The sequence below is a fragment of the Neomonachus schauinslandi genome, chromosome 3, assembly GCF_002201575.2.
Source record: "Neomonachus schauinslandi chromosome 3, ASM220157v2, whole genome shotgun sequence".
Taxonomy (NCBI): Eukaryota; Metazoa; Chordata; class Mammalia; order Carnivora; family Phocidae; genus Neomonachus; species Neomonachus schauinslandi.
In genome coordinates, this window is record NC_058405.1 from 60,444,046 (window position 1) to 60,588,224 (window position 144,179).

Consider the following 144,179-nt stretch of genomic DNA (forward strand, 5'->3'; position numbering starts at 1 on the left):
GTCCTCCCAAATAGCCCTCTCTCCAGACTAACCCAAGCTTTGGAGAGCTCCAGAGTTAGCTGCACTGAGCAGTCGGACCTCTTCGTGGAAGACAGAGAGCTCCCAGGCCAGGATGGGAAGGGCACTGGTATTTTCTTAGTGTCTTTGGAAGATGTCCACAGAGTTTGACTCGTCTGAATAATGGGAAGACATGACAGGATTTATACACCTTTCATAGGCTGGGATTTATACACTCCTTAGGGTCATTAGACTGACAAAGAGGTTTCCTACCTTATGTTTAATAGTCCTTTACAGGTTCTGCAGCAACCACTTGTCAGTAGCTACACTGATCTTCACAGCTACCCCCTGAGGTAGCCCGGAAAGGGGGTGTGCCCCTGGTCCACTCTGGTGAAAAGTAGGTGCCACAGACCGAAAATAGCAGAGTCCACTGCTGCCCTTCTATCCTCAAACCTGGGCCTCTTTCCTTTCTGCTGACTGACCTCATCTGCTTATTCATACCATTGTGTGTGTAGCTTTATGACCGTTTTCCCATCATGAGTCTGTTTTAGTTGTGAATTTTATTTTAAGGAAGGAAAAATCAGATTTACTGTGCTTCATCGTCTTGCTCTATTCCAAATGAATTCTGCTGGTCAGTTTATCCTCGGCAGTGGTGGGCCAGAATTTGACTAAAGCTTCTACTCATCTGGTGTATTTCCATGCCAGACTTTTAATTCAGCTGCCAGCTTTTTAGCATTTACTGTACTTTTGTTAATAAATGTTACTTTGATGGTCTCACATGAATCAAGCCTATTTGAGAGGGAGGGATCACCAAATATGATTTATAGAGGAATTGACTTCATAGATGTTCAAAGAATTATTACCTTACACATGTGTTTTAATCAGAATATGTATATAATTAAAGTTAGTCATGTGATTCTTTAAAAAATATATATTTTATTTATTTATTTGACAGAGAGAGAGGGAACACAAGCAGGGGGAGTGGGAGAGGGAGAAGCAGGCTTCCTGCCGAGCAGGGACCCCGATGTGGGGCTCGATCCCAGGACTCTGGGATCATGACCTTAGCTGAAGGCAGACGCTTAATGACTGAGCCACCCAGGCACCCTGTTTCATTCTTTCAAAAGAAAAAAAGCCAAGGGACAAGCTCAGATTCATGTATTCCTCTTAAGAACTTATACTGAGCACCGCTACATGCCAAATGTTCTAGGCACTAGAAATGCAGCTGTCAACATGGCCCACAAAACACCTGCCTTCAAGAAGTTTCTGCTCTAGGAGCAGGCGGGAGGGGGCATGTCACACATGGTGCCAGGGCTATGGAAGAGGCTGAGCAGAGGGTGACAGAGTCCTTCGGAGGCAGGTGGTTAGGGAGGTCTAACCTCAACCTGTCCACATTATGGCATAGAAATCTGATTTCCATCAACTTAAAAAAAAATTTTTTTGAAGACATAATAGCTGCAGAATAAATTATGTTTGACCTTGTACGCAGTCAGAAACCAGCATGTTGCCATTAAACGTGTTCAGAGACATTCTTCAGAGAGATATTAGGGGCCACTACTGCCTCCAGCTGGTCTACGTTTATCTATTTTTTATACGTTGGCCTCCTACTTTTTGAAAAAAAAAAAAAATAGATCTGCCTTTCAAAAGAAAAGGAAAAGGAAACGAGTAGAAAGAGGGTTTAAGAATTTTTGTCTTAGAACCCTGTTTTCATGTGTTTTTATATTTTGGGTGTTCTTCTAAAATGATGGTGTGCATTCCATAAATTTGGGTGATCTTAAGATTTTGTATTTCATTCCCTCTGAACAGTGGAAAGAAAATATGCTTCCTATGCACCCACGCTCCTCCAGGAGACCAATATTAGCCCCAGGATGAGCTCAGGGAGGGAGGCTGGCCACAGCAGGAACCCCGCCCCTTATCTGAGGTCTTCCCTCAGAAGCAAAAGTGTAAGGCTTCCCTTTCTCAGAACTAAAACAGCCCACCTTGCTTTTTTGTTCTAGAAGGTGCAGATAGTGCTTGGGGTTTGAGGTGACTGCTTCCGCTCACCAGAATACAACATATGTTTTCCTTTTCTCTCTAGGTGGCAGCACAAAGACAGAAAAGGGGCAAGTGACAGCAGGTCCAACGCAAAGCTTGGCTGCTTCTTCTATAACTTAAGACACTCTCAAAGGGCTAAGACTTTTTCTTCTGCACCGTCTAGAAATTCTGCAAATGCCGAAAAGTATACTTTAAAGAACTAACCCCTAACAATCTATTTCTTTAACACCACTAGTGCATTTGGGTAATGGCCTTTTGCGCTGGAGGCGACTCCGTCGTGGAACTTGAATGCACCCCCAGAGAGTCCACAGTCTGAGAACTCAAGCCACATCATCCCTCGGCCCATGGCCTTTCTCCCATTGTACAGTATAGTGATTCTGATTTCAAAACAGTGGGAGGAGAAGGTGCATGGTGAAATTGGGGTCCTTTCTAAAACCAGCCCACGTTGGCCTGTGTCCTCTCCTGGGGCTAGCTAGCGTGGTGTAGGTACATGTGTGCTGACTACCAGTACTTGATTCCACACTAAAAGCTTTGACGAGCCAACTTCCTACCCTGACTTCAAAGAAAAAAGAAAAAGCCTGACTTTTCTGTACTCCTTATCAGTTTGGCAGCTACTAAGTTAAAATGATAACTGAACATGTGCATTTTACAATCTGCTGGAGTTATAAACACTGATTCATTTTTAAAAGAAGTCTAATATGTGTATTATTATTATTTTTTAGAGTGAGGGCATAAGACATGGGGGGAAAGTTGAAAGTAGAGGCCAAAAAGTAATTTAGTGGGGAATTCTGATGCACAGTTGAATACGTTTTAGGGGAGTAGTGGAGGGATTTGTGCAAAAATACCCAGAGATTTGAGCTGGCTCGTCCACATGACACACAAGAGGAATAGGGTAGAAGCCACTCAGTCATCTTCCTGCATTCACACAGGACCCCAAACCTCCTCTTCAAGAAACAACTTTGTTTCTTATTCTCTGATTCCAGCAGGTAAGTAGAACCTGGTTCTAGAAAGTGCTCTGTAATTTTTGCCACATATAGAAATTTGCATTAACTTTGAAGGACTTTTAATATTCCTGTAGTTGATGCTCTGTAGTTGATACGTGAACCCTCCTCTTCAGAAACACAACTCTAGAGAGTCCCCTGTGGAAATCGGGTGTATGACAGGCTTCGAAGAGGGAGTGCTCGGCAGAAATCACCTGCCAACAATGGAGTTTTACTGCCAAGTGTGTTGTGCCTCCTTGAGCAAATCGGTTTGCCTCTCAGGACCTCATTTCAGGGCAGGAGAACCAGCTAATGTGATGGCTGTCCCTTATCTCTTTCTCCTCCCGAAAGATACTTCTGGGAAACCTCCATGTGGGCACCATGCTCCCACGTGTATAAGGCTGCCCCAACTTCAGAAAGTCTTGTTGGAACAGCTCTGTGTCTTCCACTGACTCCACTTATCCATTGTGTCCTTGGCCCCCTGTTTCTTTCTCTTCTCCTCTTCCTTTCTTTCTCTTTCTCCCCGCCCCCCCACCTCTACACACACACACACACACACCCTCACTTATTGCCTCAAATAGTAAGCCACTCCTTGGTGACCAGTCACTGAGTACTGGTGACACCTAAGTTGTCACTGGAAGCCCCATTCTCTTACCTGTGCCCCAACCTCATACCCCATTGGCCTCTGAACTTTGAAGAACTACTAACACTTTAAATTCAACACACTTAAATTATAAAAATTCATTACTTTTTTAAATCTTTACACAGTAATTCATGATATATGCCTAAAAAAGTTAAAAAGACAAGCGTAGGCAAAAATGACCCCTACCCCCACCTTTGCCCAGTCTCCTCTAGGTGTTTCCTCGGCCCTGAATCTGCTTCTTTTCTTAGTCGTCCAATTTCCAATATCCAGTTTCTATCCTTTTTCTAGCTGGCAGCCCCACAACTCACTTTCCATACAATCTACTTCATTGCTTTACCTACATTATTTTATTAAATTGGTATATATTTTTATGTTATATATATTATATGACATTATATTATCCTATTGATTTCTCCTTCAGAAATACTTCATAGGAAAACTAAAAGCAGATCAATAGCAATAAAACCCTGGTCCTTTCCAAAGAGCCCAGGGGGCGCCTGGGTGGCTCAGTCGTTAAGCGTCTGCCTTTGGCTCAGGTCATGGTCCCGGGGTCCTGGGATCGAGTCCCACATCGGGCTCCCTGCTCGGCGGGAAGCCTGCTTCTCCCTCCCCCACTCCCCCTGCTTGTGTTCCAGCTCTCACTGTGTCTCTCTCTGTCAAATAACTAAATAAAATCTTAAAAAAAAAAAAAAAAAAGAGCCCATTCCTCAGCACGGCCACTGCCACCAAGCATAAGGCTGTTTCCCAGCTGGCCTGTCAGCAGTCTTGAGGGCAGAGACCATATGGCCCATGTCTCTAGTTCCCACAGAGCTGGACAGGCCTCCCGTATTCCACCCTCATCACGTGGGTCACTGTTGCACAAATAAAATGAGATACTCCTCTCTTGTAAGATTATCAAGGACGTTTAGAAAACAGCCCTGCTTAAAGCCAGAGAGGATGTGGGAAATGAGTGCTGCTAGGAAGACTATAAAAAAAAAAGGACAACTTCTGGAGGCCAAGTTGGAAAAAACGTATCAAAAGCCTTAAAATGTTGAATTCCCTTTGCTTCAGCTATACCCACTGTTAGAAATATAGGAAACAACCGTGAATGTGTGCAAAGATTTAGCTACACTCTGTGACCCCTCAGGGGAGGGAGAGAAAGGAAGAGAGAGCTTAAGGAAGACTGCACATGATTTGTCCCGACTCCACCTGTCTTTGTCCCTTAGGCTCTGTGTACCCCTAGTACGCCACTGTAATAAATCTTAGCCATCAATACAACTATTTGACTACTCCTGTGAGTCCTGATAGCAGATATTCAAACATGGGAGTGGCCTTGAGGACCCCTCAACACACCATTGTGTCCCCAGAAACTCACGCGGTACTTGACATTTATGCAGTTGTTTATTACCTATTTTTTAGAAAGTGAAAACAACTTCAGAGGGCTGGAGTTAAATCTATCCTGTGAAAACTCTCAAAAGAACTAAGAAACATTACAGTTTATTAACTACATCCCCATGACCCAAATAAAGAACATACATTCTTCCCCAACAAGCAGAATAAAAAAATGATTCAGGGGCGCCTGGGTGGCTCAGTTGGTTAAGCGACTGCCTTCGGCTCAGGTCATGATCCTGGAGTCCCGGGATCGAGTCCCGCATCGGGCTCCCTGCTCGGCAGGGAGTCTGCTTCTCCCTCTGACCCTCCCCCCTCTCATGTGCTCTCTCTCATTCTCTCTGTCTCAAATAAATAAATAAAATCTTAAAAAAAAAAAAAATGATTCAGGAGATTTAATACAGTCCAAGCTAGTCAGAATTTTTTCTCAAGAAGATGAATTTTCTGTATCTGAAGTGAGGGGAGGCACGGGGAGCAATGGCCCGGATGCAAGCTCCCTGGTTTTCTCGGGGAGGCACGGGGAGCAATGGCCCGGATGCAAGCTCCCTGGTTTTCTCGTCTCCCTGCTGTCGCACCACACATGGGCCAATTCCATCACATAGAGTGACACACAGTATGGGCAGCAGGGAGTGCTTCTCAACATTGGCTGCACGTTGGAGTCATCTGGAGGTTTTAAAAAACACTGACACTGGGGCCTCTCCCCTACAAATTCTGATAGAATTAGTCAGCGGTGTGGTCTGGGCCCTGGGATTTCCCCCACTGCCCTGCCCTTCCTCCCCTATCCCCCACCCCCGCCAGGGCCTGCCTTTGATAATCCTATTTCACAAGGTCCAGGCTTCCACTCAAGGCCAATTTATTCTTATTTTTCAAAGACTTCCTAAAACTTCTGTTTTCTGGCTTCCTAGCTCACAGCCAATGGGCAGGCACACTGAGAAGAAAAAACACCACGTTTTTATCTCAATAGCATGAGAAGAAGGGAGCAGTTAGGACAAGCGGAAGAACTCAAAACCATAAAAATCAGGGTGATTTCAGAGTGGGTCGCTCCTAAGAATATCCCGGTAGTGCTGAACAACGTCATTCGAGAGAATGATGTGTTCAACCATGACCGCAGTCTACGCCACCACTCGGCACCACGCCCCGTTATACGCGCTTGGCTTGATGTATAAGCTGAGGCCAATTAATTTTAATATTGATTTTGAATATTTGGCAAGAGCTCATTCTCAGTAATGAGCATTCATACAGTATCTACTGCCTTGGGGACGCGCTCTCCGCCTTGAAATGTAAACCCACCCATTTGCCATCTTTATACCTCTCTCCAGGGAAGACTGCAGACACAGAGGCCCATCAGCCGGTCATGGGCAGAGCTGTGAGCGATCTTAACTTTGTAGCCCCCAGCATGGCTGCTCAGGGAATCCGCGAGCAGTGCGAGGTCAATTCGGTGAGGTAAGCTTGTCCAGGGCGTGAAAATCAGGCAGAGGACTTTGTCTCGGAAGTAGATGGAAATGGAGCTTCACCAACAGAAGAGAAAAGCCACAAAAAGAGAGAGATGGGGATTGCGGCGTTGGTGTAGACGGGCAGGTGCGCCTGAACTGGAATAATTAGGATTTAGGCGGTGTAGACCAGCAGGTGCGCCTAAACTGGAATGATGGGGATCTAGGCGGGCGTGGCCTGAGGCAAGGCGCCAGGGGCCGAAGGGCCCTGACCCTTCCTCAGAAGGAGAAGCAGATGAGAACTCAGGAGGACGCAGTCAGAGCTCCTAAGGGGTTTGGAGAATCTCTTCGGGATAGCATTTCACCTCTCTCGGCCTGGTGCCCTGGGAAAGATGGCAGTTGCAGTTTCAAGATGAGTTGTGGTTAGAACGTGCGCTCCAAGGAGACACCACAAAGGCTGGCTAAGAACCTGTGAGGAGCAGCTGTGCAGGGGCCATGGGGTCGGCAGGCCCAGGGAGGGCCCCAGGAGACCCCATCTACCCAGGTGTGGAGAAGGAGTCAGCTTTCAGAGCCCCTCAAGCCAGCCCTCCGTTGTCAACCAGCCCAGAGGTAAGTAATCACTGAATGGGCACTAATCATTTTACTACTCATTTATCTTCCCAGTGAATGCTTTTCAACACTAGTGTTTACATTTCCAAAGAATAAAGACTTGTAAAAAGGGTGGTGGGGTTTATGGCTGCAGGGAACTGGCTCCCAGTTTGCTCTGCTGACAGGTTTATAAGACAAAGGAAGTTCATAAGGTAAAAAGAATTTCTAAGCGAATATATTTTTAGGAAATGAATTTTTCGCCTTTTTTCCTCGTAACAAATATAAAGGTTATTTGCATTGATTTCGTTAGTGAACAATGAAAAATGGTCGAAATGCAGGGTTATGTTTTTTAAATGGGAACAAAAATACCAATGGGTTTTTTTGTGTGGTCCTGTTTTAAAAGATCAGCTCGGTAAAAGACGTTATTTTGTCCATTTTAAAAATGGCTAATTTGCCTACAATTATTTCATTGAAGTTTGAGTAAATGAATGCCATGTTGTTTAGAGTATAGTTTGCAGAGCACTAGCCTGGACAGAATGTAGTTACCTTAACACAGCCTGATTTGGTCATTGGGGGATTAATGGCAGCGTGGATCCAATTATCTTGGCTGCATTCGTGATTAGATCAATACGATGTGTATTAAAATGTCTGGTTTTACCACGGAGATAGGAAGGAAGGCAGGGGAGCAGAAGGGCCTGGGGACTGGAAATGTTACCCTAGTCCATGCATTTCCAGAAGGACAGGCCAGCACACGAAAGAGAATTGTTCTGGGAAGAACACTGGGCTCCTAGCCCAGGAAGGTCTTCTACGCCACCCAAGTATCCTTGAGCCTGATGTCCACCACAGGTGATTCACTTCTTGGAGTTAAACCTTGGGTTGTCCACTCTGTCGTCAGGCTTTAGAAATCCTTTCCCTTCACTGGAAAAATGAGGTCCAGAGAGATGACTTGCCCCAATGATAAGCTAAGAAAATATCCTGAATACTTTAAATCCATCTTGAGGCTTCAAAACATCTACATGCTCTGGAAAGTGAATCTCGTATGGTTTTACTTTTTTTTTTTAAGATTTTATCTATTCATTTGACAGAGAGAGAGACAGCGAGAGAGGGGACACAAGCAGGGGGAGAGGGAGAAGCAGGCCTCCCACGGAGCAGGGAGCCCGATGTGGGGCTCGAATCCCAGGACCTTGGGTATCATGACCTGAGCCGAAGGCAGAAACTTAATGACTGAGCCACCCAGGCGCCCCCCATATGGTTTTCCTTTAAAATATCTTCAAAATTCACTGCTTCGATCCTTTAGACTGTTCACATTGAATTTGAAATATGAATGTCCATGGACTTTTCCGGTTTGAGTATAAAGATGGGAGAGCTGTCTCTCCCCTTCTTTGAAGTTGTGGAAGGCAAAAGTAAAATAAGAGATGAAAATAAAATATCCGTTATCAGCAAAACTAGGAGGGAGTTAAAACTAAGAACAGCAAAATAGATGGAAGGCCTGCATACAGCAGGGGAGCAGGCTGGGGAGTGGAAAAAAGGAGAGGAGAGTATATGGCTTCAGAAATCAAGATGAGTCAGTAAAATACATTCATAAAAAGGGAGAGATGAAGTGAGGAACAAAATCTGAGTTTCATATTTTACTATAGAGGAAACAATATACAAATAAGGGCAGCAAGAACTTTCTGGACCCAGTTGTGAAAAGTAGAAATGATGGGATTAAAACGCGTGCGTGCGCACGTGAGCACACACACACACACCCTCACACACACACACACACACACACTTGCAGGGAAAGCCCTATCTGCAAGCAGCAAGAAAGAAGAGAGGTGCTTTTTGAAAACCCCTATAGCGCCTGTCTTTATTGGCTGGGGAGAATAGATCTAAAACTCATGCACAAAACCTTGATTCATAAAGAAAATCCTTACTAGGATAGAATGTGATCCTGCAAATATTTGGTCCAAGAAAAACTCGGTGGCCGCAAAGGGGAGACATTGAAGATAACCCACCCAATTTATTTTAGAGATTCAAGAAATAAAAAAAAGAAAAAGATCAGGAAAAACAAATGGCAGATAAAGTGTTACCAAAGAGCGGATGAAAATAGGAAAAGGCATTTTACTACAAATGTGAAATATTTAATTGCTGTCACCTCTACAAAGCCAGGGCATAAAGCAGAGGTGTGACTATCTGTTGGCAGTGACAGCAAGACAAGAGACCAAGAGTGAACTGGAGAGATTCAGGGTAGAAATGGGAGAAAAAATAAACTGTCAAAGAAACGAAGGTGAATTGGGAGAGAAAATAGATAATAATAAAACACAGGAGCTCAGAGGATCAAAATGAGAAAACCAAACAAAATGAAATGGATATGGGTGTGGGAAAGATATATTAAACAGGACACAAAAAGTGAGCATAAGATTGATCCAAAAACCTGGTAATAATTGTACAATTTTTAAAAACCAAAGTTATTTAAAAATACAAAGCAAAATTTTACCAAATAGACTCCAGCGACTCATTAAAAGAATAGTATAATATGACAAAGTGGGATTTATTCCAGGCAAAGATGGTTCAATTTTAGGAAGTCTACTTATATGAATTCCCATATAAATGATCAAAGAAAAAAACCATGTATTTATCTCTTTAGATGCTTTGAAGATGTGTAGCAAAATTAAACTTCCATTATTGATCTAAAATAGTTCGGTGACATAGGAATAGATGTGTACTTGCTAACATAAACCAAGCTGAAAGTCAACGTTATGTTTAAAGGCGAAATACCAACAGCATTCCTACTAAAGTCAAGAATGAGCTAAAAATGTTATAAACAGAAAAGAGAAATTAGGCCTATAAGAATTGAAAAGATACAAAATTATCATTATTTGCAAATTATATATTTGTATGCCTGGATGACCCAAGAGGATCGATCATCTGAAAAAGACTATGAAAATAAGAATTTAGTAAGGTGGCTTAATATAAAATCAATATATAGTTTTCAAAAGCTTTCATACATTTAAACAACTGGTTAGGAGATGTAATGGAAGACCTTTTTACACTTAGAATAACAACAAAAAAGCTAAAATAACCAAGAATAATGTTCCAGATCTTTATGAAACAAAAACTTTAAACTGATCCTGAAAGACACAAAAGCAGTTTTAAACAAATGCAGGCATACCATATGCTTGGATAAAAGGAGTGACTCTCCTGAAGAGGGCAAGTCTCCCTAAACTAAATCTCCCTGTGTGTAATTCCAATTAGTATAATGCCAGATTATTTTGTGACTCAACAAGTTGACTCTAAAGCTCATATGAGAAAATTAATTAGGAAGAATATTCAGAAGAATTCTTTGAAACAAGACTAACAGGGCACACACTAGCCATCTCACGTATTAAATGATAGTTTTATGTTACAAAAATTAAGATGTGATATTAAATGAATAGAGAAAGAATCAGAATAAAAATACTACAGATAGACCTAAATGCATATTAAAACTTATGATACAAGTAACATGTCAAATCAGTAGCAAAAAATATGGGCCTATTTAATATGTGATTTTAAGACAAGTAGCAGTTTAGAAAACAAAGTTAGATGCATCGGGATGAATTCTAAATGGATCAAAGATTAAATGGTAAAAGATAAAAGAAATGGAAGAAATATGGGAGACTTAAAAATAAAATTCTTCCCGGCAAAAATCAATATAAGCAAAGTCAAAAGACAAAATAACTGGGAAAAGTTATTTGTACCTCATAGCACAAAGAACCAATTTTCTAGAAACGGAGATATAAAAGAACAAACCGATAGAAAAATGGGCAAGGAAGGGCGCCTGGGTGGCTCAGTTGGTTGAGCGACTGCCCTCGGCTCAGGTCATGATCCTGGAGTCCCTGGATCGAGTCCCGCATCGGGCTCCCTGCTCGGCGGGGAGCCTGCTTCTCCCTCTGACCCTCCCCCCTCTCATGTGCTCTCTCTCTCATTCTCTCTGTCTCAAATAAATAAATAAAATCTTTAAAAAAAAAAAAAAAGAAAAAAGAAAAATGGGCAAGGAATTGGCACTTTAAATGAACGAAAATGCACCAAATTGCAAATGCATCTGTCCTTTGACTCACTAATTTCAGTTCTGGGAATTTATAAACCTGCACCTGTGTGAAACAATATATAGGTAAGATTATTCATGAGATCATTGACTGACATAACAAAAGACTGGAAACAACCCGGATGTTTATCTAGAAGGGGCTAATTAATTGAATTATGTGCATCTGCATAATGTGTTCAGGTTACCAATTGCTATGTAGCAAACGACCTCAAAATACAGTGATTAGAACAGAAATGTGTTATCGCTCAGTGTTCCGTGGTTGACTGGACTCAGCTGGGCGGGTCTCACTTCGGCATTCTCATGGGGTTACAGTCAGATGGTGGCAGGGCTGAGATCATCGGAGGCCTCCACAGTCTTCACTGCCACCCTGGCTCGCAGGCTAGCATGGCTAAAGGAGCCGGGGACTGGCCGAACACCTCCTCGCACGCTGTCTCTCCACGTGGCTGGCTTGGCTTCCACACAGCATGATGGTCTCAGGGTAGTCAGATTTCTCCCCGGGGGGAGTGTCCCACTTGGCAGAAGGTGGAGGCAGCCAGCCTCTTCATGCCTAACCTGCATACACAGCCTCACTTGCACTGTATTCTACTAATTGAACAAATCATTCAGGCCGTCACATATTCAAAGGGAGGGAAGTAGAACCTGCCTCTCAATGGGGAAAAGGAACAAAGAAAATGGGGCTCTCTTTAATGTGTCACATAATGAAAACACGCAGTTGTAAAAATGAATGAGGATGTTCTGTGGGTACTGACGTGGAAAAATGTCAGGTTCTGTTGTTAAGTGAAAAAACCAAGCATAGAACAATGTAAATAGCATCTTTTGTGTAAAGTCAGTAGGCGTGGGGAATAAAAACACCTATGTGTGTTTGCTTCTATTTTCATAAAGAAAATACTAACAAGAAGCCGATTAAAAGTGCTTATCTATAATGAGAGCAGTGTGTGGATAGGTTCAGAGATAGGAGAAAGACATCTTAATATAGGCCTTTTTATGTTATTTTGACTTTTGAAATCGAATTGGAAAACAAAATACTTGAACATCTTAAGGAATGCAAAGGTGCTCTACCTTGCTCATTTCCTTAGGGTGCTGGAGCTATTTGGGGACCCGTGTGATGGGCTCTATTTTGACAGTCCCATCGGTTTCCAAAAAATCTTCATTTCACCATCACAATAATAAAAATCAACCCAGAAAATAGTCCATTTGGTCATATGTTTAGTTATAGCCAATGGCCCCCACTAGTAATATTGCCTACAAATTAATTGCCATATTTGTGCTGGTCTGAGGGTATGGAGAGGGGGGTTATTTTTCTTCATTGTCAAATCCAAAGTGCCATTTCAAATGTAATTTTCAATATGTCAAAATTGTCAAAATAGAAGATTAGCCAGTGGTGTGCTAACTGTTAAATATTCAGGAGTTCTCCAAGCCATTTGTTAAACCACTGGTAGCTTGAAATTGACTATGGTGACTACTTCCGGTACACATAAACAAACAAATTAGCATCGGGTTGCAAAGGGTGTACAAATGAAAAACACAGGGAAGAGTGGAAGAGAAGGAACAGAAGGGGTGCTCACTTACACCAGGGATTGGGCAAGGTGGTATATGGAAATTATACTGACTTCATCAGTGAGACTTAGGGTTTCCACTTTCTCTGTCTCTGTAAGAAACTGTACAGACATGGACCGGGAAAGGATTTTTCTTAAGTAGTTAACATGTATTGCACGGTTACATGTGCAAGATACTAGGTGCTTTGCAAGCATCATCTCACTAGTCATCCTAACAACTTTTTGAAACAGGCACTATGATGGTTTCCATTCTACAGAGATGAAACTGAGAGCCCAAAGGTGGAAAATGATTTGCATAAGCCAATGAGCCCCAGAGCCAGACTCCAAATCTGGTGGCTTGGCTCCAGTGCCCACTCATTTAAGCATCAGCCTGTAAACGCTTCACATTATCACTTGGAAAACTCAGGAACTCATGATGAAGGAAAATAAAGTCACCCATAATTCTAACTTCCAAAGATGACCACTGTTAACATTTTTATCTAAACCAGGGGCTTCCAATCGTTCTTTCAACTCAGTCCATCTGAGGGCTGTGACTCATGAATAACTGTGAGTAACTGGGGCTCCCTCTGAAAAGATTTTTCTCAAAGGTGTGAAAGGTGTAATCTGAAAAATCCCACATGTTTTTTATATGGTCTGCTCACTGTCCCATTTTATTTCTTCTTCTAATAAATGGCATGGTTTTTCAAAGTGCACATTGTCCATAATCAGGTATAAAGAAATTTGACATGTTTTTGCTAGAATGATTGATGGAAAGCTTTCCTGCACTGTTGCATTCCTACTGTACCCTCGTTGGACAGCAACCTGCTTTACTTTTCTTAAGATGCTAAGTCTTGTGGTGATATGCACACATAGTCACATACAGAGTTACAATACATTTATAATACATGTTACCTGAGAGCCAGGTTCATACTCAAACACACACACACACCCATTAGTTTTTGGAAGAGTTGGGTCAAAATCAATTTTGATTTTGCCAAACATACTCACTTTGAAAAAGTCACAATCACAAGATTACCATTATATTTTCAAATAAATGTGTTAAAGAAAAGAAAAAAACAAAACAAACTTCCTCTTCAATCAGAGGTGTTTTTGAAAAACTTTCAGTGGCAAATAAATGGTTGAATCTGAAGGATTTTTAGAGATTTCTTTGTGAACTGATTTATTTTTTGGTCAAATGTTTAATTAAAAATACTTTTAGATATGTAAAGAACTTACGAAGACGTTAAAGTTCTTTATGGAAAGGTATTATATGCTAATAACTGATCGTGGACACTAGCCAATTGAATGACATTAGTTATGACATATATTTTGAGGCTAATTAACCTGTTTTAGCTCTTTTTGATTTTTAAGATTTTTAATTCCCGATTTTTAATTGGTTTTCCCATTTTCTTTGCTCCTAGTTTTCCTCCTTTTGGTCCCTAGTGCTTGGTCTCAATGGCACAAGACCTTGCTGACGTGGTGGGTTACTCAGGATGGCTCATCCCATCCACGGGTGAGGGCCCTGCTGCTTTGTTAGGCTCCTAAGTGACCCCTTCTTGAGTGATTTGTGGCTTCAGTCTCGTATGCTTGTCACTAGTGTTTTCAACCCTTTTCTATTAAGGTCTTTACGTATGGGAATACTTTCATGATATTTTTCATTTCTGCAACGCAAGCTTATTATTCTCATATTTTCAAACAAATGTATTCAATAGAGATGGACAAAGTAAAAGTTTCCATAGCAGAAATTTAATTTCTTCCTAATGTAAGACAAAGCCAATAGTCTAAAAAGTTTTGAATCCCTTAGTTTTTCCACCCTTGGATAGATAAGGTAAAACGAGTCACAGTCAGAGGGTGCTGTGTGTGTGACTGTCCCTAGCAAATTAGTGTTTACTAGTCCCTAGCAAATTAGTAAACGTTTTGTCTCCTGATAGCCTCTGGTTTTGTTTCATTAATGTTACCTCCCTGCAGTGGCACTTCATGGACTTTCAAAATGGTACTTGTTGATCTGGAAAAGTAGCGGAGATTCCTACGTACAGCTGTTTTATTTTATTTTGTCATATGCTTAGTTTACAAATAAGTTTTCAGAAAAATAAAATGCCTTCCCTTTTCTCTCAATTGTATTTGTCATCAGCTTTCATGTTAGTCCAAGGCAGCCACGTAGTGGGGAAATTCAGGGACTGCTAAAGTCCAAAGCCACGAGCCAAAGCCTGCTCTGAGTTGTTTCTTCCCCAACAGAAGAAAGCAATGACCAGGATCTGGGGGCACTTCACTGCTTGGTAATAGAAGTGAAGTTAAACTCGGTTTTAGACACATTGAGTGATGAATCTTACTGCATGATTCAGGCTCCAAACTAACCATTCGTTTCCACTGCTGGATATCTTAATGGGAAAAATTAGCTTTTAACTTTTTTTTTTTTTAAAGATTTTATTTATTTATTTGAGAGAGAGAGCGAGCATGAGAGGGGGGAGGGTCAGAGAGAGAAGCAGACTCCCTGCTGAGCAGGGAGCCCAATGCGGGACTCGATCCCGGGACTCCAGGATCATGACCTGAGCCGAAGGCAGTCGCTTAACCAACTGAGCCACCCAGGCACCGTAGCTTTTAACTTTTATTTAGGTCTCTCGTATTTAGTTCGCTCCAACTATATGTGTCTGACATCGGGCTTCATCAAGGGTGCATGAGCGAGTGTGCCTCATCTTCCCCCTACTATCTGTTGAAACATTAGCAAGTCTGCAGCCAAGCTGCCGGAGCCAAGACCAGAGGTGGTGGTGGGGTCGGGGGTCTAGAACTAAAGCCCAGTTCTTGCACTTAGCTCTGTGCCTCTTTCTTTTATTTTTTAAAGATTTACTTATTTATTTATTTATTCATGAGAGAGAGAGAGAGAGAGAGGTAAAGGGAGAAGCAGACTCCCCACGGAGCAGGGAGCCCGATGCGGGGCTCGATCCCAGGACCCCGGAGTCATGACCTGAGCCGAAGGCAGACGCTTAACCGACTGAGCCACCCAGGCTCTCCTGTGCCTCTTTCTCCATCCGTAAAATCGGATAATAATAGTCCCTACCTCATGCTCACAGGACCAGAGCACTTGGCCGGGGCTTGGCATGTAACAAGTATGCGGCCAGGAGCAGCCACAATAGGGTCGCCGCCACATTTTCCAGCACGAGCGCCTTGTCTGTAACACTGACCGTTGACAGGAAGCCGCTCCATCACACAGACCTCAGGCTGCAGCCAGCTCCGCTTCTCTTTAGACTAACCGGAGCCCCCTGTGAGAGGGAAGCAAAACCAGCGAAAACACTCTGAAGCTGTGCATTTGGAGGCCGAGAACCAGATGCACAGAGCAGAGTCGGCCTGTGTCCGAACGCGCATCGTACTCGGTCCGCTAATGCTGGCCTCACACGGATGAGTTCAGCAGTTCAGTGACCTCTCATTATCACGTTGTGAAGTTAAACAGCCACAGGATCTACGAACTCTCATCCCACAGTTAATTATTCCTAGATTTTTCTGCACCCTTGAAACATATTCTATTTATTTAACCATCTCCTGGGAGTGCCGGTCGCCTTTGTCCCCATCACACAGCCAGCGGTATAAAACTTCTGCATCTGTCAGATTTCTCCATGTGGAGCATAATTGCCTGATTTCCATTTGAAAGTGCAGCCCTGACATTACAACTACATAGACCCACCCGTGGTAACAGTGATGTCCTGACACCTACAAGGGGATGGGGGGTGCATAATGCTGTAATAAATATGTGCACCAAATGCACTCTTGCCTTCAGATGGACCAGGTCTGAGTTTACAGCTGCGGATGAAGTATTCCTCAGGAACAAAAAATAAAAAAAATTTAAAAATAAAAGAATAAAGAAAAAGAAACCAACAGATTAGCATCAGCGTGAGTCTGGTGGAGCCAGATGGCTCTCTGTGGAAATCGAGCTTTCCCGCTTTCTTCCAGTAACCCTGACTAGCAGACAGCAAGCCTGCTAAGAGGGGAGAGAAATGATCTCATTCCTCAGCCAGGCACATGATTCGCCTTCTTTCTCTCACACACAACTCTAGCTGAAGGAAAGTTGGAAAAGAAGACAGGGTGAGAAAGAAGGGGTGGGGAATCGGGGTTGTTGTAAAGAATTAACAGTGGTACGTACAGGAGGGGTGAGACCCCAGCCCCTGCCAGTCTCCAGCATTTGAAAACCAGGCTCAGATGGCCCTAGAGACCAGGTGGACAGTGACAGGGGCAGCAGAAGGGGCATCCTGGCGTGTCGTTACCCCTTCCACCCACGTCCATGAACTCCACCTCCAGAGGCTTGGTATAGAAGGGTTGGGAGGTTGGGCAGGGCTGGCTGGGGCAGCCACAGGATTAAGCTCTGGGCTCCCTTGAGGAAGGATGGTGGATAGTGTTTTCAAGTCCTTACTAATAAACATGTCCACCTCTCTTGGTGGGCTGGAGGCCAGTGAGTCTGTAACAGTCCCTGGCTAGCTAGACCGGGTCCGAAGCCGGACCCACCATCTGCTTGGATCTGAGTCTGCCGTGCCCAGGACTGTGGCCTGGAGTGCAGGGAGCTGAGGGGCTGGAGCCAGATGGGGCTGCCGGGTGAAATGAACCTAACAGGTTGTAGGTGCGGGAGTGTGCCTCTTCTCCAAGGTCCTAAGGCCTGGAGGGGGCTCAGTGTGGCCTCATTGTGCCTTTCCTGCTGAGTAAAGCATTTGCGGCTCATAAACAATCTTTCTGGAGCGACAGCCAGATGTTCGGCTGATGGACATCAGGCCGACCACCAGATGTTGTTAGAGCGGAGCACTTGCAGCAGCGTGTGGAGGGGCAGGCACCCCCCAAGCTGAGCTGCCCTCTTCGTGGATGTTCACAGGCCCCAGCTTGGCATGGGGGCTCCCGAGGGCCCGACCCAGAGAAGCGCATCCAAGAAAGAATGCTCTCTTGAGAGTGCCAGGGGCTCGCAGGGCACGTCGGCAGCCTGGCTGGTTTTCCCTGGGCACCTGAAGTTTGTCTCCACCAGTGCTGACTCCGGAGTAAATAGTAGGCTCCAGAGGGATACCAAATGCAGGATGTAGTCATTTACAGCTGGAAATAATGATTCCAATCATAATAAACACTGAACCAAATCCTCTCCATTTCCAACCAGGGCAAGGGCACCTGCTTCATAATTTCTGGCAGGCCTGGGTATAACTAGGCATTGAAGTGGCGTATTCTATTGGGGCCAAGGACACAAGGCAAGCTGCCGGCCGGGAGCCCAGGCTGCGGGCTCCTGCTCTTCTCCTTCCAAAAACAAAACAAAAAGCTGCCACTCTACCAAACAACTGTTTTGCTCTCATCTCTCCAACAGTGCTACCACCTAACAGCATTCATAGTCTTGGGTTGGGTTCTTGCTTACAACTGAGCTAAAGGACTTTGAAGGAAAGTATACAGGGAAAGTAACAAGATCATGAGCTGGATCATTTTTCCTTGTCCCCACTTTAGCAGGGAAACCATAAGAGCATTAAAAAAAAAAAAAAAATCCTAGCACTTGAAAAGGGCTTGCGAAGTGTGGGTAACTCTTCTAAATGCTTTGTGTATGTATCTGACATCCCTATGAGGCAAGTCCTCTAATTATCCCTGTTTTACAAAAGGGACACTGAGGCACAGAGATGTTAAGCAACTTTCCCAAACTCACACAGCTGGTAAGCGGTAGAGCAAGGATTGAAAACTGGCTCCACCTGGCTCCAGGCTCCATACCTCCAGGCTGTCCTGCGTGTTTTGATGTCAGAACATTGAGCAGGATGTGTCTTGCTCAGGTGCTTTGTTTGTTTGTTTCCTGAGTTTGTTTCCTCATCTGTTGAGTAGGCCCTGGAAGAGCCAGGAACAGTAGTAACATGTAACATATGTGACGCCTAGCATGTGTCTGATGGTTAATAAATGTTAGTAGCTACTATTATTGAGTCTCATGGTCATATTTGTGCTCTTATATTTTACTGAATCCTCACCAAGAAAACCTTTGAGGTAGGTGGGGCTGCTATCACTGACCCTATTTCGTAGCGGGTGAGATTGAGATACCAAGGTATCAAGCAGTAGAGTCAGAACAAGAACCCACATCTCTTGACTCTGCACCTTGCGCTCAGTCTAATCCTGGCTCGCTGTAGCCTTGCTGAACTACGGGCCACACCTGCCTGTTTCCAGACACAAACACAGTTGCCTCCCAGAAGGATGGAGCAAGGAATTCAACTCTTGTTGCCTTCCCTTCCCCTTCTGCCCCTGGGATTCGCTGGGGGCAGAATCAGGTTCTGCCCGTGCCCTCCTGGGAATTGTTGAAAGCAGTTAATGCCTCCTGGGCCCTTGCAAGGGTGAATCACAGCGTTATGTGTGCCTTCAGGTTTTCTTTATTATCTAGGTAAGATAAAAATAATTTTCCGGCCATCCCCAAATGCAGCTGCATAGCCCGTACCCACAGGTCTGCTTCCCGTCTGCTTCCCCCAACCCCACCACCCCGCCAGCCTCTGAGAAAGAACATCTCCAGCACTCTCCGAGGCAGAAGGTGTTTCCATCCCCACAGCGAGACACAGTAGAGGAGTTTTCTGGGTCCTGAAGGTGGCTGGCCAAGGAAGCTGGGTGTCTGGCTGCATTCTGCTCTGCTTCCCTATCTTTCCTAACTCTGCCCTTCCTGTGATTTTCACATTTTCCCCTCCATCTTACTCTCAGAAAATCCCTGGGGAATGCAGCTTTTGTTCTATTGCTTCACATAATTCCCAGGGCTGGGAATGAAAATTATTTCCTTTCACAACCCCTGGCCGGGTGCCTTTCACATCCCGGCTGTGTTATGGGGTGATTTATAAACTGCGGGGTCTGGGGCTCTTTCCTCCACCTCCTCCCCCGCTTCCCTCCCACCATCATTTAAAACAAGACATTGCACACAACGTGCTCAGAGGTCAGGGTGTCCTCTGAAGTTGGCCACTGGGGCTTTTGCTTAGAGGCGAAGATTCAGTGGAACCATAGCGATGAGAGCATGAAAGCCATTCACCCCTGTTAGAAGAAAACAGAAAGAGGCCCCACAGCTGAACTTATCATCTGTGGGAACAAACAGGACTCAGTCTCAAAGGGGAGGGGGTTGGCTTTGAACTGAGAATTGTAAAAGCACATTTTCCAAACTTGTCAGGATTGTTTCATTTCTAGACTTTTACTCTCAAAGGAACCATGAGGAAGAGACGCAGCTTAAGAAGTTTTGAGCTGAGAGATGAAAAGGTACTTTTCTTTGTTTCCATAAAACTGAGGAGGGGACAAATGAAGCCAGGGGGTTCATTTTCCCTGTGTTACAACAGAGCACAGAAAGCAGACGGCAGAGCGTCATTAGGAAAGTGAGGTGTCCCTGTCCAATCTGAAGACCATTGTCTGTCAGCTGCCTCCACGGAGTCCTGTCCTGCCACTGAACCCCCTTCAGGTGTCGATTCCTCAGAAGCTGAAACAAGACAATGAGGTGAGCACATCAGTCAAGCTTCAGACTGGTCTCTCTGTGGTCAGGGGGTTTCTGTCTGAGCCAGGCCCCAGCAAACACAGTGTGACCTCTCTGGGCTTCCTCTCCTACCTCCTACTCTCCTACCTCCTGGGCAGGAGAACGTCTTCGGAACCGAGGCTGAAAAAGCCCATACAGACCTCGGCCTTGTTGCTATTGTATTTCTTTTGTCCCACCTGTGTCATCTTGTTGGTCACATACCAGCTCTTTACTTGTGCATAACTCACACAACAGCCCCAAGCCTCCAGACTTTGCTGGCCCTGTGACTGTCTGTGAGGTCCAAGCATCAGAATCATACAGGCCAAGGTTCACACCCGGCACGGCCATGTTCCTTGTTAACCCCTCTGGGCCTCGTTTGTCCTCATCTGAAAAGTGGGGAGATGATGATTACACCTACCTCCCAGGGTTGTGGTAATTAAGTAAATCAGATGATTTACAGAAAGTGATTAACACAATGATAACACAGAGTACGAACTCAAAGATGCCGGTTCTTATTTCTAAGTATGGAAGGGAGCCCAGAGAGAAGGCACTGGAAAAGAACTACCTCTAGGAACGAGCCACACAAGGAAGGAGGGAGGGAGCAGGACTCAGAGAAGGAATGGAAAAAAGAAGGCTGATGGAAGACCATCTCCACCTCATCCTGCTCTCCCTGCGGTTTCATTTGGAAAGGTTAGCATCTAAGATTTTCAAGTCATATGTCATTCCTGTTTCGTTGCTTTCTTTTCTTTCTTCCTTTCTTTCTTTCTTTCTTTTTCTTCCTTCCTTCCTTCCTTTTCTTTTCTTTTCTTTTCTTTTCTTTTCTTTTCTTTTCTTTTCTTTTTTTTCTTTTCTTTTTTCTCTAGTCATTGTTCCAGAGATATTTGAGTTCAGAGAGGGTCACGTAATAGATTTGTGGCTCTAGTGCTCTAGAAATCAGGAAATGCAGGAGGAGCGCCTGGCTTCAGCCTTCTGTTCCCAAATTAATGAATGACTTCTTTCACCAGAAGGGACTGTTAGCACTTCAGACGTCTTCCTGAACCTGGATCAGTGATTAACCTTGTTTTCAGATCCTAAAAGCAATGGGTAGTTCTCAGGACAAATAATTTGCTAAGGTACTAGTCATGAAGGAACATAAGGGGTGATATGCATGTGAAAAAATTGGGGCTACTGGGCCTGTCCCCAGTCTCTCTCCCCTGTCTCTGGCCCAGGATGAGGTGAGAATTTGGGAGAGGAGCCTGGAGCATACAAGGAGGGAGATCGTGGGGCACCTAGAACCAGCTCACTGGGGCAACTCTGGGTGATGTTTCATATGGAGTATTCAGCTCATGCATAAGTTAGGGCTAATCTGACAAGGAATCAGTTCGTAAGACCCTCAAACGGGGCATTTTTATAAGGTAAGGCCAAAGGGGATTTACTTAAGTGGACATGTCACTAGCTATGCATTCATTTTAACTCCATAGTACATCCTTCCCTCCTCCCCCTGAATCATGCTTAGCAATATTTTATGTTCTTTGGAAATGGTTAATTATACAGGTGTTTTTGTTTGCCAATTCTCTATGAGTTTTATTATTCCCAATACCCTTTATCCCTTTCACTTTGAATCACAGAGTTTATTGTGGTATAGCTTTTCTTTGAACTGTAAGCACTATTACCATTTTTAAAGGAACAAAATTTTTCCAAAATGGAAATGTGCAAGATTAGTGATAAGGACAGTGTGTTTGAAAAGTTTGAGGATCAGTTTCGTTGTGGTATCGCGGCAAACAGAGGGGGAAGGAGTGGATTGCAGATAGAAATGTAATTATTTCTATTGAGAAGACATGGCTCACCCCGGCTCTGTCACTGCCCATCAGCACTAAAAGGGGCAACTGAACTCTCCCCATCTAACGTCCTGTGCCTCAGTTTCTCCAGACGTAAAAAGATAACTGCGCAATACATCTGCCTCCCACTCCACTCAGAGAGATGTTATGAGAACCTATAAGAGAAAATCTCCACAAGATAGTATTGTGAGTGCCAAAATGTGGTTTGTGTCTTTGGAATTGTACCAGAAGTGGGGGTCGCCCTAACAAAAATACAAACCGAACAAGAAGGGGTTGGAATTGCTAAAATAAGGGATTCTAGCAAAGGAAACCTTTTTCTTTAGCTATCCACAGGCAGGCTCTGTGTCTGATGTGCCCCTGCTTCCAGAAAGCACATAATTTCTTTGTAGCGAAGACAACTCATCTATTTTCTGGCTTTACCTCTCAGAAAGAATTTTGGAAGTAAACTCAACACTAGGAAAGAATATCTCACAGACCCTTTAGCCTCCCTGTTATTCAACACTTTCTCGTGTTTTCCTTCCTTCTAATTTCTCTTCTCAAAAAGTTTTCAACATACTCCCTCCCTCCCCGACCCACTTTGTGTCTCTTGCTCCCATGGCGTGTTTTTCTCTCTTCTAACTGGGCTGGGTTTTTTGTTTTTTGTTGTTGTTTTTTGTTTTTTCTCGCTTGTGTCTTAACTGTGGTCCTCTTTCTCCTCCATTTCTGCCCACGTTTCCCGTTGCACTTTTATTAAACTCATCTTCCTCTTTCCCTTTTCTGTCCGTGAGGAAAAGCTCCCTGATGGACAAGGAGAAAAAAATGGCCAGCTAACATTGTGTTGGGAGAATTGAGACAGAATTATTGAAAGCTAACGGGCCAAACAAGACCTCGTCAATTTGAGCCAATGCTGCCTGACGATTCAAACAAGACTTGATCAGTATGGAATTGCAAGACTCTCCTGGAATTTCTACACATATATATTTGACATTTTACCCCAATCCAATTCCACACTCCAGATGGTGGAAGAATTTCCTTGTTTGCTGGAGATGAATTCTCACTCATCATCTTTAGCTCTTATAATACCATTGCTCACAACCCCCAAGGACTGCCTATTAGTATATCATCTTGCTACAATTAATGCTCATTATTGTGCATAGTTGGAAAATGTAGTGTCATGGCTAATTAAGTTTTTTGATTGAGAATTCCAATGTACATCGTTCATGGACTACTGATATCTAGATACATGAAATCATCTAAACACCAAAACTCAGGTTGAACTTGGTTAGTCTTTCTTGGAAAATTCAGAGGCAACTTTAGGACTCATGGAACATCAGAGACATCACAGATGTATTACAAATTTGCAGAAGCACAAAATAATTGGAGTTTCCACTTGATGCGATGCAAAATGTGACTTTCGGTATGCAGCAAACAGCATTAAGTCATGTGGGAAACAACTATACCATGTCGGGCACATTATGTCTTCTTAAAATTTCCCTCTTCTGTTTTGAAATGTGCTTAAATGTTCAAACGAAAGAAAGTCATGACCTCCCAAGCTACAAAGCAGCGTATGTGTGCCAATCCCAATTTTGTAAGGAGAAGAATACAGGTATACACATGCATCATGGGACCCTCACGTACATAAGTTTGGCAGCTAGGCCCCCCAAATTTGGTAGTAGTCTCTCCAGGTGATGGAATTGCGGGTGCTTTTGCTTTCTTCATCTTAACTTATCTGCACTTTCTGGTTTTAAGATAGTAATAATAATTCAATATTCCTTCTATATTATAAATGAACAAACAAATAATTTTCAGTTGAGCAAACCAACACAGCCCAGGAAAGAATTAAAAGCTGCACAGAAACCCGCTTCGATAGCTATTAAAAATGAATTAAGTGGTTGTAGGAGACATCTTCCCATTTGGAAAACAACCATTGCTTATACAGTGTTATCAAATGCCAAACTGGGGGATGCCATAGCGCAGCAGTGAGAACAAAGAAGAGTTTGGGGAAATGTTGCTGCTTTGGGAAATATACGCGTACTTTGGGTCACTGGCTGGTCATTACAGACTGGACTCTATGAGTCATAAAGGGTATGACATGGGGTTATCAGAAGGAATTCTTACATTTGCGATGGCAATAATTCCTTGTCTGCATTCCTCATCTGTATCTAACCTCCTAGATAGAATAAGATGTGGGAAACCGAGTCTTGATTTCAGTACTGATTTTCCATGATGGGGGTGGGGCTTTTGGCTTGAACCTGAAGTCTGACTCTCTCTTGGGTCTTCTCAGTCGTCCTCAAGACTTCACCCCATTTGGGTGCCTTCCACATGGGGCCTGCCATTGGGGGTCCTCCCCCCACCACCTGTACCTCTCACCCTGCACCCTCCCTGGCCTTTACTCTGAATGGTCTCCATGTATGCAGAAACACTTTATCTCCTCCCACTTGGTTCCATCTGGATTTATTTTCCAATGAATCCACCTGCTCTGGGGGGAAGGTCAGGCTGGCCACACCATACTGTTTGTAGGTGTGAACAGAGAAAGGGGCCACGAATTCTAGAAGTGATGTTTTTTGGGGGAAACTCCACCAGCGAGAGAATTTTATCCTAGTTATACAAATGGTGCAATGGGGTCTCCAGGTTTGATGAGGGTGGCTGCCATTCTAGAATCACCCTCCCCCTTGTCTCCTATTTCTACCCATGGGCAAAAGAGGCCATGACCTGGAAGAACCAGATCTCCAGCTTCCAGAAGCCCCTGCATTCTCCAGAGACCAGAGCAGAGGCCAAATCTGTTCCTGCCATCACATATTTGTTAAGTGAGTGAATTCCCCACCATAGGGTCCCTAATTGACAAAGTGGTTGGCATATGGGCAGGTCTTCTGCACTTTACAGTTTCCAGATAATACATAGCATCTCATATATTCCTCAAAGTGACTGGGTAAAGCAGGCAATCTGCTTTCAGGTTGAGAAAATGAAGCAAAGAGGACTTGCCCAAAGTGACACAGCTGGTTACTGGGCGCCAGGCCGTGGACACAGGCCCAGGAATTCCGATTTTAAGCTAATTCTCATTCCACCATGATGGTGGTCCCCTAGCCTGGCAGCTCATCAGAAAACCCTTTGGAGATGGTTACTAAATCAAAGTTGAAAGACACCCCCTGCCCCGAGCCTACTGAGTCACCTCTGGGGTGAGGCCCAGCCATCTGAGTCTGATGCCTTGCCACCCACTGCCTTCCCATGCTGACTGGCTCCTGATGCCACATCCCAGTCGATGATAACAAGGCTGACAACAAAGGATTTGAGAGGCCAGCCCTAACACTGATGATGTTCTTCCATTAGTAAACCCCTCATTTGTCAAGAGTTCGTTCATACTTCCCAGGATCTTCCTTCTACAGAACATTGTTGGGTTAACAGCTCAACTTCTAGAAAGCCTGAGGTTAAAAACAGCTATGCCGGGGTGCCTGGGTGGCTCAGTTGGTTAAGCGACTGCCTTTGGCTCAGGTCATGATCCTGGAGTCCTGGGATCGAGTCCCGCATCGGGCTCCCTGCTTGGCAGGGAGTCTGCTTCTCCCTCTGACCCTCTCACTCTCATGTGCTCTCTCTCATTCTCTCTCTCTCAAATAAATAAATAAAATCTTTAAAAAACAAACAAACAAACAAACAAAAACAGCTATGGCTCGGGGATAAAAGGCAGAGCATAGGGAATATAGTCAATGGTACCGTAAGAACACTGCCTGGTCCTAGACGGCGGCTACGTGGTGAGCACAGCATACCGTAGACACTTGTCCAATCACTGTGTAGTACACCCGAAACTGACGTGGATATATGCAACTATACTTGCATCTGAATAAATAAATATGGAGACCAGTCCTCTAGCAAAAACAAACAGAACAACTATGCCATTCGTCAGTCCCGAGTAGAAAAGGTCAGGAAGATTTGACAGCCATGCTTACGAAGGCCTCAGAAAGGCTGCTGCTGAAAGGCCTGGGGGGCCGGAATACAGGCCCAGCTCCTTAGCCTGGCTCTGAACCAGCTGGGCCCCAGCTCACTGGACACGTCTGGGAAAGGCACTTGTATTGTCAAGACTCTGCAAAGTGAGGGGCAAGGACCTGCCAATTAAGTGACCGCAAACTTATGCAAGACTCAATCCCCGGGGAGATTGCTCAGGGTGGGGCGGTTCCTCCTGTTGGGAAGGGGGAGTCAGATTTGAGGGGATCGGCAAAGCCCCCAGCAGGTAGACCACTGAACTGAGAGAGAGACCCCTGCCACTAACAGGCCGCAGAGGAACAATTAGGAGTGGGTGTACAAAGTCCTCCAAACTGACTTAACCTGCCATGACCCCGGCAAGCGGACCCCCTTGGACTGATTTATAAGAAGGGGTCACCTCCAGAGAGGAGCCTGGGCTGTGTGCCTAAGTGCTGCATGCAGGTCAGCCTGGAACCCATTATTCTAATTGTCGGGAGAATCAGTTAGGAGACAAGTTGAAGCAAGCTGAAATTTGAAAAACACATTAACAGGGGTCTGACGAGATGCCAGAAGAGCCTGCCAGCAGGGACAGCTGGAAGGCCAATTTTTTAGTCAATACTGAAAGGTGGTTGCTCAAATATCTGAGTCAACACACACTGATTTCTCTCCGGCTCAATACTCCCGTTTAATTGCACCGGGGAGTCTCTCCACTGACACATCTAACACCCAAATCCATAGTGGAGTAAAAGAAAAGCGTGTTATTGAAGTGCAAATGAGGTCCTGGGTGCAGCCTGCAGGCCTGGGTCCTGCTGGAGTGTTTCCTATTGCCAGGGCAGACACTTTGGCTGGGCCCTGCAGAGATTCAGTGAGGCGCCCGCTTTGAAAGAGGGCCGAGGGAAGGGGTGAGCATCACATCTCAGCTGGCCCTCAGAGAGGGGTCTTTGTGGTTCACGCCTCGCCTCTGCAGCTTCGTGTGCTGCTGAGGCCGTAAGGTATTTTTCAGGAGTGGTGGTCCTCACAGGGGAGGGGGACGTAGGGGAGCACCTGCTTCCCACATCTGGGAGCCAAGTCCGATGGAAATGCATGCCCCTGGAAAGCGATCCTAAGTTTGGCAACCAGTTGACAACCTGGTGAGGTTGATGGCAGACGTGATCGATGAGGTGAGCCTTGAATGTCCTCCCAACTGCCTAGAGGTTGGGAAACAGGCAGATCTTGGAGGTAGGAAGAGCCAGCAGCCTAATCTTCGGAGTCCTGGCAGGTTTTGGCTACTAATGGAAGCACTCTCCCATAACGGGGCCCACATAGGGGCCAGGTGGGATGGCCCCAAGGCTGGAGGTTAGAGTAGGGGCTCCTGCAGTGACCCTCTGGCAGCCCTCACCTACCTCAGAGCTAAGCACAACATTATCAGATGTAGCCCCAAACCTACGAGAACTGACACCTACATCACAAGGACGAGGCAGGCCCTGGGAGCAGGTGTCCCGAATCCTTCAAGGTGAAATTCTAGGTCTGGTGGCAATCATCACAGATAAGGAAGAGGCCTGTGTCGTGGTAAATCCAAACTCAAATTCTCTGGGGAAGCTGTGAAAAGCAATTTCTGATTTGGTAGGTCTTAGTTTGGGTAGCCAGAGTGAGGTCCAGTGGCCTGGCTGGCTTTGTCCTCATTTCCAAACCTCTGGCTCACACCACAATTTATCATATCCCCTCAGGGTATGAGCTGGTCCTCACGAATTCACCTGCTCATCACACCCAACAACCAGAAAGCTGCTCAGTTGGGGCCCAGAGGATCTGAGAGAAACATGGCAGAGCCACTGTGAAGCCTGGAGGTCCACACACAGCAGTCTACCACCTGGGGAAACTGAAGTCCTTTTGGTCCATTGCTCACATGGACACGGGCTGCCCGAGACAAGCAAGCATAAAGACCCAGTCCTACTTCTTCCACTTACTACTTGTGGGACTTCGTCTAAATTATATCACCTTTGTGAACTTCAAGTTTCTTAGCTCTGTTATGGGAATAGTCAAGGGACTGTTGTATCAGATGAGATAAAGTGGGTAAAATGCCCAGCACTAGCTAGTTGCCCAACAAATGCCTGTTCTCTACCCATCCCGTTTTCACCCCCAAACGGAAGTGGCCTCAGTTTCTCCGCCCATAGTTGTTGATACTGGTTTATGTCCAAGAAAGCAGCAGCTGGGGGAGATAAGGAATCAGGGGCCTACCTAAGAAACTTCTGTCTCCTTTTTAAGCAGGAAGGCCAGCCCGGCCCAGACCTGTTGATTTCTTCTGTGGAGGGATCCCCATGTAGCACAAGTTTGAAAAATGAGTTTGTTCACCTTCTTAGAGCACAAGGAGTTCTTAGACCTCCCATCCTGAGCTGTTCATGGAGCAGTCATTTCAGAACGCAAGTGCCAGAGACCTTCTCCTGGGGAACATTCCCATGGAGCCCAGCAGCGCCCTGCCTTGCCCCTTACTTACGCTCAGACTTTCTGTATGGGGCTAGGAAAGCTCAAGACCACTCTGACTTCCTCCCCTACTGCTCCCTTCCTCTTCCACCCCTCTTTAGATACAATGGCCTTCTTAGTCTTCTTTGAACTTGCCAAGCTCATGTTTGCCTTCAGCCATGGCGCTGTCTGGAAGTGCCCGTGGTAGCCTCATGGCCAGCTCTGGTCCTTCCTGCACACTTCAGCTCAAATGCTGCAGCCCCAAAGAAGCCTTCACTGGCCCTCTTCTCTATCACTCAGTTCTTTATTTTCTCCCCAACGTTTGTCACTACCTAAAGTGATCTTATTTCTTTTGCTGCATGTTGTCTGTCTTCCACTACTAAAATGCAGGCCGTATGAGGCAGGGACTCATGGCTATAGTTCAGCGCGCACTGACAGATCCCAACCTAGGGCCTGGCCTCCACTCTCTGTTTCCCCTGGAGCATCAACAGTTTTCCAAGAGATGCTGTTGAATGAACCTATGAACATTACAATCCCATATGTAAGATGAACATTACAATCCCATACCATAATAACATCAAAGATCGAACATCACTCAGAAACATGCAGTTATAGGAAGGAAGGCCGTGGGGCGGGGAGGGCAATGCCTCTGAGTAATGGCGGAAAGTCATGCCCCAGAGTCCAAGATTCCCCCAGAGCCCCAATCCAAGTAAGGGGCGTTTTACCCTGTCTCCCCTCGGAATTGAATAGAAGGGTGCTGATCATTCCCTCGACCTCAGATTCTGGGATTGAGCTAGAGGGAAGTCTTCAGGCATCGGGACAGCACCCAACGCCAAGGGCTCAGGCAACGCTCAAAAGATACTGTCTAATAAAAATCACTAGAGCTAAACCCTTTAACAGACAGACACTGCTGCCTTGCCTCGAAAGCTTAATGCCCTCCGGACCCGCTCGCATGAGGCTTCCAGAAAACAAGAGGGTGGCAGTGGCTGCCCAAAGCCAGAGAGGACAAGTTGGGGGCGGGGGCCTGCCACGACAGCACTTCCTTCTGCAGGCTCATCCCTGGTCCTTCATCACCACTCTGTGTCCCCATCCTCAAAACCCGGGGGTGTCAGTGCTGCGAATGGCGCTCGAGGAAGCCGAATGGCTCACCAGGGCAGTAAAGAGTAGCCATGGATTGAGGGAAACCTCCCATTCCTACCGCCTTCGGGGACAAACAGGGAAGAGAGTCACTGGGCCTGTACTTTATTGTCCCTGCTCCGAGGTCTCTCTGAAGGACCCTGTGATGGGAACAGTGCAGAAATCTCTGGTACTCCTTATTCATAGGTGGCGTGCTACGCGGGCATGATGTCCAGACAAACTTTGTTTCGCGGGTACCGTGGGTACCCTGGGCACCCTGGTACCTGGAAACCAATATGTTTTTCTGAGTATTAAACATTCTTTTGGAGGGGGCTCATAGAGAACCCTTCCAGAATGAGGGCCCCCCAGCACACTTGGGGTGGGGAGGTGGGTGGGGTGTATTCAAAATGCAATGAGCAACCATCAGAAGCATCCTGCCCCAGGACCCCGAACTCCACTTGTCCCCATCTGGCTCTCTGCCACTCAGCATGAGCCACACGTCTGAACCCAGCGATTCTCCCTCCACGCACCACAGCGCGGGGGGGGGGGGGGGCGGGGTGTAACGGTCGGTGTACTCACCGTCTGCCTTGTCACTCCTCGGGGACAGCGGCTCACTGTGCTCGTACTGCATGGTGGCAACAGTCCTGCTGTCTTGACTTCCTTGAGCACTTGCCTCTGCGAACAAGCATGTGGGGAAGGAAGAGTGAGAATGTCCAGCCAGCTTCATGAGCTGCAGAGGTGGGGGGCCTTTCTTTGATGCCTCTGAACATCAGCCGCCCCTTGGGTATCTCCTCAGGTGCCCACCGTGTGAAGGACCAACTGGACAGTGCTGGGGAGACCACAGGACATTTAACATGTCTCATGCCTTCACCAGCTAGAAGATGAAGGAGCAAATGCACCTGCTTTTGAGAACAAAGGGGAGAAAGGAGAATGGTTTGAGGAAGAGCTCTCCGGGCTGCTGTCCCTTCTTGCTCCTGTCACCCCCTGGGTGTCCTCTCATGCCAGGTAGGGGAGGAGCTCGGCCTGAGGAGGGCACAGGAGGGTCACTGCTGAGGCCCCCGCACCCGGCCCCACCGCCATCTACCCATGGTTTAGTGTTGGCTGCAGTTCCAGTCTGCTCACATTCATTTTCTTGGTCTTCCTCCCACACCTCCCCCAAATCACCCAAAAAAGCCAGCGTGTGTCTCCTATGGAAGATCATCTGAGGAAAGAGGCCAATTTGGGAAGAACATTAGCGTGCATGTTAGTGTTTCTGTATCCCCCTCCTCCATCACTGGCTTTGAGAGACTCCGTCTTGCTGTGTGGGGCAAAGTCCCTTAGTCCCTGGAAGTTCATGGGGTCATGTTCTTGGGGCCATCTCCAGCACTGCACCGCAGTGGGGCTGGGAGGGACAGGCACTCCCTTCCCCAGAGCCAGACAGCTGAGGCTTATGGCAGGAGATCCTCGGCTGATGGGGAAAGGGGAGAGGCAAGCATGGAAAGAAAAGAGGCCGAGAGATCTTTGTGGGTTCTGCACACAGGGTTGTGCCCTTTCTCTGCACAGAGATTCCTGGCCAAGAAGTTCAGGCTGGGGGGCTGACATCAGCCCAGAGGAGCGGGTGACTTTCCTTCACCACAAGCCATACTTGGAGGGCTGGGGAAAGTAGGCCTTTTCCCAGCTTGCACAGAAAAGCTGGTTAGGGTCCAGAAAGGGCTACCCCTCCCCCTCTTTCATACCCTTTCTCCTCTTTCTCAGGGTCCATATTGAGATCTTTAACTGAGACAAGCTTACTCATACTCCACTCTCAGTTATTTTTGTTTTGTTTTGTTTTTCCAGCTCAGAAAAGTGGGTTAGAGTCTACTGACCCACACCACGTTCTAGAAACCTGTTTGTCAGACTTTCCCATTTGAGAACCCCTGCAGGGGGAACGGGAGAAAGTGAAATCCGGTTTGAGCTAGGTGCACCTTCTGAGCAGGATTCTGCCCTGTCCTGGTGTTAAAGCCTCCGGCTGTCTCCGCTCTCCCACAATCAGGTTGCAAAACACCTCTCCCGGTTTACTTTGTCTAGTTCTGACAACAAAGAAATTGCTTATCCCTTTCTAGCAATTCTCCCTGTGGGGAGGGAGGTGATGCCGTGGGCAAGGCACCCTGAGCCTAGAAATTCAGAGGCCAAAAACTCTGTTAAGGGTGGCTTCTGGTGTTTATTAGCCAAAGTTATTTCTAATTTTTAATTTATATCTTTCTATCTCAGTATCTTTCGCACTAAAATGTGGCCCAAACCCATCACAGCTCACAGGGATACTAACATGTGCCGAAAACACTACGAAAACAATTCTAAAAGTTCTTCCAATACCTATCTCTTTACTGGTATAGCCTCACTTTTTAAAACTAACCGTAATTCATGTGTCCCAGAGAGACATCCTGCACATATTAGCAATGAGAAATCTCTGGATTTCGAGATATTCCTTTGCAGGCGTCCGGAGCAGCTAAAGATTAGCTCCTGTCAAAATGAATCCATGTCCTCCTCCAATTTGCTTTGGAGGTTCAGGAAGGTTTGCCTCCTGCTGCTGGGTCTCCCCTCTGGGTCAGCAGCGCCCCGAGTTAACCAAGGCAGATGTTAAGGGTCCTGGCCGCGGGGGGCGGAGGGCGGCTGATGGAGACCTCCTCGTTGGATTCCAGCTGCTGCTGTGTGTGAGCACATGAGCCAAATGGTGATCCCTGGGCTGGCTTAGCGCTGGGTTGTTTTAACCGAAACCCACTCTCCTGTCATTCCTGGAGCTGGGTGAGTCACAGATCTTGTCCTTCTTCCCAGTTTCCGAAGCCAGAAGAAAATGAGGAAGGTTGCAAGGAAAGCCCGTTCTGAGGCTGAGGAGCAGGGAGAGATTCTAAAATCGTCCCCCAGCTACAGGAGAGACTGATGGGAAAAAAGCCTTTTCTGGGGCAGGAAAGAACCTTGAAAATGAACGCGTGAGGGCCTCTTTAGGCTGGGCCCACCAGCCCAGCTCAAGGAACATCAGACTATCCAGGATGCAAGTGTTCATCCCGGTTGCTCTGATTCTCGGGAGCTTCGACCAAATGGAAGGGGGTGCGACCGGATGATACCCTTGCTGACCCTGCATAACTAAGGGCCACACGAAACACATCCAAGGTTGTTAGTGGAAAAAATATCCCAGCACTGAGATGTGGCTTTTCCTTCATGCTCACCCTTGCGATCAAGCAGGCTTTGAGGTCTGCCCATGATCTCGTCCTCTGAGGCATTCAGGTTCCGGATCAGAAAGTACGTGGTCATTTTCCCTTTCCCTTTCACTTCGATTTCACCCCTCTCAATTATTTCAAAGCCTCGATTTTCCAGAGCGCTGCACAGAGGGTGGAAAAAAATGCACCAGATATCAAAGATCACAGGTCTGCAACTTGAGAGTTGGCTACGATGGAGAAGGTGATTCAGGAGGAGTCTGGGTCCCAGGGCACACAACGGATTGTTGGGGGGAGGGTGACCCCAGGACATTAGCCAGTCCTGCTAAGTGGGGCAAGGAGGGAGTATGAAGCTCAGACATGCTGAACAGGGTGCCAGAGGCAGAGTGAGAGCACAGGGGACCCATCAAAATCCTGTGACCCTAGCCCTCCTTTCCTCCGTCCAACACACTGCTCATACCCACAGCCCGCACGCTGCAGCAACCATGTCCTCTCTGCCTGTGTGTGCACCAGCCCCACGTGGTTCTGAAACAGGAGGCTCCTTGGAAATCAGCACTCCTTTCCATCTTCCCAAGCACCCCATTACCCCATGTGGTCATGCTCACTCTCACTCCGCAAGCTTTCCCCATGGCCCCCGGCTGCCAAGGAACCAAAGAGAAGAGTATAGGGAGGGGACCATGAAAAAAGACAGAGCTATGGGATAACTGTGAAATGTTCGCTTGTTCATTTCTTCACTGGCGGCTGCCAGGTGTTGGAGAGAAACCACAGAACAGTGCAGACCAGCCATGTTTCCAGTTCATGGTCAGGTGCCTCAGCCAGTTCTCGGCATTCAGCGACCTTCCCTGGTCCTTGGCCGGTTCCGTGGAGATTTCAGACCTTCACTGGGCTCCTCTAGTTCCCCCACCTGGCACCTGCTCTCCTCACTCTCAAGCTGCTGGCTGTGCCTCCTACTTTGTGACCTTTGTGATTCTTCTATAAAACTGTAATCATTTTTAGGCAAGACCCCACAGCTTCTCACCCCCGTGACCACACTTCCCTTTTTCCCCAGTCTCCCGAGGATGAGGTGTCTTGTGCGAGGGCACCTGGTCTATGCTCCCTTCCTACCTCCTCAAGGGCTGGCCCCATCAGCCACCTCTCCGCTTCTCTTCAGTTCCCACCATTTGCGTCCTCGCCTCAACCCACTAGCCTGCTAAGGTCTCTTCCATCCTGAACAGAAGCAAAACCTTCCCACTTTCTTATCTCCTGCTTTAATCCCATACATTCTCTCCCTTTAATCCTTCAACTCATAGCCCATTGCCTATCCCCACCATTCCACCGCAACCACGTCTGACAGTGTCCCTAAAACTTCTGGTGCATATGTTTCTGTCCTTGTTACTATTTTGACGTTTTTGTTCAATTCCTCCTCCCTAAAAATACCCAAAAGGGTGCTTGAACTCTGCCTGTTCCTTCTTTTTTCTTCTGCCTCTTAACATGGGCTTGTCTTCATGCACCTACCACTTAAATGTTTGCTCTTTGCACTGTTCTTCTCCCACTGCATCCTTCCCCAGGTGATGTCCTCAGTCTCATGGCTGAATTGCCACCTATATGTTGCCTTCTCCAAGTCGGGATTCCCAGCCAACACCTCGACTCCAAATTTCACCCAGCCATGTAATGGCACCTCTACCTCAGATGCTCCACAGTTCCTTTGAGTTCAGCACTTCAAGCCTGAATTCATCATCTGCCTCTGTGAACTAGAAGCCCTCTTACCTGTCCTATCTCCGGTGGTGAGATTCAGGTCCCTGTCACCCAGCATGGAGGTCTGGGAGACATTCAAGGCTCTTCCCTCTTTCTCATTCTCCATTTCTAGCAATTACCAAGCTCAGCTGATTTTACTTTCTCCTGAACTCCCACCACCAGTGCTCTGGTTCAAACCCAACGCCTCACGGGCCTTCTCTTCCCCGTTTCCTGATGCTTGAATCTGCCCTTGCATGGTCTTGAGAGTCAGCGTCAAATAGGACCCTGATCCCACCATTGTCTCCAGTCTCACATTCCCCAGGGGCTCTTCTTCACCTACAGCGAGCACCCTTGCTCTTCGACGGGGAACACCCGGCTCCCACTACTTTCTGCTTCATGTCTTCCACTCCAGCAAGCTAAATTGTTTGTAGTTCTCTGTTCCTACTCTCTGTCTGTGCTTGTACTGCTGGTTTTTCACTCCCCAAACCTCAGCTTTGGCTAAATCCTACTCTGAACTCCTTGTTGAAGATTCAGCTCAGGAATCTCCTCCCCCACAAAGGATTTCTTTACTGGGTTTGGTCACCCTCGCCTAGGCTCCCAAGACACTTTTCCTTCCTAGCCTACTTGGGACTTGGGACCTGGGACACGTTATTAACCTTTTGTGCCTGACTTTTTTTCTCATCTGTACATAAGAATAATAATAGTACATTTTCATAGAGCTGTTGCAAGAGTAAATGAACTTACATACGTAAAAGAACTTCGAATTCGGCTGGCCTCCGGTAAGTTCTAAAATAATACTTATTTTATGCTTATCTTTATCATTGTACTTATCATGCTTTCAAAATAATTCTTTGTCAAATATTTCTTTCTTTTTCTACTGGACCAAGGGTCAGCACACTTTTTTTTTTTGTAAAAGACCAGATAGTAAATAATTTCAGCTTTGCAGGCCAGACAGCCTCCACCACAGCTACTCAACTCTGGGGTTGTCACATGAAAGCAGCCATAGATAATGAGGAAATTAAAAAGCATGGCTGTGTTCCAATAAAACTTTATTTACAAAACAAGCAGCAGGCTGGATTTGGCCTATGACTGTACTTTGCCAGTCCCTGCTTTAGACCATAAGCTCCTTGGGAGCAAAGCTGTCTTATAGTAGAGGTTCAATAGTATTTACTGTCCGACACAAGGTCTTCTGTAAGCCTGGGTGGCATGGAAGAAGAACCATAGGTCTCCTTCACAACCCCCATCCCATGGCGGCTAGGCACTCTGTGCATTCTGGAAGTAGGGGAAGTCAAAGGAAGGCATGAATACATGGTTGGCTACCTGTAGGCCGTGGGACTGAGATGCACTTTGTCGGGAAGCCCGTGACTTTCCATCCTAGAAGCTGTGTTCACAGTGTCACCAAACAAGCAGTACCAGGGCATCTTGGCTCCCACCACACCTGCTAGGACTGGTCCCGTATGGATGCCGACTCTGATCTGCACAGAGAGAACCTCACCGAAATGGGACCATCGAATACTCTTGCTTTTCTTTTTAAATCGAGGTATCATTTACATAAAATAAGAAGACAGATCTTAAGTGGTTAGCTCCATGAGTTTTGACAAGAGCATATAGCCCTGTAGCTGCCATCCAAAACAAAACACAGCCTACTTTCATGACCTCGCAGAATTATCTTGTGCCCCTGTCCAGTGAAGTTCCATCCCTCTCTGCAGGGGTAACCACTTTCTTCTTTCTTTTACCGAAGATGAATGTGCCTGTTCCTATAGGAAAAGGAGCCTGTCAAATACCGAGTAACACTGCCTCGTGCATAGTAGGACCTCAGTACCTGTAGACTGAAGGCTATGTGAATGAAATAATAGAAGATCTCCAAGAGTACTATCTTATCTCAATTCCCTTGAGAGAGAAATGTTTCAGGTCCTTTTCCCTACTTCCTTAAATAAACCCACAGGGTATGTTGTTTCTGGTGGATAGTTAATGATGCTCCTAACCATGTCCCTATTCATATCTTAAACTTGATAACATCTTTTCCTGTTTTCTTCTTGGTAAATCCACCCTGAGAATGTCCCGGAATTCATTGTTTAATTTCGTTCTTATTGGTGTAGCATTACCGTCATCTCTGCAGCCACGCCTCTTACACACACACACACACCCCTATACACACACTCTACTTACACAACAGTATATTTTCAATTATTTTTTTCTCAGTGGCTTATATTACAGCCCTTTAACCGAAACACATATCTCTTATCTGACCTTCTCTCATTCCCTCCTTCTCTCCCATCTTGATTTTTCACTGGGGCTTTTTGTCAACAGTTGTATCTGTGTGTTTTTGATGGGCTGAGTATTGTGGATGTGTTCTTCCTGGAACTGCCTAAAAGCAGCTTTTGCTCAGAAGGCCACCGTGGGCACGATAAGCAGAACCTGCAGCATTTCTCAGTGTCAGACTCATCATGAGGGGGAGTGGACTGCATCTTCAGAATCTCCTATGTAGGGGTTGTAGTTTAGAAAACTCGTATTCCATCTTAAAGTTGTCTTTATTTATTTTGAATTGGCTGGGTAGTTTATCTTGAAGAGCTGCCTGCCAGAAACAGAGAAGGGATTACATTTTAAGCCACAGAAACACTGCTCTAAGACATCTCAGGGCAGCTAGGATCTGCTGAGCAGACAGAAGAGGACACCTACTTTTCATCTCCAAAATTATCCATCTTTTGTAGTGTGAACGAACTTCCATGCTTGGAAGAGTAGGTTCCTGTGAGAGAGGTGAGCAGATGTCTCACTCAGGGCCACGTGGTGGGAGGAAAGCTCTTCTAAGTATCTCATAGCACCCTGGTGTCTAACCTACTGCTGAGGGCAGTTTCCCCCCTAAGCCTGACTCCTGAACCTTTGAGAAGGCATGTCGAATACACAGTTTCCCTTGGGGTGGGAAGGGGTTGGCTATCAGTAAACCTGAACCACTTGTTGGATTGAAAGCTCAAATTAAAAAGCCGGAATTATAAAAAAGGCCAGCTATCAAAATGGGTTGAGCCCTGCAGAGTAAATGGAGAGACGTGCTCAGCACTATGGGCAAAGAGGCTTGCAGTGAATCCCATGAAAATCCCAAGCTCCAAAGCCTCCTCTGAAATTTAAGAAAAGTTGGGATGATGATATCCTTACTGTTATCTTGATTACTTAGAACATGTGCAAGAGAAGACAAGAGTTGGGAGAAACCACCCATTTTAATCACTGTAACATACCCAGTAACCATCTGAACAGACTAATAAGCAGAATTCTACTTTTGCGTGCGTGAGATGGTTGGTATTCAGCAAAGTACTCAGTTTCTCTCTACCTGGATGGGTTCTCCAGTAATAGGATTCATGACTTCTTTTGCAGAAATTCTCATCCCCAAGGCAAAGTTAGCCACTCTTTGAGCATGGCTTCCAATAGGCACCGGGAGGCCCCCCCCATCACCATGTAAGCATCTCCTATTGTTTCCACCTGTAAGGGGGAAAGGGACATTCAGAGGGTCTCCTGAATGCATTAAACATATGACTAAATACTTTTGTCATTTTCTGTGTATTGACAGAAGGACCATATTAAAGCTGGTGGTTATTTGCCAGGAGGATGAGGAGCATGAGGGAAGGGGGAAGAAGAAAAATGATTCCACAAACAACCATGAGAGAGCGCAAAGGCCTTTCTGCTTCTGGCAGAAACAAGTTCCAGAGAAGACAAAGCCCCTGGGTTAGTGTATGATGCTATGTATTAGACATACATTATTTAGATTAGACTTCTTGCTGAATTCAAGGGGTAGAATTATTCCCCGGGAAAACAGGGTGCCCTTCAAAGGCATTTTAGCACTGAGTATTATAAAAGGATTTCTAAAAAAACTAAAATTCCTAAAATAGCTCCAATTCCCTTTTAGCTCTCCCCGCTCACCCCACTCCCATCCACACCAAACCGCAGACCAACGAAGATCAGGAAGGCTGAGCACGGAGCTCTTGCCTGAGCGCACCGTGGCACACATCCCACTGTTCGCAAACACTTACTTTGTAGACCTCGTGGACGCTGGTTAATCTGTCAAACTTGGAGCACGTTGAATTCAGCATCTTCACTATTTGGATAAGTTGGCAGGCAGCACAGATGTTAGTAAATGTCACCACATCACTGCAAAGAATCGTGTAGGTTTTAAATTCTCCTGCAACATAAACCAGGTGTCAGTGATAGCCAAGGATATGGAATAATAATCCTATGAATTCTAGATTCAGGTGCCCCTTGGGAACCAAATCTGACTATGCCTTGGGGTGAAGGAGCCGGATGCCATTCAGCCAGCAGACCTTCCCTGAGGGCCTGCTATGAGCCAGTCATCATGCGGGGAGAATCACCTAACATGAAGCGGACAGGACCTCAGCCCTTGAGCTCCCAGTCCAGTGGAGGAGACGTAAGCATAATTGAACACCCGGTAAGGTGTGATGAGAGGCATGGCAGACAGAAACGGGCTGGGTGGGCACTGGCTGACAGAGAAGCCACTGGCAGGTAGGCTGAGGCAGAGACCCAGGGGCAGGGCTGATAGAGACTGGTCACCGTGACGTAGTGAGTTCCGCTATCCGAGTATGGTGAGAAAGCCACCATATCCTCAGCACATCCTCCTAATGCATCAGGCTGCTTCTGGTCCTGAGAATTTCCATATAGCAGCTAGATGATCTGTTTAAGTCAGACCCCCAACTCCTCTGCCTCACATCCATCGACTTCCATCACACTGAGACTAAAACAGAAAACGCTTACTGTGGCCAATAAGGGGCCCCCTCTGTCGCCGCCACCTCTCTGACCTCACATCTCCACGCTCTCTCTGACTTACTCCACTCCAGCCACACTGACCTCCTTGGGTTTCTCAAGTGCCTCCTGCGTAGGACCTTTGCACCTGCTGCTTCCTCTGCCTGACCCCTCATTTCTCAAATATCCAAGGAGCTCTGTCTCACATCTCACATGTAACCACCTCAGTGAGGACTTCCTTTACCACTCTATCTAAAATAACAGTCCCTCGACTCTATCCTTTTAGCCTCATTGCTGTCCCCAAGCCCATATGCCTTACATGGACTATTTTATATGGGATTGTTTATTTGCTTATTGCCTGTCTTCCCCACTGGACTATAAGCTCCATGAGATGAGAGACTTTTTTGGTCTCTGCTATATCCCCAGCGCCTAGAGCACGGCCTGGCACATAGTAGATGCTCAGTAAATATTTGTGGATGACTGAATGTATGACTCCTTGAACAGAGCTGGGTACTTTCTGTGTTATTTACACCTCTGGTAATAATCTCCCGTTCATGTAACTTTCTCTTCCCTTTGGCTTCTGGCCTACCGTTCTCTCTTCATATTCTCCCTACCTTTCTGATCTTGTTTTATATATTCCACCGGCTTTTCTTCCTTCTTAAATAATAGGTGTTCCCTAAGCTTCAATATCTAACCCTTCTTCCCTTCTTTACCTCATGCCCCCAGATGACCTTAATTATAATTCATACCATCTGTGATTAACCACCTTCTTATTCTGCCTCACCTTCGCTCCTATCATACCATTCTCCTGCAATGCCTCTCCCTTCTTCTTGTTTTTTTTGTTTGTTTGTTTTTTTGCTGAAATACAGTCTCAAGGTTTAACTCAAGTGCCATACACTTTATGTAAAGCCTCATAGCCCCTGACCCTGTATCTTTCTCTCTGACTTCTACTTATTAACTTCCCTAGCATCTGTGTTTCCACACCTTTGTTACGGACAAAGTATGAATTCTGGAGTTAGAGGGACTTCTGATTGATTTTCAATTCGTTTACTCATAAACTGGGGTGAATGTAAATTCACTCAGCTGTTTGGGATACTAACACCTCCCTCATAGAAATGTTCAGAAAATTAAATGAAATGGCCTATATGAAAATGTCTAATCCAGATCCTGGCACAATCATGGCTCCTTAATGCACACGAGTTTCCCTTCCTTTGGCTACCCCGTCCCCCATGAATATATCCTGTATATATCTGTCAAACCCACAAGACTATGAACTCCTTTGGGTCCTCAAGACCTGACAGCACCCTGGCATTGACTGGCTTTGCCACGTGTGTCTGGGGGTGAACACACACCCGTGACAAATGGAAAGTGAGTTCAGAGTAAACACAGCATCCTTCCTCCCAGAATGGTCCTTAGAGGCACCCCATGATTTAGGTCAAGTGCGGGCATGTTATTTCCGGTTCGAGGAAAGAACTCTATTTGTGGTCCCCGACAGAGGCCAGTCTCAGGCCACTCTTCCAGGTCTTAGAGAACGTGACATAGGTGGGTGTAGCTGACAGGCGTTTTTATTTAATCCATATTTCGCAATTGTATTCTTTCTATTTTTATTAATATTGGGAGAAGAAAACTGAGGACACGCAGCTTACGTAACCAGCCCAAGGTCATGTCGCTGACAAGTGACGGAGCCAGAATTCAAAGCTAGATCTGTCCTGTTTCAGAGCCTGTGCCCTAACCGCTGAGGAGCACTGCCTCTTCTTGCTCAGAGGTCCCCACGAAGAGAAGGGAATGCTCTACCTGGGGCAACCTTTTTGCCCCCCTTCAGCTCGTTGGCCACATGTTGGGGCAGCATGGCATAAAGCAGGGTCTCTGTGTTCTTCTTTTCTATGGCCAAGTGCTTGGAGAGGACCTGCAGCTCCTCCTTCTTCCTCTCCAGCTGGTTGGACAGCTCAATCTCAGCCAGTCGCTGCTGGTTCAGGAGGATGAGTTCCCTGGTGGTGTCATGGGCGGCGACGTCAGGGAGGTGCATTTTGCGCTCCTCCAGCTCCTGCACACTGCAGGGCTTCAGGAAGCACAGGTACATCAGGCAGCGCACAGACTCCATCCAGATCATCTGGCCTTCCCATCACAGAGAGAAATGCGACAACATAGCACGTCACCAACAGGTGAGTGACGTCACCAGATCGTCCCCCACACCATATGCCCTTGAATCCCCTGCACAGTCTCACTCCTTCCCTTTCAGCCACATTTCTTGAGAGCTCAATCTAGACTTCCTGTCTCCATTTACTCATCTTCCCTGTCTCACAGTGCCTTTTTTTTACTTGGAGGTGGCCCCGTCCCTACTTCCAAGACACCTACTCCAACACGAGTCTGTCTCTCCCCCTTCCTGAGCCCTCCTGCTGTTGGGTGGTGTAATGCAGAAACCACCTCCCTGAAACCGCGCTTCCAGAGACTTCCCTGACTCTGCTTTCTCTCTGAGATTCCCTCGACTTCTTTCCATTTTTCCTTTAGGGTTTTTTTTTGCTCATTCTTTCAGTGCTGGTGTTCCCCAGGGTTCTGTCTAGGTGTTCTCTCTTAGTATCCCACAGCAGCAGCCTACATCATGCTGACAATGAATCTGAATTTCCAGAGAAACCCTGCTTCCTGGACTCAAGGTGCATAGTTCCTTAAAAATAGATATGTTTATTATTTTATTACAAAAGCAGTACGCATGCATGGAAGAGAACAAAAAAAGTTGAAGAAAATAATAAAAGTCACCCATAATCACACCACTCAGGTGATTACTAAAAACTGGGGTTATCTGCCATCTTCTTTTTGTAATCTGAATTTTTCATTTAAAATTTTCCATTTAAATAGCATAAATATGGATATGATCATACCTTTTTGCTGCCTACATTGATTATACCCTATTTTATTTAAGCAACTAGCTAGCATTGCTTATATTATGTCCCTTTGATCAGTCTATAAACAACATGGCAATGGCCAAGTTTAAGGTAAGTCACTGTGTATGATCATGGCTATTTTGTTAAGGATATAATCTTAGGGAATTACTGAGACAAAGAATGTGCTCATTTTTAACATTTTGGATGCATATTGCTAAAATGCCCTCTAAAATGATTGCAGCAATTTATACTCCCATCAACAGTGATGTTTTAATTACTCATCGATATTTACACATAGTTGTCTGCAACTAATCTCACCTTCAGTCCCCTCTGCTGATCTGTTTATTTCCTCGCACGTGTACCTAGCCCAGGTTTTGAGCGGGGTACACTCTTCTAGGCACTGAGGAGACAGCAGTAACTCAAACCGGTCAAGTCCCTGCCCGCAAGGAGTTCACAGCTTGTATTTTTCTCAGCTAATTACACCCTTATCACCCAGTTACCCAAGCAAGAAACCTAATCATTAGCCTCAGTATTCTTTCTCTTTTGCAACCCCGACATTCAATCCATTCAGTCGCCAACTTCTGCCTTAATTCTCTCCTGAATCTGTTCCTCAGTGACCACCCAGCACCACCACTTGGGTGCACTCGGGGCTTTAAAGCTTTTCACCAACTCTCCAGTGGCAGCCTCCCGCTTTCTATCCAGTTTTTTTGAGAAAACTGGAAAACTCTGCCTGGTCCCTTTCTGAGCAATGGCCCAAATGGCAGAGAGCGATGGGGAAGGGCTGAGCTCCTTACCTCGGAGTTTGAGTGCAGGCTGACTTTTCCATGCCTCGGGCATCCTTTCTCTTCATGCCTTCAGGACAAATTGGCTGTTGATAAACTTGCAGATGCTGAAAATGTTGAAGGTAACTTGGGGATGAATGATGGAGAAATACTCATCTAATTGAATCTTCTGGGTTTGGAGTCCCAGGACATACTTCTGAATATTCACTCCAGCTTGCTTGACCCTCAGCTATCCACAGAGGACAGATGTAAGACAGGGAAACAGAGAGCAACCTGCACCATACCCTTTCCCTTGGAAATACCATTCTGCATGCTCTGTGACTCACTAAGGGGGAGAAAGGATCGGTGATGGAAAAGACACCATAGAAATAATAAATATTATTTTAAACATCAAATCGGCAGCTAATCTCTGAAAGAGAAAAGGATAGCATGGGGTGCTCAAAAGCATATCTCTGACTAACAAGAAACAGAGTTTAAAAGTCTCAATTGGGCTAACGGTTCTTCCCTAACTCTGTGGGATTTCTCTGTCTCTGTCTCTTTCTGTCTCTCTCTCTCTTTGACTCTCTGCCACTTCCCTCCCTTTAGAATTCATTAATAAAGAAACTAGCAAATTCTGTAGCTTAGATCTGACACCCAGGCCTGGGTGAAGGAGTCCATCACAGACATGAGGAGACATCTTTCCCTGCTATCTCCAGGGAACACTCGGAAGGAAGAAGCAAAATGAGTATCCTGTACATAAAATGTCCAGTGTCTACACAAGCTGCCCCAGAAAACAACGTCACTAACCATGGGCTGTCTGTTAGGTTACAGAAATCAACTTAACATTATAGAATAACTACCATTAAATTTCTGTTCTGTTATTCTACACCCAAAGCTTAAAAAGAAAAAGGAGTTTTAAAATACATCAGAATTTAAAACATTAATGGTAGCGATAATAATATCCTCATGACACTAGGGAAACACCAGAGCACACTGCTTTATAATTCCCTAGTTGTTTCTTATAGGAGTGTTTGATTTCCTCAGTTAGATCAATTCTTTGCAAGCAGAGCTGACCCTCAAATGAGTAAATATCATAGAACCCTTATCCAGCAGTCAACTGGCAGGTGATGATTCAAACATGTCTCTGCATTCAAATAAATATCAGAGAAAATCGCAATTACCTGAAGCCATTTTAACTGATATTTTGCCTAATTGCCCTTTAAGTGAGCTCATAATCAATTCAATTGACATAATTTTATCCAAGGAAATTGATAACAACCAAATGTTTTCCATTAATGGTCATCCTCACAACTCCCACAAAACAGTGGCATGAGTTGGCACAGACCTCTCCCCTGCTTTAAAGATGCAGAAAGAGAAGCTTGGTGGGATTGAGACGTCCACAGTGGCCACAAGGATGGCAAGGAGTCACATCTAAAATTTCACCCTGTCATTGTTGACTGTGTTCTTTCGTCTTTTGGTGGCATGAACTTTGGTGTCACTTCCTTTTTCTCTAATGACAAACCTTCCCCGTGCACTCACTAGTCTAGACCCCTTGGTGCTGCTCCTGACCCCTACGTATGGAGAAGAGCCTGCATTCTGGTTTCTGGAGGATGCCAAAATGAAAAGTCAATGGTGATGCCAGGCTAAATCTAGTCTCCCAAACCCTAGGGACTTCTCAGGGACTTGAAAGTCCCCACCAGCCATGAAAGACTGTATGACATATTCCCTTCCCAGCTTAACCCTAATCCAAGCTACAGAGGGAAAGGGCCTCTTACTGATTCATCAAACACAATGTGGAAAGGAAAAGCATTGTAGAACGTCTTCTGTTCAATCGAGAGCCACTCGGGATAAACTGACACAAAGGTGTTCACAAGATGCCCTGCTTGTAGGAAAAGAGAGTCCTGTTCACAAGCAGCTCACACCACCAACCTGGCACAGAACAGAGCTCAGGATAGTGTCTTAAATGTCTCATGGGCAAAGAGCAGTCCCCACTCTCCATCACAGGGTCCCTCAGCGTCTCCAGATGGCCACAGCAATTCTTCCAAATTAAAACAAACAGAAAACTTGCTCCTGGGTTGAGAAGCACCCCCCAACACACACCCCCTGCCAAGTTTCTGCCCGCTGCTGAAGAGTTTCTGGGCCAATTGAGTATGTCTCGCCATGAAAACAGAGCCGGCGTTGAAACGGTGACAGCCAGACAATGAGCTAGCAAAGCAGAGCGTGTGTGCCCGGCCCAGCGTCAGGGACATTTGCCATGGAGCTTTTTAGACTGACAGTTTTGGGTGGCACATGAAAATTTAACCAACAGCCCTATTTGGCAGGGGGTAGAGATTCGAAATGGAGCCTTTTTGATATGAAAATCTACCAGACAAAGGATGTCAATTGTGTGTTTGACTCGCTTGCCATGGCTTGAGGGACTCAAAATGCAGCCTTTTGAGCCCTGCAGACCTCCTCCCAGATGCATGTCACCATGACCCATGGGGCATGATGGGGAGGGCTCTAGCTCCGGGCTCCCAGTGGGGCGGGGCTCTCCTTCTGGCTCAGTCATTAGTGCTGATCATGAGACAGGCTCGGTGTCAACAAGGGCACCTTGAGAGCCTGATGCCTTCATTTTTCACGCAGAAGATGGAGGACCTTGTTCAGGGCCATACAGCTCCTCAGGGACAGAGCCAGAAATCCGCTTTCTTGGCTCCTGATCCAGTGTCCTTTGCACTACTGGACACCATGGTTATTAACTGCAGACTTCTAGGCCAGAAATGCATCCCAATCCAGAAGGCCCGAGAAGCTATAGAAAATTCATTGTTCTTGAGAATATGTCGGTGCTCATCCTCCTTCCTTTCAACACAGTCACCAACTGGAACTGAGGCCCATCCTCTCTCCAGTGGCTTTCCCCGATTACTGGGGACACTGTGTCTCTGTGTCTCTGTGTCACCCACACAAATAAAAGGGGTGAAGGAAGGCAAGTTAGAGTCTGATGTTTTAAAGTTAAAAATCATGCCTGCCAAAGCCAAGCTCTGCAGAGATCAGTGACATCATAATCATAGAAGACTTTGCCCCCATTTGTGTGCACCAAGCAACTATTCTGCTCTGAGAGCCAAGGTCGGGAGAACAGCCCACTCACCTTTTCCAAACATGACTATATTTCTCACAATTTCCCAGTGTGATTTCTTCACAGGACAAACAGAGACACTCAAATATTTCTCTTTCATCCTAAGGAAAGCCGCCTCTGGGGCCTGCAGATGGCAGGGAGAGAAGCACGTGTGTCTGGTCATGTGACCGGAGAGGCACAAGCCCCATTTGCTGTAATTGGGACCAGAGGAATAGCAAGGCCTTGCAAGGTCAATTTTAGCAAGACTTCGTTATTCCCCGAGATTTTTATCTAGTTAATCCTCATGTCGTTTCTCTGCCAAAGGCCACAAGGACTTTTTACAAATCTCAAGATAGGACTGGCAGAAAATTTACACTTGAACATCTCTTCTTGTGGTTGAAGATTCCGTAGTGAACGGACTCTGAGGGGGGCTTTGAATGCTCTAAGATATAAACACTGTGTGTTCCAGGAATCACAGAATTATCTGGATATTTATATAAGCTGTGTGGACACACAGAGCTGTGTACCTAATATATGTAGAACCTAAGAAGATAATGTTCACTGCACAAGTTGCAATTGAGGCAGCCAATCACAGGATCAGGAATTGACTCCAGACTCATAACTGGCCCCAGCTATAGAAGTGGGCGCTAAGGACATGAAAGGTCAATTTATTTTAGAAGGATTGCAAAATAAGCCACCAAATCCAAATGTCTGGGCTTCATATCGGTTTTCAGAGGTGAAAATGTTCCAGGCTAAAGTTCATCCCTGAAAAATTCCCAATGTTTATCCAAGTTTTCTTAACCCAGCGGTTCTCAACCAGGAATGATTTTGTCCCTACCCTGGAGACCCTTGATGATCCCTGGAGACATTTTTAATTCCCACAACTAAGGAGTCGGGGAGCAGGGTGCTACCTGCATCTAGTGGGTAAACTAGGAATGCTGCTAAACATGCACAACATAGCCCATCATAACAAGGAATTATCTGGCCCAAAATGTCAATAGTGTTGAGACTGAGAAACTCTGCCTTAAATCCACTATTAGAAGGTCCATTTGGTTCTGTTCTTTGCATAGATTGTTTTGAGACTGGTACCTCCACTAGGAGGATCTGTGTTTCTGGAGACATAGCAAACCCAGTACCTCTTGGTCTCTCTGGATGTCCTGATTGTCTTGTAACCTGTTTGGTTTTGCCCTTCTCATCTGTCTGTGAGACTTCTGCACAACCAGAAACACAACATGCTCCTCCTTCTTTCCTGTCCTCTCCTCTTCCTTAGTCATGTCGAGGATATCCATGGTCACATCAATGTCAAAGAAGTCTTTGGCCACAGCCTCAATGATACCTACAACAGGACACCTTATGGTAGGGGATGGCAAGAGGCAGTTTTGTCAGCAAAACTTGTAATCAAGTTATATGACTTCAGATGAATATCCCAGAGTTCACTAAGCCCAGGCCCTGCATCAAGACAGGCAGCAGATGATAGATTAATAAAATTAAAAATAAAATGACTTCTGGGTAGAGGTTTAAGTTATATATGTCTGGATACCAAATATAGCCATGCCACTCTAATTTCTAGTTCAGCCTCTATTCATTTGTTTGTTTATTTCAGGAAGGCAATTAACTCACTAAACAAACTCTAGAAATATTGTAAACAAAATTTAGTTGTAAAAGCATTAAGGATCAGGTTTTAAAAAGAAGTGCTCTGGAAATCTATCCTAGGGTTATAATATAAGCATGGGAAAATCATGCATGAAGATGTTCACCACAGGAATAGCAAAAGAGTAGTATCGACTAAAAATTCAACAATAGGGGACTAGTTAATTACAATACAGAGTATCACTCAGCCATTGAAAATGGGTTTCAAAGACGATGTGAAAGCATGGAAGGATGCTTTCTCCATAATGCTGAATACACAAAGAAAGGTTGATACAAAATAATATATGCAGAATTATCATAACTATGTAAATACTCATGTAGTTTAAAATGTTAAAATAAAAATGGAAATTATTCCTTCTTTTGGCACTTTGGGAACTTATTTTAATGGCCCAAAGACTTTGGGAGTAATGATCAAGATGGCAAAGAGTCAGATTATGGAAGAGCTGGGCTGGGTATTAACCATCCTGGAGAATTTGTGGGGAGACCATCCTTACTCCAGAGACCTCATAACTGTGGTACCAGTTAAGATATTCTCATACCTGGTACGATGTGGCACAGACCACTCCTATCAGAGTAGTAGTGGAGAAGCATTTTCCCATCTGCTCCTTTCTCCATGCGGAACGATGGTGCGTTCATCTCCTAATCAGAAGACATGACATGTTTCTCCCAGTGAACACAAGTTGTTTAAATTATGCCTTTGAGGCTTTTGTGCAACAACAGAACTTACCCATTACAGCCTAGAAAACTGTATCTCCACCCCCTTTCCAATCACATAAAATCCACCATGGTGGATTTAAAAGGAATATATATATATTCCTTTTAAAGAGGCAGAAACAGGCTCAGTGGAGTCAAAGCTAAAGTAAGGGTAAAACAATGTTTGGACCCCAGTGAGCCTTCCTACCATATGTGCTGCTTCTAACCACACTCCAAGACGGGGCCAGCTGCTTGGCCTGTGATCAAGTGGCCATGGGCATCCTCACCCTCAGAAAGATCAGGAGCTCAGAGCAATTTGGAGAAGAGTTCATTTCTCATCATGGAAGTAAAATGCCATCTGCAATGTAACGTTGCGCATTTGGAAAATCAAGATACATCAGAAGAGATCATCTTTCTCTGGGAACAAATGTTGACATTCAAGTATGTGCCATCTCATGGTAAATGTATGTCAAGAAATAAGGATGAAGACTTTGCCTGGGGGAATCCCTGAGAGAAACAACCTCCCCCCTCCACATTGATTAGTAGGCAGCTCAGCACCCAGGCTTACAGCCTGTGGTCTGAGTGAGGGAAGAGATTTAGTGAGGTGGGTTCCTACCAAGATCTTCACTTTCTTCTATGGTGGGAGGGTTTCCAGTTAAAATGAGTTCCTTTTAAAAAAAATATGTATATATATATATGTAAAATCTAAAAGCATATACACAGAGAAAATATGTTTGTATATGTGCATGTTTACATCTTGATTAAATCTTAAGAGGATTTGAGGCAGCACATATAAAAAGCATATAATAAGAGAGGAAAAAAATATTTTAAAAAGTTATTTAAAAAAATTATACCCAAGCCCTACATAGTGAAAAAAAATAAATAAATAACAGAGTCCAGAAGGTCCAAAGTCCAAAATTCACACCCTCTTGCTACCACCTCCACCCTCACCCCTCACCCCCAGCCTAAGCCACTTCCCAGAGACACTTCTCAAAGTCTGTATTTTTAATTCTTCTAGTCAGTCTATCCAACTCTCTGAATAGTAAGATTATACTTTTATTTCCTGATTAAAATAGGGTTTTATGAAAGTAGAGAATCAGGGCAAAGGGAAAACAATGGGAAGCAGACCAGAGCATGGTCTTTGGGAGACAGGCTTCTGTGGGGTTGCATCCTGGCTCGGCCACCACGACCTGGCAACTTGGGGTGATTATTTGACCTCTCTGGACCTGTTTTCTCATCTACATCATGAGAATAAGAATACATCCTCTTAGGGGTGTAAGTAGGACAATTCAATGTTTATAAATTACTCAGCCCAACATCTCCCTCATAATTAGCACCCAATGAAAGTTAGCTAAAAAAAACAAGATTAACGGCACAGCTATAATCAGAAATGTATGCCTTAAGGCACTGACAGATCACTGGACGCAGACATAAAGAAAAGTCAGCATTGTCTTATTTGACTTTTGCCTAGAGAGACAATCTATAATGTTCTGCCCAGTATAAAGCTCTATAGCTAGCTATCAGGTATCACTGCATGTATTTTATTACAACTTGCATATTATAACATTTATGTATTTTATTCACCTCATCATGTGCAAAATATCCTCACTTACACCCTGAGAAGTTCTATTCTTTTTTTTTTTAAGATTTTATTTATTTATTTTGAGAGAGAGAGCGCGCGCACGAGTGGGGAAGGGCCACAGGCAGAGGAAGAGAGAGAATCTCAAGCAGACGCCCCTCTGAGCACAGACCCTGACGCAGGGCTCCATCTCACGATCCTGAGATCATGACCTGAGCCAAAATCAAGAATCAGACACTTAACCGACTGAGCCACCCAGGTGCCCCTGAGAAGTTCTATCCTTTAGCATTGGTTTTGGCACGTGAAGGAATGACAGATGACTACCCCCAGAGGAAAGATAGTAGGAGTTGGGTGTACACACAATGGGCTGGGGCTTCAGACCCTCAATCCTATCCACCCTTATTCAGTAATTAGAGAGGAAGTAATATGGTGAGTACAGTATCTGGAGCATAATATTTTTTTGGTTTAATGAATGAATGGGAGAACATTAACATCCTCCAGAACTGTGACTTGAAGTATTAGCCAAATTTTCAGCTGAAAGATGCTATATTAAAAAATCTCATGGGAGGGACGCCTGGGTGGCTCAGTCGTTAAGCATCTGCCTTCGGCTCAGGTCATGATCCCAGGGTCCTGGGATCGAGCCCCGCATCGGGCTCCTGCTCGGCGGGAAGATTGCTTCTCTTTCTCCCACTCCCCCATTTGTGTTCCCTGTCTCACTGTGTCTCTCTCTGTCAAATAAATAAATAAAATCTTAAAAAAAAAAAAGAAAATACAAAAAACTTTAAAAAAATAAAATAAAATAAAAAATCTTATGGGAGATTATTGAAGGGGCCCAACTGTATTTCTTTGTATCCTAATTGCCGTGCTTTAGCTAAGAAATTTTAAAGGAAGTTGCCATATAAATTATTGTCATTTTTAAACTGGCCATATTGAACAGAGAGAAAAGGGAAAAGAAGGAAGTTTTTATTATTTATGAAATGCCTTTTCTAGACTGATCACGATGCTAGGGACTTCCACTGTGATCTCTTATAATTCACACAATAATATGAGATAGGATTTTTTTTTCCTATTTATTCCTTTTTGTCTCTGGGCAATGACCCAGAACTGCCTCAGGCGTTTGCTTCCCCTTAGAGCCACCAAGACCGGCCTCAGAGAGCCTTACCTGATAAGATAGTGCCTACAAAAAGGGCTTGGCACCGAGTAGATGCTTAATACATATTTATTAAATGAATAAGTGAAAAACTCGAGGTCCAGAGAGAGCACCACACAGCTAGTAAGCTGGTCAGACAGCACGGTAGGCCCATCTGACCCCATAGCCGGAGCTCCTTCTATTCCCTCTGCCCTTGAGTAGTTCACATGATAATGACAGGATAGACCCACCTACTCATCCTACTTGAAGTCAGTTAAGGTTTCCAAGCTTCTTATTCCTCATGTGAAAAACTGAGAAAATACTAATTTTCCCATTGAACACGCATAAGGGTGCATTATGGTTGAGGAGGCACTTTAGCATTTATATATTCCCATTCTATCCTCATGACAACCCCTCAAGGGTGGTTATGAACATTCAACATAAAAATAGGGAAGAAAGAGCTTGGTAAACTACAAAGAGTCCTAAAAATCAATATAAACAATTTTATATAAAATAAGCTATTATCAAAAAATGTGTGAATGCCATTTTGCCTTTTTAATGAAGCATTTTCTTTTCTAAAAAAGAAAAGGAAGTCTAGGCATTTGAATTTCCAATGATGCCTACAAGCAAGAAAACCAAGGAAAGAACTTGAGGAGGATATATCCCAATAGGGAAATTAGTTTCTTAACCCCTCGGGCAGTCACCCCATGGGTTACTCAGCGCGGGATGGTTTCCAACTCCGGCTCTTGGCCCTGTCCCATCCTTCCTTCTGATACAGGAAAAAAATGAATCTGGCTGCAGAAGCTATTTATCAGCTCCATCCAGGCCAGGAAACCTGAGGAGCGATTTTACAAATCCACTGAAACCTGATTGTTTCCCTGCCTTTGTTCCCACTGTGATCAATCGTCTAGATTTTTTTTTTAAAGATTTTATTTTATTTATTTGACAGAGAAGAGAGACAGCTAGAGAGGGAACACAAGCAGGGGGAGTGGGAGAGGGAGAAGCAGGCTCCTGGCCGAGCAGGGAGCCCAATGTGGGGCTCCATCCCAGGACCCTGGGATCATGACCTGAGCTGAAGGCAGACGCTTAACGACTCAGCCACCCAGGTGCCCCAATCTTCCAGATTTCATTCCAGAGCCACACCAGCGACTATCAGAATAGGCTGCCCTCTGTCACAAAGCCGCCCTCTTCAGCTTGTCCTTCTTTGACAGCTGCCGGCCAGCTTATAAAAGTGGCCAACAGGTGTTCGTTGTCCAGTCCTTCCCTCAGAGAACTCCTGACACCGCGCACCAAGGCTTCTGCCTGCCCCCTGCAGCTGCACCCCTCCTGGGGTGGGGGTGGGGGGCAATGACCCAGAACTGCCTCAGGCGTTTGCTTCCCCTTAGAGCCACCAAGACCGGCCTCAGAGAGCCTTACCTGATAAGATAGTGCGAGGTAACTGTGGAGGGCATCCAGGTTTTCAATAAACTCCGTGAGGTTTCCTCCCAGGGTCCGTAACATCCTGTCGTAGCCAGACTTCTTACAGAATTTAAAGAAGTATTCTCCAAAGAGCTTCAGAATGGCTTCCATGGACCCACCTGTGGAACCCAAAGCATAGGCCCAAAATAAAAGCACCGGCAAAGTGTTCCTTCTCATTCCGGTGGTCTTCCTTCATCTCCAAAGGGTTCAAATCCTGCCTGTGTGAGACGTTACTGAGCGGCTCCCAAAGGTTTCACTTTCCCAGGCAGTAAGATGCCCATAACGTCTCTGGCGCAGTGCCACCGTGAGGAAGAGTACAACCCTGGCACTGAGCGCGAGTTTCTCCTAACCGTACCCCAGGCTTTTCTGTGGCCCCCACGGCGGCAATTCCTCTACGGTCCAGAAGGGGACGGGAAGCTGTCGAATCCCTATGCTGGCTGACTCTGGCGCCCGGAACGAGCTTCGCTCTGGGCAGGGCGGTGTCTGGCCCTCTGCAGTCTCCTCTACCAGCGCTAGACATCTTTAATCCAATGGCCTTGAAGTGAAATAAAAAGCAATCTCCGAGAAAGAACTACTACCGCAACTAAGAAACAGTACTGACAAACTTACCTTGATGATGCCAAATGCTTGCAATGACTTTCCCTTTCTCGCTCATCCTTTCCCCGTCCCCGTTTCCCTGTGGCGTGCACTTTGCACATCACATCCTCCATAAAGATCTCTCTGAATATCCCACGTCACCCTGAGGACTCTTCCTAAGTGTTGCATTTTATTTTCTTCCCAACCATGTGATAATTCTGAGGGGCAATGACCTCATTCTACACATTTTCTGTGCCAGACACGACGTAGGTGCTTGATAAATACCTGGGGGTAGATTTGTCCTTCACTTGGGCTGCCACCGCTCTCTGCACTGTTGCAATAGACAGAACGTGATGGTTTGCTTTATTGAGGCAGAAGTCTTTGTTAAAGAATATTTTATGGTTCCTGAAACACTCATTAATCATTAAGTACTCATTAATCAAAATCACCAAATATTTTGCTCGGCACTTGCCAAAACCTTGTAAGCTAGCTAATCTCATTATCACATCCCCTTTATTACAGGTGAGGTGTCCCCTTTTTGAAACTGAGTCATCTTTGTGAACTGACCCAAACCAGAGGCAGAGGCTCTAACTCTAAATTCAGTGATTTCTTTTTTTTTTTTTTAAGATTTTATTTATTTATTTGACAGAGAGAGGGAGCGCACAAGCAAGGCGAGCGGCAGGCAGAGGGAGAGGGAGAAGCAGGCTTCCTGCAGAGCAGGGAGCCCAACGCAGGGCTGGATCCCAGGACCCTGAGATCATGAACTGAGCTGAAGGCAGACGCTTAACGACTGAGCCACCCAGGCGCCCTAAATTCAGTGATTTCTATACCACATCCCACAGTCTCTGGAGCAGCAAAGAAACAAGAGGTCTCCTCCAGGGTGAGACTGCTTATGGGTTGTCATCACTGACACGGGAGACAGGGCATTCCTTGATGCTGGTGAACTGGCGCATCTGTGAGAGAACATTCTCTTATGTAATGTGGTGTGGTCACTCTGGTAGGTCTCGGGGGCTGGGACAAGGTCTGGAATGCCCAGGCTCACGGGAGACCTGCGGAATTCACTATCACCACAATCCCTGGCTGGATCCTTGAAGGGCCCTGTGATGCTCTGGCTGGATCTGGAATTCACAGCAAGGCGTTTCCAGGTCTCTTGCGCTATCTAAGAACAATTCCTGCAAGGGGCGGGGGGGGGGGGCGGGCAGGGGATCAGAGGACGTCTGGGCACTTCCCAGCCTCTACTTGCTTCCTGAGATGGTCAGAGAAGCAGATTCCCTACGACTCATTGTTCACACCCAGACTCTTGGGCAGATAATTGTTCTGCAATCTGAGCAGGACAGACTCCTGTTCTGAGTTGGTCTGGTCTTATCAGGGATGAGTTATACATACATTCCAAAAATACACTAGCCAGGTCTTCTGAATCTAGACAAAGCTTGGGACGGCAGAGTGGAAGGTGGGACTGGCCTGTGTTAATTGCCTCTGTTGCGTTCTCTGCTTGTGGGTCTGTCCCGAACTGGACGAAGGCAGACTTGTGTATAATAGCAATCACAAGCCACATGCTAAGCCCCAAAGAACTGAAATAAATTCCACTCAAGTCCTTTCCATTGCTTATGAGTCCCTGGGAGAACTCCTGAAAAGTACATGGACAGGTGTGGAATCATTCTTTTCTCTTTCCCCCTGCCCCCTCCTTTCCTGCTCAATCTAGCTTATTCAAGCTGAGAAAAAACAGCTGTGCTGTGCGTCCCCCGGGGCTAGAGTGCTGAGCAGGTGCATCCTGTTACCAGCCAGGAAAGCACAGATCCCAGAGGCCTCCTTCTCCCGGGGACCACGCTCAGGAGGGCGGGGCTGTCTGCAAGCCAAGCAAGGTATAGCAAAGTGACAGTGGCAGCCTTGTGTAGAAAGACTACCTGCTTGACTTTTCTCTTAAATCTGTAAACCTACAAAAATCCATGAAGATGCTTTTTCCAGACCTTGGTTATTTTGTTCCTGGGCACCCAGCTCTGTTAATAGGAAAGGCCGGCTGGTTCAGAGACTAATGGTTGCTTGAACACGGATCTCGGGTTTGGGTGCGGCGTCTTCCATCCGTGCTGGCTTTGAGGCTTCTTCTCGGATTCTTGGTTGAGAATGCTTGTCTAGCAGAGGACAAAGGTAACTTTTAAAGACCAATGCCTGTGTTGTGTTGTTACACAGTTTCAGCTCAGTGAATTTAGGATTCTGAGAGTTCTCTAAGTCACAGGGAGTCAGGGATATATAGGAAATGGCAAGAAGATGTGAAAACTAAAAGAGCCATAGGTGCCTTAACATATGTTTGGATAGTGCAAAGGAGAATCTGTAGTAGGCTTAGTATTCTATCTTTTGTGTAACCAATCACAGGATTTAAGGAAATATGCATTTATCTGCTTATTTGTGCAAAATGAAACACCGGAAGGATAAATCAGGGACTATTGAGATTGCTTACCTACAGGGCATTGGTGGGAATGAGGCAGAAAGGTTAGAAAAATTGTGGAGGGTGGGGGACTGACATTTCTCTGAGCATAATTTTTTGGACAGTTCTGGTTTGGGGAATCATGTTAATGACTCATATACTGAAAATAAAGAAAACAAATCCAGTCAATGAGGATAGGGAAAGCCCTGAGATAGAATACAAACAGAAACAGATTAACAGAATAGTATTTGAACAGTTCTGAATAATCTAATTACCCAGGGGAAAAAAATTAACCCAGTAACATTTGAACATAGTATTTACACTGCTCTGTCTTCAGGCTAAATCCAAAAACAAACAAACAAACTTTAAATAAATATTTGACTGTGGTTAGTAGGTTTCCTTCCCACAATGGTGTTGGTAAGCAATTCTGAAATGACTTTCCGAACATTTGAGGATTAAGCATTAAGTAAATATATTGTGAAAAATGGGGAACAAGTTCCTCACTGTCTGAGAAGGAAGTTACAGTTAAGGAGAGGGAAAGAACAGAATGAAGTCTGTGGGGTAGATTAGCAAATCTACCATAATAGACAATAAGACCCATCATGGTTTTAGATGGATGGATGGATGTGTGTGTGTTCAGGGCTACTTGGAGAAATGGTAGATTTCAGGGCTGGGGCAGAGAAAGGATAAGACAAGCCTATAACATCTAGTCACACCAGAAAGTAAAGAAATAATCAAAGAATGATGATGTGTCAAAAGGACAATGGCACCAGCTTAAAGGGGCTCCCACTGGCTAAATCTTGGAGAATTTGAGCATCAAAAGAAATAATGAAATCAAAGGATCACAACCTATTTAAAAAATCATAATCAAGAGTTCATATTGATATAAATAAATGGGAAGGAGGGGAAAATCCTTTCTTTCCCAGTAGAAATCCAACTAATAAATGTAAAAGAAACAATATACCATTCGGCCACCACCGTGATTATAGCTTCAGGCAAGAATCACCAATGAGTACTAAAACTGGGGAGGGAGGAGTTTGAGAAGCAACTAGATATTTGCATAGTCTAAAAGTATCTTCTCACAAACTACTAATTACAAAGGGAATGACAGGAACGATGTGGTAGAGAAACCTGTCAGGTCCCACCTTAACCAAGCAATCAAAGTTAACACCAATAACGGGACAATGGGACAGATGGACATCATATGCCCCCTGCTATGATGAACTGGGAAGGACAAAACATCACTTCTGTGGTCTTCCTGCCAAGAAAGCACAACGTGAATTGAATCAAGAGGAAATATCAGATAATTCTGAGTTGAGAGGCATTCTATAAAATAGCTGACCAGAACTTGCCAAAGATCGCAATGTTATAAAACCCAAAGAAAGACCCAGGGACTGTTCCAGATGTCAGAAGACGGAAGAGATGTGACAACTGCCACGATCCAAGGTTTTCTTTTGTTCTAAGGGATGTCACGGGGACAACTGGAAAAATCTCAATAACGTCTGTAGATTACATAATAGTCCTACATACACATTCATTTCCTGAGTTTGGTAGTTATAATGTAGTTATGTAAGAGAATTTTTAGGGCTAACGAGACATCATATCTGCAAAATACTAATGATTCAGGAAAAAAAATTATAGATACAGAGAGAAGGATAGAGCCAATATAGTAAAATGCTAACATTTGGGGAATATGGATGAAAAGTATATGGGAAATCTTTGTGTTATTCTTGCAAACCTCCTGTGAGTTTGAAATTACGTCAAAATAGAAGTTTTTGCTGATTGTCCTGAAAAGACCTCAGTAAATCTAATATAAAAAGACCACAAAGACCACATTTCTCCATGGCCAGCTGAGAGACAGCTGGATTCTGGGCCTCTGTAATATTATGAATTTTGTTAGGTATAATCAAGGCATTATGATTATGTTTTAAAATGTCTTTATCTTGTTAGAGACTCATACTGAAATATTTATGGGTAGAATTATGGGAAACCTGAGATTTGTTTTAAGATATTCCAGGAAAAACAAAACCAGAAAAAGGGTGGAGGGACCAGAGAGATGGAACAAGATTGGTGAAATATTAATAATTATTGAAGCTGGGTGAGGGACACAAGTGCTTGAGTATACAATTCTCTCTACGTGTGTATGTGTGTGTGTGTGTGTGAGAGAGAGAGAGAGAGAGCCTTTCTATTAAAAGGGTTGTTTGGTTTTTTGTTTTGTTTTTTAATGGAAGGCTTCTTTGTTGGCGGGAAAATCACTCTCAGGAGGTGTCCATTTTCGAGGTGCTTGGCTTCCCAGAAGAGATATGGAGCCTTTTAAGTAGCTTTTCGATTGGAATGATGTCTAAACTCAAATTTTCTGTCTCAACAAGCCTGGCTCTTCAGCATCACCAGGAAATGTTGACTTTTTCCTGGGTGATGGCTCAAGGGACTGGAAAGAGCCGAGGTGGGCTGTCCAGGGCTGGGGGACAGGATACCTGCTAACCCCTGAGTGAGGGCTGACAGGCAGAAGAATGTCACAGAGCCACAGCTGCCTATGCTGGGCCTTATGGGCACAGGGCCCATTCAGGGTTGCCCCTCCAAGACCCCGGCCCACCTCGCATCACCCAGATACGGGGAACAAGAGCTATTCCTCATAGTGACCCACCTGAGGGGCCCAGAGAAGCATGTGTTCTCCCACAAGACAGGGATGTGTATGCAGTACATTTTAGAAAATTTTCCATCAAAAATGGGTAATTTTTCCCCAAGGCTTATGTATCCAAAGGAATACACTTCAGATATCTGAAAAAGCCATTCATCTAGAATATTCTCCTTCTCAAATAATATCACCTAAGCCAGGTATGACATAATAGGTAGGAGAAATCTTTTGTAAGTAGGAGGAAGGAGCTTAAAAGCAGGAGGGGGCGCCTGGGGGGTTCAGTCGGTTAAGTAGTTAAGCATCTGCCTTTGGCTCAGGTCATGATCCCAGGGTCCTGGGATCCAGCCCCATATCCATATCGGGCTCTTTGCTCAGCGGGGATCGGCTCCTCCCTCTCCCTCTGCCCCTTCCCCACTCACCCCACTGGTGCTCATGTTCATGCTGTGCACGCTCCTCCACCCCTCTCTTTCTCTCAAAAAATAAATCTTAAAAAAAAAAAAAAGCAGGAAACAGCTACCCATGTGAGTACGATAGGTTGCAAGGAAGAAACAGACTTTAAATTGGGAGGGTCGGAGTCCAGATGCAGCAGTACGTTTACCAGGGCATAGAGAAAAAGAAGCTGGGCCATAGATCACACCAGCTCAGGTGGGAGGCCCTCTGCAGCGATGAAGCAGGTAACAAGGTGCCTGCTTCCCGGCAAACCTTGGAACAGAGCATTTGACCCAACCAGTGGCCTCCTGGGTAAGGCCGGGGGAGGGGGACAGGGCGAGGGTCAGCTTTGTAGAGTATCTGCTCTGTGTTAGGTACTTGGCTCATGTTACTGTACTTCATCTTTTGGATGGGCCCTCTGAGGTAAGGGCCATAGGTTTCATGGTTGTTTACCGATGGGGAGTTTGGCCCAGGTTGTGTTAGTTATTACGGGACGGTACAGCCAGGGGTTCACCCCCGTCTGTCTGATCCCAAAATCCTTGCTAGAGAGCCCGTGCCCACCAGTCAGCTTCTCCTCTGGTCTGTGCACTTGGGCACCGGGCTCAGAGTCCACATGCCAGAGTTCAAGTCTTCAACCTCAGGTGGTCACCTTTCCAGGGTTACTGGTCCCACCTCAGAGGGTCATGGTAAAGATCAAACGTCATAATGCCTGATTTCGGGACCCTGTCAATTTTACATTGTTACTCTTATTATAAAAGAGGCAAGTGCCGAGAAGGCTTGTTGGCATTCGCCAGTAGCTAACTGTTGAAACGTGTTTGACTATTGGTTTCTTAGCAAGCAAAGTCTAGACTGACACAGCTGTGCCAAATGGCTGTTGTGTAGTGTTTTGCATTTTGTCACTTCAGATCACTAATAACCCACTTACACACTAAGTAGGCACTTATTCATACACAGACAATTCCTTATGCAATGCTTAACCTGCCATCTGGTCCCATCCTGAATTATGCTCATTGAAAGCACAGAGCTATGCAGTGGCAGAGTGGTCTGGAAAAGTCCCAACAATTTGCTTAAAGGTAGGGAAATTACATTCTGGAGCTCACTTGGAAAGCAAAGCATTGACTAGTGGTAACTGAGCGAGGTTTTTTCTTTGTCTGAGAGAAGAGTTTGTCTCAACTGACCAGTGTATTTTGTTAAACAGTTAAATGTCCTTCCTGTGGACTACCTTCTGGCAGGGCCATGCTCTCTCTGACTCATGGAATATATATATCAGTGTGTATGTGTGTGTGTGTATATTTATGTGCATGTATATATTGAGAGAGAGAGAAACCTACAGCCCATGTTTCCCAGAGCCATCTTGACTCCAAGACGCATGCATGTATTTACTCAATTTTGCATCCCACCTTTTTCTTTTAAAGATTTTATTTATTTATTTGTTAGAGAGAAAGAGAGAGCGCATGCAAGCGGGGGGAGCAGCAAGCAGGAGAACCAGGCTCCCGCTGAGCAAGGAGCCTGATGCGGGACTCGATCCCAGGACCCGAGATCATGACCTGAGCCAAAGGCAGATGCTAACTGACTGAGCCACCCAGGCATCCCACATCCCAACTTTTTATTTGAAAATGCACTCACCGTACTTATATACCCCTTCAGGTATAGGTCAAGAGATATTACTGGGATAAGCAACAAGAAGTTAGAAATCACAGTGATAGACTTTGGCTTTTGGTAGAAAGCCCCACACACTATAAAATCTACAAAAGTCTATAAAATCATTGCTGCTTCCAAATGTATTGGTTGGTCTGGAATTATGAAAGCATGAGGGGTGGGTATGGGAAGGCATCTCTCTGCTGATGGTACTGGCCACCCCAAACGGTGTTCATGATCACACACAGTTACAAATGGCCTGGGTGTGATATTAGACACAGGAAATTGTTCTTTCTGGAGTTGTAAAAACTTTCTCAAGTTCCTGCACCAGTCCGCTCGGGCTGCTGTAACAACATACTATGAGCTGGGGGCTTAACCACAGAAATTTATTTATTCAGAATTCTGGAAGCCGGAAGTGCAAGATTAAAGTGTCAATGTGGCCAGGTTCTAGAGAGAGTTCTCTTCCTGGCTTCTCACCATGTCCTCACACGATGTGGGGCTGGGGATTTGTGTGTGTGTGTGAGAGAGAGAGAGAGAGAAAGACTACATGCCCATGCTTCCTGAGAGAGAGCGCCAGTGGTCTGAGACCTCTTCCTATAAGGACACTACTCCCATCGTAAGATTCCACCTTCATGACCTCATGGGAACCCAATTATCTCCCAAAGGCCCCATCTCCAAATACCATCACATCAGGGGTTAGGGCTTCGACATAGGAATGTGGTGGGGGTTGAATATAATTTGGTCCATATCAGTTCTCAAGTAAAAAGGGATTTAAAAAAATCTTGAAGAAGATCCATTCTCCAGAGCATTCGGTGACGATTGTAAAGGGTAAATAGTAAATATTTTCAGTTTTCCAGGGCTCTGCTGCAGTGCCTCAGCTCTGCACAAGAGCAGCCCTAGACAGTATGTAAACACATGGGCACAGCTGAGTTCCGATAAAATTTTATTTACAAAAACAGGCAGGGAGCCAGATTTGGCCCATGGGCTGTTGTGGTTTACCAGTCCCTGCTCAGAGGGCCCAGAACATTATACTACAGCCGTTTAAGGTGAACAGCCAAGCTTAGCCCTACTTCTAAGGGACAAAAGCCAGAGACACCAAACATAGAAATGCCTCTGCCACCCCCGTCAGACTCAGTTGACATTTGCTGAGCACCTACTTTGGGCCCCACATATTGCTGAGTGCCTCATGTTCGTTGTCTGTTTCATTCCTTCCTTCCCATGACCATTTGAAGTCAGTATGATTTCTTTTTGAGAAGGAGATCAACTCTCCATGAATTTCTATCCCCGGCCCAAGGTCACACATCTGCATGCCAGAGCAGAATCCAACCCCTGGCGCTCCTTCTAGAACGTGGACAAGACGCCCTTTGGCAGAGGGCTCGGAACCAAACGGAGCCCGCATGATGTAGCCACTATAGCCTCCTGCTTCTGGGATCCCTTGAAAGAAAATCAAGGAAAGAATGAAGGAGAGCTTTATCCCACCATCCGGTTCAAGCTCTGTTGCTCTTTTATGTCCTAAGCTCTGTCAAAACTCCAGCTTTTTGGGTCAAGTCTAGAGTCACCTCCCAACTCGTGATTTTTATTCTTTCTGTGGGAGAAAAGGAACCAGACTCTCCCCCGACTTAGCTGGGAGAAAGGTGGTCCCTCTACACGCAGATCTGCCCAGCACCCAGCGGCCCCCACTCAGAGTCAGGGCCGGCCTGCCGCACTGGGTAAGGGCCAGGCCTCGCCTATGAGCAAATCAGAATAAGGAAAGCATCTGCCCTCATGCTTTGAAAAGCATGTATAATGCCATAATCACATGTTTTAAAATATTAAAAAGCAATGTGTAAGAAAATAATCTCTTCGGCAGGTGTGTTAAACAAGAAGGCCGAGAGGCTCACTCTGGAGCGGGTGAGCTGCTGCGTGAAGGACAAGAAGCCTGCTGCCTACGCAGGGAGCTGGGTCTAGAAGGTGGGTCTCCAGGCTTCCAGCCCAGGGCGGGCAGCACAGCACTCTAAACAGTACACACCTGGGGTCAGACTCCTCCTGAAGTCCTGACTCTACCCGCTTTGGGATAGCCCAAACGCTGCATAAATTTCCCCTGGCATCCGCTGCCGGGGAGGCAAAGGGGTCTAGGAGCCCCTAAAGAGGTCAGACAGGGTAGAGGAGGCGCGTTCGCAGGTGCTGCTGATGCTACCCAGACCCTGGCCCCTCTTTTTCCTAGAAGCTCTTTGGAAGCGGGGAGCGGTGGTGGGTGCTCAGCTGTGATTCTGGGACACCCCATGAGCCCTGTCAGCCCTCCTCCTCTGCCTGCCTCCTGAGGACCACTGCAGAGCGAGGCTGTGTACCGGCTTTAGAAGGCGTCCAGGACATGTTGCTGCCCTTGGAGCCCGAGCTCCAGGAGCTGAAGGAGCCAATGAACGTTTCATTCCTGTACCTGGTGTCCAGTCTCAGACACAACCTTGTCTAGTTCTGTTAGGAGGTGTGGCTGGCAAGTGACCAGGAGCTCAGCTCCCTGAGCCTCAAAAGCTTCCCCCTCCCAGCTTTGCAGAGATTTGGGGCTTCTCCCTGATGCAGACACCTGAAAGGTTTTCTGCATCCAGGAAATGACCAGGAAACCGTGAGAAGAGACACGGGTGTCAAACTGCCATATGGAACCAAGGGGAAAATCATGGGCATGGGGTTAAAGCTGGCACAATTTATTTTTTTTTTAATCAGAATTTCTCTGATATTCAGAGGAAAGAGAAACAAACTCAGGGCCTCGTCCAACATCAGCACTTGACACATCTGCATTCTGGAGAAGCCACCTGTCTGCAGGCTTAGCGTTACCTAACTGCCCTGGTACGTTCTCCAGCACTATTACATGCCTGGGGCGGGCTTTTACCTGTGACCACCCCTGGAGGAGGTCCTGAGGACAGAAGGCCACTTGCTGGGCCCTCAGAGACTCCAGGAAAAACAGCTGGAAACCACAGCCCCGGCTGCCTGAGCCCCTGGGGGCTGCACCGGATCCAGCCCGAAGGCCCTGAGCTCCCGAGCCTTACCCACACCTGCAACAATTCTGTCCCAGGGTCTTGGGGGCCAGGCAGAGGATGCTGACACAGAGTCTGCCTGCAGTAATCCCCAGATGCCATCTCAACATGACCCAAAGCCACAGTGCCTATAAGAATAGGCAAAGGAAGTTCAACTGGGACCTAAAGAGGGATGTCATCAAAGAACCTGGAAGCACCAGGGGACTCTCTCACCTTCCTGCACAAGCCCCCTGGAGCCTGGGACAGTAGAAACTCCTTCCTCCCCAGGTCCCAGCTCACTATGTGCTCCGTGCTGGTGAGAAGGAAGGGTAAAGGAAAGGAGGGTGACTGGTTTGAAGTGTTCCTCCAAAATCCATGTCACTTGGAACCTCCAAGTAGAACCTTATTGCGAAATAGGAAATGAATATAGAGAGAAGGAAGGAAGGAAGGAAGGAAGGAAGGAAGGAAGGAAGGAAAGAAAGAAAGAAAGAAAGAAAGAAATATATTTTGAAAGCCGTTATTATGCCAGATAGCCCATTTGACATTTTCACATATATCATCTCATTTAATCCTCAAAATAACTCTGACGGGTAGATATTATTCTCGTAGACCAATGAGAAAACTATAACCGAGTAAGTAACTTGTCCTCAGTCATTAAACTAGAAAGAGGCAGAACTGTATTCTCACTTTGTCCTGAACCTCTTCCCATCCAGGCCTGGGGAGTGAGCAAGTTAATATAATAAACCATCCCTTGCTGATACATCTGTGCGAGGAATCATCCTGGAAGTAGAGGTGCATTGTAAGTGGGACCATCCACATTGGGCCCCCCATTATGACCCTGTCAATGGCATTTTCATGTCTGAATAGATGGGAAGACATCCCATGGCAGAGCAGATGGGGAAGAAGGGCCCTCAACACCTCCACAAAACACACCACCTCTATTTCCAGATAAACACGAGTGTGGTTGGCCTCAGAGGATTCCCAAAGCTGTTCCCCACAACACCCAGAGGTAATCATGATGATCCATTTCAAAGGTCTTACAACCTCTGTCAAGGCCATCATCAAGGCCACCCATGAGAGTGGTGGTACAGATGATGAAACTCAGAGTGACATTCACGATGTGACACACGGGGAGAAGATGGAAGCAGAGAGTGGAGTTATGCTGCCCCAGGGAGCACCTGGACCACCAGAACCTGCAAGAGGAAGGACTCTTCCCTAGAGCCTTCCAGGGAGCATGGCCTTGCTGACACCTTGATTTCAGGTTTCCAGCCCCCTGACCTATTCCCTATGAGGGAATAGATTTCCCTTGTTTTAAAGTACCCAATTTGTGGTACCATCGAGCCTCATCATGTGCAGACCCCATATCTGCAAACTGACCCACTCATTAAAATGAATCTGCAAGTCCAAAATCAGTCCCACAGAGCATTTGCAGTCATTCAAGAGCAGGTGCAGTGGCAAAAACTTGGAGCTCCCTCAACACACATGTTTCTAGCAAAGGTCAATGAGGCAGTGCTCTGCGTTCTTGTCTCATTTCTCATACTCTAAATTAAGTGGCCTTTTTGCAATCCACTTCGCGCTATGTTTTTACATTTTTGTGCTTTTTTGTGGGTGATTGTGCTGCTGAAAATGCCCCAAGAACAATGTTGAAGTGCTGCCTAGTGCTCCTAAGTACAAGAAGGGTGTGAGGTGCCTTTCAGACAAAAGATGTGTGTTAGAGAAGCTTCCTTCGGGTATGAGTTATAGTGCTCCTGCCCACACGTCCGATGTTAATAACAATATATATGAAATAAGGGATCTCGAAACAGAAACACGCAAAACAAGGGTATATAGTTATCGGTTGATGAAAATGTGACCAAAGTCTCTCCAGAACCTAGCCTGTCCTTCTCAGAGCAATGGCTCAGGATTGCTAACTCAGTGTTCGCAGGGACTTAACAGAACGACTGTGGATGATGGAAACTGGTTGTACTTCAGTACGACAGCCCTAAGACACCAAAACAAGCCCTCTTCCTCCTTACCCAGAACTTTGCAGGCCTCTTGGATGAGCTTAATGGTGATGATGTCATCATACACTGTGTAGGTCATGAAGGCATCTTGCACTTCTGCAGAGGCTCTGAAAGAGAAATCAAGGGGCAATGAAAACCCAGCAACTAACTGGAGCTCTGCCTCCAGGATATACCCACTGACCGAGTAAGATATAAGATCACACTCTTGGTCATCAGGAATGGGAGGCCATGGAGTGTTTAGGTGTCAACTCCTCCAAGAAGTCTTCCCTGGACCCCAGTTTGGGCCAAGAGCTCCCTTCTCAAGGATCCACAGTAGGCTATGTGTTTCCCTAGTTGGTATCAAGATTATTAGTCTTCCGCCCTAGACTGTGCTCCTTGAACATGGGCTTGTGACTTATTTTGATCTTTGAAGCCCCAGCAGGAGGTACTGTGCTTGGCGCATGTTAAGAACCCAACACACACTAGTGAACATGGAACTCAGAGGTCCCAGAGCCTCATGCTCTGAAGCAAGAACAGCTGCTTGCGAATCTCACTGTTTTGAAACATGGTTAGCTATGTTTTAGGAGTTATGGGTGGACTTTAGTCTTCTAACAGTTAGCCAAACCCGGTGAAAAGTGGCTTCACCTGGGAGTTACCCTCCTGGCTTGCTCCTTATGTGAACCATTCAACTGCAGTTAGCAATTCCGTCAAGTCGGGACAGGAGGCTGGGCAGGGAGTGCTTCCCCGAGAAAGGGAGGTTCCTCTGAGACTGAAGGATGGATAGGCAAAGCCAAGCATTCTGGACAGAGTGAAGAGGCTCCAAGGCAGCAGAGAGAATGTTTGAAGAACCGAAAAAAATACAAAACATTTGAGTTTATCCCAGATCACTGCACAGAATTTCGGAATTGGGAGAAGTGTGAAATTTCCCAATTGTCCAATTCTCCATTCTATACTACCTCTGATTGCTAGTCTTCTAGTTTCTTCTTAAATGCTTCCAGTGACAGGAAGCTCACTTCTCTGCAAGGCAGCACATTTCATTTACGGACTGCTCTCTTTGATAGAAAGGTTTTTTCTTATGATGAACTAACACCTACTTCTAGACCCTGATGATACCTTCTATTTATTGGGCATCTGCTTTTGGCCATGGCAATGACAGATCCTTTGTGATCATCTTACTTACTGTGGAGGAAATGGAAGCTCAGAGAGGTTGTCTTGCCAGGATCCCCCAGCTGACACGTGAGGGTCCTGGGTTCTGAGCTCTGAAGCCCACACAGCTCTAGCACTTGCCACCTGCCGTCCCTCTCCCGGGTCCTGGATCTGCCCCTGGGGCACATGCAGACAGGGATGCTCCTACCTCCAGATACCAGCCCTCTAATACTTGAAGATCCTTATTCATTCCTAAATCTTTTTTTTTTTTTCCTGAGCTATCCATGCCTTTATCTCCCTGGACTTTATCTTCCTCACTGTTAAATGGGAGAATGACACTTGTCCCACATTTCCAACAGGAGTATTGATGAGGATAAGAGAGAGTAACAGGAATGAAAGGAGAGAATGAGAACCTCCGCACAGACGCAGGGGGAAGCTGATATAATAGCAAGAGCACAGAGGTGCCATGCTGTGCTGGGGGGCGACCCAGCTGGCAGCCAGGACACCCTGGGTCCAAATCTATCCCTGCTATTAATGAGCTCTGAGGGAAAATTACTTTCTCTCTTTGGGCCTCGACTTCCTTATCAGTAAAGTAAGGGAGGTAGTTGGTAAGATCAGTGTTCCTTAACCTTTTTTTTTTTTAAATCTATGCTCCCCTCCCCAGCCCACATGCATTTGCGAGAGCTTCTCAAACAGCCTACAGGGACCTTGCCCCTGCGCATGACCATCACTGAGCTAGAAGCTCTCTGGGTTTCTCTCCACCTGCAAGCTTCCTATTTTGGTCCCTGTCCGTACAGTGGTCTCTAAGTATCATCAGACACAGCTGTTCAGAGAAGCTGGATGTTGGGCCCGGGGCAGACAAAGGATGCTGTTAACCACCATCCCTCCCTTAAGTGGGATGATCTCTGCCATGTTGTCATCACCCTCCATCCACTCCCCCCCGGGCCTGTGGGCCTTTGTGAAAACTTGGACCCTGCTTCTATGCCTATGAGTAAAATAGAAACATGATGAGCAAGATCCATATTGAAGCCTAACATGTTATCATAATTTATTCAGAAGGCCCCCAAAGGGATTATGTCATCTCCAAGACCCTTGAAAATGTAACAAGCTCTGTGCCACCTCTCAGGCTTCTGTTGGGACCACCCATTCCTCCCTGTCTGGGTCTGGCAGCCTCTTCTTTCCTGTAGGCTGAGCTGATAACACTTTAGTGTCAAATATTTATTTGGTTTGTATATATGTTGCACATTTCTGGAATGCCAGACATGCCCAGACTGTTATGATTGCACGGGAATTGTCAGCCTTGTTTGTCGATCTCGGTGATCTTGCATGTAACACTTCCCACAGAGTCCATGTACACTTGCAATATACAGTCATTCAAACTGCTATAGTGAAACAATATGCTCACCAAGAATAAAAATAAATAAATAAATAAACCAATTGATGACTCCCTATGAGATGGCAATACCTCTGATAAGAAGGGAAAGAGAGAAAAATGGCCATCACAAAACATTTTGAAGGGTCATCTGGGTGGCTCAGTGGGTTAAGCATCCACTCTAGATTTTGGCTCAGGTCATTATCTCAGGGTTGTGAGATTGAGCCCCAAGTCGTCGGGCTCATGTGCTTGATGGGGAGTCTGGGATTCTTTCTCTCTCCCTCTCCCTTTACCCCTCTCCCCCCCGCAACCCTGCTTGCACTCTCTCTCTCTCTCAAAAAAAAAAAAGGAAAGGAAAGGAAAAAGAAAAGAAAAAAAAAGAAAAAACATTTTGAAGAGATTGGGGATTGGAGAAGCATTGTGGGGAATGAAGTAAGTTGATGTTTCCAACTCACACAAAGAGGAGCGTATTTCATGTAATGTGAAAAATGCCAACCACAGAGGTGACCATATATACACATATTCAGGAGATCTGACAAATTAGTTTTTAACTGGAATACTCAGCCATTAAATGTGTGTTCCTTTTTAGTTAGTTTTAACTCACGATACCCAAAATAACTGGGCAGGAAACCAGGGCCAGGCTGCCTATTCCAGAATAACTTGGGGATCAAAATAAACATACAGATTCCTGGGCCCTGGAGGTGGTACCTGGAAATCCATATTTATTTAACCACTTGCCTCAGATGACTCTCCAGGTTTGGAAACCACTGCTCAGAAACACTTTCTAGGATTCAGTCTGGCAAGGCCACACATTACAAATTACAGATCTTAACGTTGTTCAGTGTTACAAAACTGAGGTAATGGTTTCTAAGAGTCCAGAGTGAGCCATAAAGCCCACAGGAAAAATAAATAGCACGTTGTAGCAAGTTTCAGGCCAAGAAAATGGGATCCATCCTAAGCCATGGGAAATCGTTCCTTCAAGAGCTCCTTTCTGGTAGGTAGAGAATTCCTGTTACAGACTTGTGTGTAACCATGTGACTCAAGGTGTAGTTGGGGAAGAAGAGGCCCTGAGAGTTACATGGTGCCATGACCTGGTGTCCTGGTGTCGTGACCACCTGGTATTTAGAAGAAGTCCCAGCTTGTCATTCTAGCCAACGCTCTAGCCCACTGCTCCAGCTCCCAAGGCTTGCGTGACAAACTCCAGACTTGTTGGGTTGACACATACAATCTAGCCCCTGCACCCTACCCCTCACCTCCAGCCACCTCCCCTCCTCATTCCTCAAGATGCCCCAAGTCCCTGTGACCAGCCATGCCATTTCCTTCCCACGGATTCTCCCCTGACAGGAAGGAGAGTCTGGCCAACTTTTGTTCTTCCTTCCCCACTTAGCCTGAGAATCACCAGCTCTGGTCATTATGAGCTGCCGTCAGATCCCAGCACCCCTCCTCTGAGCTCCCGAGTCCCTGCTATTTACCTGCCTTATGACCGCTGCACCTGTAACCTTTGATGTACCTGTCCCCAGGCTTCCTAGACAATGGGTCCCAACCAATAGGCAAATATCATTTGATTTCCTGTCTTCAATACCTAGCATTGTACCTGGCACACAATAGCAGTCTGACAGGGAGTTATAAGAGGTTTATGAAGTGTGAGAGACCTAACTTGATAGAGGCTTACGTGTCCACCATATGTGAGTCAGTAGAGCCAGGAACGAATCCTGACCCTACCACAGTCGAGCTGCATGACTTGAAACAAATCTCGCTGTTCCTCCATTTCTTATTTTTACAGTGACAGTATTAGGTTAGGTCAGTGTTGCCGTGGAGATTTTGACGTACAACCCTCCCAGCCAACACGCAATGTAGATTCACTGAGAATGACTCTGGCACCTAAACCAGCAGTTCTCAAGGTGTGTTTCATGGAAGCCCTGGGTGGGGGGGACCCTAGGAAGCTTTCTAGGGTCCAAGAAGTCAAAACTATTTTCATAATAAAATTAAGACATTATTTGCCCTTTTTACTGGTTAAAATGTCTTCTAATGGTTCAAAAGCATGGGTAGGTAAACCCGTTAGGGCCTTAGCATGAATCAAGTCAGTGGTACTAAACTGAACTAAGTAATCATATTTGCTGCCACACACTCGTGGTAAAGAAAAAGCCAGTTCCATGTCAAATCATCCTTAATGAAGCAATAACACTGATCAATTTTATTAAATCTTTTGAACATTCTGCATGATGAAGCAGGAAGTGCAGAAAGCATTTCCGCTGTCTACACAAGGAGGCCTAGGTCAGCTCAAGGAAAAGCACTTTTATGATTGCCTTTGTGAGTCGAATTAGCCACTTTTCTCATGCAACATCATTTCTACTTTAAAGAACCGCTGACAGACGGACAACAGTTATTCAGAATTGGATATTTGGCAGACATTTTCTTAAAAAAAAAAAAAAAAGACCAAAGTTAACTTGTCACTTCAAGGAAAATAACTGACAGAATTTGTTGCCAATGATAAAACTCAAGCTCTCGAGTGAGAATTGGAATTTTGGAAAACTTGCATCTGCTACTGTGAGCTCATTAGCTTCCCAATTCTTAGAGGCTTTGATGAGAGTGTGGTGATATTGACAAATGTGATTTTGATATTGTATGATGCATTATGGCAATATTCGGAAGATCTGCATAACTCAGCCAGCTAATATTTTCCAAATGACTAATGCACGATAGTTCAAAATGATGGCAAAAGATATTTCAAAGTGCAACAGAGGCCAAAGGATTTGCCCTCAACATTGTAACTGACCTTGGAAAAACTACCACCTAGTGGAGCTTTTGTGAGGTTTAAAAGAACCTCCACAGTGATCTGAAAAGAGCCTGAAAGTGCTTCCTCCTTCTATATTTTCTTCATAAATTTCAACGAAAACCAAAGATCACAATAGATAGAGTGCAGAAAATAGAATCCAGCATTCTTCTCCTAAGTCAAACATTGAAGCGATTTGCAAAAAAACTATAAAGCAATGTCTCTCTTCTCACTAATTGTTTTATTTGGCTAATAGTTATTTTTCATAAAAATGGGCTATTTATGCTCACATGTAATAGACTTATATTGCCATTTTAGGCGAATCAAGAAATAACCATCTATTAAAATTTCTCCGGTTTAATTTCCAATACAGTAAATGCCAATAGATAAAAGCTCTCTGGGTCTTCAATCGTTTTTAAGATTAAAAAAGGCTTCATAAGGCCAAACTGTTTGAGAACTTCTCAATTAAGCCCATGATGAATCAGATTTGCTTTGGGAGCTAAGGAAGCTGAGGCTTCTGGGAAAGCAGCAGCCCTGCCCAGCCTCCCTCGTTTGGAGCCACCCCAGGCTGGGAGGGCGGTGGAAGGACCACCCTGTATGCCCTGATGATGGTCCTGGGTGCCTCTGGGAGGGACTGCAGGCCACCCAGCCCCCAGAGCCACCTCCCCCTGGTAGCCTCAAAAGCATCCAGACCTTCATGTGACCCCCACAATAGGCATCTGAAGGAGAGGCTGCTACTCCCTGAGTGGGGGCCACCTTCTCGTGGAGAACTGCCCTGTAACAGCAGTGGGCAGCTGGGGGCAGAGGGGCGAGACATGTACAAGTAGATAAAGGGCCGGCATTGTCCTAGAACTTGCCACCAGCAAAGAGGCACACCTTGTAAGAAACTGCCTGGAAAGTTATAGATGTACAGAAAGACATTTGTCTAAGCTACCAATAAAAATAAAACACAATAGGGGCACTTGGGTGGCTCAGTTGTTAAGCGTCTGCCTTCGGCTCAGGTCATGATCCCCGGGTCCTGGGTTCGAGCCCCGCACTGGGCTCCGTGCTCAGCGGGAAGCCTGCTTCTCCCTCTCCCACTCCCCCTGCTTGTGTTCCCTCTCTCACTGTGTCTCTCTCTGTCAAATAAATAGATGAAATTAAAGAAATAAAATAAAAATAAAACACAATAAAAATAATTTTCAGCCAGCCATGTTAGAGGAACATTCATTCCATTCTCTTGATGGAAAATGATCTCATTAAATCATTGTCATATGAACAGGAAAGCCACAAGTAGCCAAAGATGCAGGGAAAAATATAAAAGTAGGTCAATAATTAATGATAATAATAATAAATATGTTCTACCTTTTGGACCTTTGATGTTAATGTTATCTGTCAACTTTTAATTTTTTTTTCCTCATTCTAAATAAGTACTCACTTTTGTAGATAAATTTTTATTTGTAATTTTATATTATTTTTTAAAGGAGGCCCTCCAAATTGCTTAAGTTTCAGGCCTTATAATACCCATTTCTACTCCTGCTAAATTTACCTTCCATGTATTCCCACCAAACAAAGCTATTTCTCAAGCTTTACTTTCAATGGTCTTTATTAGAAAAACAGTTTTCTCTTTTATATGTATAATAATATCATAATATTAAGTATTTTTTAAAAATGTTCTAAGCCCTTGAATATTCCGATATACTCTTTGGGAGAGTAAGTCGCCCCATTGAGACATACTAACCAACTTGATTTCTCAAAGCCCTTGAGGTTCTGATGATTTTAGGCAGCCAGATAAATCAGCAAGCACACTCATGGCCAGGAATGGAGTGGGAGTGGGGAGACAGGCAGCATTCCTTGGTAAAAGTTAAAAAATAGAAGCTGTCTGTTTTCAGCTACTTTTTAACTAGACCTTATTTATGGGAAAAGCAGAGAAGATGGAGGGAGTGGGTGAGGCTTAGCGAGTGGCTGGGATGGAGGAGGCATAGCAGAAGGAGGATGAGCGACAGCCCTCCTGATTGTTTCTGGCTCGGTTTGTCAGTGTATTTGAAATGATGTTTTTTCAGATATCAGAATGTCAGGAGCATTTCTTATTTAGTAAGAACAAAATCCTGAAAATGTAGAGGCAGGGGCCCTTGAACTTTTTAGGTCATAGAGTTCTTAGGAATTCTGATGAATAGCATGTACCCTCTCCCCAGAAAATACATGCAGACACATGTACACATTTTCAAAGATGATCTCAAAGGTTCTCAGAGCCTCTCCATCTACTATTCATTTATTCCTCTTCCATTCATGCATACGTAAATCAGGCAGACATCCATCCCTTCCCCCATACTTGATTATATAGTGGAGAGAATATGCCATTCACAGCGGCTCTACTCAGAACCTCTTCTCAGGGACCCTACCCTCCGAAGTCCACCTGGTGGGTCCAGGTATGGGCACCTGACCAAAGTCAGCCCAGCAAACCCTCTGTCTCAGGTGTCTGGAATGGAGACACTGAGAAACTGGGTCTCTCTATCAAATGATTGTGATCTCTTAAATTGAAAGGGCATATAGAAAATTTGGGGAGAAATTGAAATTAAGAGACTTGCAGAGAGAGCCAGGAAAATAGAGTGAACATGAAAAGAGGCACAGAGATGGAGAGAGGCTGACCAACCTTTCATGTCCTGTGTGGTCTGTCTGTGCTTTCTGCAGTTGAGTTCTGTGAATCCTACTAACGCCCATCTCTGACTCCTACTAACTTCCTTAAACTTTAGCTCACAGAGTGAATTGCTGATCCTTGCAAGCAACATCCTGCACTAAGTTCCAGACACTTCACCTGTGTCTTCACAAATGGGTGAGGAGACTACCATTATTATCTCCATTTAGAAGTGAGGACACCAAGGCTCAGAGACCTCGGTTACCCATTGCAATCAGAATAAAATTCCCACTCCTTTCCATCTTTAGCCACCTATATATTCTGATCCTTAACCATGTCTCCACTCCCATCTCCTATCAGACTCTCGATCATGATGCTCCAGTCACACTGAGTTTTCTTCTGGGTCTCGAATTTACCAAACCCAGTCCCACCTCAGGACCTTTGCACTGGCTGTTCTCTCTGCCTAGAACACATATGATTCCCTAACTCAAATATGGCTTCTTCCTGCCTTTCAGCTCAAATATCACCTTTGTAGAGAGGCCTTTTCTGACCATTTCAGAGAAACTGACATCTTCCATCCCTGGTCACTATCAAGTACCCTATATTTTTACAGCACTTAGCACGATACTTGCTTATTGTCTGCCCCCAGCCTCACACTGGAATACACATTCCAAGAGAACAGAGTCCTCATCTGTTCCCTTCACCACTGTTCCCAGTGCCAGGAATTCTGTTTGGCACACACTAGGAGCTAAATAAATACTTGTTGAATAAGTAAACTTGCCCATGTCAAACAGCTAGTAAATGATACCGGCAAAATGTAAAGGTTGATCTGACTCCAGAGGCTTTACTCTTCCCAACCTATTAGCTGCTTCTCATTGTTAAGTCCTGATAAAGATTTTAGCCAGAAGGTTATAAAAGAGTGGTTCATAATTAGAAATCTATAAATCTAGGTTATATGGGAGAGAAATAAACAATGCAGGCAAAGGATGAGAAACATCTGTTTCTGATTATATCATATAAAATAAAATTTATGTCATAAAGTCTGGAGACATATTTCATTTTACCTAATCATTCCTTTTTAAAAGTTGTGTAGGAATTGATGGGTTTTTCTTTTTCAGCTAAAATTCTATTTTAAAAGCACCAGGGAACTTGTTATTTAAACGTAGCCTGAAGCAAATCCTTTTGCACAGCAAATGATCTTGCCTTAATTTGCATTTTATAAGCTGAGTTTTCTGCACTACAGTTTTGTTTTTTTTCAATGAGTTCTAATATGATGCAATTTTCATTGCTGGTTGAGCTGGTTAGGTAGGCTTTGCTTTTGGTTTAAGGATGCGTTTCCAATGCGATCACATACATGTCTAGTGCTGTATATACAAACGTATCCTTGGAGACTCAATTAAGCACAGGGTTGGTACTTCAAGATTATCAGATGTAAAGCCTAGCCACACAGACTCCGGATATGGCCTCCCTGAGGTCTTGGTTCCTGGACATCTCTTTCGGATTCTCTTGCACCCTTTTGCACCCCTCCTTCCAGTGTCCTAACATCTTGGAATTCCTGTGGTAGGGCTTCCTGGGCTTCCTGATTAGGAATGCCATGAGAAATGCTCCTCGGGAGCAGGAAGAGAAAATGAACCATTCCTCTTAGGGAGGGCATACCAAGGATCCGAAAAGGAAGAAACCACTTCCATCTACTTACACATGGAAAGCTTTTTTTTTCCCCCCTGGATTCACAAAGATACGTTGAACATCTTAACCAATCAGGGTTCCCACGGCTGGTCCCGTTGCATCTGCTCTGTAATGTGGGGGCATGCAAGCGGCCTGTAAATAGCGCCTCTCAGCCGCCCGCAAGCCGCGGACTGAACACGTTTATTGTTTTACCTCTACTCATGTCTAAGTGCTCCAGCTGTATCTGGTAATTTCCAGTTATTTCTAGAGCCCTGGCCTTTCTCCTGGGCAAAACAGACTCTTTTGGACCACCTGAGAAGCTGAGGCTCAAAGTTCTAACCAGGAATTCAGATGATACAAGCATCGTGGATCAAAAATCAATCACCAAAAGTCAGAACCCCCTCCCTCTTATAAGCTGGTCACTAGTATTTATGGGGGTCCTCAAGACAGGGCTGGACAATGCCCCACACTGGCGGTTGGGGAGACCAGTCCGAAAAAGGAACAGAAGCAATGCCATCCACCAAATGATGCTAATATTAGAAAGCCAGGTGTCCTTCTCTGGGCAAAAAGAGCATCTTAGAGGAACATCATCTCTTCAAGATGGAAGGCACAGTCACCTGACCAGCCGCAAAGTAATGCCTATTAATGTCGAATGTAGTCTAATCCTAGCGTCCCACCTGCATATTCGAGGGGAAACAGCACTTACTGAGTATCTACTGTGTACCTGGGGATTGATTTTTCCACTCAGTTCTCTCTGCAACCCTGGAAGAGGGGTGCATCATTCCCCTTCTATCAATGAGGAAGCAGCTTTAGAGGTGAAGCAACCTGTTCCAGAACACACAGTTCCAAACCCAGGGCCAGGACTCCAGTCTAGGCATGTGGGTGCACACCGTAGGGCTCCTCCTCCTCTCCCCAAACCAGCTGAGGACCGCCATCTTGAAAATAAGCCAACAGTGGTCATCACCTTCAATCACACACCTCACATTTGGTGAGCACTTACCACAGGTCAGGCATTTTTTCTAAGCATCTCGTTTGTCCTAACTCGTTGAATGCTTGCAACAGCCCCGATGTGCTTAGCTACTTCTAGGGTCATTATTTTATGCTGAAAACACCTGGGTCACAGAGTGGTTAAGGAACTTGCCCAGGGTCCCAAGGGCTGTAGGGGAGGCACCTCCTGCTGAAACCAACTATGACTCCCCAGGGACTCGCAGCCATACCTGGTGACTTCTCTCAGTATGTGTACCCTCTTTCTCAAGCTGGTTCCCAGCCCACCCAGCAGTGTCCACCCACACCTACCTTCCTCCCCTTCCTCTGAGACTGACGGTCCCCCGGTAGGGGCTGCTGGCCCTCTGGCAGGTTGACCTTCTCCTCTCTAGTTTGTGGCAGAGCAAAGGATCCCAGTTTCCCATCTGACGTGGGCCTTTGGCACCTAGTTCCCAAGTTCCAGGTATAATTGTAGTGTTTCTGTAGATTATTACATCACCCAGGCAAAATGGCTTCTTCAATTACTTAATCCCCCAGGGTTTTTCGCAGAGACAGTAACCTGCCTTGCCAGTGTTCTTCTGGGGCTTTAATAAGATCATTATGGAAGGAGCCTGGCCCAAAGTTAAGTGCCTAAGATAAGACTATGCTTTTCCTTCCTCTTCTTGCTGAGTTTACCCTTTACAATATAATAGCAATTTAAAAAGACAGTCTCAGAGTCTTCAAATGCTTCTCTCCTTGGGGCAACCTAGGGGGTGGAAAAGGAGCACTTCAAGAAACAGATACCACACCCTGGCCCTGTTGCCTACTTGCTGTGCACTCTTCAGCAGGTCACTTAACCTTTCTGGGCTGCAGTTTTCTCATCTGTAAAATGAGGAGATCTGGGCCAGATGATCTCTCAAGCAAGTCCAAGTTTTCTCTGATCATAATTATTAAACCTTCCTCCTTGAAATATTTAGAAATGAGTATTCTTTGCCTCTGTGAGGCCAGAGCTACTTGTTCCCACCCCAACCTCTGGTGCTTTTAAGAAAATTACCCTGGAGATGCTGTGGAAATGGCCCGGGGCTGCCTTTCCAGAAGAGGGTCAGACACATGACGCATGAGCAGTTGGCCATTGTGTAGGGCGTGGAGCCGGGGCCCGGGCAGCAGGGGCCTGTCTGCCTCCTCCTGATTTAGCCCCATGGACTGCAAGTCCCCTGCACTCTCGGCTCTAATTATCTTATTTGTAAAATGGGAATAGGAAGGAGTGAGGGAAAGTTTGCACTAAGCGTTTTAAACTGTTTTGACATTACAAAAGCCATGAAAAAAATATAGAAAATTTGGGAATAGATATTAGGAAAAAAAGTCATCCAGCACTTCATCTTTCTAGTTCAGTTACTAGTCATTACTAGTTTGGTCTTTCCCTTCATTTGTGTGATCTACCCAGTAACTACATAAGTTTGTGTCTTTTTTTGTTGTTATTGTTTTGTTTCTGGTCTTTTGGACTTAATATTGTCATAAAATTTTGCAGGTTGCTTCACAATCTTTCCAAGCATCCCATGTAATGATGCGTATTTCTTGTCATTCCATTTGACTTTTGGGTTATTTTTGAATGCTAAAGATAATTGTTTCTTTTATTATTTATAAATATAGGCTATGTTTCATCTTTTTGTGTGTGTGTGTGTTTGTTTCTAAGGGACTAGATTCTCAAGAATAAATTCTCTAGAATGAAATTACTGCTTTAAAGGATTTCATCATTTTTGCAGCTTTTGGTACATGTTGTCAAATTGCTTTCCAAAAGGGCTACATTGACTTAAGATGCCATCAGCAATTACTCATTTGCTGCATCTTCACCAGAATTGCTTATTATCATTTCAACGTTTTGTAGATTTAATAGGCAAGGCAGTGCCAAATTGTTTCAATTAACTGAGAAAGCCAATCATTTTCCCCTATTTTTTTACTCTTCCCTCTTCACAGGACTAGGAGATCTCGGAGACCCGTCAGTCCAGTCCTCTAACATTTTAAGGCTGGGAGCCTTCAAGAAGGCAGACAGAGAACAAACTTACAGAGAGTCAGACAGGATACCCCGTGAAGATGTAAGTAACCTTGTTCAGCATTTTCTGGGTGGAAGCAGAGAGGAAAAAGTGTAACAGGTAACTAAAGAATACCTAAAGAGGGGGGCGCTGGGTGGCTGACTCTTAATTTCGGCTCAGGTCATGATCTCAGGTCATGAGATCAAGCCCTGCGTGGGGCTCCATGTTGGGTGTGGAGCCTGCTTAAGATTCTTTCTCTCTCCCTCTCAAAAAAAAAAAAAAAAAAAAAAGAATTCCTAAAGAGGGATTCTGGCTAAACTCAAAAGGGATACCCCTCTTCTGTGAGGTTTTGGCAGCTCCATTTATGTACATTGGAAATAAGGCAGTTGCTTTTTCTTCTGTGATCAAGAGGAGCGAATAAGAATTCATTCATGACATTAAAGGTAGAATACTTATTCACACGGGCTGCGTTTAGGAACTGAGACTAATACCTTCCTTAAACACAGATACGGTATAGCAGATTTATTCTGTATCTAGTTGGTATGTCTAAGGTACTTGAACTGATATCCCTACCAACAACCAACTGCCTTGATCAAAAGGTTAGTAAAAACCCATGACCTTCAAAACGCTGGAGTCTTACCACCAGGGGGGATTCTCCATCTTTCCTTAAATATACTTACTTCAGTTTTTCCCAGGTCTCTTCACCAAATTTCTCTATCACAAAGGATTGCAGACAGGTGTTGATAAATCCGTACTAGAACACAAAACAAGAGGGAAAATATGAGTAATGAAGCACGAAATCCCCAGTCATAGACATCTGAACAGTTTCTTTTAGGAAAAGTACAAAGGCATCTTCTTGACGAAATGAACTATACTTTTTCCCTGTTTCTTGTGAGTTTATTGGTTTGATAGTTGTGTTTCTTCTCAACTTAGAGAAGTCATTTCTATAGAGAAAACCTAGGAGCTAAATTTGAAATCAGACTAGAATTAGAAGAGGTTCATTGTAATCATCTCCAAAATGGGGAATCGTTTGGTTAGAACAAAGAGTTCAAAAACACAACAGGGGCATGGGGTTCGAGACCGGGACCAGGAAGGGCACTCGCCTCATGCCATGTCGAAAAGGCAGGGAAAGGACAATTCTCTTTTCTTTATAAAAATGAGTCAGGAATGGTGTGTTTGCAGAGGAAGACATCAAAAGTGGAGGAAAATAAAGGGAGAAAAAAACTAACAATAAAGAAAGAGCAATGGGATTAGCAGAGTTTTCTTCCTGGTTTGCTCATTAATCTGCAATCTTCCTTCTTTCCTCCTTCAGATAAAAAAAATTTTTTTTTTTAAATAAGAAGCTTATAAATGCCTCTGCTTGGTGAAGGATAGTACAACCCATGCAGGCCACCCATCTCCACAGCACGGGGACACCTAACCTAGGAGTGTGATGATTGGATTAGATTTGAAAGCACCAAGGGAACTCGGTTTTAAAAAAAAAAATCTTCATCAAGTAAAGAATCCTTCTGTCTCGCAAATATCAGGCTCAAAACTTACAAGTTTGGATGTTTATGTATGGGGATTTCTTTTTTTTTTTTTTTTAAGATTTTATTTGTTTATTTGACAGAGACAGCGAGAGCAGGAATACAAGCAGGGGGAGTGGGAGAGGGAGAAGCAGGCTTCCCACGGAGCAGGGAGCCCGATGCGGGGCTCCATCCCAGGACCCTGAGATCATGACCTGAGCTGAAGGCAGACGCTTAACGACTGAGCCACCCAGGCGCCCCTGTATGGGGATTTCTTAAAGGGAGAGAGGCCAATGCCAGCAGGAAGAAAAGGGGTCTGAGCCCTAACAGCTCTTTCTGGGAACACACTGTACACCCTGCTTGGCTGTGTTTCCAGTTCCACACCAAAATGAAGTCTTTTCCCTTCACTCCATCTCGTCCTGGCTCCACCTGCCCCCCCCCCAAGTGTGACTCATTTAAAAGGCGACACGGTAGCCTGGCATTCAAAACACTCTCTCGAACCATCAAAATCTATGTTTCCATTGTCCCTACCGCGGCTGCCTTTGGCTTACTCAGATGCCTTCCCCCTCTCCCCAGATACAGATGGCCCTTCTCTGATGGTGTTTCCTTCCTCATTGCTCAGTCACTCCGTGGCAAGTCTTGGCTCCATTGTTGCCTTGTCTCTAGAACCGGTCCCGCTTCCTTCACCGGATACTGGCTGGCATTCGCTGTGTCCCAGACTCTCACCTTCTGTGTCCCTATTACCACAGGATTGTTATGTTACCACATCACATGTGCACACACATATTTCCTATTTATCTATCTACATAGCCATCTATCAACACACCTACCCATACACACACACACATACTCACATCATTTTTGCATATCGTTTTTTCCCCTCTCTTCTGCTAAATTGTAAGTTCCTTGGGGTCAGGAAGTAGGTATTATTTATCTGTATTGCAGCTAAACTGGCCAGATGATATCTGGCACATAGTAGGTATTTAATAAATACTTATTGAACAAATAAGTACTGAATTGAAGCTTTGAGTTTGAAAGCATGAAAATGTTTAAATATCTCCAGGCATTTAAAATCAATTCAATGTTAACAAAGATAGCAACTGTTTATCCTAGCAATGTTTGCAAGAGAGTGCCGAGGCCAATGTAAATATCATGCCCGCTGCCTAAGCCTCCTAGTGTGTGACAAAGGAAAGCAAGGCGCAGGGGTATCAGCTGGTGAGTTATAACCACATGGGATCACGTATCTCAAAATTTAATGAGTTTAGGGTCAGTGGGACATGTACTCTAGGACCAGCATCAGGTCTTTGGCATTCAGTGGTCTCTGAAGTCAGTGGCGTAGGTAACCATTTGGGGGCTCTGAACAGGTCGGAGGGCAACGCCCTCACCCTCTGCTGGTTATAAATACGCTTTCTCCTGAATATTAAAATCATGGGACTTTCTCCACCCCTGGAGAGAGCAAAAAAAGAGGCAGCTGACAGGCTGGTCCTGCATATGGGAGAGATCTTTTGTACTTGCTACTCACACTCCAGTTCACGGGGACTCTCACCAAGACACACTCATACGTTTGAGGGCCTGACTGGAATGGGCAAGAATGACAAACAGCTCCCAAATTCTCTAACACTCGGGAACCAACACCTTTAAACTAGTTACATCATCAGGCAGGTAGGGACCCTCACTGGCTAGTGGCACCCAGATCTTTTGAGGACTACTGGAGAGTAGCTGTGGTACCTTTAAGAAACATCAGTGTTCAAAAGAAGCAATTGTTTCCTTTTTAGAAAAAGTCAGAAAATGTTAAGTTTAGCTAAGTATTTCTCCTGCAAAGATCACTTTGCACGTTCCATATCTAATCCTGCTCCCGGGGCCTGCCATCTGTTGGCTGGGGGGGGTGGGGCCCCAGAACATAATCCAGCCTCAGTGAGCCCAGAGAGGGGGTGCGGCTTAGAGGAAACAGCTTGCGCTCGGAGCCAGATGGCTTTCTGTCTCTGTGCCTTAGAGCTTCGTGGCTTTGGGGAAATCACCTACCCTCTCTGAGCCCAGGCGGCTTAAGAGCCAAACTGAACTAATAGTGCTTACTCTTACAGTACTACTGCTGGGGTTGTAGAGGAATGCTGCCGGCTGCTGGCCAGCCCCACATTTTACCAGCTGTTTGACCCCGCACCTTCCCCAAATCTCATTCATCCTCAGTTGTTTCATCTGGAAAATGGGGATGAGAATGGTCCCTTCTTCATTGGTTTGAGGTGAGGATTAAATGAGATCGTAGGTATGAAGCACTGAGCACGTAGCAAATGCTCGGGAAACGATAGCCATTTTTCTTCGAGAATGTGCATTTTGAGCAAGAGGTGTCCCACGCGTGGATGCCGAGGGGAAGGGAGGACAGAGGACGCCGGGAGGCCCTTACCATGTTGCTGCAGCGGCTGCCTTCAGGCAGAAGCCGTCTTGGGGGAGCACCAAGCTCCTGACCGACACGTCAGCCCCCAGGCATTCAGAAGAACGCCCGGCATCTCCCGAAGCCTGTCTTGTAGCATCTGGGCGTCCACAGGGAAATCAGGAGCTGAGCACTGGCCTTGAAGCAAGGAGCTAACCATTGAGTCCTTAGTCACCGAGGGAGTCAAAAGTCAGGCCGCCCCCACCAGCTAATGCGTGGAGCCCGCTGCCAGGTTCCCCTAGGGGTGCACCTCCCTGGTGCTAATTCCTTGGGGGTTCAGCCTGAAACTTGAACCTCTCCCAGAGGTGCCAACATAACAGCACCGTACCTGCAGCCTGGAGCCTCCAGGGCCTGGAGCCCGCAGAAACCCGCAGAGCACCCCCTACCTGTAGGGGAAGGCTCGGAGGGCGAGCACATCCTGATCCTGCTGGACTCTGGGGCTTCCTTTTGCTTCCCACCTAATCTTGCTGCAAATTCAGAAACTCACTTTGCTCCCTCTCCCACTCAATCCCCCCGCAGAGAGGTTGGCATCTCATTCTCTATGACGCATTCTTTCCTAGCTTGGCTGAAGGGGGAGGCCGGGATTCCTGAAGCCCAGGAGGCTTTTGCAAAGTCGTTCATCCTTTCATTTGACAGATCACAGTCAGTCACCTTCCTGTGTGATGTCACCATGGTGAGCACCTCCAGAGTACAGAGGCAGAGGTGTGGGCTATGCTCCCAGGTGGCCAGCCACAGAGCCCTCTGCCCCCAGAGCACTCTTAGAACCCTGAACTTGACTTTCAGGATGCTCCTGGGATCCTGTTGGAAGACTGCCTTGCAGATGAAATTGCCTTTTGAGAGGTCTTTTTAGTTCTTCTTTAATTAAACCTCCTTGGACGTGGTCCAAAGATGGCCTGCCTTGACCAGAACTTGACTCTATGATGTTAGAATGTGAGACTCCCTGGTGCCTTAAAGCCTTACCTTCCTCCCCATCCGCACTCCATTCAGGCTCTGGTAACCTATCTCCTCGGGGTCTGTTTCCTCAGTATTGTGATCAGAGGTAAGAAACCCAGTCCCCAACCGTGTCCAGTGAATGGTGCCTACAGCACCTCTAACAGACATGCCGGCTTTGGTGTAAAAACAAGAATAAAAGTAAATACAATAAAGCTCGAGGGGTTGGGCAAGCCCTCAAGGTTGCACGGCTCTGCAGAGGGGTAGGACAGCCCCATGGATGTGACACATGGCCATGGCAGCATCTCGTGAACCTACGAAGCCAGGGACAGGGGCATGCCCCTGAAATGAATGCCCGGGCATCTGGCATGCCCTCCTTAAAGGACAAAGCATCTTTAGCTTTATACCCCCAACACCCAACACATGCAGCCAAATTCCAAACGATGTTGAGAGATTTCTCCCCTCTCAGTAGGCTCTCCTTCCCCACCCCCACTCAGATCCCTCTCCCGGCCTGCCCCCCCTCTTTCTGCATCCGCCTTAGAAAGCTCCCCTTGCCTCCCCACCCAGTAGGCTCCCTTGTCTGTCACCCCTCCTCCTGTCTTCCACACACCACCCCCTCCACAGAAAGACCTAATACTCTGACACACTTGTACTTATTTAAGACCCTTCTTCCTCCTTTCTGAAACAGAGACTGCTTATTCTCAAAAGCTGGCCTCTCTCTGTGCTATTCCTGCGCCGAAGGAACATGTGTTCAGGAGGAGAAGAAAAGGCTCTGGACTAGGTGATTTCCATAATTATGCTTCCCAGGCCCCCACCACCATTCAGCTGACAGTCTTTTCTCCCCTGCCAAGTGGGCCTGCTCTGGCTCTCTCTTTTGCACCCCGCACCACCCCCGCCCCGAGCCCTCAACCCAGCTTTTTCAAACACGCCAGCACTCGTACATTTCACAATAAGTAAATGGTTAAAAAAAAACAAAACAAAAAAAAACCAACTCCATTTTCTTTCTCATGCAGCAGATGGCAGGTCTCAGGAACTTGGTGAAAATTAGGCTTTCTGATTTTCTAATAAATTTCAGTATCTCACACAAAAAGCACAAGCTCATTCTGATTCTGATGTTAAGTACCATATGGCATCTCATTCGTGGGTGGCGGCAGCCTCATCCTCAGGGTAACAAGGAAGGGGGGATCTTCCCTAGAACGAGACTGAGCTTGCATGGACCAGTTGGATTCCTCGGTGAATACCATGTGGTAAGAATACTGTATATGGCGGTGGAGCAATCATCTCTCTTTTACGGTATGTGTTAATTTTCACTGCCCATTTTCCTAATTACAACTGCCACCCAAAGGACTACTTTTTTAAATACCCTGTAAACATTTGAAAAGACATACGCAGTGTGTGCATGGAGAAAAACGTCCCTGGACTTGGAAACTGTCTGGAAAATTGGCTGACATTTTATGTTTCTCAATGGCATAGACAGCCTAGTGAGGAACTTCCCATATATGGAAATTCCCTTCTCTCTTCTACGACAAAAGGGCCCCCCTGCCCAGACTGTAACTGTTGTTCTGAGGGCCACTTTTCACTGCTACTTCTTTTGGTCCTCAGGGTGCAGTTGGGTGAGCCTTGACAAATGTCTCCACCTGGGGAGCTCACCAGCTCACACCCCAATAAAAAGATAAACCATCTCCATCATCGCAGAAAGCTCCCTCGTGCCTTCTCAATCAGCCCCTAGCCCCCAATGACTCTTCTAATAATCTCGATAGATTAGTTTTGCTGGCTCTTAAACTTCAGAACTTCATATAAATTAAATCAAACAGCATGTTCTCTTCTGTATCTGGCCTCACTTTTACCCCGTGGTTGGTGCATTGAAGAAACTTATTTCCCAAATTGGACATATGTCTGGAAACACACACTCATTTATCCATATTCTATGATATGTAATGAAACCCTATAAGACACCTCTCATCTCCTGTGGTCTATGGACTAGGTCTCATGTGTAATGAGAAACCTAAACTTTTCCTTTTGTACATGACAAGTGGGCAGGGGAGGTGAGAAACCATAGGGAGGTTACTAGAGTCGATCCGTATAGTTTGAGGAAAGAAATGAGAGCAAGAGGGCAAGGAAAGAGTACGTGGGAAGATGATTTTTCTCTGATAAAATATAACCATTATCTGGTTTTTGTTTGTTGTTCTTTGCCTTTCTAAGCTGCCTTACTCTTGGTGAGCCCAAGAGGAGGAAACTGAGATTAGCTAGTATTCACCTGGCTCGCTAAGAGGGACTGGGACATAGAAGAGATAAACTGATGGGAGTGCATCAGAGAGACCGAGAGAGGAGTCTCAGTATCAGCCCAAGGCATAGGGTGCTCTCAGAGAGGTGAGTTCTGTGTAACTTTGCTCGCACCAAGCGTGCTGCGGGGTTGGTCTTGATTTCCTCCACGGAGGGACTAATATCTCACTGAAAGACGGCTTCAGGTAGAGATTGTTCGGCAGAGGATATAGCTGCGACATGGAGCCAGATTTATTTCAGGCATGTGTTCATATTTGGAACTTCTGCATGCAGAAACAACAGGGCACTTAGCAAGGTTTAATCTTCAGGAAAAACTTTCCAGAAGACAGGGTGGTTCTTTTTTTTCTTCCAGTTTTATTGAGAAATAATTGGCATCTTGGTTTAAGGTATACAGCATGATGGCATGATTTACATATCATCTGAAAAATGATTACCACAATTGGTTCAGCTAACATCCACTTCTCATAGAGATACAAGAAAAAGAAAGAAAAAAGGAAAACAGTTTTCTTCTTGTGATGAGAACTCACAGAATATACTTCTTTAACAACTTCCCTATATACAGCAGTGTCCGCTAATCATCACTTTGTACATTACATCGCTGGTGCTTATTTATCTCATAACCGGAATTTGTACCTTTTGGCCACCTTCCTCCAATTTCACCTCCGCCCCCTCCACCTCTGGTTATCACAAGTTTGATCTCTTTTTCGATGAGTTCTTTTTTTTTTTTTAAGGTTTTACATATATGTGAGATAATACAGTATTTTTCTTTCTCTGTCTGACTTATTTCACATGGCATAATGCCTACTGGGCCCATCCATGTTTTTGCAGATGGTAGGATTTCCTTGTTTTTAATGTCTGAATACTATTCCACTGTGTGTGTGTGTGTGTCTGTCTGTCTGTCTGTCTCTCCATACCACAGCTTCTTTTATCCCTTCATCCCCTGATGGACATTTAGGTTGCTTCCATGGCTTGGCTATTGTAAATAAGGCTGCTATGAACATGGGGATGCAGCTATGTTTTCAAGTTAGTGGATATATTCCCAAAAGTGGAATTGCTGGATGATTTGGTAGTTCTATTTTTACTTTTCTGAGGCTCCTCCATACTCCATACTGTTTTCCATAGCAGCTGTACCAATTTACAATCCCACCAACAGAGCGTAAGAGTTCCCTCTCTCCATATCCATGCCAGCATTTATTACTGCTTGTCTTTTTGATGATGGCCATTCTAACAGATGTGAGGTGATATTTCATTGTGGTTTTCATTTGCATTTCCCTGTTCCTTAGCATCACTAAGGAGCATCTTTTCATGTAACTGTTGGCCTTTTATCTATTTTCTTCGGCAAAATGTCTATTCAGATCCTTTGCCAATTTTTTAATTGGATTGTTTTTTGGGGTTTTTTGTTGCTGAGTTGTATGAGTTCCTTATATATTTTGGATATTAACCCTTTATCAGATGTATAATTTGCAGATATTTTTCCCATTCTACAGATTGTCTTTTCATTTGATTCATGGCTTCTTTCGCTACGTAGAAGCTTTTTAGTTTGATGCAGTTCTGTGTGTTCATTTTTTATTTTGTTGCTTGTGCTTTAGGTGTCATATCTAAAAAAAAATCATTACCAACACCCATGTCAAGGAGCTTTATTCCTGTGTTTTCTTCTAGGAGGTTCATGTTTTCAGGTCTTACATTTAAGTCTTCAATCCATTTGAGTAAATTTTTGTGGGTGATGTAAGATGTGGATCCAGTTTCATTCCTTTGCATGTGAATATCCAATTATCCCAGCACCATTTATTGAAGAGACTGTCTTTGCCCCATTAAATAGTCTTGGCTCTCTTGTCAAATATTAATTGACTATATATGCTGGGGTTTATTTCCAGGCTCTCGATTCTGTTTCATTGGTCTGTTTATCTGTTTTGATGCCAATACCATGCCATTTTGATGACTATAGCTTTATAGTATAGCTTGATATCAGGAAATGTGATGCCTCCTGTTTTGTTCTTCTTAGGATTTCTTTATCTATTTGTCATCTTTGGTGGTTGCATATAAATTTTAGGAATGCTTTTTCTCTTCTGTAAAAAATGCCATTAGAGGACATCTGGGTGGCTCAAGTCATTTAAGCATCTACCTTCAGCTCAGGTCACAATCCCAGGGTCCTGTGATCAAGTCCCACACTGGGCTCCTTGCTCGGCGGGGAGCCTGCTTCTCTGTCTCCCTCTGTTGCTCCCCCTGCTTGTGCTCTGTTCCCCCCGCCCTGCTGACAAATAAATAAATAAATAAAATCTTTTAAAAAATGCGTTTGGAATCTTGATAAGGATTTCATTGAATCTATAGATGGCTTTTGGTAGTATTGACATTTTAACAACATTAATTCTTCCAGTTCCTGAACAGAGGAAACCTTTCTATTTTTGTCTTCTTAGATTTCTTTCATCAATGTCTTATAGTTTTCAGAGTAGAGATCTTTCATTTCCTTAAATTTATTCCTATGTATTTTATTACTTTTTGGTGCTATTGTAAATGGAATCAATTTATTTCTTTTCAGAAAATTCATTGTTAGTGTATAGAAATGCTACTGAATTTTTTTTTTTTTTTAAAGATTTTATTTATTTATTTGACAGAGAGAGACACAGTGAGAGAGGGAACACAAGCAGGAGGAGTGGGAGAGGAAGAAGCAGGCTCCCGCCGAGCAGGGAGCCCGATGCGGGGCTCGATCCCAGGACCCTGGGATCATGACCTGAGCCGAAGGCAGACGCTTAACCGACTGAGCCACCCAGGCGCCCCGCTACTGAATTTTTAATGTTAGTTTTATATCCTACAACTTTACTGAATTTCATTGATTCAATCTAATAGTTTTTTGGTTGAGTCTTTAGAATTTTCTATATATAAAATATCATCTGCAATAGATACAGTTTTACTTCTTCTTTTCCCATTCTAATAGCTTTTATTTCTTTTTCCTTTTTGTGCTTTTCCAACACTTACTATTATTATTATTACTATTATTATTATTTACTTACTTGTACCTGTCATTTCTTTTTCTTGCCTGATGGCTCTAGCTACGAACTTCCAGTATTATGTTGAATAAGAGTGGTGGGAGTGGGCATCCTTGTCTTGTTCCTGATCTTAAAGGAAAAGTTCAGCTTTTTACTATTGAGCATGACATTAGCTGTGGGCTTTCCTATATGGCCTTTATTAGGTTGAGATATTTTCCTTCTGTACCTAATTTTTTAAGAGCATTTATCGTGAACAGATGTTGAATTTTGTCAAATGCTTTTTTATGTCTATTGAGATGATTATATAATTCTTTTCTTTCATTCTGTTAATGTGATATACCACACTGATTGATTTGTGTATGTTGAACCATCCTTACGATCCAGGAATCAATCCCACTTGATAATGGTGAATGATTCTTTTAATGTGCTGCTTAATTCAGTTTGCCAGTATTTTATTGAGGATTTTTTGCCTCTATATTTATCAGGCATGTTGCCTGTGGTTTTCTTTTCTAGTAGTGTCCTTTTCTGGTTTTGGTATCAGGATGATGCTGGCCTCGTAAAATGAGTTTGTGTTCCCTCCTCTTCAATATTTTAGAAGAGTTTGGAAATGATTGCCATTAATTATTCTGTAAATGTTTGGTAGAATTAACCAGTGAAGCCATCTGGTCCTGGACTTTCCTCCATTAGGAGAATTTTTATTACTGATTTAATCTCCTTACTAGTAATTGGTCTATTCAGATTTTCTATTTCTTCCTTTCTTTCTATTCTAGTCCTTTCTTTCTTCAGTCTTAGTAAGTTGTGTATTTCTAAGAATTTTTCCATTTCTTCTAGGTTGTCCAGTTTGTTAGCATATAGTTGTTCATGTAGCCTCTTATGATCCTTTGGCTTTCTTTGGTATCAGATGTAATGTCTCCTTTTTCATTTGTAATATTGCTGATTTGAGCCCTTTCTTTTTTCCCCCGGTTAGTCTAGCTAGGGCTTTGTCAATTTTGTTTATCTTCTCAAAAAACCAACTTATAATTTGGTTAATCTTTTCTATTTTTTCCCCATTCTCTATTTCATTTACTTCTACCCTCATCTGTATTATTTCCTTTTATCTGCTAACTTAAGGTTCAATTTGTTCTTCTTTTTCTAGTTCCCTAAGGCATAGAGTTATGTTGCTTACTTGAGATCTTTCTTGCTTCTTAATGTAGCTGTTTATTGCTATGAACTTGCTTCTTAGTACTGCTTTTGCTGCATCCCACAAGTACTCGCATGCTATGTTTCCATTTTCATTTGTCTTGGTTTATTTTCTAAATCTTCATAATAAGTGCCTGTTGTACCCTTGTCATGCTAGCTGTGATAATAATAGCTCAGTTCTACCAAGCCTCACTATGTGCCTGGCACAAAACACTATAGGATGAACCACATGGAATTGCTGTTCTTGTGAGCCAAAGACTTGAACACCAGCAATTTCATTTGGTTCCAGTGAATATTATTTCATCCTTACCACAATCCTATAAAGTAGGTCCTATTACCATTAACTCCCTTTAAAGATGACAACACTGAGTTACAGAGAAGTTAAGTAGCTTCCTTGAGGCTCCAAAGCTGGTGTAGGAGCTGGTATTCAAACTGAGTCCCAAGTCTCTATAGCCTCCAAGAAAAGAATAAAAATGGTGGGTTATAACCCCTTTCTTTTGTTCTACAAGAAACTGAGGCCTGTCTCGAAATCAGGTGGTATCTTCAGAAAAATCTCTTTTTCCAAGAAAGTCAAACTGTGGCCCATGGAGGCCCGCTTTCTTTCATCTGCCCCACTGGTGGATGACATTCTACTTTGGACCTGGAGTTGGTGCAGTGTTGTGAAAAAACCCTGGAAAATAGGTTCTGAATGTAGAACTCTGGGTCTTTCTATTTCAAACCAGAGCCTTCCCTTAGAACTGAGGAAAACAGCAAGAGCTGAAGCTTTTCCTTGTTGAACCCAGTTCACTTCCACCCTCCCTAGCAGTCCCGTGCTTTCTGGCAATGGTATCTATGTCATTCTAAGAGGGCATGTTTCTTTCTCTTTCTGTTTGAATTTCAAGCCCTTCGGGGATATAGAAAGAGGACCAACAGAATTATTAGGCGTGAAGTGCCACCATGTGGCCAAATGACCACATACCAGCAGCCCGCGGCGTACGTGCTCCACTGTAAGGGAGGCCATGGGATATGGCTTTGAATGTCCACAAACGCAGACACGTGGAAGAACACAGCTCAGCACACTGGACCCAGGTGTGAGTCCTCCCTCTGGGACTGGTTCCCTAGGTCTGGATTAATCATGAAAATGTCATTCATCTTCCCCGAGTGGCAGTTCCCCTCAGTGTCATACGGGGCTATGATTTTCAGGGGTGGGAGTCCAGGGACTGCAAAGTGAAGACACATTTGCCTTTGCAAATTACATATAGAAGCCAGGCAAGAGTGGAGATGAGGGGTCATATCAAACAATAGCTCTGACACTCCTGTTAAAGCTCATTTAAGACCAAATTCAGCAAATTTCAAATCTACCCTAATCCATACTTCCATTTAATTTTGGGAAAAGCTGCAAATGAATCAGATGATCTGGGGGCCATATGTAGAGGAAGCATGACGATAAAGGATTGTCACATTGTAATCAACTGATCATAACTGATATATTGATATTTTTCATGAGCCCATAATAGTATTGGCTGCAATATTTATTGTGTGCTTTCTGTGTGCCAGACACTATGCGGAGTACTCTGTGTGCATTGTTGCATTAGGGGCTCCTATACCCCATGAGGCAGTCATTTTATGATCAGGTAGCCATTTCAGGAAACTGAGGCTGAGAGCAGTTGAGTATCATGCCCACGGCCAGCCAGCCACTGAGTGGAACAGTGGAGACTCAAGCCAGACCTCTGATTCAAGAGCACATTCTTTTTTCTTTTTTTTTTTTTTAAGATTATTTATTTGACAGAGAGAGAGCAAGAGAGGGAACACAAGCAGGGGGAGTGGGAGAGGGAGAAGCAGGCTTCCTGCCGAGCAGGGAGCCCGATGCGGGGCTCGATCCCAGGACCCTGGGATCATGACCTGAGCCGAAGGCAGACGCTTAACAACTGAGCCACCCAGGCGTCCCTCAAGAGCACATTCTTAACCTTACGTTGGTTCAGTACTATCTTCTTCCAAACGGTTATTTCAGGAGGCTGTACTACCTCTAATCATGTCTTACACATTTCAGGATTTCTCTTTTACAGCTATTTTAGAGTATGTGGCAGAATTTTTGACTCTTTTAAGTGATGGTGGCAAATCATTGTCCTTTCATATGGCCACAGTTAACAATTGCTATCTACCAGGCACTTTACCGGAAAGCCTTCATTTTTCCCTCACCATAACACTGCAGGTTAAGAACTGGTATTATCGTGCCCTATTCTCATTTGAGAAAAATGAGGCCCAGAGAGCCTAAGTCACCGGGCCACATTTATACCCCAGGGCTGCAGGGTCCACAGAAGGCCACCTGGTGAGAGCAGGTGGTTGCTCATTGGCTGAGGCAGTGTGAGGGCCTGACCCCACCTAGCCCCACCCCCACCCTGGGAAAGGGGCCCCTAGCCACTGAGGCTGCCTGCTGGATCCTTGCCGCCCTGGTCCCTGGTCCGTAACACTCTACTGCCTCTCCGGAGCTTTAGAAACAACCAGAAGGAATCTGGAGCTGGGTTTTGTGAGTAGGGTCAGTGAGCTCTCTGGACGTAGACAATATCATTTTGAATCAAAATCAAGACTGTTTTTCTTACTTGGCTTTGGTGCATGCCGTGCTGGCCCCACACCCTCCCCCTCCATTATCTGTGCTCTGTTCCCCCAAACTTGGAGCATTTTCTTTACCTCATTAAATGCTTTTCCTTGCACCACACATGCTCCTTCTCTCCCAAGCCTTTAAATGTTGGGGTACTCTGGCCTGCTCCTCCACCTCACTGCCCTTTAGATTTCCACTTGATATCTTAGTGACTGAATCTCCTCATGACTTCAGATTCTGTCTCTGTGGTGGCAGCTCCTGGTTTCATACCTCTAGATCCAGCCACCCCCCTGAGCTCTACACAGAGGTGTCTGATCTCCCACCTGGAAGTCCACAGAAAGCTCTGAGTTAACATCTACAAAATAGAACTTTTACTTTCTCTCCCCAATTCCCCTGCAGAAAAACTCTGCTGAGCAGCCCCTCTGTTAATCAGCTTAATAAAGGGTACCTGTGGTCACTAGCGCCTCGAGCTAGACCCCCGCGTCTCTGTATCTAGTTCCCAGCAAGCCTAAATACCTATAAGTCCTGCTTCAGAGTCTCTCCCAACCCAGTCCTCTTGTGGCAGCCCAGTCCTCCCATCCAGGCAGCCAGCAATGCCTCTTGTCTGGCCCACAGTAGAGTGACCCAGCTGGTGTCCCAAGTTGTCCCTTTGAGCCCTTCAGTAAAACCCCCACCCAACAGCCACAGTCATCTTTCAAAAATTAAATCAGATTGTACTACTCCTCTGTTCAGAACCCTCCAAGGACCACCCAGTACATTCATTCCTGCATCCTCAAGGTCCCCTGATGCCTTCCTGCCTGGGGCCTTTACGGGGGCTCTTTCCTTGGCCTGACCAGTCCTCCCCCTGGTCTCATTAATCCCTGCCTCATGCAGGGCTCTATTCAAGTATCACCACCTCTGCAGGGCTTTCTCTGACTAAAAATCTCACCTCCTTCCCATTCTCGATTTCACTTCACAGGATTGATCATTCCCTGACACGTTATTACATTTGAATATATATGCAAGTAGTATATGATTGCTTACTGCCTGCACACCCCTTCCCACCAAATTTATATAAGCTCTGAAGGCAGGGATCTGGTCTTACTGTTCTACTCTCAGGGCCTGGAAGATTTCTGAGCACATACAGGTGCTCAGTAATACCTTTGGAATAAATCAGTGATGTCTTCAAACTCCTTCCAACGCCATACCCCCTCCAGCACAGATCCTTTGCCCATGACATTCCTTCAGCCTGAATGTCTCTCTCTGTAGCCCCCAGCCCTTTACATTTTGATGCCTCATATTCCCCTAAAGATCTCAGCTCACTGCCGCTTCATTCATTTATGCAATCTGTAAATCATTCAGTCAATAAACAGTTGTTGGTGTAGGCACTGTTCTTAACACAGGGCATAGAGCATGAACAGAATAAGCTACTGCTTACTGGAGCTCACAATCTAATGGGGGCAAGCGTGCACAAGTGAATGTGTATGAGTGAGTGTGTGCAAGTGTGTATATGTGTGCATGTGTGTACAGTCATGTGTTAGATCACCGTAGACACAGTGCAGCCAGCTAATGCATGGTAGAGATTAAGAGCAGTGATGGTTGAGATAGGGTGGTCAAGAAGTCTTCTCTGAGGAGGTGACATTTGAGTATCTGAGTATGACAAATGAAGCTATGTGGGATCGAGAAAGCCCTTCCCAAGCCACCCTGCCCCAGCCAGCTCAGATGCCCCCCCTTACAAGTTCTCCATGACACCACAGGCCTCCCTTCCAGAACTTACCACAATTCTGATTCATGTGTGCTGGTGTAACCCTTTGATGAAGGTCTGTGTCTCCCCCCAGCCAAAAACTCCGTGAGAGACTCTGTTTATATTCTATCCCCAGACACAGGCTGGGACATAGTAAATGCTCAATATTCTTTGTCAAATGACAAACAAATGGATAAACAAACATGGGCAATTTCCCCAAGAGAATGATCAGCAGGCTCTGACACGCTCTGTGGCCTGGGAGGTCAACCAAAATGGCTACATCAATTTATTTACAAAGTGTGTCTGCCCAACCTCTCCCATCACCAGCACCACACTCCTCCTGCCCTTTTCAGGAACTGCCCTGACCCATGCTGTTGATGAGGAACTGGGGGGGTCCAAGGCAGCCATGTTTGATTGGAGGGAGGTGGGAGCAGATATCACCAGAGAATGCATGTGAACCACAGGGGACCGTGGGCAAGATCCACCACAGAAGTCAGATTGTGGGCCTGAGGGCCTCTCTTCCTGAGGCTGTGGGGAGCTCAGATTGGTTTAACCCCACAGCATTTCAGGGCCACCCCCCCACACCCCCACCCACACACACACACAGCTATATTGCATCTTCTGAGGCTTCTGCTCTCCACTCTTCAGTTCAAGGTGGGATAACGCTTAATTCTTGAGCCCTGTCTGATCAAGTCTCCTTGATTTCTGTCAATCTGGCTTTCCACAGCAGCTCAGTAGAAACCCTGCCCGTCAGTCAAGGGCATCCCCTTGCTGGCCAGTACCCTTTCTGTGACTTTCCTGATAACTACCCTTGTGCATTAAATGACGGCCTTTAGCAATCCTCTGCCAGGGTCTAAAGGTGTCTTTCAAGAGAACCTCTGCCATGAAGTTCTCTGTAACACCTTGATCTGAGTGCACTCTCGGCTTGTGTGGAACTCCTCTTGTGTGTGGACTGAAATGCTCAATGAAGCAGAAAATGCCCAGCAATGTCTGATCCATGTTTGTTCTATCTTCCCCCCATTAGGTGGCCAATTACCTAAGGACAGAAAGTGTGTCTTATATTATTTTGCTTGGTATACAGCAGTTGCTTACTAAGGACTTGATAGACTGATTGAAGGAAAACATCACTCTTGACCATCAGCAATGTTTATGTAGACTTGCTATCCATTCTTCATCCTTACAGGGTCGAAGTACTGTGTTTTTCCACCTGGTAATTTTGTATAATCAGAAAGTCTTTCCAAAATAAGAAGCTGTCCGACAAGACAGAATCTCTTTCACAAAACTAGAGGGTGGCAACTGTAATAAAGAAATTGGGAAATGACACCTAAGGCAGAGTTCACAATGGATATTGGGCAGTTAGAATCAAGCTTAAAAGGAAATTAGGCTGGGTTACTAAGAAGGACGAGAACACCTTGTGATACCGTGTCTGGCGGGCTGAATTATGGTCTCCCCACGATGTCTGCATCCCAATCCCCAGAACCTGTGAATGTTACCTTATGTGGCAAAAGGGATTTTGCAGATTTGATTCAGTTGAGGTTTCTGAGATGGGGAGATGATCCTGGGTCATGCAGGTGGGACTGACATAATCACAAAGGTCCATCCATATAAGGGGCAGGGAGGAGATCAGAGTGAGTAGGCAAAGACAGGAGGACAGAAGCAAAAGGCTGGGGTGACGTAAGGTGGGGCTCACAAGCCAGGTATGCAGCCAGCCTCTGGAAGCTGGAAAAGGCCAGGGGATGGATGCTTCCCTCAAAGCCTCCAGAAGAAATCAATCCTGCCCACACCTTGACTTATCCCAGTCAGACTGATTTTAGTTCTGACCTCTAGCCTATAAGAGAATAAATTTATGTTGTTTTAAGCCCCTAAAGTTGTGGGAATTGTTACAGCCCCAGGAAGAAACCAATTCACCATGAAAAGACCATCAGTGATGAGAGGAATGTAGTCTCCTCTGGGCTCTGTCTGAGAGTGGGCCCAGAAAGTTCTGTCCTGGAAGCCATGTTCTCAGTTGCAGGGCTACCACCAAAGGGCTGGAGATATGCCACTCCAACTAAACTCCCCATTGATCTTCCTTTGTGAAGAAGACACATTGTGGTGGGAGCTAGAAAGCAAGGTCTAAAGAACAAGCCCGATGCCAGGAACTCACATCCTCTTTTTGGACATTCTGTCTAAAGATAGGTATATTTCCATAAATCAAAACCAAGACAATCCGGGGAAGCTACCACAGTGCCTCAAGGAGCAGCTGATTGAATAAGTGGTCAATTCACAGGTGAAAAGAATCAGTCAAATGAGCTGATTTTACTGAACTGACTTTTATTGTCTCAAATTTTATTTATCTCAAGACCCCATCTCAGGATTCCCTAGACAAAGCCCAGATCCCGGGGTTTATCACCAATTTCAAATACCTAAAATCATCCCAAAGACAAGCCAGTCTTCTGTTTCTGAATCGTGGAATTTCTTAGGCAGTTTGTGTATAGTCTCATTAAAGACAAAAATATACAAAACGTGAAGCAAAAGAGAAAAGCCCAGCTTCATGTCCCATAAGCAATAAATGCTAAAAAAAAAAAAAAAAATCAAGACTCCAAACATCCTCTCTGTCCTGTTTATTTTTTTCTTATCTGTAAAGCAAAATGTACACAGAGTCTTCACCACATAATGTCAGGGTCGAATCTATGATAAACTGTAGTTTGATAAGAGGCAGGGTAAAGAGACCTTCATCCTAAAATGATCCTCAGCAGTGAATTTTCATTTGTGGGGCTTCAAAACAAGGCCACAATTGGGGAAAAGAAAGGTCTGTGGCAATGTTAACTTGGTGTGCTTTAATGCAATTTATAAAACAAATCTCCCAAACATTTATTTTTCAGTCAAGCTTCTGGCTAGAGTGGGTTTAGGATAAGCAACAAAATGAAAGAAATCTCCCAAACATTGACATTGGCACTCAAAAAGAAAATAATAATAAAGACAAGTATTAAAACATTTCCAGTAAATTTTCATCTGAAATGTGTTGATACAAGATTTCTAAGAATGCCACATAATTATTAGCGTATTTTTTTTTCTTCTTGTAGGAGTTATAAATACTTAGAATCAGATAGTTGGGTTCACATAGATAAAAAGTTCTTTATTAAAAAACTCAACAATAAGAATATCATTATGTGAGCCTGGAAGAAGAACTCTGTTCTGTTCTCAGACTAGCCTTAGCCTGGAGCATTCTGGGCTTAATTTGGATTATTGGTTTGTCCTCGTCTGTCTCCCTCCCTTATCCCCAAGAGCACGCTTGCATTCATGAGCATGCACCAATGGATGACTTCTTTCTTTATAAGAAAATACCAGAAGAAATAGTAAGAATGAACAAAATGCAATGTATTCTCCGAACCAGTGGCTCTCAAACTCGAGCAGGCAGAAATGCAAAAAGTATGTGAGAAATGCAATTTAAAAGGTAATTCTGATTCAGATAGTTACTAAACTCACAAATCCTTTCTAGTCCAAAAGAACATAAGGATGCTGATTTTCTTTTTATTTGGGGGAGGGGAGAGACACAGCTTGCCATAAACTGGTTGCAGGGGTGTCTGTAAGGACTTTCTGGACAATAATTTGAAGAAAAGCACCGCTCATCTCCCGCCATCCCCAGCCCACCACCTGTGGGAAGTGAAGCTGGGTTTGGGGGCTGGGAGAGATAGTGAGGTCCCAAGGCAGAGCCCTGACACACTCCTTCCCAATGCCAGGGCATTGGCCCCATCTCCAGCGTCATCCAGCAGAGGTTTCTAGAACAGCGTGAGAGTGCTAGTGCAGAAGGAGCTGCTTCCTGAACTGCATTCTGCACAAAGGAAGGCAACCTCTGTTTGTAACCAGAGTGTTTCTGAGCCCCATAGAGACAACTGCCTTTCTGACAACTTTGGCCCAGAGATCCAGGGGGGGGGGGGGGGGGGCTCATTTCCTGTGCTGAGCACAATGTTAGCAGCCACTTGGACAGATGCACAGAGAACTGAAACAGGCCCCAGGGGAGGCCAGGTTAGTGAGCCCAGACACTCCCACTCAAGGCCTTCCATTCCTTCTGCTGGAAGACCAGCCAGGCCGTACCTACCTGCTAACCTGCTGTGCCAGGCGAGCCAGGCTCCAGAGTCTCCTCAGGCAGGTGCTCTGGGAGGCCGCAGGTGTGTTTGGCACTAACTGGGCACTGGCAGGCAGCGCTGATGGGCTCATGGGCTTGACTTGGTTCCAATTTCCATTTTTAACCCTTCCAAACACCGTGTGCTGCGCTGAAAGCCACCACGTTCTCAGGGACCCAGGCTGAGTCAGGCTGACTGGCCCGGAGGGAGTCAAGGCACTGTTCACTCCCAGAGTTTCTCTCGAAGCAGCCACTGCCCTTTGGGGTTCTCGGTCTCATGGAAGTCCTCCCCCGGAGACGCCAGGGGGTCCAGTGCAAAGAGCTCTGCATCCCATTCCATGTCTTCTCCTGAGAAGTTGAAGAGGATCTGTCTGGGGCTCCCCAGGCTGGAAGGGAGGAATGAGGCAGAGGGTTTAAGTGCAGCTTGGCTGGCTGCACAGAGAAGGGATGCTCTGATTCACTCTCCCCATGGAGACCCTCAGATGCTCCCCGATGCTGGGCCTTGCAGAGGCCAAAGCAGTGTCATCATGCGGGCTGGCCCCTGGGCTGGCCTTGAGCGGGAAGGATGGACGATGAGGGCTGGAGCCTGGTTTCAGTGTGTCCAGTATGTAGTCCATTATTATGGGAGGAAAAATGCTATTTAGAAAAGCTCCAAACCCATCAGAGTTGAATGGCTCTTGTACAAAGAAAAACAAGTGGCTGAGCCCAGATACACCCTTCTTCTGTGAAAGGGGAGGTCCCTACAGCATGACCTGGGTTGCCCAGAGCAAGAGAGTACTTACTGCCCTGAATGAGTAGGCCACAGGAACTTGGGGGCTAACGATGGTAACTCGTCTTGGCAGAATTGGAGCTGGAGGGAGAAAGGCCGAAAAATGGTAGCAAGGTGGCCAGGAGGGGCCCAGCCGACAAGAAGTTCTCCATCTAAGTCAGGCCAATGCCTTTCCAAGGCGGGGGCAGCTGCTTAGTTTGGTGTTGGTTCCCTCTTGGTGCTATGCCCTCCTCAACCCAAACGCTCATTAAAAATTCCTAGCACACAGTTTATCAGTGGCAAGGTGAGGGGGGGTGGGGAAGCAATGAAGGAGGGGGGCACAAAGCACGCGGGCTACAAAGGCCAGAAGGAAGGGCAGGGCAGATCCAGAGCCAAAGTGACAGTGAGGAGTGATGACAGGGGTGAACCAGGCTGGAGTATAAGCATAGACTTATACTCCACTTATCCTTTTTTTTCCAAAAGAAAAAACATTTTTAACAAAGATCTCCCTCCCCCCAAAATACATAAAAATAATTTTTGGTATATAGGATGGGGACTCAAGGCACCTTAAGAACCACCCCAGGAGTCTGGAGGACACAAAAACATCTTGGTTGTACGACTTGGTCCAAGCACTTACTCTTTTTTGCAGGCTTTGGGCTTAAATTTCAAGGTGCTGAATGCCCCTTCCACAGCCTTGGGCAAGTAAATGGGGTGCCTCTCGAGTCTCCTCTGAGTGCCAATGGTCCTGCACTCCATGGTCCTTCGAGACTGGCCATGTGTCCCGTGCACAGCACGCGCAGCGATGTCCTCCGAGTGCCGGCGTGGCGCCCGCAGGATCCAGTTGGAGTGCAAGCTGTGCTCCTGGGAGCTGGTGGCCACTGGAAGAGAGAAGCAGGAGTCTCAGGAAAGGAGGACTCGGCATCAGGGAGGAGCAGGAGAGGTGGTGTGGTGACTCGGGCTGAGAACCACAACAAATGCATAGATACCACAGCGGGTTCTTAGAAAGGATGGGAAAGGCAAGCAGGGGGCACGATCTGGTCTGACCCTGCAGTTATGGTTAGGGACACAGCAGAATATTGATGTGTTCATTAAAAATAAGGACACAGATCTATGTGTACTGACTTGCAAAGATACCCATGGTGTACTGCATATTGTGAAGCGAAAAGAGCAGATGACAAAATAGCAAAGAGATCCTATTTTTCTCATCCTCGGTGGATTTTGCTGTTCTTTTGCCCATGTCCTGGGTCCCTCAGGCCCGACTGTCGAGAAGAGGGCTGGCCTCTGTTAGGGACCGAGGGGCTGCAGTCAGGGAGGAGGGCGAGCAGATGCCCCTCCAGGAAACAGTGAGCTTGGGGCGTGGGAGTATCCTTCTGTCAAATTCCACCAAACCCGATGAGAACCTAAATTTCACAGATACAGGTGTTTTGAGGCCAGACCAGCTACAAACCACAAGGATGTACTCTTCAACCTTTTGAGCATTAAGTAAAACACTCAAGAATTATTTAGTATTGGTACCAAAAGCCGATCCCTCAGTAACAAGGGCCAGTAATCCCTGAATAAAATCATCATCAGTGATGCCAAGAAGGACAAGTCAAAGATGAAAGAAACTGATAGTCAAGTAATGGAATTTAAAAGTGGGCTGAATTCAGGAAGTGGTCAAATTGCTTGCTTTCCACCAGGAGAGAGCCAGTGACACAGGCTGGCGGAGAAAAGCATCAGCCCAGCCCTCAGCTCGCTCTCTCTCCAGGGACCCAGGCTGGCCTAGGCAGGACCCCTGCTCCTCTCCTGCCTTGTGCATCATCCTCAGAGCACTGATCATGAGGGCCTCAGAGGGCCCTGTGGGCAGAGGGGGGACAAAGCAGATGAAGGGTCGCTCAGGTCCAGCAGAGAGTGCCAAACTAGCTCAGGGAGCGTCAGAAGCCAGATTTTTAAATTCGGTCTCTGCTCCTTTTTCTTCTTTAAAAAAAAAAAAATGTGGTAAAATACACATAACATAAAATTTACCATCTGAGTCATCTTTTAGTGCACAGTTAAGGAGTGCAGAATATGTCCCCACTGGTGAGTGACGGCTCTCCAGGACTTCATCTTGAAAGACTGAAACTCTGTCTTCACAGCCATATAGCACCAGCCCCCCCTCTAATCCCTTTCTTTAGTGCTTTGCCTCAGCTTTGGCCAGTGGACCACAGGAAGGAGTTTTTGTCCAGATATGGCCGTGAATGTTGTCGGGTGGTGGCTGCAGGGACACCCAAAGCCGAGGGCCCCCGAGGAGAAGAGCAAGCCCTGGGCGGGGCTCCGGAGTGTGGATGCGAGTTTCCCTTTACTCCGAGGTGGGGTTCCTGATAACTCATCAGACAGCCCACTCCAGAGACTGCCACCCACCCACCCCCTGCCCCCTGGGGGGGGAGCACTCACCATCAAAGTCCACGTCCTCATTTGGAGGCTCTGCCTCAGCAGCCTGGGGCCGCTTCTCTGTATCCAGTTCCGCAATGATGGAATCAAAGAAGGCCATGGCCTCGGCCACATCTGCGCTGAACTGGGAGCATTTCTTTGGGGTTGCTTTCTGCTAGAGGTGAAGGGCAGGAGAGAGAGTTGCCTGAGCCAGCCTCAGAGCACCCACACACAAGCAAGCCACCACCGCCAAAAAGAATGCAGCACTGCTGAAACTAAATGCATGTGAAGTTATGAATTTGCAGAGTTTAAAAAGTAAATTTAAATAAGTGGGGAAGGAGGGTGGATGCTCCGGACCCACAACTGCTGTAGGTCAATGGATTTCTAATTGTCTCAAGGAGAGACAAATAAATAATAAGATCTACGTTCTTATTCAAGAGACTGTTTTGACCTTTAGGCAAAATACTTAGTCTTCCTTTGGACTTTTTCCCTGCTGGTAAACACCCAATTAGGTGATCCTGCAGCTCCGTTGATAGGCAATGAGGGGCTCACAGCAGGAAAGAAAGGACAAGATAGACTAGAAATGCTCTGAAAGAGCTGTCAGGACCTAAAGTGGCCAAACTTGAGCTCAAGTCATGGTATAAATTGAAGAAAAATTAGTATGATTGAAAAGTATAAGGCATAATAAAATATGGAGTTAAAAAAAAAAAAAGTCTACTGAGTGCCTAACCAGGTTCCAGGCTCTGTCCTGATCTATTCTTCTTCATGATCTCATTCCTCACCACTATCTTCACAACCTCCCACCAGTGGTCTTGGGGGGCTGAAGGGGAAGTTCAAGCACCGTGGTGGACCTCCATGGAGAACTCACAATGAAAGGCACAGAATCAATGTGTGTTGAAGAAGGCACAAAGAAATGGAAAAGCATTCCATGCTCCTGGATTGGAAGAAAAAATACTGTGATAATGTCTATGCTACCTAGAGCAATCTACACATTTAATGCAATCCCTATCAAAATACCATCAACTTTTTTCAAAGCAATGGAACAAATAATCCTAAAATTTGTATGGAACCAGAAAAGACACCAAATAGCCAGAGGAATGTTGAAAAAGAAAAGCAAAGCTGGTGGCATCACAATTCTGGACTTCAAGCTCTATTACAAAGCTATCATCATCAAGACAGTATGGTACCGGCACAAAAACAGACACATAGATCAATGGAACAGAATAGAGAGCCCAGAAATGGACCCTCAACTCTATGGTCAACTAACCTTCAACAAAGCAGGAAAGAATGTCCAATGAAAAAAGGACAATCTCTTCAACAAAAGGTGTTGGGAAAATTGGACAGCCACATGCAGAAGAATGATACTGGACCATTTTCTTACGCCACATGCAAAAAGTAGACTCAAAATGGATGAAAGACCTAAATGTGCGACAGGAATCCATCAAAATCCTTGAGGAGAACACAGGCAGCAACCTCTTCCACCTCAGCCGCGGCAACTTCTTCCTAGAAACATTGCCAAAGACAAGGGAAGCAAGGGCAAAAATGAACCATTGGGACTTCATCAAGATAAAAAGCTTTTGCACAGCAAAAGAAATAGTCAACAAAACCAAAAGACAACCGACAGAATGGGAGAAGATATTTGCAAATGACATATCAGATAAAGGGCGAGTATCCAAAATCTGTAAAGAACTTATTAAACTCAACACCCAAAGAACAAATAATCCAATCAAGAAATGGGCAGAAGACACGAACAGACATTTCTTCAAAGAAGACATCCAAATGGCCAACAGACACATGAAAAAGTGCTCAACATCGCTCAGCATCAGGGAAATACAAATCAAAACCTCAATGAGATACTACCTCACACCAGCCAGAATGGCTAAAATTAACAAGTCAGGAAACGACATATGTTGGCGGGGATGTGGAGAAAGGGGAACCCTCCTACACTGTTGGTGGGAATGCAAGCTGGTGCAGCCACTCTGGAAAATGGTATGGAGGTTCCTCAAAAAGTTGAAAATAGAGCTACCCTACGACCCAGCAATTGCACTACTGGGTATTTACCCCAAAGATACAAATGTAGTCATCCGAAGGGGCACCTGCACCCCAATGTTTATAGCAGCAATGTCCACAATAGCCAAACTATGGAAAGAGCCTAGATGTCCATCAACAGATGAATGGATAAAGAAGATGTGGTATATATATACAATGAAATATTATGCAGCCATCAAAAAAATGAAATCTTGCCATTTGCAACAATGTGGATGGAACTAGAGGGGATTATGCTAAGTGAAATAAGTCAATCAGAAAAAGGCAATTATCATATGATCTCACTGATATGTGGAATTTGAGAAACAAGGCAGAGGATCATAGGGGAAGGGAAGGAAAAATGAAACAAGACAAAACCAGAGAGGGAGACAAACCATAAGAGACTTTTAATCTCAGGAAACAAACTGAGGGTTGCTGGAGTGGAGGGGGGTGGGAGGGATGGGGTGGCTGGGTGATGGACATTGGGGAGGGTATGTGCTATGGTGAGCACTGTGAATTGTGTAAGACTGATGAATCACAGACCTGTACCCCTGAAACAAATAATACGTTATATGTTAATAAAAAGAAAAAAAAGAATCAATGTGTGAACCCAAAAAAAGCTGTCTGAGGAATTTAGTAAATAAGAGAACTCAGGGAGGAAAAGAAGTGACAATATGCGTTAACTTGGGCTCTTCTGACCCTGTGTAGAATTATTTTATTTTATGTGAGCATTTTTATTTTATTTTTGTTTTATTTGGGTATAGTTGACACACCATATTACATTAGTTTCAGGTGTACAATGTAGTGATTTGACAAGTTTATACATTATGCTGCATTCACCCCAGTATACCTTCCAGCTGTCCCATTACATCGCTATTACTGTATCATTGACTGTATTCCTTACGCTGTGCTTTTTATTCCCATGACTTATTCATTCCATAATTGGAAGCCTGTATCTCCCACTCTCCTTCACCCATTTTGTCCATCTCCCCATTCCTCCCCTCTAGCAACCATCAGTTTGTTCTCCACATTTATAGGTCTGTTTCTGCTTTCTGTTTATTCATTTGTTTTTGTTTCTTTTTTAGATTCCACTTAGGAGTGGAATCATACGGTATTTGTCTTTCTCAGTTGGACTTATTCCACTTAGCATAATACCTTCTAAGTCCATCATGTTGTATCAAATGATACAATCTAGTCTTTTTTATGGCTGTGTAATATTCATGTGTGTGTGTGTGGTATGTGCGCGTGCATGTGTGTGCACATCTTCCTTATCCATTTGTCTATTGATGGATACTTGGATTGCTTCCATAATTTGGTTATTGTCAATAATGCTGCAATAAACATCAGGGTGCATATATCTTTCCAAATTAGTGTTTTGTGTTCATCAGGTAAATACCCAGTTGTGGAATTATTGGGTCATATAGTACCTCTATTTTTAATTTTTTGAGGAACCTCCATACTGTTTTCCACAGTGGCTGCATTAATTTGCATTCCCACCAACAATGCACAAGAGTTTCTTTTTCTTTACATCATGGCCAACACTTGCTGTTTCTTGTCTTTTTGATTCTAGCCATTCTGACAGGTGTGAGGTGATATCTCATTGTGGTTTTGATTTGCATTTCCCTAATGATGAGTGATGTTGAGCATCTTTTCATGTGTCTGTTGGCCATCAGTATATCTTCTTTGGATTGATTGGGTTTTTTGGTATTGAGTTGTATAAGTTCTTTAGACATTTTGGATATTAACCCTTTATCAGATATATCATTTGCAAATATCTTCTCCCATTCAGTAGGTTTCCTTTTCATTTTGTTGATGGTTTCCTTTGCTGTGCAAAAGCTTTTTATTTTGATGGCGTCCCAATAGTTTATTTTTACTTTTATTTCCTCTGCCTCAGGAGACATATCTAGAAAAATGCTGCTACAGCTGATGTCAAAGAAATTACTGCCTGTGCTTTCTTCTAGGATTTTTATGGTTTCAGATCTCACATTTAGGTCTTAAATCCATTTTGAGTTCACTTTTGTGTGTAGTGTTAAAAAGTGGTCCGGTTTCATTCTTTTGCGTGTGTGCATCCAGTTTTCCCAGCGCCATTTATCCAAGAGACTGTCTCTTCCCCATTGTGTATTCTTGCCTCCTTTGTCTTAGACTAATTGACCTTACAACTATGGGTTTATTTCTGGAGCCTCTATTCTGTTCCACTGACCTATGAGTCTGTTTTTGTGCCATATGTGGGCATTTTTAAAGGGAGATGGTATTAAAAGTGAATATTAAAGTACAGGCTGGGATGTTGGGAAATAAAATGATGACATCTGTATGTACATACAAGATCTTGGTGAAATGTACGCATTTCATACTACTAGAAGACATTTTTAAATGGAGAGGGTTTTTTTTCCTTTTATATTTGTAAGGCACTTTCTTAAAGAAAATTTTTAAGAAGCACAACATAAGCCTGAATCTTTTGTGTTAAAAGTGGAATACTATCCACATGTACTTATCCCTCCCCCTTCAAAGAGCCCATTAAAATGAAGCCAGGAGTGCAGAGAGAAGAAAACCTAGGGACAAAGAGAGGAAGAGAGAGGCCATCAGTAGAAGAGATATTTCCAGAACCTTCTGGCAGTTGAAAAGCAAATGAAGTGGGGGAGATGTGAAAGAGCAGAGGGACCAGCCTTCTAGAACATTATGGGTTAGGGAGGCAACTAAAAGGGGTAAAATTTGACCCTCGAGAACCCAAAATGCACCAGACTTGGCAACACCAGGTACACCAAGGGCTAGGAGTGGGGAGCAGGACTGCAACGGGATGGATTGGTTGGCAGTCTGTAGGAGCACAGCAGGCCAGGCCACCAGGCATCCTTCCTGCAGGCAGACGATAGGAGGGCCCACCTCTGAAGGCAGGTCACAATTCTCGTCCCTCCTGTGGTTTTTCTTAGTGGTCCCTCTGCCTTGAATGTCTCATCTGGCTGATTCCTACTCATCCAACAAGATGGGCTGGGTCAGCTCATTCTCCAGTAGACCACCCCTCTCCTAGACTGTTCTCTCCTCTAGGCTCCATGGTCTTCAGTCCCTAGCCTAATTCTCCTATGACACATATCATTTTAGAAATTATTTTTGTGAAGTGAAAGAGAAACATAGAATGGAGAAAGCCACACAATCTGGACTGAACCCCAAAGGAGGGATAAATATTATTTAATAGGGATGCAAGGTCTGTAGGTCTTTGTATCTCAGAACTCATGGAAAGGGTGCCTCTGAGTCTCTGACTCAGCAAATTCCATCAGTGTTTGGTTTAAGGCAAGGGTCTCAGTCTCACATGTGGGCATCACATTCTTTTTCATGGGGTCACCCTACAAAATGATGTAAGCTGTTCATCCCTCAGTGTCTCCAGGAAGTAGACTTTGGCCAGCAGCTCAGAGCAGCCTGAATCTGTTGCTTTCATTTATTAAAGAATTTAGAAAAGAGTCGGCTTTGGTGTCTTAACTACCAAAGGCTTAGAAACCAGTGAGACCATAACCATTAGTCATGTTAACAGGAACCCTTGATGGTGGCTTCTCGTAAATCTCATAAATCCAGAAACTCCTCAAGTATTGTCCTTCGAGGATCACATTTACAAGTTAAAAAATAAATCTTCAGCATATGTATTACCACTTTAGCCCCTATACTTTCTGTCCATCAAAACTGGTAGACAAAGACCCTTTCAGCTGCACACTTGTTGGTTATTCCAAATATTCAAATATATTTTTTGTTTCCAAAGCCTCAAGCTTTAGGATTTGAGACTCAGGTCTCCCTCCCATACCTTGTCCTTTCTATGAGGCTGAGAAGTGATTACCTTTGGGGGCACCCTGACATAGAAGCTCCTCAGCCAGCACTGCTCTTCCAGGTCCTACTTCTGGGGTCTCTGCTGGCCCATCCAATACATTACCATTCTAAAACTTTCTTCTGCTAAAAGAGCTTGTAGATCCTGGTGTGTCTGGAGAATGAGACATTGGTGACATTATCTGTGGCTGACCCACACATACCTGTGTGACCAAGTCTTATCCCAAAGGACAGCTTCCTCCACTTGCCCCAACTGCCTTTGTCAGTTCCCCCCAAACCCTTCATGGAATGAAGTCGGGGCACAAATAAATGCAAATGAACAAACAATTGCTTTCCTTCCTTCCTCACCCCTGCCTTCCTTCCCTGAAAATGAAAGCAGCATCCCTTGAATGAGTCTGAGAGCCTGGCCCGGGAGGGCCAGTGACGGTATACCTCTCCCTCGTCCCTGTCAGGGTGGTTCCATAACAGGGGAGCCCAATTCCAGCTGGACATTGGCATCTCCTGAGATGCTCCTAAAGAATATCTATCTATACCTGGCTCTTTCCCAGACCATTGGTTCAGACAATCAAGTGATTCTAATACACGGCAGGGGAGAACCACTGCTCTATGGGGGCCCCCGCATGGGAGAGGGAGCCAGTGCACCCACAAATCCCCACCTCAGGGTCTGATTTAGGACAGAAATCTCAAATGCCAGTCTTATTCCCTGGCTTTGCAAGTGCAGACAAGAATGTCTCTATCAAGACAAGGACACAAGGGACAGGACCCCAGGGGACAGAACACAGGTCATTGAAGAAAGAGGACAAAGCCCCGGGATTTCAGTGCCCAGACTCACTGTGTTCTTGTGTACCTCCTGTTCCTCGGCACGCAGAGCGCCAAGCAAAGGACTCCATCTGCCCGTGCTCTGCTTCCTGTACCAACAGGGGGTGTAGAGCATCCCCCACAGGGGTGCACCCAACATCTACCTTTCCCTCCCAGTCCCCAAACTTGACCTGGATCCCCTCCTGGGAACGCATTCCCTCAGCTTGCATCTTTGTTTGCTTCCTGGGTTTAGTGTTTGGCATTCACCTCTGCTAAGCTTCGTGGTGGGTAGGCGCCAAGGTTCTTGTTTATCTCTCCATTGTTTCCTTTTGAAAATATAAGCAAACGTGAATTTATATTTGTGTTTACCCACTTTCTTAAAAAACAAAATGTAGCCTACAAGATACAGCTGTAAACATTGCTTTCTTCACTCAGTGTATCCTGAGGACTACTCCCAGCAGTAGACAAAGACCCTCCTCAGCCCTGGTAACCCTGCCTGGCTCTCCATTGTGCAGACCCACTGGCAGAACAAACCAGAGTCCCCTATTGTCAGATCTTTGGCTTTTTTGTAATTTTTTGCTATGAAAGCTAGTGCTTAACACATATGTCATTTTGCATTTTGCCAGTAATACCCTAGCTTGGGGTAGGCTTCTAACTGTAAGTACTCCGCTCTCTGTGTATCTGCTTGATGGAGAGAATGGGAAGCATCAAGCCGTCTTGCAAGTCAGTCACACAGGATTTGGTTAACAGAGTTTCTGTTGCACCTTATAAAATATATGTTTACATGTCTCCAAATGAATGCTGTGGTGACTTTTCTGAGTTCCGAGGCTAAGCTACATGTTTGGGTCTTTTCAAGTCCTGGTTTAAACCCAGGCTGATTCTAGCTTGCTGTTTTTTGTTTGTTTGTTTGTTTGTTTGTTTGTTTTGCCTTCCCATAGTTTCTGTGGGCCTTTTCTGCCTCCACTGCCACATTCTCTTGTGTCACTCCCAATCTTGACTTTTTCTTCTAGCCCGAAATTTTTTAACTACTTCTTTGGGCAGCCTTCCCATTGCACCTGCTCAGGCCCCAGTTCCACAGGACTCGTGTTCCTTCGCTGTCGACCCCATAGCAGCCCTGGGGAGAAGGCACATGGGCTGAAAGCATCCATATTGCATTGCCTACTCCATTCCAATGTGCCTTTCACATGAAACCTTCTGTGGCCTTGGTTATCATTTTCCAAGCCTCATTGTCCCATCCCCCTCACACCAGGCCTGGGTCTCCAATTTACCTTTCCCTTTGCATTTTCCCCAAATGAACTCAACTGTAATTCTTTGGCAACGCTTTGGCAACTAACACTCACAGTTAAGACTCTTATGATATATGCTCACCACCAGTCCCTGCCTATATGAGACAGGTTGGGGGATATACACAACTCCCAACATTCTGATTGAAATTCTATCTGTTTCTCTGCCAAGGAACCTCAACACACCAGTGATGCTGAGGATTGCAGCTTGAGACAATGGGCTGTGTCAGGGCAAACAGACTACCATTCCACCTATGAATGCTGAGTACCTATTTCAATGTCTGGCATGGAGTGGTAATTATTCATTGATGAATGAATATATGCTATATACAGCTATTACCTAATGTTTATTTTCTCCAGTCAGCTTGCATGTTGCTAATATATCCTTTTGGATTTAACTTGGCAAATGTTAAGAACTCTGTACTCCTATTTTTATGGAGTACTGATAACACTCTGTTGAGCAAATAATACCTGGAAATATGAATGTCCATATATTGTGATGAAATTTCCAGGATCAGATGTGGAACTAGTTGGGATTAGAGAGACCATTTTCCCTTGGATCACTCAGCTGTGTGAAATTAAATGCAAAACAGCTCAAATTTATCCACAAGCAATTTAATATCACCAAAAAAAATATAAATAAATAAAGAGCTTTTGAGGACAAACCCTAAAAGCTCTAACACATCTTCTTTGCCTTCTGCCATCCTTGGAATGGATATTTAAGACCAAGTTCAAAGTGATATTTACCTTATCCCTTTTATATTACAACACCTAAGAAAGTGTGTACCCATAACTGAGTGGGAGTTTGTGAAGAAAAAATGGGACTTTATGAAACAAGAACTGAAGCTATGAGAAACAAGCAATTTGAAAAAAGATATAGTCATTAGAATTTAATTACATACATACATATACCCACATACAAAATTTCAACAAAATTTAAGCTAAATGGTACACTTGCCTGAACTGAAGAAAAAAATCAGTGAAGTAGATAAGAGAGCTGAGAAAATCAGTCCAAAGAGATAAAAAGAAGGAAGAAGGGGCGCCTGGGTGGATCAGTCGTTAGGCGTCTGCCTTCGGCTCAGGTCATGATCCCAGGGTCCTGGGATCAAGCCCCGCATCGGGCTCCCTGCTCGGCGGGAAGCCTGCTTATCTCTCTCCCACTCCCCCTGCTTGTGTTCCCTCTCTCACTGTGTCTCTCTCTCTGTTAAATAAATAAAATCTTTAAAAAAAAGGAAGAAGTTTGTCACAAACTCTAGTATAACTCGACTTTGGCATGACCTATCATAACTAAACATTACAATCATTTTGGAAGCATAGCCACACATCTTCTCTCTTTGATCGTAGATATTATAGATTCACAGGTTGATAGACTTAGTCTTTGTCCTCTCTGCTTTTTAACCTTAAGGCCACTATTTCTTTTGCCCACACCTGGTAGTTCCTCACCTTATACGTCATCTAAATGATCATTCCACTTTAACAAAACACCGAGTGGAAAAAATTTGCTCACATTTATCAAACAGTTAGAAGCCTGATTAAATTCAGTTGAATTCATATCCTTGAGGAATAGGATAAAACCCACACATGCAGTAAGTGAAACATCACAATCCAGAGAGAGAAGGGATGAATTTGTCAATAAATGGTGGGAAACTTTGCTACTTGGGGAAAATTCAAGTTGGATTCTCACTTCCCACTTCCTGTCAAAATACATTGCTGATAGATAAAAGATGGGTTTTTAAAAATGGAACTATCAAAAAAGGGGAAAAATGGCAAATACACAGCTGACCTTGAGACATAGAAGGCTTTCTAAGCAGGAAAACAATGGAAGAAATATCAAAGACAAAAATGGATATCTTTGACTACATAAAAATCAATAGTATTTATACACCAGAAAATGTCAAATAAAATTAAAACACACATAATAACTTGGAGAAAATATCTTAGCACATGTGGCAGACAGTATGCTCATATTCTTAATATGAGTCCATGGAAATAACAAATCTTTAATAGAGCCAGAAGAAAAATGTAGAAGACATGAATGGGCAATCAATTAAACAAGAAGTGCACATTGGTTTGATAAGTTAAAGGGGTCATTCTTTGCTCAAGCAATAATCAAAGAAAAGTACATATAATAATGCAATTTATTACATCAGTGAGCTTTCTAAATTAATGCAATACTAGGTGCTAATAAAATGCAATATGAAGTGCTTTCTAACTCACTGTTGATGAAAGTGTAAATTATAAAATGTTTCTGGAAAGCAATATGTAGAAGAATCTTTAAAAATGAATGATCTTTAAACTTTGCCCCATTAGTCACGCTTATAGGAATCACTAAAACATGCCTTATAGAGTAGTATGTATTTATTTGTAATTCTTCACAATTACTTAAAGAATGTGAGTTGTTACATTTTTGCCATTAAAACTTTAGTTTTCAAAGACTAGTTAATGAGGTGGGAAAAAATCCACAAAATATTATATTAACTGAAAAGAGATTATAAAAAAGTATATGGTATAAACCAAATTTAGTAAATTCATACATACACATACATTAGGGTTGTCAAAATTAGCAAATAAAAGTATAGGACAGCAGTTAAGTTTCAATTTCACATAAACAATGAATAACTTTTTAGTATAAATACATACCAGACATTGCATGGACATAATTATACTAAAGAAAAAAACCATCACTTATCTTAAATTCAAATTTAAATGCATCCTTTGTTTTAGCTGACAACCCTAATACACATATATGCAAATATTCAGGAAATAAATGATTGAAAGAGAATATACCTAAATATTTTATAGTGATTATCTCTAAATGGTAGGATTCTAAGTTATTTTTATTTTATTTCTTATACTTCTCTGTGTTTTATAAATTTATCTAACATAATATAATTTTATCATCCAAAATTTTTTTTAAGTTGACCCAAAATGTCCTTTTGATGGTGAACTCTGATCCATTACACATTGGATATTTTAATTATTAGGATATGATTCTATATGAATATACTCAAACTATATTCCACTCCACTAAAAATAAAAGATAACTTTCCACTCAGTGAAAACAACAGATCTACTACTCTTCTAGATCTTCCACCAAACTTTGTAAGTTTTCTTCTTAAACCTTCTTAACGGCACCTGGGTGGCTCAGTCAGTTAAGCGTCTGCCTTTGGCTCAGGTCCTGATCCCAGGGTCCTGGGGTGGAGTCCCCAGATCGGGCTCCCTGCTGAGTGGGGAGCCTGCTTCTCCCTCTCCCTCTGCTCCTCCCTCCCCACCCCCCACTTGTGCTCCCTCTCTCCGTCTCTCTCGTAAAAATAAATAAATAAAATCTTTTTTAAAAAATGAACTTTGGGGGCGCCTGGGTGGCTCAGTTGGTTAAGCGACTGCCTTCGGCTCAGGTCATGATCCTGGAGTCCCGGGATCGAGTCCCGCATCGGGCTCCCTGCTCGGCGGGGGGTCTGCTTCTCCCTCTGACCCTCCTCCCTCTCATGCTCTCTGTCTCTCATTCTCTCTCTCTCAAATAAATAAATAAATAAATAATCTTTAAAAAAAATGCACTTTGGGACTTCATCAAGATAAAAAGCTTCTGCACAGCAAAGGAAACAGTCAACAAAACAGAGGCAACCCACAGAATGGGAGAAGATTTTTGCAAATGACAATACAGATAAAGGGCTGGTATCCAAGATCTATAAAGAACTTATCAAACTCAACACCCAGAAAAACAAATAAGTCAAAAAATGGGCAGAAGACACGAACAGACACTTCTCCAAAGACATACAAATGGCTAACAGACACATGAAAAAATGTTCAACATCATTAGCCATCAGGAAAATTCAAATCAAAACCACATTGAGATACCACCTTACACCAGTCAGAATGGCAAAAATTGACAAGGCAGGAAACAACAAATGTTGGAGAGGTTGTGGAGAAAGGGGAACCCTCTTACACTGTTGGTGGGAATGCAAGTTAGTATAGCCACTTTGGAAAACAGTGTGGAGGTTCCTCAAAAAATGAAAAATAGAGCTCCCTATGACCCAGCAATTGCACTACTGGGTATTTACCCCCAAAACACAGATGTAGGGAAAAGAAGGGCCATATGCACCCCAATGTTCATAGCAGCAATGTCCACAATAGCCAAACTGTGGAAAGATCCAAGATGCCCTTCAACAGACAAATGGATAAAGAAGATGTGGTCCATGTATACAATGGAATATTACTCAGCCATCAGAAAGGATGAATACCCAACTTTTGCATCAACATGGATGGGACTGGAGGAGATTATGCTAAGTGAAATAAGTCAAGCAGAGAAAGTCAATTATCATATGGTTTCACTTATTTGTGGAACATAAGGAATAGCATGGAGGACATTAGGAGAAGGAAGAGAAAAATGAAAGGGGGGAAATCAGAGGGGGAGACGAACCATGGGAGACTATGGACTCCGAGAACCAAACTGAGGTGTTAGAGGGGAGGGAGGTGGGGGGATGGGTTAGCCTGGTGATGGGTATTAAGGAGAGCACGATGATGGGTATTAAGGAGGGCACTGGGTGCTATACGCAAACAATGAACCATGGAACACTACATCAAAAACTGATGATGTAATGTATGCTGACTAACATAACATAATAAAAAAAAAAAAGAAAAAAAAGAAAAGAAACCTTCTTAAATTACAGTTAGAGTTTCTCAGGTTATTGGTTTATTGAAAGTCTGCTATGTGGCTGGAGCCATGCAAGAGGTTGGAGATAGAAAGATAAATAAGACACAGTGCCCCCACTCAAAGAGCTCGTGGCCAGTAGCAGAACTAACAAATGAACAGACAATTACAGTGCTGGGTGCTAAGTGCTAGATGGGGGTCAGACACAAGGAGGGGAAGAAATCCACTGTCTTAGATTGTGAATGTGAGAAGTGCCTTCCTAGGGAAATGCTTTCTCTGCTGTTAAAAGACAAGAAGTTAGCCAGGTGAATGGGGTGTGGTAAAGAGGAAAAGAGGGGACGAAGTATTATTTCTAGGCTGAGCAAACAGCATGTGCCTGGAAGATAGATTGGGGAATGTAATTACCCATCTTGTGGTCTGACTGAGAGGGGCTGCAGGAATTATATACTTTGTTATCAATCATCATTATACAGTTTGTCATCTTGTGGAGAGCTGTGCCAAGCAAAATAGAATGTTCTTTGCAGCTCATATTGAATCAGTACCACCTTTCAGCTCTGCAAACCAGATATAGGCCAAGTGATAGAGACTCTCCCAGTAACTGATGCTCCAGAAAACCTGCATTTTAATATCACTGTGTTTGCACAAAGTCTCCCCAGCAGATCTGAAAAATAATTCCCAGAGATGTAAAAAGAGATCTAGAATCTGCCTTCTATCCCATATGAAATTATAGATGCATATTATACATGGATGATTTGGAATCTTTTTAGATGAATTGGATTCAGATCCTCCTGCCATAGAGGAGAAAGAATTCTTCTACTTGCTATTGACATGGTCCTATCTGATGTACCAGGATTGGATGGCCTTAATAGAAAATTGATTCTGAAAACAAACTATTGCCAGAATAAAACTACTTTAAATAAAAATCAATCACTTTTGGCAAACATTCTCCAGAATCCCATTGGTTCTTTTTAAACCATTATAGCAGGCGAATTTCTTTAGCTGGGGTGGAGTAGGGCGGGGTGCAAGGATGGGGTGCATTTTGCAGCTAGTTCATCCAAGCAGACATATCAGGAATCCAAACTGCTCAGAATTAGATGACCCATAAGAGAATTAATAATGTTTTCTTCTGTCTGCGGTGGGTGACCAGGATCCCTAGCTTCAGAAAATGTCCAGCTCAAACCATCTGAGCAGTGTTCCACTGGGGCACTGCAACCAACCTATGCTATAACAAGCACTCTGGTCAGAGTGAGCCTTATTGCAAACTCTTCCTCTTCACCACCATCAAAACCCAAGCTGTTCAGCTGTACAGAAGGAAGGAAGTTCGGACACATGCAACCCATTAACATGGATGAGCCTGGGAAACATGCTGAGTGACAGAAACCAGTCACAGAAGGACAAATTGTATATGATTGATCTATCTGAGGTTCCTAGAGTAGGCAAATTCATAGAGACAGAAAGCATAATAGAGGTGACCAGGAGTTGGGGTAGCAGGAAAATGGGGCATTACTGTTTCCTGGATAGAGACTTTGTTTGGGGTGATGAGAAAGTTCTGGAAAGGAGAGTAGTGGGCTACACACCATTGTGAATGTGCTTCATGCCAGTGAGTTGTACACTTAAAAATGGTTAAAGTGGTAAATTTTTTAAAGTGCATCTTACTTAAAAAGACTTTTATATTTTAAGAAATAATCAGACCTTTTATAAAAAACATTCTCCTGATTCCTAAATGAAGTATTTTAGAGCCTCCCTGACCTCTTAATGGATTCCTTTTCTAGTGTACTACTAATACATTTCATAAAGTGTTCTAAAAATATATTAACTAAGGCTTAATAGTCTTTTGGATGCAGTACTATGGGCTTATATAAACGATTGCTTGGAAAAATTCATGGAAGACTAGTGGGAAGAACTCTGGTTATTGTCTGACAATTAACAATTTGAAAGGTGTCCAGTGTTACACATTTTCCTCTAAAAGAAATTTATATAAAATCATCCAAAGAGAAACATTTAATTTCTTAAGAATTTATTAACTGTGATACACTTCATTACCCATAAGCTGGGGACACTTAAAAAGCACTCACTGAACATGCTAAGAAGTGCCATGTTGAAAATGGTAAATATTATGTTTATTTTACCACCAAAAAAAAAAAAAAAGCTGAAATGGGTGATGAAATGTTCTAGAATTAGACAGTGGTGACAGGTTGCACAACTCCGAAGATACTAACCACTCAGTAATACACTTCAAAGGATGAGTTTCGTGGTATGTAAATTAAAGCTATTATTTAAAAAAAAAAATCCAAGCTGAGAGAAGCAGTCTTTATGAGGAGTAGAAAGATAGAAGTCAAATATCCCAGAGCCCCTCCCAGCAGCTGGAAGAAATTACCTAAAGAACTAGGTGAGGGGGGGAAGCACAGACTGAGGTCAGTCATGTCCCAGACAAGACCCCAAAACAGATTGCAGAGGGGGAATTCGCTTTCCAAGGTGTTGAGGTGAGGGGGTCAAATAGCAGGAAACACAACAGGATAGTTTTTTACTTTTCACAGACATTTTTCTCTCATAGGGTGCACCACATCTTCGGAGGCTTTTGACAAAGATCGGCGGGAGGGTGTGTGGTCCATCCATGCCTCTGGCATCTGAATTCTCTGCTGGGTCTGGAAGGGATGGACAGAAGTTACGTGCCCAGGTGCCGTTGCCTGGACCCTCAGGAAGATGCAGGTCAGGCTCGTCGCAGCAGGGGCTCTGAGAAGTCACCACCAGAAACGTGTGTACTGGTTTATTGCCTTGCTTTCCCACAAGCGTGACCACCCATGAGGACAGGGACTTTGACTCGATTACCAGTATTTAGAGCAGCCCCTGACACACACCCTGTTCCTGACAACAACAATATGTGTTGAGGAAGGGAGGCAGGGAGGGAGGATGGACAGACATATCTATTGATGAGTTGTTGCTTAAATATTGTTGAGGGCATTACTAGCCACATCACACATGGTTTCTGCATCAGGTCCCATGTGAGAAATTCTGGAACTTAAAGCTGGGAAAAAATCTCACTTCCACTGACCAAAGGGTATGGTTCTTCCTCTTAGACAGAATTTTAATATAGATCCAGCTCTCTTTTTATGGTAGCTTCTAAGAGGTACAGAGCTGAACCTGACGCTCCTCTGTAGCTGCTGAATCAGCTCTATGATCTGCATAGCCTTGATTTTCTGTTGATGTTTTATTCTCTCCCAGTTGTCCAATATCTGCTGCTACTTTATTCTGCTGGTAGGTGGCTCATCTCAGATACTTTGTAGAATGAGCGAGGAAGAATGAAAACGTATTTCTGTTGAAATGGTTTGAAGATACAATCTGCCCCATTGTGAAGTTCGCATTGTAGCTGAGCCCACACTGTTTACCCAGCTTTCCTCCTAGTGCAAAAGTAGACAATCCACACTCAGGGCTTCAGTGCTACAGGGACCAAGAGTAAAAGTAGAGTCAGAGGTAGCCATGTGCAGGGAAGGTGTTGAGATGGAGGGAAATTTGACTCATGGATTGTAGAGAGGAGAGAACTTGATGCGCGCCTTCAGGGCATGCTTTAGGTCCAGGTTTCTCCTGCACAAGGGAGCCCAGCCATGCACCCCCTGTGAGAGAGCTTCGCCCTCGCACCGACTCCATGCGGGGTAGGAAGCGGGTACCTCTCTGATGACTCTCCCTGGCCCGGGGGTGCACAGTAAAGCAGCCTGCTCCCTCATCCTGCGGGGCGCACTCCCCCATCTGACAGATATGATACGTTTTCTGATTGAAAGACATTGTGGCTCCATTGACAAGAGTCTGAGCTCTGGCACAACGCGGACCCAGTTTAAATCCCAGCTTTCTCCTCATCGGGTGCACAGCCTTACATAAATCACTTCCTGTCTCGGAGACCCAGTTTTCTCCTCTGTAGACTGGGGCTGGGACTCAGCATGTTTCTAGGATGATCTGAAGTCAGGACTAACTGCCGGTGGTGCCTGACTGTACCTGGGCCATGGCAGGGGGCAGGGGTGAGGTGTGTGGAGGAGACTGGCAATGCGCCTCTTCGCTGGCAGGAACACCTGAGGTGCCCAGGGCAGGGGGTTGGGTGGCTTTGCCCCTATTGGTTCAGAAACTCTATGTTTCAGTACAGGACCCACTTCAAATATGGCCTCCTCCTGCCACTTGAATTTTGCAGTGTGTTGGAAATTCTAACACTGAAGCATCTAAACAATGAGTCCCAAACTATAGCTCATACCCGATGCTGACACAAAAGTCCTCAGAGGTGGGTTTTTTGTTTTGATATCAAAACGTTGCAAACCGTGTGTTTCATTCATTTTTGTAATGACCTCCTATTTGGAGGGAGGAACAGATTGTCACAGAGCCTGGCCAGGACCTCCTCGGTGCAGGGGCCAGAAGGGGTTTCCCGCAACCACCCCAGGCTCGCCTTCCTTCTGGCCTGTCCTTACTCCCTCCTCCCACCGATCCACATGGGTACTTGTCCCGGCTGTCTTATCTCCAGGTGGCTGGGACACCAAACCATTTGGCACCCTGGTGTATCATGCCTTAGCCACTGTTAACATTTCAGCAGGCCCTACTGGAATGCCTTACCAGGGTGTGAGAAAGTGTCAGTCTGGACCCTGGAGTGGCTTGTGAAATAAATTTAGTGTGTCATGACCAACATGCAAAACAACAACAACAGAAGAACAGTATCGATATTTTGAAAAAATATCAGAGTACCAGATAGAGAATAGGAATAAGTGTATCTCATGAAATTTTTGTTTTGGTTGTATTGAGTAAACTAGGTCAGTATCTAAAATATATTTCTTTTTTTTTATTTAAATTCAATTAGCTACAGTACATCATTAGTTTCAGATGTAGTGTTCAATAATTCATCAGTTGCGTATAACCTGTATTTCTTACAGAGAGTTTTAAACAGAACAGCCTGGAAGCCATTATCTTTCCAGAAAAGAGAGAGAGCCAGGGGAGCGCAGGTTCTGTGGCCAGGCCAGGGGCTGGTTTTCGTGGGGGGGGGGGGGGGGTTGCGGAGAGAAGGTCTGCACGGTGCTATGGTGCCCAGAGAACACTGCTCAATCCCTACACGGAGGCCAGCTCTTCCGTGATCTGTGCACAGAAGACCAGACTTTAAAGTTTATAAAGCTTTCGTAAGTGACCAAGAAGTAGTCACGGTTGTGCTCTGGGGATAGAAGAATGACAAAGATGCTGTTTCAGCGAGATCACGTGTACCAGAGTCCCTGCTGTGCACAAGAGGAGACACACAGGCAACGTACCACAGGAGGATGGGATAAATGCTACAACAGGGGTGTGTTTAGACTAATGGGAGAGAGGAGAAAAGGCTAATTCTGTGGAGGGCTGTGCTCATTTCCTAGGGCTGCCATCACAAAGTCCCACCCCCTGGGCTGCTTGGAGCAACAGAAGCTTACTGTCTCAGTCTGGAGGCCAGAAGTCTGAGGCCAAGATCGTGTCAGGGCCATGTTCTCTTTGAAAACATTAGAGGTGGATGTGTTCCAGGTCCCACCCAGTTTCTGGGGGGTCCCCAGCTTGTGGCAGCCAACTCCAGACCTCGCCTAGTGCTCCCCGGGAGTGTGTGTGTGTGTGTGTGTGTCTGTCCCAGTTTCCCCTTCTTATCGGACACCGGTGTTGTCAGATTAGGGGCCCACCCTAATGCTCGCAATCAGCCTAACTCATTTCACCTCTAATCAGCCTAGTTCCAGATAAGGTCACCTTCGGAGGTACTGGGGGTTAGGACTTAAACATATGATTTTGGGGAGACACAATTCAGCACACAACAAGGGGTCAGTGGAACGAATGGTGTTTGCCAAAACCTGAAGATCAGCAGGTGTTTTCTACCAACGCAGGAAAGGGATGACATTCCAGAAGAAAGGTGCTTTCTGGTCCCCTGCCCCTCCCACGCACGGAGCAGGCCGCCACAGGCCACCTGGCCAGCCACGGAGACGGCACCCACTGTGTCTCAGGCACACCCAGCATCCGACTCTTTCTTTAGGAGCCACGAAGGAGAGAGCTCGTCTGCCGGTGGCTAAGAAGCCTCCCGCACCTTCCATTTCAGAGTTAGTAAGCACTGGAAGACCTACTATGTGCCAGGTCCTATCACAGGCAGGACCTTGCTTTTCCTTCACAAGGTGTATTCTTATTTCCATTTCTATGCCACAGAAATCGAGGCCCAGAGAAGTCAACTCAAGCTGACAAAGGTACACAGCTGGTAAAGACAGAACTAAAGCTCGGGTCTTGGCCTGACTGACTTCAAAGCCATTTTAAAACTTTTTTCCCGGTTACATCATGGTGAGAGGCATCTCCCGAGGAAATGCGCACGTTGTGTCATTCCACAGGGCCAGAGTTGGGCGTTCTGTGCCTAAGCCCTCCCTGGAATCTTCAGACAGCCCAACTAGGGAGCGCAGGGAGGGAGGGAGCTAGGCTTTATAAAGAGAGAACTGCATTTTTGTTGTTGTTGTTGTTTTCAGGAAAATGCAGTGCCTGAAGGGAAGCTAACCAGAGCGGAGAACCCCAGGATATTCAAGTGAGGAGGGGGTCCAGAACCTACTGCAGCCCCTTCTGTCATGGGAGGTGACCCGGAAGGAAGGGTCCTGGCTCACCAATCCACAGCTGGCTGGTCACAGGGTCAGTTCTGGAACCCAAGAGTCGGTACTGGGACACTGACATACTTTCGGAGTTAAAGTGGTTATTTAAACCAATCCCACCTGGGATAAAATGCAGACAGTTGAAACCAGTCGGGGGAGGCCAAGCCCTAGAGATCTGATGGCCAGCCAGTTCAACGGTAATGGGGCCTCCACAGCCCACAGCACACTCTGCGGAAACAGGAGTGGGAGAGACGGGGCCACTGTTCAGGCATCAGGGAAACGATTAAAACAGCCTCAAACCTCAGGCATTTGAGAAAAAAAAAAAAAAAATTTGAGGCGTGAAGGAAGGAGTGCCCGAAGGAATTGGAGGTCCTGTCAGAGCAGGTTCCTGAGCCTCAGCTTGCTCTTCCGCGCTCCGGGAGTCTCTCCCAGCTCCCCCCGCGGCATTAATCGAATGCTCAGGGAAAGATAACGTGTACAAACACCGGGATAAGTAGAAACACCGAGATAACTGCCCGTGACTTCTTGCACTAATTTCCTGCTTGGGCTGCCTGGGCTTGAAGCCTCCCGTGCCCAGCAAAGCTGGCAGGCAATCTCCTCGAAGTCACAGGCTCTCCCGAGGCTGCGCCCGAGTCCCCGGGAGGCCTGGGCCCAACCTACAGCTGGAGCACATCCTCCAGTTGTTCGGCTCCCGTGGAGCTAAGCACCTAGATATTGGACTGCATCTAGTTCCCAGGAAGATTGCACTCGCCCCTGGGATTTTTAGAAGCCACACAAGCGTCATCTCATCCACCAAGCCGGCGGTCAGTGACAAATACACAGCGCGAACGCAGTGCGGCCTGCCAGCAAAGCCCCAGTCCTCCGCCCGGGCTGCTCGGTGCACACCACCCACCGCTCCTCCCCAGGGCCTCCTCCAGGAAGATGGGCAACAGGGGACTGCCACCCTGCCCCAGGCCGAGGAGAGGGCGGTGGGAGCCTCGAAGGAGGACGGCGCTGTGGCTCGGAAAGCGCAGACAAGTTAAGTTGCGCGTGCGCGGGAAGAGGGGGTGAGCCATGTTCCCACCCGGCCCCTGAGCTCTCGGAAGAATTCTCCTCCACACTGTACGTCTCCACAGCTCTTACCTTTCTGTCTTTGGAGGTGGACTGGCCAGGGGCCGTTTCCCCTCTCTTGGAGGACTTAGAGGAGGTAGAGGAGAGGCCGTGGGCGCGGCGGGGCTTCAGGCCGTCGAGGCTGCTGAGGTATTTCTTCCGCAAGGCCAACAGCTCCTGCAAGTACTGCAGGCAGTCCTGGGTGCGCGAGTACATCCACGCCCGGTCCCCCTCCTGCTGCAGGTAGGACAGGCTGGTGTCCGTGCTGCTGGGGCTTTTGTATTTCTTCAAGGACTCGCTGAATTTCTCCCCGTGGTCCCCGACCACGTACATGGAGCTGCTGCGGATCAGCCTCACCGTGGGGCTGGCTCTGTCCGAGTAGGGGCTCTCGGCCACGTCCGCCTTCCGCTGCGGGCCGGAGTTGAAGATCGAGTGCAGCCTTCTGAACATAGTGCTCGATTCCTCCGTGGGGGTGCCTGCCAGCTGCCTGCGCTGTGCCACTTGATCTAGCTGCGGGGAAAGGAGCCAGCACGCCGGCCTCCCGCCATCCGCCTCCCAGGAGACCTCGGGTCTCTGGAATCCCTGAGCCGGTGGGCCCGGTCAGGCGGGCAGGCCGGGCAGCTCCCCCGGGGGGGGACATTTACCTCCAATAACCACGATGCCATCAACCACCTGGACATATAAGGTGGTGCACTGTGGGCTTACTCACAAGAGGCCTGTTCATTTTCCATTTCTGGATGTGGTCTCACTCAGTTTGATTTGATCTTGGTGTGGATTTTTACATTTCCACCTGGGCCGAGCTGGCTCTGGTCTGGAACGCCTTGCATCCAAAATGAAATCCTACTTGGTGAAAACACCGTGAAGCCAAAACTCATGTGTTGCTTGAGGTAAAATCCAGTCCCCTGCGAGAGGCCAGGGTGGACACAGCCAGGGCTGTTGGCAGGAGGCTCTCAGATCTTCGATAAGCTGGGCGCTGAGCAGGCATGCCAGTGTCCTGCAGGTGCCTCGCCCCGCTGTAAGGCGACCTCGCCATGGTTACCGGATAGCAGCCCGCTGTGGAGACAGGAGGATTCAGGTATCGGGACCAAGCTTTCTGCACAAAACCCTTAGCGAGCGGAGGGTGGCCGCAGAGATAGGGCAGACGCATTCTTTAGCTGGAGCACATTTTTCATTTAAATAGACTAGTCATAAGCAGACACTAACTATTTTTCCAAGAGCATCCTTTGAGTACATTAGGATCTCAGGGATGTCCCCTCTAGGATTTTTCTCAGGCTAATAGGACACATGGTTATTGCCTTCATTTCTCTACACAGCCTATTTCTCTCCCACACTTCACTCAGAGAGCTGCAGCCTATAAACCTCTAGCACAGGCATTTGCTTAAGCTGGGATAGGTGTTAGAGGAAGTCCGTGAGACCCCAGAAACTGTATGTGGGGTGTTACTGGCTGTGAGTACTGGCATGGTTTATTTTTGCTGGGTTTCTGTTTTGTTTGTTTTTGTTTTTTGAAAGAGAGAAAGTGTTCGTGGTTTTGTGAGATCTTCAAAGAGTTCTGATACAAAAAAAAAAATTTTTTTTTAATATTTATATCCTGCTTCAGAACAAGAACTTTGCCCTCTGAAATGTAGCTACCGAAGGGCATTATAAGTACATTTGCATTGAGCACATGCTCTGCGTGTGGCATTCCAGACCCCTCATTGAGAGGGCCTTGATTATGCAGCAGCGTTCAACCTCTCGCTTAGCAGAGTGCTTCAGGGTTGATGAAGTGTTTCCACACACATTAATTTACTGAACCGTCGTGGCTTCCTTGGGGCAGAAGCATCCTTTCCATTATCATTATTGGTCCTCAATTCACAGATGAAGAAGGTGAACCTGGAGCAGTTAGGAGACTTACTGAGGTCTAAATCAGTGAGTGAGAACCTTGTCCTCAGACCCAACCGTCCAGCTTCAAGCCATGTATGCTGGCCCCGCTGCTCCCCTCAATGCCATGGACCCATGACGTCACACACTCTGAGGTCTCTGGTTGGGGGGGGGGTTCAATATCCTGCCCATTACTCTGGCTTCACACGGGCACAATATCGAAGCACTCAGGATAGATGAGTGCTCAAAGAATTTCTTCCTAGAGGAATCCAGGGACTGTGACCTTCCTCAGTGGACTTATGATGATATAATTCTACATGGATTTAGAAAAAGGTTAGCTAAAAAATGAAGTCTAATCTATATCCTATCCAGAATGTCCCAAGAACCTAACCTGTTGATCACAAAGAGAATGAAAAATATCTTCCTCTGTATTTTTCTCCTCTCTACTCCTGCTTCCCTGCTGGATTCTTCTGAGGGCCAGACTTATGAAGAAAATTGATAGAAAATACCAGTGACATCACTAGCAGAGCATTTCGTGAATACTAAGGGACAGGACATTGGCAGTAGGCATGGCCCAGCTAGGTGACTCTCACGTCCTGTATCAGAGCAGTCTCGAAGCCGCCCCTCTCTCCAGAGCTCCTGCTGAGGGAGTCGAAGGGAGAGAATACTTTCTCCCTACAAAAATACTTGTCATCTGTGTTTGGGAAAGTTCATCTAAAATAACAACAGCCTTTATACCTCAATTAGATTCTCTCATGGCCTCACCAGAAGAAATGGGTATGAAATCACCCTCTGGTCTTAAAAAGGATATATAAATGCCCATCAAATCCCAAATCAGGCACCCCAGGTTTGACTCTTCCCTTGCATGGTGGAGAATGCCAGGCAAACACCTAGGTGGGGAAGGGAGATGGGCCTGTGTCCTAGCCCCCAGCCCAGCCCCTCCACACCAGCCCCGCTGTGGACGGGAAGGAGCCAGCTGGTCCTGGAGCGGAGTTCCCCACTCAGCACAGGCCAGACCCGCTCTTTGTGTAGATATCAAGAGCCTTGAGGCTTAACCAGAGCCCCAGAGAATTGGCATAAGGGACTTAGTGGATCAAACCTTGCTTTATTCTAGAACTTCTCAAACTCCAAGAGCAGAATCCCAGGGTGGCAGCAGAGGGTCCAGAGGGCTTGTTCCACAGCAGTGCCAATGCCAGGCAGTGGTAGCTACGGGCAGGAGGCGTGGAGGAGGGTGTCGGAGCTCCTGTCTGCTCCTATACCAGCCTAGTGTGCTGGAACTGCCGCCCTGCTCACGGCCCGCCAGGGTGGGCCTCACACAAAGTGGGGGTGGCTCACAGCTCTGCCCCCTACCAGCTTAGCAAAGCCATTTAAACTCTGAGCTTTGGTGTTCTCATCTGCAAAAGTAGATATTACCTATTTCATAGCGCTGTTATAATGATTAAATGCAGCAATAGAGAGGAAGCACTTAATATGTCATATTTGCTCCGTCAAAAGTGTCAATTAATGTAAAATTATATAATTAATAATTAATATAAAAGTATTATTACTACTACAACTATTTTGCGGCTCCCAGCCATACAGTTGCCGAACTATTGTTGCAGGCAAATAGTCTGCATCCAGGCCTCGCATCCTTCCATGTGTGTATATATCACAGGCTGAGGCCAGCAGCCCCAGTAACAGCCAGCACAGAAATCACTAGTTGAGCCCGCTGCCCTGGACAATGCTGTGTTTCCCTAGGATGCTAGCTCTCCGGAGCAGCCCACTGCCTTGCGAGCACATGGCCAGGCATTCCGTCCCTTCCAGCACGAAGCCAGGTGAGCACCTAACCACTACCCTCGCCTGTGGCTGGGTGTGTTGACTATTACTGTGCTGTAACCTGGATGGTCTCAGGGAACACACATCTCGAGGTCGCTACTTCTCCACTCCCGCCAGGCTGCAACTGCGCTTCCCATAGAGTCCTGAGTCAAAGCCGATGATCTGTACACTCGTCCTGTGTCTAGCATCCGGTTGGCTGTGTCCCCAACATGCAAGAGACCCTGAGTCAGCACTTCCCAGAAGGCAGGTAAATAGAGAGGAGGAATGAAGGAGGGCATGCAGAGGAAGAGGGGGAAGCTGAGAAAAGGAAGAGATCAAATCGTCCATGCTGAATATTTAATGAAGGGTAAGATTACAGCGTTTGACAATGCAGATCCCATGTCACATTGGTCCATTTGCACAGCGCATTGGAACATTTTGCTTTCTGGTGATGCTATGAATGGAGAGGAAAAGTGTTTACCCTGGAGACAAGCTCCTGTGGCTCAGACGCAGTGCCTGTGCCTTTGGACCTCTGTCCGGTACAGCACAGTCCATCTGGAAGCACAGTAACTCCTGCCCCCCTGTGCTTGGCCCTCTGCACATGGAGACTGAAAATGGAGTGACAGATGGCTTTGCCATGCCTTCGTGCTTTAACATGCTTGGAAATCCCTTAACAATGTGCCAGGAAGCAAACATCAGATCCTCTGAGGTGCACAAGACTAAAAAATGTCCTGGCACCTGAATACACAGAGGATTGGTGACTGCACTTGTAGACGCCCCCAGAAGGCACAACCGCAGTTTGGGAACTGCTGCCAGTTGGAAGGCAGGATGGGAGGTAGGCTAATTCAGTGGGGCCAAGATCAGAGACGTGCAGTGAGAGACTGGGCTGGAGAAAGTTGTGGGGGGGGGGGGGGGGGGGGGGCACCGGGCAGTTAAAGGAGGCTTGGACTGGTTCTTTGAAAGAATTAATAAGATTGATGGCCAGACTTATCAAAAAGAAAAGAGAAATGACCCAAATAAATAAAATCATGAATGAAAGAGAAATCACAACCAACACCAAAGAAATACAAATAATTTTAAGAACATCTTATGAACAACTATATGCCAAAAAATTAGGCAATCTGGAAGAAATGGATGCATTCCTAGAAACAAATCAACTACCAAAACTGAAACAGGAAGAAATAGAAAACCTGAACAGACCCATAGCCAGCAAGGAAATGGAAGTAATAATCAAAAATATCCCAACAAAAAAGAGCCCAGGGCCAGATAGCTTCCCAGGGGAATTCTACCAAACATTTAAAGAAGAATTAATACCTATTCTTCTGAAGTTGTTTCAAAAAATAGAAATGGAAGGAAAACTTCCAAACTCGTTCTATGAGGCCAGCATTACCTTGATCCCAAAACTGGACAAAGACCCCACCAAAAAGGAGAATTACAGACGAATATCCCTGATGAACATGGATGCAAAAATTCTCACCAAGATACTAGCCAATAGGATCCAACAGTACATTAAAAGAATTATTCACCATGACCAAGTGGGATTTATTCCTGGGCTGCAAGGTGTGTCAATATTCACAAATCAATCAACATGATACATCACATTAATAAAAGAAAGGACAAGAACCATATGATCCTCTCAAATGATGCAGAAAAAGCATTTGACAAAATACCGCATCCTTTCTTGATTAAAACTCTCCACAGTGTAGGGATAGAGAGAACATACCTCAATCATAAAAGCCCAGCATGAAAAACCTACAGCGAATATCATTCTCAATGGGGAAAAACTGAGAGCTTTCCGCCTGAGGTCAGGAACACAGCAGGAATGTCCACTATCACCACTGCTATTCAACATAGTACTAGAAGCCCTAGCCTCAGCAATCAGGCAACAAAAAGAAATCAAAGGCATCTGAATCGGCAAAGAAGAAGTCAAACTCTCACTCTTCACAGATGACATGATACTTTATGTGGAAAACCCAAAAGACTCCACCCCAAAATTGCTAGAACTCATACAGGAACTCAGCAATGTGGCAGGATATAAAATCAATGTACAGATATCAGTTGCATTCTTATACACTAACAATGAGACAGAAGAAAGAGAAATTAAGGAATCGATCCCATTTACAATTGCACCAAAAACCTTAAGATACCTAGGAATAAACTTCACCAAAGAGGTAAAGGATCTGTACTCTAAAAACTACAGAACACTTGTATGAAAGGACACTTAATGAAAGAAATTGAGGAAGACACAAAGAGATGGAAAAACATTCCATGCTCATGGATTGGAAGCAAAATAAGTCAATCAGAGAAAGACAATTATCATATGGTTTCACTCGTATGTGGAATATAAGAAACAGCCAGAGGACCATAGGGGAAGGGAAGGAAAACTGAATGGGAAGTAATAGAGAGGGAGACAAACCATGAGAGACTCTGAACTATAGGAAACAAACTGAGGGTTGCTGGAGGGGAGATGGGTGGGGGGGATGGGGTAACTGGGTGATGGACATTAAGAGGGCATGTGATGTGATGAGCACTGAGTGTTGTATGCAACTGATGAATCACTGAGCTCAACATCTGAAACTAATGATAATTAGCCAACTGTATGTTGGCTAATTGAATTTAAATTAAATAAATAAATAAATAAATAAAGGAGGCTTGGAGGCCAGGTCAACACCTTTGAATTCGATTCATCTGAATACCCTTTGTCAGAGCTCTGGGAGTCTATAACACATATTTGTGCAATTTAGAAAACGTGCCTTCCTTAGGTGAAGGCCAGGCAAGCACCTCCACCCTTTCCGGGGTGCCCTGGTACAGTGCACGACCCATATAACTGTATATGACAACCCTGACTGGTTAAGATTTTAGAGCAGAAGATGGGTGTAATAAATGGGATTGTGAGAAAATTCCATGTAGAAACCTTAAGTAGGATATCTGTAAGATTTAAGAAAAATTAGTGCTTCATTTATCTATTACTATGTACAGACCATCTAAAAACTCAGTGGCTGAAAACAACAATCATTTTATTTGCTCACAGTTCTGTAATTTAGCGGGGCTTTGGTGGGCTGTCAGCGGCCCCCCTATGCCTGCATTCAACTGGTGGGTAGGCTGAGGCTGGGCTCAGCTAGGGACCTGGGACAGCAAGGTCTCCCCCTCTTCACATGGGCCCTCCAGCAGGGTCTCCAGAATTCTCACCTGGATGCTCAGGGCTTCCAACAGTGCAAAGGTGGAAACTGTCAAGCCTTAAGGCCTGAGCTGGAAACGTACTCCCTGTTCTTCTGCCGCATTCTACTGACGAAGTCAAATCACAGAACAGCTCAGATTAAGGGGAGGGGACTACCCAAGGATGTGCGTACTAGAAGACATGGCTTGCTGAGGTCACCAGTGTTGTCATCGGTCACTGTCTGTTAGGGAGCTGTGGTGGCCAGCCAGGGGAGGGGGATGACCTCATTGGAGGGCAGTGGATACTGTTCTTTTTAAGGTTAATCTCCGAATAATTTATGTTTGACTTGAGGTGTATTGTATACCCCGATCACCTTATCTTTCTAAGCACCTTCAGCTAAGATTAATGGCAAAATAGATTACATTACCCAAAATCAAGTGTCATAAGTCACTATGGGAATAGGTCTCATTTTTATATATGTATTCATATATTTATATAAAGAATATATATCTCAGAAATATATATATAGCTAGAATATATGATCAGAAAATGAAAGCATTTATAAACTTAAAATTTTTTTGACTGTTACCATCTTGTTATAAAGTGCTAGTTCTGCAGTTTTGTGCTTTTATTCATGCCCATGATAAATAGGTTTCCCTGGAGGCTTATCAACTCCCCAGAATAATCTATGCCGCATCTTACTTCCTGACCGGTCTCAAAATTGCACATACATCCTTGGGACCCCTGTGGGTCTCTATTCTGATCACTTCTTTTTTTCAGTTCTGCTTTTGTTCCCAGTCATGATTTTTAAATGATTTTTTAAAGAACGCTTTCTTCTTTGATCCTCACCAATCTTGTATGGATCAATTCACCGTCTTCTAAAGCCAAGGCAGGGGGAGGGGGCCATGCTGCTGAATACACTGGGAGAAAGGAGGGTTGTTCTGAGCCTGTTTTGTTCACTGCTCTATCTCCTTCGCTAATCGGTTCTCTTTGGTCTTCTCCAGAGAGTAAGCCAAGTTAAGCCACATTTGGCAAATGATGACTCAGTGTATTGATCCAAAAGCAAACATCCCTCCCTCTCCCCCAGCCACCCTCCCACTGCCGATGGTGCTCACTCATGTGTTATGTGTTGGTAGCACGGTCGAGTTGGCTGTGGTAATAAATAACCCCCAAGCTCTCGTTGGCTTGTGACGCTTTGACCCTCAGTCACATTCCAGGTCCTTTGCAGGTTGGCTGGCGGCTCTGCTCTTAGCTTCTCAGGGACTCAGTTTGACAGGAGCTCCATCCAAAGGAGTTTACCATGGCAGGTGGAAGATGGCATGGTGACAGGTGTGTCATTCCCAAGCCTTCCCGTGCAAGTTACACACTTCACGTCTGCTCACACATCATTGACCAAAGCAAGTCACACCCTCTCTCCACCTCCAAGCAGGCAGGGAGGGGCAGTCCTAGCATGTGCCTGGAGGAGAGCTGGACTGTTCGTGAATATCTTAATAACTTCTGTGCATTCTCATGCTTTGTTTGTACCTTCAGTCTTCCCTTTCAGTACGACGTGAGCTGGTGCAGGGCAGGAATCAATTCTCCGTAGTTTATCTGCCTCCATTACCAGTACCTGGTACATAGAAAACACTTGATATTTAATTAATTAATTAATTAATTACTTGTCTCACATAATGAGGAAGTAAATCTGAGAATGTTGCCAGTTGTCAACTTTGCAGTACTACCGTCCACTTCTTAGCAGAACTTCCTTTCCCAGAATCCCTTCCTTGTATCATTGAGGCTTAGTTTTCCAATGAGAGCAACTTGCCTGAGCTCTGGAAGGTGCAAGTGAGGAGAGTCGATTATTGTCAGGAGGTCACAGAGGTCGGACCGGACACAAGGTTCACAATGGTTTCCAGGCTTCTTGGCAAGCACCAGATTTGGTGGGAAATTTCCCGGGGATTCTTGAGAAGTATAGCAGTTTCTCACCAAACTTTAGAGAAACACCCACCCTGGTGTTTCAGGCTGCCCTTCCAGCGGTTTCTGGGACCTCCCGGCTGCTCTCATGCCCCCAGCTCATCTCAGCTCAGGTATGCCCTAATTCCTTATTAAACTTCTGTTCCCATAACATGAAGAGTGGCTTTAATACAGGGTCTTCCTTTATTGCCCCCAAGAGTTAAATGAGAAGTGTTTTTTGGTCATACTTCAAAGAAACATGTTACTGTGACTCTGTAGGAAAACCCTCTATGTAGGATTTGCTATTCTTTGCCTCCTCTGGTCTGAGCTGAAAGGGGGGCCTGAAGAATTGTCTCAGACACAGAGGACCTGCTAGCAGCCTGCCTCGTCTCTCCATTCAGAGACAGCCTTTCTCCTGGGTGGAGGTACTACTCTCGTTTGTGACAAGTAAATTAGGAGCAGGTGTAGCTGGAAGCAGTCAATCTTTCAAGGTTTGCAAGAAGATTGGCAAACACGCCAGAGACCTGTCCACCCTGACCTATAATTGCATTATCTTCTGACTAAATTCTTAGCTCCCTGGCTCGCCCCTTCCGGCAAAGCGTGTTATTTCCCTCTTCTTGGAATCTGAGTGAAACTGCTACTGTGCCTCGAATATTGATGCCTGGTTGAATTGCGGTTTCCGGGGCATAGATTGCACTGTTCAAGAATGCATATTTTATCTCTACACCCTTTAACTCCTTTTGAGTGGGAAATGGCTGGGTATTTCAATGCCGTAGCTCAAAGAGCTGATGGAGAGAAGCCTCACCCCTCTCTAACAGTGATGGTGGATTCAGCAACTACTGGAAGTGAATATTGACACATTTCAAAATGCAGCAGAATTCTCGGTGCTCGGCGCTCGTGCGGAATTAGGTCACCTGGGTTGCTGGTATCCAACCCCACCCGCGTCTATGAGTCTGCATCTACAGCCCCCAGGCTTATCTTTTTAATCAAGCAACAAATACTTACTAGAGGTTACTCTGTGCTCATCACTGTCCTAGGTTCTATGGGGGTTTTCCTGTGGCTTCCCCTTCCCTGTCTCCTTCATGGTTTCCTCTTCCTCTGTCAGTCATTAAATAAATGCGACTACAACAGGAATAGCTAATATTTACTGAGCCCTTATGGTGGGGACTGCAATTTTTCTCATTTGGCTAAACATGCAAGTCTCAGGACTTCCACCAGAGGACAGCACCTTCACACAAATAGCCCAGCTCTGGTCAGCTTAGGGAGCAGAGCGAGAACAATCCACGCCTCTGGAATAAAGGTGAACGTAAACTGGAATGAGAGGTAACCTGTTCAAAGTAGTGAGTGTGTCCAGATTTCATGTGTGTGCCTATGTGTGTATGTGTATGAATGGATGGAGCTAAAAGTGTATATTCACATCTTAGAAGTCACAGCAAAGGCATGGTCACTGAGCACCTACCACATATCAGAAATGGCACTTCTTGCTTTAACTGTTCTTTAATAAGGGATTGTTTGTAACTAGTACTTTTACCTGAAGACCAGTGCCAATGAAACGCATTCATCTTAATGCTTAAATAAAATAAGCATTTCGCTCTAATTTTGTTGACCCCATTTAATTGGCTGATAAAGCATCTTTTTGTTAATAATAACATAAAAAGAATAAATAGAGGAACTGCATCCAGGCAAACTCTATTTTAATGATCTGGTGATGAGAGAGGGATGCAGAAGAGAATATTCAAATAATTTCCTCAAAGTGCACTGCAAATTTTAAAAAGCTTTAGCTTCTGATCCATTTGTTACATTGCCCACATGCACCCAGGGTTCTGAGATGCTCTATTTGTAAACAGTAATGTATTTGCCAATGGGAGGTGTTGTGCAAAAAGGGAGCCCTTCACAAGGTCCAAAATAAAGATGTGTGAGAGTGTTGACTTCATTTTCCTAGCCTGGGAAGTGGCCTCCCAGCAGATGGAGGGCCAGAGAGGACAGGAGTGGATTGCCAAGGAGGCTCTGGCCCAAGATGGGGCTTGGTCATTGCTAGTTTTTTTTTTCTTTTTTTTTCTTTTCTTTTCTTTTCCTTTTTTTTTTTTTTTTTTTTTGACAGACAAAGACCAAGACCAGACCTGACTGCTGTGACAAATGAGGGAGTCAGTAGGGGACAAGTGGCAGGTGTGTGAGGAATTGTAAAAGATGTGGGGGGAGAGGATGGGGGTTGCAGGGAAATTGTAGATGCACCTTGGAGGAATATCAACCAGCAGTTACAAATTCTACCACGTTCCAGGCATCAGTCTAGGCAATTTATTGACTCATTCGGTCCTGACAATAACAATGAGGTAGAGCTCCTTACAATGCCATTTCGAGGCCTCCTCGATTGGTACCCACCTGCTTTTCCAGTCTCCCGCAGGAAGCCACGGGTCCTTCCCTCTTGGCCCGGCCCCCAGGGCAGTGGGAACGAAAGCAGAGATGGGGAGCTGGTGGGAGGGAAGCAGACGTTGGCTCTGTGTCCCATGCTGGCCACCGTCCCACAGCAGAACACAAATAGAGCTGGTCCCCTGGGGCCCCCGAGGGAGGAAGAGTGAATGTGAGGTTAGCCCTCCATGCTGCGTGGGGCACAGTGTCTGGGCCGGAAGAGGTGGGGGAGAGACGCCACCCTGGGAGGGACTGCTCCTCTTGGGGGTGGCATGGGCCCAACAACCACCGAAGTGGGGGAGCGTAGACAGGGGCTGGGAGAGGAGGCCCCCAGGCCCATCTCGTCCTCTCTCAGCAGCCTCAGCCTCTGCCTCATGGGCAAACCCCCAAGGCCTCCTCCTTCCGGGACTCCTGCCCACCCCTCTGCTCGGCGGGGCTCTGGGGGGTCTGCCTGCACCTCCCTCCGATCCTGGTCAGTCCCACTCGCTCGCCCTCTCAGGCCATAGTCCTTGCCCTCTGTGCTGGTCAGGATGCAACAACCACGCGGGAGCTACTGGTGTGTCTAAAGCAGAGGGACTTTAATACAGGGGCTTGGTCACCAGGTGTTGGAGGAGTCGAGAAGGCAAGCTCATGACTAGGGTAAACCAGAGATGAGCAGGGGCAACCCGCCCTCGTAGGCTGGGGGATGAGAGGACCGGCCTTAGAGAAGCTGGGCCAGAGTCCCAGGGCCGGGAGCTGGAGGACTTGCCTCCCCCGGCCAATGTCCCGCTTCCCCTCAGCTGGGCCTCTGCAGTCGCACAGCTCCCCTGGGCCCAGCCCTGCCTGCGGGGTACCCCCCCCACCAGGGGGCTCCCATTGTTCTCTTCTGTGCTGGGCATTTCCCCCCCCATTGTCTCGTGTGGTCCTCAAAACCACCATGGGAGGCATGACTTACTTCACTTGATGGGAAGACACAGAGGGTGCTCCACCCGCCCCCCCCCCCACATAAGAGGCAAGGTGAAACCCAGATCAGCTCGGACCTAACACCCACGCTGGTTGTGTCCCACAGAGAAGCCCTGCTGCTCCTCCCCGACTCTGTATTCCCGGGCCTGGGATCCGGGTCTCAATCAACAGTTGCGAAATCAGATCCTGAGTCCTGTCGCCCTGGCAGTGAGGCCTCTGGTCCGTTTTGACAGCTGTCAAAAGTGAAACCATCAAATGCCATGTCCCAGCAGGGCCCCATGCCACCCAAGCACCTGATCAGAGGAGGCTGGGCCCCCGGGCCTGAGCCTCGGTGTGCGGTAAAGCGCCTCAAATGACCACCAGGCATCCCAGAGTTGGAACCCACTGAGGAAGAGCGCCACCCAAGGGACAAGGGCACACTGAGACAGACCTCTTCACCCGCCCTGGGGGACGGACGATGACACCAGGAGAGCTGTGGGGCCGGGAGCAAGCCGGAAGTGCGCAGAGGGCATTCATGTAGTCGTGCATTCACCCAGAAAACAGGCACCAGGCACCCGGTGTGCTAGGTGCTGGGAAGACAGTGCTGAGAGAGACCCTGTGGGCCTAGCCTGGGTGAGACTCCACGTCACTTCCTCTCTGCTGCCCCCCCACTCCTGGGAGGGGAGGGGACGGAAAGGAGGGGAGGGGAGCTGGATAAGCATGGCATGAGTCAGGCACTTGGCCCCATAAGAGAAGAGAGCTGTGTATGTGTCTGTCTGTCTGTGTGTCTGTGTGTCGTACGGCCATACACGTGTGCAGCTCTTGGTTATCCTGAAAACTAAAGAGAGTGCATGTGGAAATTAAACAAACCCATTATGCAAATTATTTATGTTGATACAAAGTGTATGTGCTTATACAGACTAATTAACCCAAATGATGCCCTGTGCTAAACTTCTAAACAATGCTCCATAACTAATGACTGAGGTTTTAGACACTCGGCAGCGGAATCAAAGCCTGAACCGCCCTCTGGGACGTGGAGCCCTGTGTGCAGCAGGTCCCCGGCAGGCTGCAGGGTCCTGCCCAGCCCCAACAGGGCTGTGACCGGTGCCTTCCCTCACTAGGAGGAGGAGAAGGGGCACAGGACTGTCCTGAGGACCGTATGGCCCTTCTGTCCCCCAGGCTGGCCTCTCTGTCCTTTTCTGTCTCCTGTTTCTTGGACAGAGGGACAGCCAACCAACCAAGCACCAAAGGAGGGGTGCTCATCTTCTCTCCTTCCTTCCTTCCCTCCCTCCTTCCCTCCTTCCTTCCTTCTTTCCCTCCTTCCCTCCTTCCTTCCCTTCCTTCCTTCCTTACCTCCTTCCCTCCTTTCTTTCATATTAGTATTTAACAACATATATATGTTTTGTCTGATTACAAAAGTAACATATGGAAACTAGAAATTTTGGAAAGGCACAACAAAGAAAGTAACAGTCCCACGTAATCCTGAGATGGCTCCATTTCTGAGGTCTGGTGCGTGCACGCCTTCCACAGCCCACACTGGGTGTACGGTTTAGAAGCCTGCTTTTTTACTTAACACTAGTCCCTGGACTGTACCTTTCCTCAGGTTATTGAATATTTCTCTTCAACTTCACTTCTACTGGTTACATAGTATTCTATGGCACGGAAGAATCAACATCTATGTGATCACCGATGTCCTGACCCCCAGACACCCCCAGCTCCCTCTCTCCTTCCCTACTTTCTGTCCTCTATTCTTGTGGATATAAGTAAGCTGGGGGCAAGCCCTGGTGAGGAGGGGCAGGGGGCCCTTTGACTCAGCTTCACATTCACAAAGGGTCTCAAAATAAAAATAATTGATGGGATTCCCAATTGCTTATGCTATGGATTGAATCGTGTTCCCCCAAAAACTCATGTTGAAGCCCTACCCCCCAGTGTGACAACACTTGAAAATGGGGCCTTTGAGAGGTGATTAGATCATGAGGCTGGACCCTCATGACAGGAATAGTGTCCATATAGGAAGAGACCAGATCTCTGTCTCTCCCACGTGAACACAAAACAAAATGGCTCTTTAAAAAATAAAAATAAAAAATAAAAGCACTTGTTTTTTTAAATATAAACATATAAGATGCACCCTGATATGTTCATCTGTTTTGGAATTCTTAAATTGTTTATATAGTAGGTGTTTCAAAAAATAGAAGTGGCCTGTTCCTCCTTTGACACCCCAGAGCCTCTAGCAAGTGTCTAGAGAATCAAGACCTTGGAGAACCCTGCCGCAATCTGAGATAACACGGGACAGGGACTTGAGCATCAGAGGACTTCTCGCCCTTTCTCTACCCAGGAGCTCTGTTCCATGTGGAACAACACTAGTCTCCCGCACCCCTCAATGTAAACTAAATTGCTCCTTGCCGAGGGCCCTGGTTTCTCCTTAATCTCAGTGTGTGACTGGCCTGTACCCATCACCTGGCCAGATTTCTCGGCCTGCAGTGGCCCACTTCGACAGTGTGCCCCCTGTGAAAGCTCACAGCATTTCCCGGGCTCCCATCAGTCTCCGAAGGCCCTGCCTGCAAGCCGGAAACAGCGGCCGCGGCCACAGGTGGGGGCGCTTGGCAGCTTCAGGAGCTTGGGCAGCAGCCCCAGGACCCGGGATGGGGACTCCGTCCCAAGTAAGTCCCAGCCCCGGCCACCTGCCCCAGCCCGGGTGCTCTGCCCGCATGTGCGAGCTGCCTGGGTTCCTCTCCTGCGCTCTGCACGGACTCTACAAGCCGCTCTCCGACCTTGGGCTGGACGTGGTGGGGACGCCCTTCCTCATCCTAAATGCAAGGGACCAGCCGCTCAGACGGCGTCCCGGTGTGGGACAGATCCCACTGGGAGCCTGTGGGTCGGGCTCCCTTCCTGTGCACGGGGGCAGAGGGACGACGGGCTGGGAGCAGGCACCCTGGGGAACGTTTCTAGTTACCCTCCTGGTCGCTGCTTACTCACGGGGAAGCGCAGGGTGGCTCCTACCAGGCTCGTGCACCTTGGGGGCACATGAGAATCACCTGGAGAGCTGTTTCGTGCTGCTTGGGTAGTTGCTCAGAGCAACTCAGAGAATTGTTCACAGAGCAATTCAGGCCGAAGCTCTGGGCTGGGACCCTGGCCTGTGGTTGCAAATTGCTCATGCAGACGGGCTTGAGGAGCCCTGGATTGGGGGGGAATCTCCAAGGGCCCCCCCAGCTCTGGGAGACAGTGGGCCCTCCCCCACCTAACGCCTCTTCTCCCCTAATAAAGGGATCCGGGAAAGCAGATGCATTTACAGTAAATGGAACCAAGCAAATGGAAATGAAACAGCACAGCACTTGATAACACTTTGCATTTGCAGAGCACTTTGGACCCATGTGATTTCCTTAACAATCCGTGGCAAATTGCACCGCTATTAGGACTTCTAGTCCAGAGGCGGGGAACCCCAGGGGCGGGCCTCTTCCGCCACCCTGCCTCCCAGCCCTCCATAGGAACGCTGGAGCACCTCCTCGACGGCAGGCATGGCAGCAGACGCAGCCCCTGCCCCTGGGGAGGTGACAACACACATGGAAACCTACTCAGTTATGGCAAGTTGTGATGAGCACGGCCAAGGAAACCCAGAGGGTGCCATGCAGAGAACAATGGTGACAGCAGGAGGGAAAAGCTTCTGGACTCACAGTGGAAGTCCCCACGGGGGAAGTGACATTTAAGTGGAGAGCTAGAAACTGAAAGGGAGGCAGCCCTGTGAGGAGCCAGGAGACTCACAAATGGACAGCAGCCTGCCGGGGTTCACAGGGGCCCCACTAGGGTGTGAGATGGCCACCTAGGGGTTAGGTCTGTGGTATAGGAGAAGGAAGGAAAGGACTTCCCTCCACCCAGGGAGGAGCTTCTGGCTTATTGACAGGCATCCACTCCCCTGGCAGGACCTGCCTGAGGAAAGAGAAGAGTAAAACCCCTCCCCACCTGCAGAGGGTACAAATTCCCCTTGGGCCTCGGGCACCAGGACTGGGCAAGTGTGCTCCTTCCCACCCCCCGGTTCTAGCCAGACCAGCCCTGACTGTTCCTAGCTAGTGCTGCCATGCTGTAGCCGCCTATCGCTGGGACTCCGGGGGGATTCCAGAATCTTCCAAGAGCCCAGGCTTCTCTGCAGGCTGAGTGCTCCTGACTCCAGATCAGGCTTCCCTTTACTCTGGAGAGAGGCACAGGAACATCTTCCTGCCACATAAAGGAAGCCTCTTTTCCTTCCCTTGACAGAGCAGATCCTGGACCACCCAAAGCTGGCCCACTCGCTAATAGAGAAAGCGTGGTATGTTTGAGATTTTGGAAGTGAGGCTTCTGCAGGGGCCGTCTTGGGCTCCACTAGAAGAGCTGGGCAGGCATTTCACGGGTCCTGCTCATTTCACCCCATGACTGCAGTGGTAGTTTCATATTTCCCCACTAGATGGGGCCCTCGATCTGTGCAGCTCACAGTTCCAATCCTTTCATTTGGCTCTGAAAGCTGCTCAGCAATGTTTTGTAATGCAGACAGAGATCTTCTTCTACAGGAAGTGGCCATAGGCTGAAATTGGAGAAGCCCTGGAAATCTGGCTTCATCTGTATCTTCCTTAATTAGCAAATGCGACAGGGGTGGAGGTATTTGCAAAAGAAACCTAGCCGATCTGAACTGTGGATACGAAAGTAGTCAGCTAGAAAACAATTCCTTATATAAAGAGCCATTTGGAAAAATCTCCAACTGGCTCTGCCTCTTGAGACAGGCCAGAGGCATTAACTCTGGACAATCAGGCCGAAAAAATCGCTCAGCCTGGCCATAGTCATCATTTTGCTTGATTGATGGCAGCCTGGTTCCTTCCAGTTGATCAGCCCCAGGCCCCAGACACACGAACCTGGAGGACTGAGGCGGGAAGGGGGGCGAGGACGCCTTCTCTGACATTTGGGGGCAGAGTTGAGATGGTGCTGGTATAACAAGAACAGAAAGACACCGACTCTGCCTTCGGAGTCTACATTCAGCCCAAGAAACAGAACTGTCCAGAAAACAGTACACGATACACATTTTTACATCTTCGCATGTGTAAACTTTGAGTGTATAAACAGAATCCTCGACAAGTAAACTCAAACTTGGAAGCAGAGAAGGTCTCATAGATACAAAACCAGGTTTAAAGGAGCCTCCCCTTTCTGAAATCCGTTCATGGGACTCTACAAGAGTTTATCATCAGCATGCTTTGAAGAGGCTCGTGAGACAAAAACACACGATAAACTTTTACTGTTCACATTTTTACTTACTGGAAACCTGTTTGCAAGACACCCCACATGTCCCCAGGATCGGGGATGTTTTTGACAGGTGGTCTTTGGGAGGTTGGTCATAGTGCAGACAAACATCTTTGGGTACTTGCTCACTGTACTTGATAATTTTCATTCAAATTTATAGCCACTGGCATGACCCAGCGGGAAAGGTGAGGGACATAGCTATTGGGCTTGGTTTTGTTTTGTTTTGTTTAAGATTTTATTTTTAAGTAATCTCTACACCCAAAGTGGGGCTTGAACTTACAACTCCCAGATCAAGGGTCACATGCTCCACCAGCTGAGCCAGTCAGGCACCCCTGGGCTTTGTTTTCATAACATGCTGGGAACAAGCTCAGGATGGTCCCTTAGAAAGTAAAGTTAGAACTTCATTTGGGAAGGTAGCCTTTAAGAAATGTGCTTCCCTGAGAGTTCTGGAGGTTGGTTGAACAACAATGTGAATGTACTTAACACTACTGAACTCTGTATTTTAAAATGGCTAAGATGGTAAATTTGATGTTATATGTATTTTACCACAACTAAAAACTTTTAAATTAAAAAAAAATTTTTTTAAGTACTTCCCCTAACACACTTCTCTGTCCTGGTCACCAGCTAAAACATATACCAGCTCAAGTTTGGCATAAATTCGGTGTAATTTGCATCCACTCTCAGCAGTACTATAAACATCTTCTAAGACTGTCTATCTCATGGAAACTCTGGTTCTCCAGAAAGCTACTTTGGCCACCCTAATAAATGAAACAGGCTGACCCAGATGAGCCCATTGATTGCCTAGAGATGGCTCCTTGTGACACCAGAAAGGTAGTCACAGTGAGCCCTGCGACAATAATCATCTTTCCATCCCCAGTTTTTGGCCCAGAATGGAAACCAAAGCTCAATGCTTGCTGAAGGGAACTGAATTCTTTGTTGACCTTGTCTTTATGTGTATGCCTAGAGTCAAGGGCTACTAATGTCTTCTGAGATGTCAGGAGTCAGACAGAATTCTGGCTGAATGAAAAATACCAAAAATGCCACAAAAGGGACCACAGGAAGTCCGAGCTATCCATTTCCTCAGCTTTTAGGAGCCCCTCTGCTCTGAGCTATTTCCAAAGAGCCATGCTTTGTGGTAGACAGGATAGTGACACCTCCCGTCCCCCCACCAAAAAAGCATCCACATCCTAATCTCTGAGACCTAGAGACGGATGGATTTAAGATTGCTTATCAGTATGAGTGGGGAGATTATCTTGGATTATCCAGAGGGACACTGTAATAACAGGGGTCCTTCAAAGTGGAAGAGGGGTCAGGAGAGGAGGTCAGAGTGATGTGATCATGAGGTCTCAGCACAGCATTGAAGATGGAGAAAGGGGCCACAAGCCAAGGAATGCAGGCAGCCTCTAGAAGCTGGAAAAGGAAACAGATTCTCAGACCCATACTAGACTTCCAACCTACAGAACTCTAAGGAATAAATTTGTGTTGTTTTAAGCCATCAAATTTGTGGGCATTTGTTGCAGCAGCAATAAAAAACTAACATTTCTGTGAGCCAGACACTGAGCCAGCTAACAGGGCTGCAAAGATGTCCCAGTATTCCAGGGACACATTGTGCAGGAGAGACAGAAAAATGCATACGTGTAGTTAATGCAACATGCTATGCACCAAACTCCTGCACCAAGCCCTGAGGGAGCACGGAACTGAAAGTGCTCTCCTCTGCTTGGACGACTCAAGGAAGGCTTCCTGGAGGAGGGGAGATATTTCAGCTGAGCCCAAAGCTGAAAGGAGAAGTCTATACAGCTCTGAGTTCATATGGTCCAGAGCCTTTCAGTTACCTGCCTTCAGGGACATGAGTGTTGAACTGGGAAACATTTTATTGTCCAGACCCTTGATCCTCAAAGTGTAGTCTAGGGACCAGGAGCATCACCACCCCCTGGGAGCTTGTTAGAAATGCAGAATCTCAGGCCCAGCCCAGCCTTACTGAGTCAGAATCTTTATTCTAATAAGATTGCTCAGATGATTCATATGTGCATTGCAGTTTGAGAATCACTGCTCTCCATAACAATGTTGTCATGCTCACCACACAGTGTGGAGAGAACAGAGACAGGGTTCCAGAAATTGCTCACATATCTAGACCCGATGGGAGGGATTGCATGTAGCAGTGCTCAGAATGGTACACGGTCGTTCTCAGCATTTACAGACACCACACACACGATCAGATTATACACCTCCTGCGTGCATATTAGACAGGCTTCGTTTCAGAAAACCTTGGTTACAAATGTCACCCATTTGTTTCTTAGAAAATGTGACTTCAGTTCTCGTAGTCTAACGGAGCAAATTTTTCTCTCACTCAGTGACCTCATACCTGTACTAATTTACTTTAATAGCTATATCTTCAAATCACTGAGCTTCCATTTATTTCTCCTGCCATTAGCAAAAACAGGTCAGGGTGACTCTGGCAAACCTGAGCACTGATGTTCAGGACTTACATCCTCAGGAATCCACAGACGGGCTGCCCAGGCTCCGAGGCTTACATGCTTGAGCCACGTCCCTTCCTGGCTGTGGATGACACACGCTCGGGCTGCATCACGTCCCCTAGGGAGCCCCTGGAGATACTTCTGCTACAGGAGGGAGAGTTGAAGGAAGGCTAAATCAAGGGTCCACTCCCTGTGGATTTGCCAGTGCCCACTATGTTAGCGTAGCCTCTCCCCTGAGTGTGCCTGCATGTTTTGTCTGGTTGCTTTAAGTAAGAACAAGAGACGCTGTTAACTCTGCTCCATATGCCATGTATCCTGTGGGTCATTCCTAGTTTGAGGAATGGTTAACAGGGTGGGGTCCCCTCTATTTGTAGCCACTGGATCCTTTCCATGCTTGCCACATGCGGATGTGATGCCGATATCGGGTTTCCGGTATCCGGGAGGTTTTGTGATGTTTCTGCAGCGCAATGAGGATTGATTGCATGCACCCGATGGGGGCCCACACTCAGAAGGGACTGAGATTTGATATTCTGCAGTGGCCCTCTTAAAATCCTTAATGATCTCATCTTTGAGTGGGTGTTCTGTAAGTGAAGACTGGTGGGATCATTGAACAGGTGCTGTGGACTTGGTATCTGGGCTCACACCGCCCCCCTCCTACCGCCTCCCCAGCACCTGTTCTCCTACTCCCCACCCCTGGCCCTGCCCAGTGGCCACTGCCACCTTCTGCCCCTCCATGGGGTTCTGGGCACGGGCTCAGGGAGGGTCAGGGTCAGACACACGTTTCCTGTACACTGAGTTGCAGGATGGGATCCTGGGCGCCTATCAAGGTCTGCACTCCTCCCGTGCATCTCTGTGGCCAAGGGAGCGCCACCCTAAATACCAAAGAGAAAATCACGACAGGCCGAGAGAGAGACCACAAGGGAAAGGAGAAAGCTTTTCTCCTGCCTTTTTTTTTTTTCATTGTGGTAAAATACACATAACAAAAAATTTGTCACTTTACCCCTGTTAAGTGTCTAGTTCAACAGTGTTAAGTGCATTCACGTTATTAGTAAACATCCATCACCCATCTCCAGAACTCTTTCATCTTGCAGAACTGACACTCTCCCCATTAAATGGCATGTCCCTTACTCCCTCTCCCCTAGCCCCTGACAACCATGTTCCTACTTCCTGTCTCTCTGAATTTGACTACTTTAGGTCCCACATATACGTGGAGTCATACTGGGTTTGTCCTTTAGCGATTGGCTTATTTTACTTAGCATAACGTCCTCAAGATTAACCCACATTGTAGCATGTGTCAGGATTTCCTTCCTCTGTAAGGATATGCCACATTTTATTTATCCGTTCATCCACTGATGAACACTTGGGTTGTTTCCACCTCTTGGCTATTATGAATAATACTTCTTTGAACATGGGTGTGCAAATATCTCTTCTGAGAGCCTGCTTTCAATCCCTTTGGATATGTGCCCAGAAGTGGAATTGCTGCATTATACAGTTTCCTGCTTTTTGAACAAACATTTTCATTTTGAACTGGGCTGTAGCCGCTCTGTGCACAACCAGCCAGGATGTGAATCATCAGCATCAGGGAACTGCTCCCAATCAGCCATCAAAACTGAAGACTGAAGACTGTAAATTCAGGACCTACTAGTGTGACCATCCCCATGGAGCAAGGCACTGACTGAGAGTGTTTGCCCCAAGTGTCACCACCAGTCAGCAGCAGCAGGTATTGACACCGGTGGCTGCAGAACATTCTGGAACTGGTTGTCATTTATCACTGTTTGCGTTCATTGAATACATCTATGTTAAACGTCAGCCAGGAGCCAGACCTAGTTGGGGACGCTGAGGACAGAGCAGTAAATGAAGCAGGCAAGGGTCTGACAGGCAAGGCAGACAGTAACTAGTCGCACATTTGACCATTTATTACGCCAAGTTCTGTAAAAGAGAAATGTGGAGCCCCAGGCCCAGGGGTGGGGAGTTGGCCATGCATGGGTCATCGTCCCTGCCTTCAATGGGCTTATGGACTAGTTGGGGAGTTTCCAAAGTGGTGCATGAGATGATTTCAGGTGGCACATAAATATCTTTTAAGTAAGTGCATATTCACTTTAATGTATGTTTAAAAACATATATCTAATACATCAAACCTTTGATTCTTAAATATTTCTTAGGATGAGGCTCAGTTAAAAAAGGAATTCATGTACATATAAATAAATATAAACTAAATCTACATTAAATATTAAAAATGTAAACAAATAATGCAAAAACTACATGGATAAGACAAAAATCTAGAGATTGCAAATCAAAGGACTGCGTTTTGGAAACTCCATAAGGATTTTACAGACAAATGCATTTTTAATGCAGGCCATTTAAACTTAAAAAGACTGTGGCTGGGGCTAAGGGCTAAGACAAACTAAATCCATGGTGCCAGGGAAATGTCAGGTATGAGGCAGGCACGAACTCAGTTCAGGGGAGTCAGGAAAGGCTTCTTAGAAAAACTCAACGGAGTAAATTTCATTCCTCTTAATTATTCCGCCCAGGTGTGTTTGTTTGGACTCTTCAGCTACAGGTGGTGGAAATCCAGCGGGGGCAGCTGGAGTGGGAGGGGTAATTTACAGATGAGCATGCGCGTGGTCTCCCGGCGGGTCTCAGGTCCCGGAGTGACAAGCCTTTCTCGGTCTCTGCTCTCATCTGAGCGTCTGCATCACCTCTCCCTCTCACTGCACACTTCCTTTCTCAGTATATGTTCTCGAAGACAAGGTGGAAAGGGGCTGCCCACACTTTTCAACTTCGATCTCTTCCATTAAAAGGACCAGCTAGGTTGACATTTCCTATTTCTAAATCCCGACTTCTGGGGAAGTGGCTCTAATTAGGCCAGTAACAGGTGACCTTCCCAGTCACCACGTGGATCTGGGAGGGGACAATTCCCGGAATCAGGGTGGGAATGGGGTTGGAGATCCAGGCGGACAACCTGATGGACAAACTGGAAAAACCCTTATTGCATCATCTTCCTGACTCCTTGGTGTCCAACGTGAACGGAGGGATCACCCGCAAGTCTAGAACATTTCCTCATAGGTCACCTTGAGGATAATCACGGCGTACTTAGAAAGCTGAAGCGACAAGGGACCTCAACCCCACCAGCTGGCCTGCGTGACACAGGAGTTCACCTGAGGAAAGAGGTAAGCAGATGAGCCTACCAGATACTTAGGACTTTTTGCTATTTAACCTGTAGGAGGGGAGACAGAGGGAGAACATGGTTTAGGTAGCCTGATCATTTTACTTTATATCTCAGAAAAATCACTGGATTTGGCCCTTCCACTTTTGGGACATTGCATCATGCAACAGAATAACTGCTGGTCCATTTACAGCTCTTGGCTCAAGGAACTTGCCCAAGGTTACAGGGCTAGGAAATGCAGAGCTGGGACTCCAAATCCAGGCCCTCTGCTCCAGAGCCTATGCTCCTAACCAAAAGGCCAGACAGACCCGGGTTAAAATCTGGCTTCACTACTTACTTGTTATAAGTTCTCTTTAAATTATAAATTCAGTCGTAAAATGGAACAAAAGACACCTTACCTTAAAAGGTGATCGTAAAGACTAGAGAAAAAATGAACATACCTACCCTTAGCTCAAAATAGGTATGACCAAAGGTAGTTATTGTTGTTGTTAGAGAGCACCAGTGAATCTAAATGGCATTCGGCTCCCCTGCACCGTGAGTGTTCGGTGTGTTCACATTTTCCACAGTGTAATTACCTGCCAAGGCCGACTCTTAATTAGGCTGGTCCCCTCCATCGTAAGGGAGTACT

The 144,179-nt window shown here is 45.6% G+C and overlaps 2 protein-coding genes across 2 annotated transcripts; both read right to left on the minus strand.

The window, feature by feature from the left end:
• Positions 1–19,578: 19,578 nt before the first annotated feature.
• LOC110579802 (guanylate cyclase soluble subunit beta-2-like) lies at positions 19,579–78,245 on the minus strand. Its single transcript, XM_021689457.1, is given in 15 exon segments — positions 19,579–19,634; positions 32,585–32,736; positions 35,606–35,760; positions 37,608–37,721; positions 37,724–37,756; positions 38,305–38,453; positions 40,823–41,143; positions 42,702–42,918; positions 44,444–44,547; positions 45,790–45,894; positions 46,886–47,092; positions 47,946–48,045; positions 52,224–52,384; positions 64,968–65,062; positions 78,178–78,245. Coding segments are annotated over 14 exon segments (1,941 nt in total). The 5' UTR covers positions 65,035–65,062; positions 78,178–78,245.
• A 19,184-nt stretch (positions 78,246–97,429) lies between these two features.
• Positions 97,430–121,035, minus strand: C3H13orf42 (chromosome 3 C13orf42 homolog). Its single transcript, XM_021689461.1, has 4 exons — positions 120,619–121,035; positions 100,367–100,514; positions 98,592–98,832; positions 97,430–97,592 (listed from the first exon to the last, which is right to left on the minus strand). The coding sequence occupies exons 1-4, from the start codon at positions 121,033–121,035 to the stop codon at positions 97,430–97,432; spliced, it is 969 nt and encodes a 322-aa protein (XP_021545136.1).
• Positions 121,036–144,179: the final 23,144 nt, after the last annotated feature.

Bases quoted from the DNA above. Each gene is read 5' to 3' on its own strand.
- C3H13orf42 (XM_021689461.1), bottom strand. From the start codon at position 121,035: ATGTTCAGAAGGCTGCACTCGATCTTCAACTCCGGCCCGCAGCGGAAG. The intron at 100,515-120,618 runs GTAAGAGCTGTG...CACCTCTAGCAG, and splicing joins CCACCTCCAAAGACAGAAAG to AAAGCAACCCCAAAGAAATG. The intron at 97,593-98,591 runs GTAAGTGCTTGG...CCTCCCTTCCAG, and splicing joins CCCAAAGCCTGCAAAAAAGA to CCTGGGGAGCCCCAGACAGA.